Source organism: Microtus pennsylvanicus, chromosome 10, assembly GCF_037038515.1.
Source record: "Microtus pennsylvanicus isolate mMicPen1 chromosome 10, mMicPen1.hap1, whole genome shotgun sequence".
In the NCBI taxonomy this organism is placed as follows: domain Eukaryota; kingdom Metazoa; phylum Chordata; class Mammalia; order Rodentia; family Cricetidae; genus Microtus; species Microtus pennsylvanicus.
In genome coordinates, this window is record NC_134588.1 from 77,077,376 (window position 1) to 77,221,554 (window position 144,179).

General features: G+C 40.0%; 1 protein-coding gene across 8 annotated transcripts; it reads left to right on the plus strand.

Annotated features, from left to right (window-relative positions):
* Nucleotides 1-6,697: 6,697 nt before the first annotated feature.
* On the plus strand, nucleotides 6,698-116,719 carry Ccser2 (coiled-coil serine rich protein 2). 8 transcript variants are annotated; one of them, XM_075988688.1, is made up of 12 exons: nucleotides 6,698-6,927; nucleotides 31,465-32,917; nucleotides 34,103-34,299; nucleotides 52,495-52,585; nucleotides 60,173-60,335; nucleotides 73,147-73,342; nucleotides 87,176-87,259; nucleotides 91,860-91,946; nucleotides 93,730-93,819; nucleotides 99,681-99,765; nucleotides 105,891-105,930; nucleotides 111,930-116,719. In XM_075988688.1, the coding sequence occupies exons 2-12, from the start codon at nucleotides 31,504-31,506 to the stop codon at nucleotides 111,991-111,993; spliced, it is 2,511 nt and encodes an 836-aa protein (XP_075844803.1). In that variant the 5' UTR covers nucleotides 6,698-6,927; nucleotides 31,465-31,503; the 3' UTR covers nucleotides 111,994-116,719. The 8 variants fall into 8 exon arrangements, 7 of the variants coding, with proteins under 7 accessions (XP_075844803.1, XP_075844801.1, XP_075844802.1 ...); XM_075988686.1 differs by having other exon boundaries at nucleotides 99,681-99,813; nucleotides 111,930-112,142; XR_012912089.1 differs by lacking the exons at nucleotides 99,681-99,765; nucleotides 105,891-105,930 and having other exon boundaries at nucleotides 111,930-114,213; nucleotides 114,252-116,719.
* The last annotated feature ends 27,460 nt before the right edge of the window (nucleotides 116,720-144,179 follow it).

Below are 144,179 nucleotides of genomic sequence, written 5' to 3' on the forward strand. Positions count from 1 at the left end.
AAGTCAATAGATTGGTGTTTCCTGTCACCTTGATGGAGTTTTCCACCTGGAAGGATAGGCAAGGATTCAGCTATCAGAAAAGGAAGAAGACAGTTCTTGATTACGCTAATTCCGCCTCACCTCTACAATACTCAGAAAACTACAGCCATTGTCTTATAGAGCCAGATACCATCCTATAGTCAGAAGCAGGAAGTGGGGCCACCATGGACACTGAGCCTTTTAATAAAAAATAATAATAATTCCAGACTTCTTTAAAGATATTATTCAGAAGGTCACCTATAAACCAAGTTTAGAAACTGATTGATATTTTCATAATGTTTCCTAAAACAAACCAGCAAGTAGAGACAAACACAAGCAGCAGTAGAAACTCAAGAGGAAAATAAAGGCTGACTGTATTAAATTAGGGAAATTCTATTTTTTTGTTTTTTGGTTTTTCGAGACAGGGTTTCTCTGTGGCTTTGGAGCCTGTCCTGGAATTAGCTTTGTAGACCAGGCTGGTCTCGAACTCACAGAGATCCGCCTGCCTCTGCCTCCCGAGTGCTGGGATTAAAGGCGTGCGCCACCATCGCCCGGCTGGGAAATTCTATTTTTGTGCCACTATGGGCTGAGTTGCATCCTAAAATTGTGTTGTTATTTTAACCTTTAGCTGCTCAGAATGTGACGTTATTTGGAGATGGAGGCTTTAAAGAGATAACAAAATTAAAATAAGGTCTTCAGCACAGGCCCTAACCCTACACAAGTTGTGTCCTTATACAGAGAGATTAGAACACAGACACAAAGGAAAGACCATGTGGCATCTACAGGCTAAGAAGGGATGCTTCAGAATTATTCCAGCCTTGCTCATATATTAAAGATATTATGCATGTGCAGGTCAGAGGACAGTTTCAAGGACTGAGATCCCTCCCTCTACCTTTACATGGGTCCCAAGGGATCGAATCTGGTGATTAGGCTTGTGTGAAAAGGGTCTTTTTCTGCTGAGACACCTCGCCAGATGTCTTGCAGACATCTTAATGTCAGGCTTCCAGCCTCCAGAACCGCAAGAATGTTCATCTCTGTTTAAATCATTCTGCCTGGGGTGCTTGTTTATGGAAGCCCTGGCAAATTAAGATGCCTATCTGACTAGGAGCGTAAATGAAATGCTCTCTGTTTTACATCTTTTATATCAACAGAAGCATGTTACTTCGCACTTTGAACTTTCTACGTGCCAGCAGTGGTTCCACGGGCTTATGTATGTTTGCTTATTGAAATCATAGAGCAGCTTCATCTACTCCTTATCTGAAGTTATTAAAACTGGGACATAGAGCAATAAAGCAACTTACCCAAAGCTTCAATGGCAACTGACAGAGGGGACTGGAAGCTTAGCCTGAGGGTTGTCCCCCACTCCCAATCAACAAACTTAGTTTTGATACAAAGAAGTTCTCCCCACCCCCTCGTCCTGCCCCAGACTGGTCTTGAACTCACAACCCTCATTTCTGCCTCTGTCTTCTGAATGCTAAGATTATAGGCTTATGTCACCATACCCAGTTTCTGTGCTGGCACACATTTGCCTATTGCATCTGCTATCAGAGCCACATGGAATACCATATTTTATCGTAGGTTGAAAATCTAAAGCCTCACTGAAGTCTGTGTGGTTTTAGCAAGTGGAACAGTAAGTGACTCACAGGGAGGAATGAAGGCATTTCCTCTTCCCTTCTAGGAGAGGTTGGCCACCTTGTTTGGGAAGCCTTCCTTAACTTTGAAGACATTTCCTCTGTGTTCATAGCTGTAAATCCTCTAAGAGGAAGTTTTCCTGAACAGACTGTAAGCCTTAGGAGAGAGGAGAAACAAACTGACCATTTTCAGCCCAGTGTCAGGCAGGTTTAGGACTGGAATGCCAAGAACTGTCTGGGAGAAGGAGACAGGATGAGAGCGGCCCTGGATCCTGGCCCATCCTTAAGAGGTCCCATCTGTGCCATGTAGTCTGGACTAGATCTGAATATCTAGACGGCTCCACGGGGAGTTTTGGTAGATATCTAGGAGGGGGATCACTAGTAGCTCATAGAGCAGACGGAGCAATCCTAGAGGAGACAGTGCTGCCCTGTACTGCCTCTTGAGAGGACTACTTGGAACCCAGACTTTGTGAGTCTGCATCCTCATAAGCTACCCACTCCCCAAAGAGGAGCTTATGACTAAGCACTCAAAGAATTTGGCAAGCTTTAGGATCTAATTAGATAAGTCCCCCTCTGGTTGACGGTCCAAAAAAAAGACCAACTACCCAGTAGAGAAAAAAGCCTTAACACATTTCTGTAGAAGAAAAAATTAAATAATTTACCTCCACAAAAGCAAAGGAGCAAGAAGCATGCACATGGCACCTCCCAGGTCAACATCTTAGTAATTTCTCTGTAGACATAATGAATAAAACAGCCGATGGCATTTGCAGAGAATGTGTTTATATGTCTTAAGGGGTCCTTATGCCCAAGGACCACTGGAGGGTCAGTAGAAAAATTTACTTAACCACTAATTAGTGAGGTTTTGTCTTTATTTGTAAAATTTATAGTTTTACCAAATTAACACATGAATGGCCAGGTGTGCAAGGAGCTGAGTACCCTGGTGTCTGGTGAGCATCTACCTTGGTGCAGATAATCACCTTCTTTTGGGGTTTGTCTTTTTGAGACAGGGTCTTTCTAGGTAGCCCCGGATGTTCTGGAACTTGCTATATAGATCAGGCTGGCTTCAAATTCACATTGCTCTACCTGCCTCTGCCTCTTCAGTGCTAGGATTAAATGCATGTGTCATCACACAGGGAGCTAGCTATCTTCTTGATGGATCTCTGCTTGGTGGAGAGCAGAAATAAAGAGTCTGTGCCTCCCCTTATTAATCTTGTAAACATGTCTTCTTTCTCTCCTTCCTTCCTTCCTTCCTTCCTTCCTTCCTTCCTTCCTTCCTTCCTTCCTTCCTTCCTTCCTTTGTGTTGTTTGCTATGCATTTGCATGCCACAGTGCCCACCCTGAGAGCAGAGGACGACATGTAGAAGTCAGTTCTCTTATCCAACCATGAGGCTTTCAGGAACAAACTCAGGGCATCGGGTGTCAGACTAGGCAGTAGTGCCTTTACACGCTGACCTATCTCACCAGCCCATTGTTTTTTTATAAAAGAACATTAACGGCTCCATGAGGGCCCCATGATCTTACTCATTCATAGTTTCTGAAGATCCTTCCTCTAGAGACTCACGGGGAAGGGCTTCAACATATGTATTTGAGAAGATGCAATCCTTTAGAATATAACATAGATATCTTATGTTCAATCTGATAGAAAATTTTATGGTAATATTGTAGAATATGCTCATTGACTCATCTCTAGACTCAACTGCACAGATCTTTGTAATTTATTCTTCCCTATTTCCCCTCATCCCCATTAGCGCCTACCAGACTTGATGCATACATTCTGGGTTATCTTGTGATTTGAAAGCTAAAGTTTTGGCTTAATTTCTTGACATTTATTTATTACACGTGTGTGCACACATATGCATGTGTACTTGCACACTCATGCCATGGCACATGCCCCATGGAAGCCAGAAAACAATTTATAAGACTCGTTTCTCTCTTTCTACTATGTCATTTCTGGGAGGAAACTCAGGTTGCCAGGCTTGGTAGAAAGTGATTTTCCCTGCCGAGTTGGCCCAAGCATCCTTGTTCAAGCCAGTTGTTAACAAGGAGTTCTTTACCCTCTCTGAGGACTGGATGGGGGATTGGGTGGGTGGAAGGTGGGGGTGGCAGAGGAGGGGAAGGAAAGGGAACTGGGATTGCTATATAAAATGAGAAAAAGTTGTTTAAAAAAATAAAAATTAAAACAAAACAAAACAAACAAAAACCCCAAGCAGTTCCATACTACAGCTCTGCAGGATTACCTGGTTCGCCATCTCTGCTCTGACCCTACTCAGTACACTGGGGAAAACACACACACACACACACACACACACACACACACACACGGAAGGTGGGTCAAAGCATGCACATTCCTGTCATTCAGTTTGTGCCATCTGCCTTTGAGTCTTTGCCCTCAGTCCTTCTTCTCAGCTCCTGGGCTCTGGTCAGACCCTGGCTCTCTCAGCTGTTCTTTCTGGTCAAAGGTTGCCACAGTTGTATTTTTGCACATGGCATGTTACACTTTGACCCTTAGACCTCTGTGTCTTATCAACCCTTCGGGAACTGGAGTGTGTGTCCCGCTAGAAGGACTGACTGTTGGAGAGGCATTCTAGTCATGCGGCTCTCCAGGTTTGACCCCTAGAGCAGCACTGTAGTTCTCTCGTAATTTGACAGAAAGGAAAATTCCTGTGCCCCACCCAGGCATACTGAATTTGAAATTCTAGGGCTGGTGGCCAGCAGCCTGTGTTATTTGGATTCTGAGGCACGCTAAAACTTGTGAACCAAATGTCCATCTTGGTTTGTCTTCTTACCCTTAACCTCAACCATGTATAGCTTTTAGCTCCTCAGATTTTTTTTTTTAAATCTTTTCCTATACATACTTCTAAAATGGTGTTTAAATATGTTTTCTTAGAGTGGTCTGTTTAGCACGCTAACAGGCAATCCAGCTTTCATGAACATGAAAAAAAATCCTGAGAGCCTCCAGCAAATCACAAGTTTACAACTACAATCTTCCCTTTGTCTAACTTTCACAAACCAAGCCCATAGTCTCCTTGATCTAAATAACTCATGGTCAGTTATAATACAACTGGAGAGGTGTCTGTGGGTTAGAGCTCTCTGACATTATCCGCACAAGCCATTTCTAAGCTGTTCCTACTTCTCTCTCTTCCTTTCTCACATAAAGCCCAATAAAGGCTTTGGGCTGGACTTTCCCTTCACTCCCAAGCAAACCAATGCTTCTCCATGTGCGCCTGCCTGACGTTGCATTCCATCTTTCATGAAATGGAAGTAACGAAAATCTTCTTTCAACACACTGACCTCTCTGTCATCACAGTCATCTCGAGAATCAAAGTCCTGTGGGACCACATTGAAACAAGGGCCTAATAGAAATAGAAGCAACATGACAATCAAGGAAGTGAGAAAATTGGGACAAAGACAAAATAGGAATGCAGAAAATGAGATGAAGCCTGGAACAATTGGAATGCACCAAGCACTCAGCCAGGCTTCTATCTTTGTAAAAGAAAGGGAAGTGGTGACCTACTACTTCAAACTGCCGAGGAAAACACAGAATTACCTCAATGGTCAGGGAGTCACAAGACAACAGCCGAGTTGTTCAGAGAAAGGAAGCTCTGAAGATCACCCTGCCCCTCCCAGATTCTTTATAGAGACTGATGAAAATGGAGCCTTTTGCCCAGTTCCCAGGGACAGGCTGTGGAGAGCCACTTCTTTCCCATCTCTCAATTTAGACTGTAGCATAAACCCCAAAGCACATTTAGTAACCTCATCTCATGAACGAGAGGGGTATTTCAGAAACCTGGGTCTGGCGGTTGCTTTCCAATTGATTTACTTAATCTTAAAAGAAGTGTATTGCATGCAGACTTAATGTTTGCCAGCATTTTGAATGTGCACATTATCATCCACACAGTTAATCTCCCTATCATTATTCAACTGACCAATTAGAGACAAGTAATAGTGAAACCCAGAGACAGGAGACTTGTTCAATACAGCCACGAAGGGAAGAGGAGGAAGCAAAAGTGGTCCATTGACCACCAAGTCTACCTTCAGGAGTACTGACGAGAGATTTACGTTTAAATGAGAGCAAGAGTAAGTTGTAAGTTGAGCAGGGCTGCCTAGTTAAGGCCTTTCTTGCCCATCACTGACCTATCATTTTCTCAGCTCACTCAAGTCTATTCTGTACCGCAGTCTGAGAGGTTGCCAGTTAACTGTGTGAAATCCTGGGAGGCAGTTTCCGCCTCCGAATGGCACCAGGCCTTCAGGGTTGTTTCCGTTTCCCCAGAATGAGATGCCTCAAATTTCTAATTCTTTGGAGTATAATGTTTCAACAGTCTGATGGTCAAAGGGAGGGGCACACACGTCTCCTCCCTTTCCAGGGTGGTTTCTTCAGTGGTCTGGAGGAGTAGCTGGGATGACATTTCAAGTTCTCGTTTAGTGTTATTAATTTTGTTTGAGCTGTTGGGGCTAGCAAGGAGAACACATAGTCAAGAGCCAGATAAAGAGCACCTTCAATGATTTTAATAGACATCAGTTACCAGAGGCTGGTGACTGTCAAGGACATCCAGCCATTAGGAACTAAGGAGGTGAAAGACAAAAGCCCCCAAGGAAAGGCGGACCTGGTTCTGGCAAATGGTATTCAGGTCCAAAGCGTCACAGGATTGCTTTGAGTTCTCAGCTCTCGGTGTCTTATCTTAATCTCAGCCAGATTCAGACTGCACGCCTGCGGACAAAACAAAACGGTAGGCAGAGGAGGGTGAGAAGTCACGCTTGCTCCAGTGTTCAGATCACTCTCTATTAGTCCGGAGAGGGAGCTGACAGGTTTGGTCGTGGTCAAGCAGAGGGCCATCTCGAGGTTGTCAGCCACGAAACGGGAGTGAAAGGTTAACCCCGGGAAAGCCGTGAGTCGGCAGCCAAAGAAGCAAGGTCAGTGGAACGGGGCGGAGCCTGGGAACGGCTGGCCCGAGGGCGGGGCGGGCCAGGAGGTGTGTCCTAGCCCTGTTGGACTCGCGCCTGCGCACGGACTACCTGAGGGGCGGAGCCACGCACGCGTGGTGCGCGGGCCCCCGAGGGCGGAGTCCAGGCGGGCGCCGGCCAAGGGAGGGGGCGCGGCGTCCGTGAAGTCCGGCGCTCCCTCAGGCCGAGGAGGCGATGCTGGCTGCCGCGGGGCGGGCGGCTGGGCGGACGGGGAGGTGACGGGACTGCCCTGGCCCCTCTTCCATCCTCGGGCCGGCAGGTCGCTGGGCGACCCGCATCCGGGCCGCGGCCGAGGAGGCAACGCGACCTCCGCACGGTGAGAGCCGGGGGTCAGGGCCGGGGTCGCGGGGGGCGCCCGAGGGTGCCCGGCTCGGGGGCGCGGCTCGGGCGGGTGGAGGGCCGGGCGTCCTTGGCCATCAGCTACCCGGGACGACCCTCGGAGCCCCGGCCCCCTCCGCCGAGCCGCCTGCGGTGCAGGGCAGGCCGGGCGCCCCTGCCCGGCGGTGCTGTGACGGGAAGGGGCCGCGGGGACAGCGGGGCTGTAGCCTTCCTGCACCGGGAAATGAGGGCGAGGCTGAGAAGCCCTAGGATTTCATAGCCAGGATGCTCGCGTTGGTAAGGGAAAGTACCTGACAGCCCGGGCTGAGTGGGATTTATTTATTTATTTATTTATTTATTTAAAATCAGTGAGTCAAAACAAAGACACGCCCTAAAACACGTCTTGAGAAAGAACTTTGGTATATTACATTTGGTATATAGATATTATATAGCTATAGGTTCAGATGCTTTTCCCCCTCCTCTCCTTTTTTTTTGAAATCTATTTTTATGCAGTTTTAAATGTACCCCCCCCCCCCTCTGACAAACTAAAGGAAGGGGGTAATTTGTTTGAGGAGTCATTGGTGTTAAAGCCTGGCATTAGATTTCAATAATTGCAAATTCATCATTGCTGCTACCTAGCCAATTAGGCTTTCTGATCTTAGAGTAGGCCTTAGCAGTAGAAACAACTGGTGCACAGACTCTTTGCCGTCCCAGGTTGGAATGTCCTGTTTTCACTTAAGAGAGGGAAGCCAGGCATAGTGGCGCATGCCTTTAATCCCAGCATTCAGGAAGCAGAGGCAGGTGGATTTCTGTGAGTTCCCGGCTCACCTGGTCTACATAGCAAGCTCGAGCCTAGCCAAGGCTACATAGATCCGGTCTCACAAACGAGAGAAAGCGAGCACGGACGAGCATTTACATTTTTTTCAGGGTAGTTATCCGAAATCATTTTTTTTTGGTCGAGAACATTAGGCATTAATGGACATATGTATTTAGGTGTTTGATTAATGTGTCGTCATTTAGACTAAAAAACTTAAATCACATTTAATGTGAAAGATAAGTACAAAATTTGTCTTATAATGTGCAATCTATAATTGATAAGGATGTAAACATTGATGAGTGATTTGCATGGATGAAGTCAGTCTTCTTTCCAGATTTTATCGATGTTTGTGTCTCTTAATTTGTTAAAGCGCATTGTTGTTATGGTTGTGTTTTGTTCTTCTTCTGAACAACATTGACCTCACTCTCCAGGTTAAAAATACTTCCAACCCTTAACCTGTAATTTGTGCTGCTCCTTTAATATGCCGTAAGAAAGCTCGAAGCCATCTTGACAGCAGGAACTTTTTCATTCTACCTTTCCTCAGGTAGAATTTTCTCGCTTGTTGCCTCATTGCTTTTTCTGTGCTGGGGAAGAAGAGAACTGTAATGTCATGCTTAGAAGTCCTTGAGTGACATCATCGTCTGTGTTGGTAAAATCCAGTCTTTCCCAATTTTTGGTGCTTGTCTACATTTTCATTTCATCTACAAATATGTGTGTCCTCTCCATGAGACTGCTTACAGGAGACCATAGCTCTCCCTGTCCCCTCTGTCCAGAATTGTCTTCCTAGTAAACATTTTGCCCTTACAACCTTATGAGAAAGATTTTGAGAAAGACTTTTTTTTTTTTTAGTTTGAATTTGTACAGGCATCCTGTTTCTTGTTTTTCCTGATCCAGTTGCACCAATCCATTGCACACTTAATGTTGTCAGTTAGGAGTTAACGGTTTGCTTAAATATGTCTGCCCCAGGCTTCTGGGTTTCAGGTTTGCTGGTATAGCACATACTACTAAAACCTATTTACTAAATGCATTTTGGGGAAAGGGTCCAGGCTTGAATGCCAAGTCACGATAAGCAAAATATTTTTAGCCTTTCTCTCAGTACTAGAAAACTTAGAAAAGAATACCATTATTACTTTTGAAAATGTTTTCCTTATTTTTTTTAGTTTTATGTGTTTTGGTGTTGTACCTGCATGAGTGTCTGTGTAGGGGATTCAGAACTCCTGTGACTGGAATTACAGACTGAGCTGCCATGTAGGTGCTGGGAAGTGAACCAGGATCCTCTGGAAGAGGAGCCAGTGCTTCGAACTGCTGACCCATCCCTCTGGTGCCAGCATTACTACTTTTATTTGTTTAAGGATGAAGTAAAAATTGATACTGGATAGGCATGACACCCTAATTATGATGGAAAAAAGTCAACCTACTTTAAGACGGAGGAATGAGAAGGTCATGCCCAGTAAGGGTTAGTCTAGAACTTCATTTTGAGGTGCAGTGATTTGCCCAGTCGTATGGGTAGAAAGGGACGAGCTGGGACTACAAATCAAGTCTTGTTCATTATAGTAGTTCAGTTTTACTCCGTTTATCCTAATTCTAAGTCCAATTAAAAAAAATTACATTTATTGTGTGGGAGTGTGTGTGTGTTCGTTCACATTCACACATACTCATGCTTCTGTGCCAGAGTGTGTGGAGGTCGGTTGTGGTAGTGACTTTACCAGCATGTGGGTGCTGGGGAGAGAGCTTTGTCAGACTGGCAAGCAGCACCTTAACCCACTGAACCATCTTGTTCCCTTCTCCCCCTTTTAAAGAGTCTCATTGTAACCTAGGGTAGCCCAGAACTCAATGGGTTGCTGAGCTCCGGCTGACCTGAGATCTCTGCAGCTCCCGTCTCAGCTTTCTGAGTGTTAGGATAACAAAAATAAGCCATCAGTGCCTAGCCTCTAAATCTTAGCAGAGCTTTTCCCATCACATGATGAGCTATGAGAGAGGTATTAGGAGATATTAAAGTTGAAAGATTTTGCGGGTTATTTGGTTGAGTGCTAAAAAAAACTTTTTCATTTTGCACAATTAAAGCCTGAAAGTGCAAGTAGCTTGACCCTGTCTCTACTCAAGCTCCTGACTTCATGTTTGAGTGTTTCTCACTGCGTTGCGGAGAAGTCTGCTTGTGCTTTTGTCCTCCTCTGAGTCCTTAGCTGCCACTCCTAGGGACCTAAAGCCCTTGAGTGACTGAGAAACGTGATACCTCATTTGGGAAAATGGGAGAAACTGGGCTGCAGCTTTCACTTCAGTGTTGGGAGCCTCTGGTTACCATATGGAGATCCTGCAGTTTCTTCTGATGGAGAAGAGAGGTCTTGATGGAATTGGGTGACAGACGGGAGATAGCATAGCTAAAATTACATGTGTAGCTTGTGTGTTGTGAGAAGAGCTGCTCTGATTACTCCTCTGATAGTTTTTTAGGAACAAAAAATGATTATTGTGGATTTACGTTTCAAAAACGTCAGTTTTTAACTATATGCTTAGTGTAGCGGGCTTGATCAGTAGTTCCAAAAGGCTTTTTGTTTTATAAGTGGTCAGAGAAATAAAATCAAAAGAAACCATTCATTGTTTCTTGTTAGTTCCATGTAATTTTATACCATTGATTGATTGGTGTATAAATGTAATCTTTAATCTGTACTTTCATATTTGATGGCTTTTCTTTTTGCTAGTTTTTATACCCTTGGATTATTATACAATGATATAGTTACTTATTTTTAAGTGGACATTAAGTTGCTTATCATTTTGTAAGTAGTACGGTTTGTATAGTAAGGTCCTTGGTGGTGTTACTAGAAGGCCACTCCTAGTCGTGTTCGGAAGTCTGCAGTTACGATATTGCCATGTATTCATCATCTTTTTCTTTCTATAGACTAAAGGCCCATGGGAGGAATTACAGCATCAGAGGGTATGATGGTTTTGTCAGTCTCAAAAGCTCTTGCTAGATTTACTTTAGAAAGATTTGTACTTTTTCCAGCAGAATTCAGTTGACTAATTTTGTCAATACTTTTATGACCTTTTGTTTTGAGTTTATCTTTTTAAAAGATGAAGGTAAGGGTACTCTTTCTGTTTAACATTTAAAGGCACATACAAGTTTTATTTTAATTTATTTTTTTCTCTCCATGAATAGGTTTTTCTTGACCACAAATTCATGGAAATTTTTGTGTTAGCATTAACAGTGAAATACTATCTTTTGTTATTTTTTTAAATATTTATTAAGACAGTTTCATGAAAACTAGGCTGACCTTGATTCCTGATCCTTCTTACCCTGCCTTCCATGAATTATAGGCATGTACCAACATACTTGTCTTATTTTTTAGTACTGAAGACTTGGTAGCTTTTTAGAATTTTATTAGACCCATTGGCTATAAATGACCTTGGTAATTTGTCTTTGAATTGTGAGGGCTGAGTATGATGATCCCCATCATCTGAAGCATGGTGCTTATTTAACTTCCAGAGCCATCATACTATTTCAGGTCCCTTCATATGCTGGGATTATAGGCCTGAGCCGTATTTCTGCTTGGTGCTTATTTTTGAAAGATGAACTATGGGAACAAATATTTATTAGACATTTAACAGGATGCTTCTCAACTCTTTAGACTTATATTCCAATTACTTTTTAAATATTCTTGAGTATCTTAATGGACTTTTGCTTATGTGAATTACAGGTTTTGATATTTATCAAAGTACAAATATAAATTTATTGATTGCTTAAAGTAACAAATCTATCATATATTAAAATTGTGATAAATTTTAAGCAGACCAAAGCGTTCATGAATGTAGTGTATTTGTTTACATTTTTGTTTATTCAGGGTTGACCAGAAGGTCATTTCTGACTTGAACTGTTAATCATTTAAAAAGCTACAAATCAAAACCTTGTTATCTGCTCTGTTTTTGGCGTGTGTGTGTGTGTGTGTGTGTGTGTGTGTGTCTGTGGTGGTGTTAGTGATTTAACCTACACAGATAAGAGAGCCCAGAACAATAGTTACCAGATAAACTACACTAATACCTGGCACGGCAGTGTTTCTTACTTCTATTCACTGGCCACATAGAAGGTAGGTAGATCTTGGTAGCTTAGTTTTGTGGATGACACATAAAGGGATCTGCTGAAGATAGTGTAGGTAGCTTTAGCAAGCAGTGGACAGGGTCTGGTCTGTCTTTAGAAGACACTGTTCCAAATGTGTATTATCTTATTGCTGTGCTAAAGATTGGACTTTCTCTTCTGGGCATTTGAAAGATAAATTTTGAAAACCAAACCAACAGTTCCTGACAGGTGAAGTTTTTTTTTTTTTTTTTTTTACCTTTTCGTGTTGACTAGTAGCTTAATTTGAATACAGTTGGAGGATTTGTTGGTCTTAAAAATACCCTATAATATCTCTTAGAGAATTGGCTGATATAGCAGCATAGAAATATATTAAGCTATGTTTCTTATAGAGGGTTATTGAACTAGATCATATGTGAAATAAGGTCTGAGGTAGAAGTGGAGATTGCAGGTATTTTTTGAGAGAGAAAAGACTGGGAATGTAGAGTGGTGATTGGAAAGAGCTGAGCTGGAGTGCCCTCATCATGCTTTGTTGTGTTCTTTTTCCATTGCTCTGTGATAAATTGTACCTCATCCTGTGACACATCTAATTCCTATCTGATTGTGTGCTTGTCAGTGGTAAGGGCTGAGTAGCAAGTATGAGTGAAGACTGCATAATGTGACACTGGATGACGAAATAACAGATCATCCAGTTGAAAGGAGTGACCAAGAAAGCAAGCCCTGGAATATCACAGCCATAGCAGAACTGAGGAAGTGCAAGTGAGCCAGCCCAAGGACATACTGGCACACTCTCCTTTGAAATGCCATCCCAGGCTATAGTCAGTTCATGTGACAGTTCTCTTGCTGCTGACAGCTCTCCCACCCCCATATTTTCTCAGCATTCTGTGGCTTCCTGTCTCTTTTTGTTTCTAACTTCTGATTGCCAGGGTGCTGATGCTGGGGTGTGACTCAGCCTATTAAGAGATCAGCCAATCAGAATGCTCCTTTCTTTTTGGTGACTTGACCAGTCAGAAAACATTATGTGTAGTCTTCGAGCTTAGCTCTTGTCTGGTGAGTTAGTTGCTTTATGTCTCAGAGGGAATCTTTGGTTTTAGAGATTTGTGGTTGCTTAAATTGGCACCTGGAGCTATGAGGAGCTAGAGGAGTCTTAAAGACTACATCCACGAGAATCCCCCCACCCCTATTTTTTTTTGTTGATTAGTATCTTAATTTGAATATTAGTGGATCATTTTTTGAAAACTATTGGCCTTAAAAATGGCACCAATTATTGCAAATAATCAAGAATCTCTGTTTTCTCTATATGAACATTTAAATAAATTTATGCATGACAGGTTGTTTTAAGTTTACTTGGTTAGTTCCTAACTTCTTTTTTTTTTTTTTTATTTAATAAGCTGGGGTCTTCCTATGTAGCCCTGGCTGGCCTGGAACTCAGAGATCTATTTGCCTCTACTTTTTGCTTGGTGAAGCAGAAGCATGGTGGTCCATAGTTCCCTGTTTTCATGTTAAGCATTGAAAAGGCCAGATGTGCTTATGGTAGCCTTGTGTGTTGCCAGATGTTTTATTCCAATCATTCTTCACCATTTAAAATGCAAAAAGAAGAACAATTTCTAATCCCATGGCTTTGGCTTGCCTGCCGTCCTGCCCAGCCACCTCCCCACACTAAGATATCATGATCTCTGATGAGTGAACTGGTAGTATACACTAGGGACGACAGAGAGGCAGCCATCAAAGGTTCTTTGACTAGTTCTTGTCATCATATTAATGATATTTGGTTGCAGCCTGAGTGCTTTGTGGAAATTTGAGAGCTTTCTCAGACCATTATTTCTTGGCAGCCAATGTTAGGTTTGAAAGTTCCAGTTTTCTCAGACGACCACAGCTTATAAAAGCAGGAACTCTTCATAACTGCTCTTAAGTGTGTAGAATGGGGTTGATATTATTTTGGACAGAGTTAGTGGCCAGTTTACAGGAAACAGTCAGGTGGTATTTCTTTTCAAGGGATGGAGAAACAGAGAAAACCATTTTTTCTTTGCTCTCCTTACTTTCTGCTTCATCATAGTGTGTTTAGCATTATTTTTGTCCTTAGCTAGAGTTATGTACTTGTGTGTGTCCTGTCTTGCACTTTAGAACTGTCAGGACTTTAGAACTTCTACATAGTTCATTTTTGAAATCCTGACTTTAAAACAGGATCAAGTCTGAATGGAATCAGTCATCACCATTGATGGGTGAGCACTTGCTTGGCATAATTTAGTGAACTAAACAATTCATATGTCTTTTGGGGCATACATACATGTGAGACAATACAAAAAAAGTATGTATATTTGTAGTATCTCAGCTGCTGCAGTGCTGTTGGGAGAGGTAAGGCAGAATGAGTGGAATGAGGGGATAGTGCTGTTTTTCACACGGTGGTTGGGCAAGCTCTGATCAGAACTGATTCTTGGGCAGACATTTCAAAGGATAAGTGTGGTCTGTGCAAACTCTAGAAGAGAAGACTTTTTTATAATTAATATTTTTAAAAATAATTTTTTAGTGTGGTATGACGTGCTTATTTGCATGTGTGTGCATTTGTGTGTGGAGGCCAGAGGTGGGTGTTGAGTATCTTCCTCAGTTGATCTCCACTTTGATTTTTGAGGGAGGGTCTCTCATTGAACCTGGAACTCATTGGTTCAGCAAGACTAGCAGGCCAGTGTGTTCTAGGTTGCTTCCAGTCTCCACCTGCCCAGAACTAGCATTACAGATAGATGTTACAATGCCTAGCTTTTTATGACGGTGCTGTGGATCTGATTTTAAGGCCTCATGCGTATATAGTAAGTGCTTTATTGACTGGGCCACCTTCTCATTCCTTAGTGGAGAGAATAAACATGGAACAGGGTGCAGAGATCCTATTCTGTATACTTGGTCTGTTTTCAGAGTGACGGGTATTTTAGTTGAGGCGTCAAAGGGAATGATTGGCAAAAAGTATGTCTTGATGTGGAATTTTCCTCTGTATGTTGTGAATATGATTGGTTAATAAAGAATTTGTCTTGGGCCTGGCAGGGCAGAATAGAGGTAGGTGGGGAAAACTAAACTAAATGCTGGGAAAAAGAAGGTGGAATCAGGAGAAGCCTTGTAGCCCTGCCAGAGGTGGACGCTGGGGATGGAAATTACCTGGTAAGCCACAGCCACGTGGCAATACACAGATTAACAGAGATGGGTTAATTTAGAATATAAGAGTTATCCAAAATTACACTTAAGCTATTGGCCAAAAAGTATTGCAAATAATATTGTTTCTTTGTGATTATTTTGTGGCTGAGCAGCCGGGAACAAATAAACAGCTTCCTATTACAGTGTCTGAGAAGTGTGTTGGGTAGGGGGAGTTGGACCATTTGTGGTTGTGTAGACTCTGAAAGTTCAAAGCCACTGAAGAGTTTCAATTTTATTTATTTTTCTGGAGATTAAATTTTGGCTCTCCTAATTGCAAACTGCAGAGTTACATCCTTGGCTTTGCTTGTTTTAAGTGATTCTCTCTGCTGCTAAGTAGAGAATGTCAGCATTAGGGATGAGTGAGATCATTTAGCCAGCTGCAACAATAAATCCCTTTGGGTGATGGCATTGATTTTAGACAGGAGTTGGGAGAAGTATTATATCCTGCATTCATTTTGAATACAGAGACAATGATTTGTTGATGGATTAGATCTGGCATGAAAAAGTGGAATAGAGTTGACATTGATAAGTAAGACTGCATAAGAAGCAGGTTTTAGGGGAAGAAATTAATGAGTTTAATTTTGGATATGCTAAGTTAGCAGTGGGGGCTCTGCAGGTATCTGGGCAAAGGTCTGGGCTAGAGATACAAGTTTTCTGTGATTGGCAGATTACATTTAATGCCCTGAGAACTGATTAATATAGGTTAGGGAATGAGTGTGGTTAAGGAAGTCCAGATACATTCCTTAAGATCTTAGAGTGCTGAGAAATAGACAGACACATACAGGCACACATGTACACACACACACACACACACACACACACACACACACACGTGAAGGCAGAAAGTAAGTGGTTTCAGAACAGCCAAGGCTTTGCAGAAAAATACTGTCTCAAGAAAGAAAAGGAAAAAAAAAAGAGTAAATGGTATTCATGAATTCAAGTAAGAAGTTTTATAAGGGAGGAAGGTATAGTTGTTTGTTTTTTCACTCTTTGACTCTTTTACTCTTTTGGGGACCTACCACCTAGCTCCCAGATAAATCATACATGGAGTGTTACTATTATTTATAAATGCCCAGCCTTAGTTTGGTTTGTTTCTAGCCAGCTTTTCTTAACTTAAATTATCCCACCTATCTTTCGCCTCTGGACTTTTATCTGTCTCTATTCTGTATACCATTCTTACTCCATGGTTTGTTATGTAGCTGGGTGGCTGCCCTTGATGTCCTCCTCCTCCTGTTCTCTTGCTCCTTCTTTTTCTCCTTCTGTTTATTCTCTCTGTGCACCACCCACTCCTGTGCTTTCTCCTGTCTTGCTATTGACTGTTCATCTCTTTAGTAGACCATTCAGGTGTTTTAGACAGGCAAAGAATCACAGCTTCACAGAGTTAAATAAATGCAACATCAAAGAATACAACACTCTGCATCATTTAAACAAATGTTCCACAGCATAAACAAATGCATCATCCCTTAAAATAATATTCCACAACATTTTCCCATTTTTTGTCTAAATTAAAATAAAAGGTTTTAACTTTAACATAGTAAAACTACATACAGCCAAAAACAGTTATTAAGAATTACATTTACAATATTCAGCCCATTTGTATTTAGCAAACTCGGAGAAAATACTCCATTATCTATATTATCTTAGTGAATCCAAAGTTTTACTCATAATTTACTTTCTATCATTAAAGAAAAGCTGCAACTATATCTATCTTCAACTCCATAAAAGACCTCCCAAAGGGTATACTATTACCTAATGTTACAGAGACATTTTGCTGCCTGGACAGTCACCTAAAGTTCCTCTGCAGTGGTGGAACATCTATCATAAGCCCAGAGTATCTGGCCAGACTTTCCAGTAGAGCAGGAAATATGAAGGACTGTCCCACCTTGTATTAGCAAAATTCATCAGTTTTCCTGTGTGTCCTGCAGAATGTCTGGCAGCCTCTTCTATGAAGCAGGAACTCTGAAGGACCATCCCACCTTGTTTTGGCAAATTCAGCAGTCACTTCCCTGTGGTTTCTACATGTTCAATTTATACAGTATACAGTCAGGAAGTGAAGGCCAAAGCAGTTTCTTGCCCTAATGGCTAATCTTGCTATATTGAAAGCAAACTCTTAGGGAGTTTCTTCGATGCCCAATCTTTTCTTCTGAGTAAATTGGTGCTGCCAGGAACAGATGTGTCTGAACTGTCATTAAATATCAGGTTATTAAATATCTTAAATACTGTGTTCTGTAGGTCTGTGAAGTGTTTGAAGGCCATTTATCCAAAATTTATCTCTGTATGATCTTTAAAACATGCTTAACATATCTACAAATTTGATTGTTATAAATGACTACTAACCTATGTTTCTTGATTATCTAAATAGTTTATAATAATAGCTTTCAAAAACTAGAATTTTACCTTACATTTTTAAATGAGGTACCTAGGTACAAAACCGTAAATAAGAGTAGAAACATATATACAGTATAACAAAAATAACATAATTTATATCAGTATACCAAAATCTATGCCAATGTAAAATATGAGATGAATAGTTGTTTTTTATCCTATATTTCTATATTCTTCTAAATAATAACAAACATAACCCACAGAAATAACCAAAGACTATTCACACCCCAAAATATTGGGAATGTGGGTGTCACTTTCTCTAGACTACATCCTGTTGTCTGTGGGTGAAGGCATTTTTTAGGAGTCCCTGAGAAAATTTGAGATAATGGCCAACTTCTGGGAAAACCAGTGATAACCTTTTTTGATATATATCACCTGTCAAGATTCAGGAAGTCTCCCTTGATCAAAGCTGATCCATATTAATCTTAAAGGAATCCACAGTCTCTAGTCTCTGTGGGAACAAAACTCCAAGCACTTTTGATTTGCATTTGACGAATACTTTTTTGACTTCTTTTTAAAATTTAAGATAGCCCTAAAGTATCATGGTTGGTTCAATTTTTCAGTTCTGTTCTCAATTCCATGTCCCCTAGCAGCTGTCTTTTACTTATTAGCATTCAAAAAATTCAAAATCAACATACTACTATATAGGATTATATTCCCTGTGTATTTTCCATCTTTTGCCTCTGGGCTTTTATCTGTCTTTATTTTGTATACCATTTTTACTTCTTACTCTGTGGTTTGCTACGTAGCTGGGTGAGTGCCCTTGATGTCTTTCTTCCCCTGTTCTCTTGCTGCTTTTTTTTCTCCTTCTTTTTATTCTCTGTGCCTGCCAGCCACTCCTGTACTTTCTTCTACCTTGCTATTGACTGTTCAGCACTTTAGTAGACCCTTCAGGTGTTTTAGACAGGCAAAGAATCACAGCTTCACAGAGTTAAACAAATACAACATCAAAGAATGCAACACATCTTTGCATCATTTAAACAAATGTTCCATAGCATAGACAAATGTAACACATCTTAAAATAATATTCCACAAAAGGGAGTGATCAGCTGTGTCAGATTGATGCCTCATTGATGATTGTTAGGTTTAACTGTTGGGTTTATGGAGAAGTGGTGGAGATGAGACTTGATTTTTGTTGATGAGGAGTCAGTTGGCAGAGAGGAATCTTAGATGGCAGAGTAGATAGTTTTTTAAAGGAATTTGTTAATCAGTGAACTTGAAAAAGTATCAGTGGAAACATCTAGAATCAAGCAATGGTTCATTTTTAAAAAATGTAGGTATTTTATAGTATATTTGTATGTGCACTTAAGTTATATTCAGCTAATGGAGTGATCCAATAGAGGAAAAATACAGGAGCCATTTCTTTGAGGCACTTATGAAGTTAATTTAAGCACTCTAGCTCCATCATTATCACACCTGGTCTTAGCCGAAGGGCTGAGAAACGAACCAGCATGACTTTTATCATTGCTATAACAGACTACCTGACAGAACACTTAAGAGAGGAAGGACTAAGTTTGGTTCATGGCTTGAAAAGGTACAGTTGGGGGCTGGAGATAACGGCTCAGCGGTTAAGAGCACTGATTGTTCTTCCAGAGAGAGGACTTGGGTTCAATTCCCAGCACTCACATGGCAGCTTACAACTGTCTCTAACACAAAGATCCGACACCCTCATAGACATACATAGAGGCAAATAAAAAAATAAGTTACAATTCATCATGGTGGTGGGAAAGGCATGCCCACCAAGTGTGAGGCTGCAGGGCACATTGTGCCTGTTAGGAAATAAATTCGGGCTAGAAGCTCAGCTGGGCTGTATCTCACGCCACTTCTTCAGTTAGATATCATCTCCAAACGACCTGCAACCTTTCAAAATAGCACCACTGGTAGGGACCAAGCAGTCAAATACAGGAGTCTACGAGTGTGAGGGACATTTTATATCTAAACTGTAACATAGGTCGATGCATATGTCCTTGTTGTTTTTCCCCCAAAATAAATACAGTGGCTACTTAGCTGAGAGATGGATGGACAAATCCACCCCTTTCATTATTTTCTAATCGAGGGTTGATTCTCATCAGTTCAAAATTTAGTTTCTATACATAGGTGATCATATTTTTATAATTATAGTGAATGAGCTTGGTAGCCTCATATTCATTGACTATTTTTCAGCCGTTTTGTTCATTGTTTGTTCTGTTGTAGATTCTAACGATTTGGTAATCTGATGTGGTGGTTTTACTCTGAGGTATCTCTTAAAATAGAAGTAAAATTAAAAACTAAAACAACAAAATTTAATTGATGTATAAATAAATGCTCTACTTTTTAGAGGAAAACGGGATGATTTTTTTTAACCGCCTCTTTTTTCCTAGTATGCCTGACACATATATAGCCACCTGTGATTATTGAGATGATCCCTGGGATGATGAACTCAAACTGTCCAGGGTGCATGCTCCTTTCAACACTTTGCAGCCTCCTGTGGTTTCTTTTCGTTTAAGGGGTCATCATTCTGCTGGAGCAGCTTTGCAGTTGCTTCCTAGTATTCTCCACAGGGCCAGGTTCCACACTTCTTTCTTAGCACTGACCTATTTTCTTGACTTCAGGGTTTCTGAATCTAATCAGGTCCTATTTATTGAGTCTTCTGTGACTCCTTGTCTACAGATGTTACTTTCCCTTCTTTTATGCCTCTTATTCATTCTGTGCCCACACATGTTTTAGGGATAATGGACCATTTTCTTGAGAATTTAATGCCTTTCATTTTAGGATTATAAGGTAAACACAGAAAATCTTCTGTGGGCTCCTTTGCTTATTGTCTGTTGTGGTTCCAGGACAATGAGACACTGGACATGGACCATGGACTTTTGCAAATGCTAGTCCTTCCTCATTTTCTAAGCATTCCTTCAGCATCTTAATAACTTATTAAACTGCATCCTTTTTTGTTGTTGTTTGAGATAGGATCTCACAATGTAGTCAGTGTTAAACTTGATTACACCATCTGGAGTTACAGGTGTCTTTGCAGGAACGTTTGCTTTCCTGACTGGTCTCTGTTTGCTCCAGTATACCCGGTGGAGTTTTATTAGTCTTATGACTAAGTAAAATATCAATATTGACCCAGTTTAAACTACACATTTAGCTGGACATTTATATAGTTTAGTTTGTATGTGCTACACTGAAATAAGCAATATAAATAATTCTCTCTCTCTCTCTCTCTCTCTCTCTCTCTCTCTCTCTCTCTCTCTCTCTCTCTCTCTGTGTGTGTGTGTGTGTGTGTGTGTGTGTATGGGGGGGGGAGGAGTGTGGGCAAGTATGTGCCACAGTGTATGTAGGGCAGAGGGCTTCTGATACTGATTCTTTCCTTTGGCTCTGGGTTTTAGGGATGGAATTCAGGTGTTCAGGTTTGCACAGAAAGTGCTGGTACATGCTAAACCATCTCTGGCTGAAATAACATTCTTAAAGACAGAGTTATATATAATAACCTTAGGGAACTAATTCTGTATTTAAATATTCTTGTCAGCAAATAGTAAGATTTACTGAGAATTTTATAATGTATGTCGGATATATATGTGTTTGAGATTTTCCTTTGGCTGTTCTCATTCATATTCATTCTCTTGCCCCTTCATATTTCTAAGGATATTGTCCTTAGTCATCTTCCACTGTGAAATTCAGGCTGTCTTAAAACCTTCCTTAAACATGATCTATCTCCTAACAGCTTTATTAGTGCTTGTCACCATCTCATAGGTCACTTAGATTTCTCTGCAGTCTCCCCTAACAGAGTTACTGTGTTCATTTAGAATTTGCCAGACATTTTTGGAAGCTTGCTGTGGTCTTGCCTTGTTAGTACTAGTAATGAGAGGCAGAATAAGAGAAAACTGCATCTGCAGATGATTGTGGTACCATGTGTGACCCATAGTTAAAGCGTCACAGTGGGACGTCTAGGGGACTGTGGGAAGATAGGAAACAACCAAAGTGTGGTTCCCATACACCACTCAACGCAACCTTTGACAGCGTGTAGGTCTCCTACAGTTTACCTGAAGTCTGACAGTGTCTGCCTACAAGCAGCATCTGATCCCACCAGGTGAAGGTTTAGCCTGCTAAGACCTACTTCAGATGCCCATGACAGGCAGCCTTTTCTGGCCTGTGCTTATGACTGACAGGTTATATAAACTGGTTTTCCCTGACTCCTCCTGGAGTTTATTTAATTTGCTTATTGTTGTTATAAAGGCCATTACAGAAGATTGGATGAATAATCAGATGGCTAGAGCAGGCACGTGGATGATGCTTGTGGCCTTTATGTTCTTTCTGGGCATACCTGTCTTAGGCAGCCCTTCATGTCCAGCACTCCAGAAGCTTGGTGAACTGTGTTCCTTGTTTTCTTATGGAGGTGTCATAATGTGGGCACAATTGATTATATTGTTGGCCTTTGGTGATCAGCTTGACCTTTAGCCCCTCTCTGGAAACTTAGGGAAAAGCTGAAAGTCCAACTTTCTAATCATCATTTTGGTGACTCAGCTTCAGTCCTGAGGTCATATAAGGACACTGTCTCTCCATTAGCACACAGAGGAAGTACTCATCACTGGAGATTCTGGGGCTTTAAGAGCTGTGTCTGCCAGGAACCCCAGGGCTCAGACCAGCTATGTATTTCTCATTACACAATAATGTCTCAGGCATCTTGGGGGAGTATCTTTCACATATATTTCTTAAGTTTTACTTTTGTTGTCACCTGCCACTTTAAGGTCTTTGTTGTTATTTTACACGATTTTAAGTCCTCTTAATAGCTTTGGTCTTAATTATCTTGTCATTCAGTTTAGGAAATACCTTATTTTCAGTTTTTCTTGGGGGAAAAAAGCCCTTTTCCTTCTCTTCACAGTATAAAGTCCCCAAACAACACAACCTGGACTCTGTGCTCTGCTCTGTAAACCTTCCAGCCAGCAAAGCTTTTTACATTGTCTTCTAAATGCATGCTATATTATTCCCCTTTTGCCATTATTTGAGCCATCTTTTCTCCCGCCCACTATCATACCTTTACTTTCTCAAATCCGCAGTGAACATTTTAGTTCTTGGCACCCTCTCTTCCCTTGCCTTCAGAGGCATCACTCAGTTCTCTTTCCCCTTTTCTTTTCATTTGCTTTATTGGCCTTTAATTCTGTGGTCATTTACTTTCTTGGGTTAGTTTGATGCAGGCAACTCAGTAGCTCCCTGACTTTGTTCTCTGGTCTCTCGTTTGTCATTAGTTGTTCAGTTTTGATGGTTCTGTTTCTTCTCCATTTCCTTGGACTGTCTCTGAATAGACTACTGTAAAATGTCCTTTCAGAGTAAATCTGCTTAGTCTCTGGTTTTCTGTATAATTTGTCTTCAGGAAATGTGTTGGTTATAGCAGAATACCAAAAGCTAAAGTATTTTTGTGTTAACCTCCTAGAATAGTACTTGAGCCAAAGGCTAGGTCTTCTCTATCTACAAAAGGTTACTTTTCAACATTTCTATAGATACACTGTTATAATTTCTTTTTCTGAGAGATTTTATTTCAGGAATAGGGATATTATTTGCTAACATTATTAGAAAGAAGGATCTGATTTCCGATTGGGAGAATTGCTGGGAACAATCTTAACAGGATTAAAAAGAAGGTTATTTTTAATTTCATGTATTTATGTGTGTGTCTGTGTGAGTTTATGTGCACTGTGCATGTGGAAGGTGTTCTTAGAAAGCAGAGGGTGTTGGATGCCCTGAATCTGGAGTTATGGGAGGTTGTGAGCTGCCTAATGGGGGTTCTGGGAAGCTGGACCTGGTTCCACTGTTGAAGCAGTGAGCGCTCTAAGTCATCTCTCCAGCCCTAGCAGGCTGTCTCTGTAGTGGGATGGAAAAGATACTAGAAGCTTGCAAGTAACAACTTGGCTTCTAGTGCCCTAATGTGAGGTCAGGATTAATTAAGTGTAAGAAGATTGTGAGACTGACAGTAGACAGACATGTGAGCTTCAGTGTGGAGTATTTTAAGCTAATTCTTGAGTAATACCTTGAAGAGAAGCTGTTTAGCTGTTGGTTAATAAATAACCAAGAGAAACTCCGTATACAACTGTTGCATGTTCCTGAATGGTATTGACATATTGTCCTGATTCATGAGAGGTGGTTAGTGCCGTTCATTATCGTAGTTCCACATCACCCATAAGATGAAGTTAAAGCATTGAAATCCTCCTGGAACCTGGGTGTAGGGATAGAAAAGCTGTTAAGTTTCTGGAGACTTTTATTCGATTACCTGCAGTAGCTTACATATAATTTGTCTGATTTGTAACATTGCACATTAAAATACTTTAAAATTGGAGAGTTGTTTGGCATGGTGTTATACACTGAATCCCAGCACTTTGGAGGCTGAGGTAGGTTTCAAGGCCTGACCTACATTGGTAGACTCATTGACACGACAGATGTATGGATCAGATAGAACAGTTATAGAACATTTACATTGTCTGTGGGTGATGCTGGAAAAAAATACTGTGTGGAATGAAATTATTCATGAGAGTGAACTCAGGTGTAATGGTGATTTAGGTGTGTAACCTTTTGAGGTTAGAGAAGTTAAATCTGGAAGGTTGATTGAGAAATACGAAGTGGAACAAGCCAGCCGGCCGGTCACTTCTTTGTATTGGCCATTAGGTGGCAGTGTCATCTAGTTAGTTGGATTTTGGAAAAGTTTGTAGTTTGTTGGGTCTGTGTTTTAAGGAATACTTAGAAGGAAACAGTTTCTTAGAAATTTATATAAAATGTTTCATATCATATGTGTTTAGGTTTTACAGTTCTCAGTATGTTTAATGGGGCACACTTTGAAGGAGAATTTTGGTGGAATAGAATTAGTTGTTCTTTGAACAGTGTGGCTAGTCAGCTCTGTGGATTGATGTCTGCAGTAGAACAGAGCCCGGCCTGCCGTTTTTGTCACTTCCCACACCCTCAGGAAGTGCTCTGCCTGGCTGTGGGGCCTGTGTGGATGACTCCTGGACTTTATGGTGCACTGCAGTCTCCCCACACTGTCTCTGTGACTCAGGAGCATTTCCCACAGTGTGTGCACAGACCTAGATGTGTAACTGAAACGCTTGCTTTACTGTGTGTGATTCCCTTTTGTATGCTATAGGCAGTTCTTGTTGCAGGGACTCAGAAAAGACTGCTTCAGATATTAAAATTATTTTTAAGAAACAACTGAACATTAGTAAAGCTGCTGAAACTGTAACTGTCTTAGGGTCTGTGCTGATTTTCTTATGTAAAACACAAAATGAAAAACGTTTATTTAAAATAAAATTTTGTTGATATAGTTGCCAAATTGTTATAGGGTTGCTATAACAAAATATTTTAGACAAGTAATTATATGCGTGGAAATTTATTGTTCATAGTTCTAGGACTTGGAAAATCCAAGATCATTTTCCTACATATCAGCTGTTCAGTGAGAGCTCTCTTTCTCAGGGATCACACTCTGTGTCCTCACGTGGGAATGATGGAAAATCAGCTGACTTGGGTACTGGGAAGAGCAGCAAGTGCTCTTAGCTCTGAGCCAACTTTCTAGCTCTCTTGTTCTTTAAGGACCAGTGACTGTGGTCTGCATAATTAGTTTGGTCTCATCACTTTCAGTACCCAAGGAGAAGTCCATATATAACTGGTTGCCCTGGCTAGATCTCTGGGGATCACAGGTGCCACCGTATTTTGTTTGCTGCACACTTCTTTCTTAGGGTCAAGTTGACTTGCTTTTCTCCCCCAGTCTGTGCTTCAGAACTTTCTTACATCAGCTGGTTGTGGTCCATGTGTAAGTTGTGCCCTTACATCATGCTTCTATTTAGAAACTTGTTTTTCATTTTCTACTATTGACTTCTTAGCCATCTAATTTCTTGAGGTGGCTAAAAGTATTTTATGTATACTATATCGGGACAAATTCTTGTTCCCTTTGTGATAGTTGACATCTGCTTTTTTAAGTTTCATGGCACTATATTTAAATGTGTTTGCATGAAGAAAAGTTGTTTTATAATACAGATTTGGGGGTGGAGCAGGGGGTCTTTGTAAATTCAAGGCCAGCCAGTACTACACAGTGAAACCCTGTCTATAAACAGAAATATGATTTCTGTCTATGTTATAATTCATTGTCCAAAGGTACTTCTGTTTCCTCACTGTGATGTTTTCTAATACACCTCCAATATATGTATTATTTGATTTTAAAATTATTTAATGTTTAATTATGTGTCTGTGTATGGGTTTGCAAGCATGAAAGCAGAGGCTGGAAAAGGGCATCAGATTTGGAGGTGGAGTTACAGGCAGTTTTAAGTCATCTGTCATAGATGCTGGAAACGGAACTCAAGTCCTCTGGAAGAGTAGTACATTCTCACAACTGCTAAGGCACTTCTCCAGCCCTTTAATTTAATAGAAATTACTTAGCCTTTCTGTGTTTAGTGTCTTCATTTTAAGAGTAAAGATATTAATTTCATACAGTAGTTTTGAAGATTTTGTATACATTAATAAGAAATTCTAGATTGGTTAACATGTAGAAGTATAAACTGCTGTTTTAGTTGCCTCTCTATCTAGCTCATGGAGAGAGCCACTGGCTTGGGTTCTGTTGCCCCATCAGTTCCTGTATTAACTTGGACAGGTTACTTAGCTCCTCTACTGTATAATCAGTTAGAGTTATCTTTAAGGTCTGGGGGCATGTGAGGAGGTCAGCCACAGCCCGTTTTGGCTTGGGCAGACAAAAATCAACCAGTGTTTGGGTACCATTATGGTGAGAGAGTACAAGGTTGGGAGTTGAAAGAGAGAAAGAGGCAATCTATGTGCTGGGGAGAGAGGCAGATCTTAGGGGGTGAGGTCAGTGAGGAACGGGCTGACATGGATGGCCTGCTTGTACCCAGGTGTGTGGTGATTGCTGGGCATGGGCTGCTACCGAGGGCCATGTTGTGGGCCATGGTCCTGACACAGCACTGGGGGTCTCTGTTGATGTCTGGCTCCTGATACTTCTGAGGACCATGTGGACGCCTGGAGTCTGAGCTTCCACCTGTGACCATGTTAGTGTGTGAAGACTATGCCACCAGTGGGGTCATGCCAATCTGGGTGATTTGTGGTGCCAGCTAGGGCTACAATGACTTCTGGGCCTGGGCTGCTGCCAAAGACCATGTTTGGTCCTTATGCAACCAATATCTGTGTCATTGTCCATGACTCATGTTGCCACCAAAGGCCACATGACTGTCCAGGATCCATGTTGGTGTCCAAAGTCAGTGCTGCTTCTGAGTCCATACAGATCTAAGTGAGAAGTGCTGCCACCAAGGATCATGACATCATATGGGCATGAGCATATTATACATGCAGAGACATTTGGGTGAATCTTAACACTCCAATAAATCATACATAAGAGTTGATGAAATAAACTTGGGCTAATGAATATACTATACTATAGTCCTTCCACTGGATCTAGTTTTCAGTGTGTATCCCCACATCTCCTTTTTATAATATTATTTATATTGTGTGTTATAATGTCTACTCTTTGCTATATCACTCTCTCTATGAATATGACATTCATGTGTGTACTGTGTATAATAATGACATACCAAAGACGCCTAGTAAATAGCAAAATAAATGTATGGTGATATGAGGAACATTATACTAGTGTTTTGGAAAATATTTAGTAATTCTGCCAGGAAAGAGAATGTTGTTCAATGTACATTTTTAGGTATGTATTTTAATTTCAGCCTACATTTTATTCCCTGTAGGGGTTAGAATTTAGATGTGTAGAATTCATAGAGAATGCTCTTGCTTCTTTGGTTTCTTGCTTCCTTTGCTTTGGGGGATTTGGGGATTATTTAACTACAAAATAAGACATCTTACTCCAAATTTCCATAGCATTAGGTTAAAAATTATGTATTGTATAAACTTTCAGTGAGAATTCAGAGAGTGACCTCAGATTAACCTGGTCACCATTTTTTTGCTGCTTGTGTTGAGCACCAGTGTAAGTAGTTATATATTCTTACATAAACTATGCTTATCTTTAGCCGCTACCTCTGGCTTGGTAGTGTGTGTGCTATGATGGGCATGCAGAGACTGTTGAAGGGAAGTTGAGTGTTCCCTCATGTGGTCACTAGGCTGCAAAGTAATCTTTTCTTCCCCTACTTTTTGTGTGATCCAACTCAGTCTTAATTTTCCTGAATGGTCTAAAAAAATCTTTTACTGGGAATTTGTTTAAATTAGGGATCCCTTTGAGTTCTGCACATTCCATTTGCTTAATTTGTTTCTTTTGAGTGTGTAGCAATCCCTCTTCATCTGTTGAGGAAAAACTTGAGTCTCCTGTAGAAGATTTTCACAGACTAGATTTAATTGGTTATGTCCTGTGTTGCTTAGAGTTTTTCTGTTCCTAACCTTTCCTGTAAACTGGCAGGTGACATGTCTAGAGACCTGTGTAGCTTCAGATTGTTAGAGGCAAGAACATTTCATATGTGATTCTATGTATTTCTTTTCATTCATAACAGGATGTCAGGATTGATTTCACTCTAGGTGTTCGTTTACTGTGTTGGAGCCTGTCAGAGCTACTAAAATTTATTTTTCTGTGAAAATAAAGTATTCTGTCTAAATTTGGCAGGGTTCTCTGGGTAAATGGGATGAATTGAATGTATATACATTGTAAAAGTATTTATTAGGTTGCATTCCATGATAAGGATTACATAGTTCAACAATGATGCTTTTTTGCTGGATAGGCTTGGAAGTCTGGAACTGCTCAGTCCACAGAGCTGAATGGTTTAGCAGCTTCAGTCCAATACAGAAGGCTCGGAAGCTCTTGGAGAGTCTCGCTCATAGGTCTAGTTTGGAAGGCTAAGAAGCTGGAGTGTGATGTCAGCTAAGAGCAGCAGGGATGGACACACTTGCTCAGGGAGAAGCAAAGACAAGGAGGCAGCACTGTCTTTTCCTTGACTGACTGTCCTGGAACTCACTCTGTAGACCAGGCTGGCCTCAAACTCAGAGATCCACCTGCCTCCCAAGTGCTGGGATTAAAGATGTGCACCAGCACTCACAGTGTTTCTTATTTAGGTACTTATCTAAAAGATATAGAACAAACTTAGTGGGGTAACATATATTAAGTTGAATCTACAGTGTGTGTGTGACACTAGTGAATTCATATTCTAGTAACCATCCATGTTAAAGTCACCCGTGTTACTATTCTTTTCTATACTTGATTTTTTGTGGCTCTGCTCTTAACTGCTTACTTAATTAAGTTTGGGGAACTTCGTTCTAGCAAGCCTGATATAGACGACAATATTAAACTGTTGCATGTTGAGATTTGACAAGCACCAGTGTATAGAAAGTCTAGATTTATTTGTCATGCCTGTGTACCTCCTTATTCAGGTAATGCAAAGATAATAGGCTTGAATATTATTCCCTCAGTGGCTCCTGATTCTTTCCTAGCCTATAACATATTAATGAAATTTGCATGCTCCATAGTTGGCACACCTGAACTCTGGTAACACCTGGGAGGTAATATTCTCATTGACTGGGCAGGAGAACTTCTGATTCCACTTCCTATGCCAGTATTCTTGCTGCCCTCTCAATTCAAAATACAGCAAGTAATACAGTTTGACTTTACATTGACTAAGATGGTGAATGTTCCTAAATCACAAATTCCCAGAGCCTAACTTGGTTCCATTTGACTAAAAACTATATTGTACTAGGAAGAAAAGTTCAAGCTGATGTAATAATACTTGGGCTTTGTATTGAACTTTGTGTATTCTTTTAAAACCATGAAGATCCTGGAATGAAATGTACAGTTTTAAATCTTTGAAGGCTTCCTTTCTTACTCAGTCATCATAATCAAGCATTTGAATCAGCTTATGTTGCATAGGACAGCCAGGAAAAACTGGGCGAAAAGGATATGAGGGGAAGCAACTGAATAATACAAATTAAAAAAAAAACAAACCAGCAAATCACTTAAAATTATGGTGTAGAGTCTGAATGTGAAAACGAGTTTCAGACATGACTGCTTATGCCTGTTTAGTTGTTAACTTTGTTCAGTTAATGGCCCCTAGACTAAGTAGCATATTTTTGCTTATTAAATCCCTAAAATTCAGGCAATTTGTAACCTGAAAAGCTACTTGCAGTGCTAAATAAAGAAGGTGCATGAGTGGCTTCTGAGAGGATAATGTAATGGATATGGAAAGAGTTTGCAAAGGGGCAGGCTTGATTGTTCTCTTGTCCCCTTGTCCCGTAATGAAGGTATGCCTCCCAGTATAGTATAATGCCTTTGTCATTGAAGGCAGTCTGTACTGACCCTGAAATCAGAAGTTAATTCAAATCATCTTTGGTGCTTTATGAATATTATTTTATTTTTTAGACTTGAATTAGCTATGCAAGATTGTTGATGGAGGGAGGGCCTACTTTTCGTCCTGGCCGCCCAGCTATCTTACACTAAAAATAATCACACAAAAACTGTATTCATTAAGTTACTGCTTGGCTCATTATCTCTAGCCTCTTATTGGCTAACTCTCACATCTTGATTTAACCCATTTCTACTAATCTGTGTTCACCACGAGGTCGTGGCTTACCAGGAAAGATTTAGCATGTCTAACATGGAGTCTCCATGGCGGTTCTCTCACTCTGCTTTCTTCCTCCCAGAATTCAGTTCTGTCTTCTCCGCTTACTTAAGTTCTGCCCTATCAAGCCAAGCAGTTTCTTTATTGATTAACCAATGAAAGCAACACATACACAGAAGGACCTCCTACACCACAAGATGGGAAAAAACTGTCATCCTGTAATTAACTTAGTAATTAATGATAAAGTGATAAACATGGTACTTATGCCCAGGAATATTTGCTCCTACTTCCTAGTTCTTATCCAGCTCCAGACTCTTTCTCAGCCAAGAAGCTTTTCTTTACTAGTCTTTCAAAAAGAGCTTACATAGTTTGGAAAATCTTTTCAAATGTGTCATGCCAATTCAGTAATATGTATAACTTAAAAAATATAGAAATCAACTCAGGGTATCTCAGACATTTCCAAGCTCTGTGCCAGCCATTCTTAGTTCCCCATTAAAGCTCAGAACAGTATTTATTAAAGTATTAACAGATTATATCATTAGAGATGTAGCCAACATGAACTTTTTTAAATTGTTAGTGATTGTATTCTAAAGACATACGAGGTAAAGTACATCAAAGGCAGCATGGCTCTTGAACCGAGGCAGAATCACAATGCTTTTTTATTTCAGAGCTATAAGGAAATGTAGGAGAAAGTTTCTGGAACATTCGGACAGAATATCTACTACCAGTGAAAACAGCAGGGTTCACCAGATAAGCAGGTTTAGGAAATTGACATGAGGCACCAAAATAATTTCATTCTAAGACAACAGATCATTTGTTCTGCAAATATTTGTACATTTAAAACTCCATAATATTATTGCAGGAAAAATTACATTGAGAGTCTAATATTTCCCCCTCCCAGTTGGTAGACCCTGAAGCACTTTATGTGTCTGGTTTTGAGCACCTCTTTAGAAGCTGCTGGAAAACAACATGTATCGTGCTTATTTTAGACAGGAAAGTAAGGATGGAGCAGTAAAAGGCTAGCATTGTCTCCTCAGTCTGCTTCTGCAGATAAGAGGTACTGTAGTCTTTTCCCCTGACACTACATGATGGAGTCTTTATTATGTGTTATTTAGCAATTGGAAAATGACCATTACATGTGCTGCACTCTCATTACCAATTTCCTTACAGCAATTCTAAAAGTGTGAGTATGGAAGCATATTTTGTGATAAAGGCCATTATCAAAAATGAGAAAAAGCAGTTGTCTGGCATGGGTGTTGTAACTGTTTCTTGTGATATGTAGGGCAAACATGGCTGGTTGATCTTGACTCTACTGTAGAATCTAATTTGAATTCAGCCTTTTTAGTACACTAATGTCTCAAAGTAGCCACTACTAAGAACAGGTCGACAAAACACTTTATTCTTTTCAGTCTTGATGTACTATGTTAAATAAAAATTTCAAGATTAAATTTATTTTTTACATTTTGCTTACTTTATATAGGAATCATGGATAATTTCTGCATATAATTAATAAATACATATTTATATATCCATGTAATTATACTTATTTAACAACATTTCCTTTCTTTGTCCCCACAGATTCTGTCAAGTTTTAAGAACAAATGCATCTTATAGCTCATGGAAGAAAAAACACAAATCAAGACGTTTTTGGGTTCCAAACTGCCAAAATATGGAACGAAATCTGTGAGAAGTACTCTGCAGCCAGTGCCAAATGGGGCCACTGTGGCTTTATTAGGGGCTTCCAAGAGCAGTAGTGTCAAAAGTTACATCAAAAATAATGGCTCTGATTGTTCATTGTCCCACTCATTTAATTGGAGACAAGCAAATAAATACCAACTTGGTTCACAAAATACAGCAGAACTTAATAGTATTCAAAGCGCACATGATAAACTAATTGACCCTGAGCAACATGCATCTGCTCCAGGGACGCTTGATGGGGATGGGGTAAAGGGAGGTTTGAGAAGTGCTTCTGTGTTGACGTCCAAATTAGCAAGACCATCTACCATGTTTTTGTCATCTACAGAGGAGTTAAGTCCAAAATCGTTTTCTGGACCATCTAATTTGGGTAAATTCACCAAAGGCACATTTCTAGGAAGGACTTCATATTCTTCAGTCAATGCCAAGTCACATTTAAATACATTTTATAGGAACCGGTCACCTGGTAACATGCAGAAGCCAAGAGTGAACTCCTGTGCCACCAGGAGCAGTTCTGGAGAAAGTTTGGCACAGTCCCCAGACAATTCTAAATCTATTACTTGTGAAAAAATGGTAAGGTCACAAAGTTTTTCACATTCCATTCAGAATTCATTCCTTCCGCCTTCGTCTATAACCAGATCACATTCCTTCAACAGAGCTGTAGACCTGACAAAGCCTTATCAGAACCAACAGCTACCCGTTCGAGTGCCTCTCCGGTCAGGTATGCTGACGAGAAATTCTCGGCAGTCAGAAGTACTCAATGGGAATGAACACTTGGGGTTTGGTTTTAATAGGCCTTATGCTGCTGGCGCAAAGAAATTGGCTTTATCCAATGGCCCAGGTGTATCTTCCACGTTGGGTTATAGGATGGTTCATCCCTCTCTACTGAAATCTAGCCGACCTCCATTTTCTGGGACTGTGACAGTTGATAGTAATAAAAATTCACCTGCTGACATGTGTGTTGAGGAAGAAGCTATAGTTTTGGCAAAGGATGGCTCTACTGACAAGGACCATGAACTAGTTGAAAATGAAAGTTATCGAACAGACAATGATCAGACCGTGAAGCATGATTCTAAAATGCGATACCTGAGTGATGACGTGGATGATATTTCCTTGTCATCGTTGTCATCTTCTGATAAGAATGATCTAAGTGAGGATTTCAGCGATGACTTTATAGACCTAGAGGACTCCAACAGAACTAGGATAACTCCAGAGGAGATTACTCTCAAAGAAGAAAAGCATGAGAATGGACCATCAAAGGATAGATTGGATTCTCCTAAGGAAAATGAACAGACCTTCAGTAAAACTGACGAATGGATTGATATAAGTGTCTCTGGTAAGTATGAATATCCTTAATTCATGTACTTTCTCTTAGCGATCATAGCACAGCTCACATTTGGGGTTGTCTTCTGATAGTTTCCAAGATGCTGTTTCACTTGAGAAGACTAGTCTAGATAAAATGGAGCAGGATATCAGCCTTCTGGCTTGTTTTGATCCTGTTTTTACCTTCTCTAGGATGGAATCAGTCCAAACTCTTCAAACTTTGTTCTTTTTGGGGCTGTCTTCTTCAGGCTGATTCCTACGTGGTATAGGCTGTGCTTTCCTGATAGTCTTCCCTGCCCTGTTAAACAGGACCGTTCACTATAGCCATCATTGCACTCCGCTAAGAGCAAAGCCATAGCAGATACCAGTCAGAGGACAGACTGTGTTCTGTTGAATACTTTTCTATCCTAGGGATCGTTTGGTTAGCAGTCCTTAACTTCAGTGAATCATTGTTTACTTTCATTACTGAGGAGAGAGAATACCTATTAAACATTTCTTCTTAGACTTGGCCATGTTGGTACTAAGTGTGGGATGAAGGTTATTTGTTCGACTATCCTGAGAGATGAACACTGAAGGGAGTGTACAAAGGCGTGCCTAGTCAAGGGACTGACTATAGTGATGCGCTAAACCTCTGCAGCTCTTCTAAAACAGAAGATGACTAGATCACTCTTTTTCCTGTTAAGAATGCATCTGTGAGGCTAAATAGTTTACAGAGAGGGAGAGGATTTCCTGAACAGTGATTAAAATTCAGTATTTTGTCAGGCTGTGGCAGTGCACACCTTTAATTTCAGCACTTGGGAGGCAGAGGCAGGTGGATCTCTGTGAGTTCAAGACCACTGTGGTCTACAAGAGCTAGTTCTAGGACAGGCCCCAAAGCTACAGAGAAACCCTGTCTCGAAAAACCAAAACCAAATCAAACCAAAATAAAATAAATATTGTGGGAAATATTAAAGGAATGAGGATGTAAGAAATGTTGCAGAGTGAGTTTGTTTGCTACAGAATGTTTAGCAGCTTATTTTTTAAAACTCTGCCTCCTTTTTTGTTACATTTATTTGGAATTTAGAAGCAAGCTATAATTTGGGTTTTTGAACAAAATGCTGTTATGATACATTGGATTATTAGAGCTTATATTTTAGAAATGAGAAATGATCGTTTTGTAAATTCCTGTTTTTTTTTTTTCTTTTAACACCATTTGAAGACAGGAGTGAATGTGCAAAGCACACCTCTGGGAATAACTTGGTTTCACCAGATGCGGATTACAGAGCTGGATCTTCATTTGAACTCTCTCCATCTGACAGCTCTGATGGAACGTACATGTGGGACGAAGAGGGCCTAGAACCCATTGGGAGTGTCCATCCTGTTGGCAGCTATGAGTCCTCTGAAATGAACAGCATAGTATGTATGAATTTGTGCGCCCTTTTGGAGTTTTATTCTTACTCTGTTATACAGGGACACATGACACTGATAAACACTTTAAACCTAGAAATCAGCTTTCTTATTTGAGAATAGGAATTTGTACCTGTCTGCTAATGGCTTCTAAAATGTGTAACTAAAACATCAAGTGTATGGTATGTAACATTTTTTTTAGTGTACACACACACACACACACACACACACACACACACACACACAATACATCCAGGCATTTGTGCTTACTGCTTTGGTCAGGTTAACCTAAGAACATGGCTTTCAAGAAGGTGAAGGGCATGCATGGCCTGTAGACATTTTTTAGTTGCTGTATTGAGAAGTGCCACTGGTGAAGGGAGGTCAGGGGTGGTGCTTAACAGCAGCGTTTCACAGAGAGTGTGGAGAAGTTGCTCTGTGACCAGGAATTAGCTGTTGGCAAACCCTGTGTTAGGTTGTGTTGATGGGCTACCATTCTACCACCAACTCAGTGTGGCTTAATATAAGGGAAGGTTTTGACCTTTGTTTTTGCAAAGTCTGTTGTAGGTCTGGACAGTCTCTGGGACAGTTGTATGTAGTGACCTAAGCTGCTTTGGCCTTGAGCTTGACCTTGTCTGTGAAGCCCCTTCTTCCTGTGATAGAAGAAGGCAGTATCTTCGGTCATAGTCTTGCAGTATTTAATTTGGCCTGCAAGTGGCACTGGGTGCTTTCACTCATAACCTGATCATCAGAGCTTGTCTGTGGTCCCACATAAATACTCAGGGGATAGGAAATGTAATCTCTGTTTCTGGAAAGAGGGAACTAGAAGAGCTGTTGGCAATAATGCTTGACTCTTTTACAAGACATTACAAGTCACATGGATAATGACACATGAATAAAATGTAGCTGGTGTATTTAAAATGGCTCAATGTAATTATTTAGGTCATAAAATAGAAATCCTCATTCAATCAAATTGGTTTGTAGATATACAGCATTCTAATTGTCTTTTTAGACAGCATGACATTCTATATTCATATAAGTCTGTGACATAAAGAAAACAGATATTTCCCAAGAGATTTTTAAGTTTTACATACATAAGGAAGCCTTTGTTTGTATATATAATTTACAGAGTATCTTTCTCTGTTTAGGTCAAAGTTACAGTTTAAGACTTCACTATGTTCTTTATTAATAGCTTTTAAATGTATAATTGAGGTTCTTATCAACATTTTGTCCTGTAGAAGGCAGTCGTAGGTCACTTAGGCTGTTTTAAAGGTTCATTATCATAACTGACAGAAGGCCCTCTTTGCAGAGTTTAGAATGTACATGGATGACCTTGGTGTTAAAATCCGTGAGTGCTTGTCTTCTTTACTGTACTTGAGTATAATGATTGGAAGCAGCAAGTCTTTACTGTACTGTAGAACAAGATGGTGGCTCCTGATTTTTCTCTCTGCTTCGTTTTGAGTCTGGGTTTCACTATGAGGCATGTCTGTCCCAGAACTCTATGTGTAGACCAGGCTGACTTCAGATTCACAGGGATCTGCTTGCCTCTGCCTCATAAGTGCTGGACTTAAAAGTCTACATCGCCTTGCCCAATTTTAATATTTTTCTTTATTGATCCCAGGGGAAGACAGTCTGAGAAAGGATGGATGTATCAGCAAAGCATGTTAAGTTCTTTGATAGTGGATTCACTGTTTTTGATGGAAGTTCATAGTTTTTGCTTTGACCATTTTCAACTTTTTTGCCTTTATGATACATCTCTTAACTGTTTGGTCTTCGTTGAGATGCTCTGTTTCGGCCGATGCATTTTGTTTTCCCTCTTTTTGCTCAGATATCAGTATACTTTGTCAGTTTATTTGTTTATTTCCCTTCCTTCTACAGTAAACCTGCTTGATCCTTAGCAAATAATTTATTTAAGAAGAATTTTGTTTTTTTCTTTTAACCAAAGAGTTTGCTTTTGCGTTTTTGGTGTACTTCACTCTGACATCTTACTATTTTTACTTACATTGTCTTCTTCTTTCTGCTTTTCCATTTTCCTTTTCTTTGATAAAATAATTCCTGTTAATTCTTGTAACTTAACTCCAAATGAGCTTTAGCATGCTCTCTCTGTTCTTGGACCTTACAACAATGTTAATTAACTCCAGTCCCAGTGAATATAAGTGAAGTGTTTCTAGATTGTACGCCAGTTGTCACTACTGATACAGGTTAGAGGAGAGTGCCCACTGCCCTGTTGTGAATTTAGCCCAGGGTCTGTGCATGCTGTGTCAGCACTGCAGCACTGGGCAGCATCCCCAGTCAGCTCCTGTTTCCTTCAGCTGATGCTGCCTTTAAAGCAAGACTTTGTATTTGAAGTAAAAGAGTGCTAAGGACACTTGGTGCAAGTTCTTATGTTGTCAAGGATAAACAGAGACCTTTCAGACCAGCACTTTGGAAACAGTCACTAGCTGGAATTTGGCTGTTGGTTTACATGCTTAGTAGTACTTGTGTATAATTTACATTCAGTAAAGGACAAACAGCTCATGGACTTTTTGTGGCCTTGTCCAGATGGTTATGGGGAATATTCTGTCACTTCAAAAAATTCTTTTCTGTTCCTTTTATTGATCCTCTTATTCCAGAGAAAAGTTATTTCTTACCACGAGAAAGAGAGGAAAGGATGCTGGAATATTTCTTCTGTCACTGTAGATTAATGGTACTGTTCTTAAACTGTATATAAATGGATCTGGGCACATATTATTTTGTGCCTGGCTTCTTTTAATGAGTTGTAGCTTGTTTGTTTTATTGTGTGGGACTCTCTTTGCTGTGATGCCAAGGTTATTAAACAGGAGCACTACAGCATTGTGTGCTAACCCGTGTGCTAACACTACGATATTTGGGAAGTGAGGAATTTCATGCTGGATTGATCATACAGATGGAAATATCACCTCTCAGATTTAGAAGTTGCAATTATTATTTCTGATTTTCTTAGTTCTGCCAGAGTTGCTGGTTAGACTTGTTGCCTCCCTGTTGGCTTCCCACTCTTTGTAATATGGAATCTGCCCTCTGGCTTTCATTTTCTACAACCTCTTCTCATTTACTTCAGTCAATCTGGTCACTTTACCTTCTACTTCCTGCTTCTTCTCTTGAATATAGTTGGTACTTTATTTTTCCTCATTGCTCATTTCGGTTTTAGGTTCAAAGGTCTCAGTTTAATGTTTATTGAAATGAATACCATGAAAGGCCCCATAAGGATTGCCATTCAATTAAAAAGTAAATAGAAACTCTTAAACTGCAGCTACTGTTTATTGCTGTTTAGTATTTTCCATGCATATTGTGACGTAACATCTTTAGCAAGTGAGTTTCTAAGGCCTCACGTGTCATAATAGCAAGCTGCCAGTAACTAGAAATGTCATGCCAGTGTAGATGGGATGGTGAGGGACGGCTTACAGAAAGTTGAGACAGTCTTAAAATAGGTAAATGGGAATTTCAAACTCATCTTCATCCCTCTGGCTGTTCCCTGATTTGATACTTCTGTTGATAATACTTTGTTCAGATGATTGAAATAATACCCACCAAACTTTTCAAATGCAAATTTGTTTCTTTTTATTTTGTACAGCTACTTTGAGAATGTGCAGACATTCATCTTTTTCAGTGTTAGGTCTGTTGATGCTTTTTAAATTGGAATAATAAAAAGTAGAGCTATCTCTGTTTCTTGTCTGGTTAAGGTGATCCATGTCACTATGGACGGATAGGTGTTACTCTGTATGTCAGCAGTATTGTTATTCAGATTGATTTTGCCGGCTTCTGTATGTTTCTGAATGGCTCCTTACTTTTGAACATTCCTTGTTTTGGCTTTAGGTTTGTTTTGTAAAATATCCACTTCTAGAAATAGACTTAGAAACCCAAACTAATGACCAGATGGGCTTTTTGCATGTCATTGATTTTTAAGCATCATGCTAAAAGTAGGTAGGAATTGTGTATAATATCTGTTATTTAGTATTCATAGTGGTGCCTTCAACTCCACCCATTAGCACAGAGTCCATTGTAGTCTTTCATTTTTCTTCTCTTTAACTATCTTCTCAGCTAAGAAACCTATACCATAACATGTATATATACTAGGATCGTAGTGTGTGCTATAAATGTAACTATATGCATGCATGTGTGGATCACATCTTTCTTTTCAGCTTTATTCTTAATAGTTTATAGGTTAAATACTACTTTTCATGTTTCCTTTTTTTTTTTAAGTTCTCAACCTATCCTTGGTAGTTAGCAATTTGCCATAATGTTAAGGTTCATTAGCTACCGTCTGTATTTAACTTTAGGCTTTCTTTATGTCTTCATTTGCTTAAAGTATTTATTTAGTATCATTTCAGGGATAAATTCCCATTTTTTCATGGTAACTCATGCTACATTTTTTTGTTGGTACATATTTATTCAGTCATTCTAGTAACAATGATTATCAGGATTATTTCTAATACTTTGTAATTATAAATTGCTATAGCAGCCATCTTAGAGCACATTTCTTTTTGTAATTTAGATAGATACTTATATCATCTTCTGTCTTTGCATATAAAAGTGCTAGTCGTTAATACCACTATGACAGCCACTATATACATTATAGCTATGCTACTAATGCACTAATATTTCAGCTTATTAAGCATGTATTAACTAAAATCTATCATCCACTGTGTAAGTATTGCAAACCTGTAGAAATTAAAGTAAATTTTTGAAAGGCTTAAAGTGCAGTGAAGTACAACTTGGCTCCGGCTTATTGTTGAGGCCACAACCTACTATATAATTGACAGCTACAGTTAGTTGCCATGTGCTGCATGGCTTCAGGAATTGATGTGACTGGGACAAGAAGGGAATGAAGAAAAGACAGGCACACAGGAACACTGGACCACCTGTACTGTGCTCACTCTGGTGGAAATGCTCCAAGGGCAGCAGGAGCATCAGCAACCTGCAAATTTAGTGCCTTTATTTTATCCATCTGAATTGATGAGGTGGTAAGTTTACTGTATACAGCTGCATAAGGAGGTGGGTTTATAGTAAGTGCCTGAACAAGGAAGTGAATCTAATTAATTGTAGACAGCAGAGATGCCATGCTCCCAGCTCCCAGGCAGACGCACACTATGACGCTCTGACCCAGGATGGACAGAGGCTGGAATCTTCCCGGTAAGCGCACCTAGGGGCGCTACACAGATGATTAGAAATGGGCTAAATTAATATGTGAGAATTAGCCTAGATAGAAATGGGCCAAGCAGTGATTAAATGAATACAGTTTGTGTGTTGTTATTTCGGGACAAAAGCTAGCCGAGCAGGCGGCTGGGGTATTGGGGACGCAGCCCCGCCGCTCATATTACTACATCGTAGGCCTTATCCAAAGTAATTGTAGGTGGAAACTTCAAAATAATCTAATTTGTTCTGGATGTCTTTTTGGTTAAACTCCTTTTGGCCTCCAAGGGGATTTAAGAAACATATAATTATGTTTGCATTTTTTCATCATATTATCTAGGAAAAATATTCTTTTAAAAATATTTTTTCTTTCTATGTTATGGACACATTTGTCTGTGTGAGGGTGTTGGATCCCCTGGAACTGGAATTAAGACAGTTGTGAGATGGCAAATGGGTGCTGGGAATTGAACCCCTGTCCTCTAGAAGAGTACTCAGTGCTCTTAACCATTGAGCCATCTTTCTAGTCTGCCCAGAAAATATATTCTAAAAACTTCATGTTTTCAGTTTTTCTTATTTTCCCTTTCAATCCATCCCAAGTATATTTAAGTTGTTATTTTTTAAATTTTGTTATATTGTACAAAAATATTAATTGAAAAATGAAGTTTTATCACTAAAGACAATATAAACCTTCTTATTTTGCTGATGTTACTAGTGTGTAATTGGATGATGCATAATTTGACCAGGCACCATCTATTAAGTATGTCTTATTTTAAACAAAATTTGTTTTTAGTTACTTGTTTTAGGCTTAGCCTTGAAAACATATATAGAAGGACAAAGCCTGTCTTTTTAAGTGAATCATATTTGTGTGACTACAAACTTAGTTTTAAGCATATTAAAGATTTGATTATTTAAAGGGTGATTGACCATTAATTTGCATGTCTTAAATGTTTTTTAGTAGCTTATGAAAAGTTATTAGTTTTATAAGATTAGCAGTTTACAGTTTTAGTCATACATCTCTAATTTAATTTTTGTTCACCTAAGTGTACTTTTATGACCATAGGAATTTATCATCATACAAAAAAATCCATTCTAATCCAAAATGCTTGGCGATTTGCTGTTGCTTCCTTAGTTTAAAAAGAAGGTATAATAATGAGAAGGTTCACTAGGACTAAGAAGTTTATAGGTGCTGTCTTTTACCCAAAACAGCCACAGCTCTCCCTGACTTTTCTAAGCAGGTTTTTTCCACTAGTGTTTTCTAGAGCTAGAGGTGCCAGTGGTTTAACTTTACTGTCATGTTTCAATAAGATTAGATTTACTTTTTGCTATTATTACTTTTAAAGCAAGGAACTCTGCCTAATGTTTGGCTGTGGGTCTCTGTATTTGCCTCCATCAGTTCTGGTTGAAGCCTTTCTGCTGACAGTTGGGCCAGGCACCAGTCTGGTCATAGGAGATGACCGGTTTAGGCTACGTATCCACTGTTGCTAGGAGCATGCCATGGGACTCAACTGGACACTCTGCATACATGCTACAGTTGTGTAGCTTGGTCTTCTAGTTGGACTCCTAACAGTGGCAACAGGGCCTGTCTTTTACTCTTTTACTGGCTCCTGGAACCTTATTGTTCACCTTGCCCAACCTTAATACATGGGGACATGCTTAGTTGTACTGCAACTTGATATGCCATGTCTTATTGATACTCATGGGATATCTGCCCTTCCTGGATGGAGATGGAAGAGGAGGGGATTGGGGAATGAGGGAGAGGATGAGATAGGGAGGCTGCAGCTGGGATGTGAAATAAATAGATGAATAAAAAAAAATAACACCTGAAACAGAGCAGGCTATTATCTTATTAAATAATATGGCTGCTAAGGCATTGGCTCATAGAAATAATCTTTTACATCAGTAAAAGCCTACAGAAGTTGTTTTTCCACTAAATGAAATACAGGTAAATGATTTGCTCTACACCATTGATGATTGGCAGGTCACATTAATAGGTTATTCAGGATCTATAAAGATCCTCCTTTTAAGATTTTAAGATGATTCTTAGCCACTGAATATTGTAACTGACTGTATAGTTTATTGGATCGACTTAGAAGAATCAGAGTCTTATAGTCATGGACAGCTGTGGAACCTCAGTTTGCATCTCTTTTTCTGTGTGGGAATCTCTGCATTTTTGGAATTTCCAGCTTGATAATTCATTGTGGTCTCTGGGAGATTATGCTAATTAGGTAGCTTAGTCCTAGAGGTCTGCTCTGCCAGAATTAGCAAACACTGCGAAGAGAGTTGCTTTGAATCCTTTATTAGACTGGCCTCTGGGAGATAAAGAGAAAGTGCTGGAGGTAGGGTTCATTCATGTGGACAGTAATTTAATCAGCCTTGACTTTGTAAGACAATTCCAATAAAAGCCCCTGGACACTGGGTAGTGGGTGGCATCTTTGTTAACAGTGCCCTGTGTGTGTTGTTTTGTGTAAGTGTGCCATGGAGATGACACGTACTGGCTTCATTAGGAGAAGACGTAGATGCTTTGAATTCATGACCATCCCAGACCTTGCCTTATGTGGCTCTTTCTTGGTGTGTGTGTGTGTGTTCATCTTTTGACCATAATTCTAATCATAAATATATCACTTTCCTGAATTCTTTGAGTTCTACCAAATTGTCAAATTCCAGTAAGACCTTTAGAAACCTTCATCTTGCAGTTAGTATCTCAAGTACAGTTTCTGTGGAAGTCTGTGCCTCGTAACATTTTCCTAACTATGGGTGGTGCCAAAAATCATTGTAGTAGATATCAGGAAAAAGTAGACTCTGAGTATCAACCTTGATTCACCGAAACATGTGTTTTATGAAGAGAGGCTGAAAGGTGGCGGATGAGATAGGTCCCTTTGATTCTTGGATGACTTTCTGGTCACTGTGCTGTGAAATTATAGCATCATTGTGCTCTGTTACTAAAGGTAAAAGGATTGAGATCTTATTCCTGTAGAGATTGCTCTTCTGGGTAGAACACGAAAGGCAGACTAGTAAGAAATGAAGTATACAGTCCTTGAGATATCATCTTCTGTAATGAAAGCCATGAAGAGCTCTGGGACTGATTGTGATGATGTTGGCCATTTAGGTCCATGACCACCACCCCCGCCCCCGTGGGAAAGATTACTCCTGAGCACTGGATAGTACTGTCACAGTGACGGTACTGGGAGGTATGCAGTTGGTGGGAGGGTAAACTAAGAAACTCCTGGAGCTAGGTGTTTTGGAAAGGTGCTGTCTTAGTTTTCAGCTCTGTATCATGAGTGTCCGGAAATATCATTATTAAAATGGGAAGGTGACTAATTTAGAAGTTTTAACTGTTTTGTGGTAGAAGAGATATTAAGGTTAATATAGGACCCAGATGGCAGAGCTTGCTACTGAGCAAGCATAGGTGTCTATATAGGATTCAGAAGCATAGCTGGTTATTCCTGAGGTAGCTCTGGACTGGAGAAAGCTGCTAGACAGTGACTGATGGGCTAGATAAAAGCTATTGGAGAGTTTGTTTACATGAAAAGGAGCTGTCCTTCTGCTCTGAGTGGAAAGACCCCCAATAAAGTGGTTGTATTTCATATGCATGTCATGCCAAACTGGGACATTTATCTATTGAATATGACTCTTAACAGGGTTTCACTCGGTAAGTGCTGATGAAGGGTCCACTTTGTATGGAATCACTTCTGCCATAAGTGTACTTCGGTAAAATCAAGCAAAACACGTAGATCTTACCACATTCTGTCTCAGTTCTCCTTGAATCTTGAAGACGTCAAAATTTACTAAAAATATTAGTAAAAACACATAGGGGTGGGGAGAAGAAGTGCCAAGAGTCTAATGTTTGTAGGGACTGCTGTTTGTTGTTAATCAATGGTCTGAAAATATCAGACACTGATGGGTTTGAAACTAAGGTCTTGTGTAGTGTGTGTGTGTGTGTGTGTGTGTGTGTGTGTGTGTGTGTGTGTGGTATGCTTGTGTACGTGTTTTCTTGTTTTTCTTTCCTCCTCCCTCTTCACTTGCTCTTCACTGCATTTGGAGAGTGGGGGATAGGATTTTTTTCTGAACCTGGTGCCCAGCTGGGCTAGCTGGCCATTGAGCTCCAGGGATCCTCCTGTTTCCATCTCCAATGTGCTGGGATTGCAAGTGTGTACCACCATGCCTGGCTTTTTATGTGTTTGCTGGGAATCCAGTTGTTTACAAGTATTTTTTGGAATGAACTGTTTTTTTAGTCTCCCAAACAAAGGCCTTTATGCTGCTCTGTTGGTTACACCAGTGGGCGGGTGGGTGTACAGCCAACATTCCTTGATGGTTCTGAAGCATTAAAGGATCTAAACAAATCCACTCTGCTTTTCTCTGCTTGGAATAGTAGAAAGCCTAGAAGATGCTGATTTTTTTGTTTACTTTGATAACTTTATATGTTTTTATTTTATGTGTATGGGTGTTTTGCCTGTATGTACGTCTGAATATCATGTGTGTGCCTGGTGTCCTTGGAGGTCAGAAGAGGATTTTGTGTTTCCTGTAACTAGAGTTAGAGATGGTTGTGAACTACCATGTAGGTGCTGGGAATTGAATCCAGGCCCTCTGGAAAACTAGCAAGTGTCCTGAAATGCTGAGCTATCTCTGTAGCTCCTCTTGTCTGTGTTTTGAATTGATTTCATATCATTATTTCTCTGGGTCATATTTAAATTCCTTATGTTTATTTGATTCTCCTTCTTGGTCTTGGAAAATTTTTAACAAAGTACTTTAAAGTCTTTCTGCCAGTTCAGTTATTTCATTATCATTGTTTTCTTTTTAGGGGTTTGAATTTTCCTTGAATAGGTGCTAATTTTTTCTTTAATAGCATTATGTTGGTCGTTTTACAAAGTGTAAATTTTGATGTGGCTATCACTTGATATTGCAGATATGTGTGTAAGGGTTAATAATGGCTAATCAATAAGGCATAGCCACCTTTTGTCCTTGTTTTCAGTTTCTACTTCAGTTCTGCTTGAATTTGAGATCTAGGAATTTTAGCTGTTAGCACAGTGTGTTGTTGCTCACTGTCACATGCTGGGAGAAGGCTGACATTCTGGGTTTTTGAGTCTTTGCCTCGAGTGTTCTCAGACTCAACTGTCCTGTAACCTATTCTTAACCCCATATTTGCTTTTACATCCAAATTTTATTTTTTCTTCTGCTACTTCATTGACCTTTGAGTGTCAAGAGGAAGGTTAGGTAATTTTATTTGCTGTGATCTCTTAGTATTCATAAAAAGCATCATAGCACTAATCTGAACACTGCTAATTCAAAGCTAAATATTTTAATTAAAGTACAAGATGCAATTTATAATTTTAATAGTCATAACTTCACTAAAAAAGAAGCATCCCGGGCCAGTTAAATGGCCCGGGGCAGTAAAGATGTTTGCCACCAGCCTGACAAGCAGAATTCAGTTCTTCAGAACCCACATTCTGGAAGGAGAGAATGGACTCCCACAAACTGTCTTCCGACCTCTCTACTCATCCTGTATGCACACACACACACACACACACGCACGCACGCACGCACGCACACACACACACACGCATGCACACTCACAGAAAAAGATGAATAATTAGATCTTGGTAAAGATCAATTCACAAGAACACAGGACAGTGTAAATGTTAAACCAGAACTTTAAATACATAAAGCAAAACTAATAGTAGTAAACTCATTCTGGTACTGATCCCACTTCTGATTACAAACAAATGGAAGGAGACCAGATGAAATATTCACAAGAGGCCCAAACAGAGAGCAACACAATTCTGAGCGCTTTGCTTCTCCTATAAATGCCACCTTCCTCTGGTCTTGCTCTGGGACATCACATAACTCTGTAAGAAGGGGTGACAACAAAGAGAGGTTCAAGGAAGAGTGATGCTCTTCCAGTTCTTTGAAGAAGAAAAGCAAAGAGCCAAAGCACATATCAATTTAAACAGCCAAAGGTACAGGTATTGCTCCCATCGTCACTGGGCTCCCATAGACAAGGCTTGGATTGGTCAGCTCTAGCTTGACCTCCAGGTTATGGCTGGCCCTTCCCATGAGGCTTATGAGATAGGTGGAGAAGACCCACATTGGGGTCATTTCTATCCTTGAGTGACTGTCATGCCTGTTTAGAGCCAAGGAACAGTCTGCTTTAAAATAAGGGAGACAAATGCAAAATGGGGGTAGAGATGCCAGGCTTTCATTATGCTTTTATTTACCTTGTGGGTCTCAAAAGCAGTTTGAAAGCACGTGTTATATTGAGAATGTGCTAATTTGGCAATGAGTGAATGAAGCGTTCACCACTCTTACTTACTTATTTGTTGCTTACTGATGGGGAGATGTCATCAGAACATCTTGTTAGGTGTTTTTTTTTTTTGGTGAATATCTTAGAGTGTATTTAAATAAACTAAGATGTCTACAGTTCATCAGCCAGTATAATCTTAGGAGACCTCTGTTGTATTAATATATGTAGTCTGCATAGGTAGCAATGGTTTGTGCAGCATATGCCTGTTGAACAAAATTTCTGCCAATACAATAAGGTACAAAGAACAATTGAAATTTTTATTTTCAAGTGACATCATAGTTTATAGAGCATATCTATCTCATGGAATCTTTGAATACTAATATTTGTAATTTTTCTAAGGACAAGGTGAATATATACATTTTTTATTTTTCCTTTTCCTTGCAATTCCCACATGTAGCATGAATAATAAAAACCCAGAGACTGAAATTGGGGTTCAACCTGAAAACCCAAATAGCAAGGCAGCAAAGCCACTAGAAAAGTCTTACCTCTACTAAGGCTGGACGACCACAAGCTAAGCAGACTAAACCTCTTTCTCCTCTTATTTTATATTCCCTTGGTGCTGGGATTAAGGGCATATGACTCCCCAGTACTGGGATTAAAGGTGTAGATCACTGCCACCTGGATTTATTTCTGTAGTGATCTTGTGTAGCCCAGGGTGGTCTTGAACTCCCAGAGATCTGTCTGCCTTTGTCTCCCAAATCCTGGGATTAAAGGTGTGTCTCACCATTGACTGACTTCTAGTAGCTTTAGCTTTGCCTCTGGTCTTCAGGCAAGATTTATTTGTCAAAATGCAAATAATATACCACTGCACCCACACTTCTCAGGAGGACAACACCAGGTCAGCTCTATAAAGTGAGACCCTGTCTCTAAAACAAAAGAAAGCAAAGCAAAAAGTCTCTATAACTTGATAGCTAGTTAGGAACTAGAAGTAACAAAATCAGTATCTCAAAAGATACCTAAGTGTACATCTAATGAAATGTTCGCAGGGTATCTGAAGAGCAGGGTTGAACAAAGAAATGAAAAGAGAGTTAAATAAGAAAGTGGAGTCATGTTGTGTTCGTGGGGCGTGAGATGTCATGTTGTGGTGACATTATTCTACACTTAAGTGATGTGGCATTTAGGGTAATACCAGCCAAAACCTTTGTGAATAGAGACAGAGTCAATACATTCATTAGGGAAAACAAACTACATAGTTTGAAAAGGGTTAACGGAGTTTCAAGAATTACACTACCTTAATTTATAGCCCTGGCAGTCAGGGCAGTGTCAGCCAAGAGAGCGATCACACAGTTCATTAGGACACGATGACATACAGCATCAGAAAATACAAGGACACATACAAAGTCAGTCTGCTCTGACAGATGTGCATAATGAGTTCAGAGGAGAAAGACTTCAAACACTCATATATCACACACTCTTAGCACACAGATGTGCACATAACCAAAAAGTGGAGATAATAAACAAAAGCAGGAGCAGGTAAATGCACTCTCCAAGTGCAGGGAGAGAGACTGCAGCAGCTATGACCCCTCTCCACACACATGGCCTCTCTTTCTGTAGAAATGGAGTTCTTCTTGCCCTGTGCAGATAATGGAGAGGAATGCACATCCTTATTTTTTTCATCTTTTTTTTTTGGTTTTTTTCCCCATGGACTATTACAGTAAAAAGGGTAATTCTAAGACAGAGTCATTATTCAACATCTTCCAGCTTTCATTAATTTGTTGATGACTCCTGTGCAGTAAATCTTCTTGCCTAACAGGCCTCTATATTCATTTGTCTGCTAGAGACATGTCTTCTCAAAGGTGGAATAGGCACAGCAAAATTACTGAGTTCTAAAACTGTATATTAATTCTTTATTTTCCTACTCTATCTGTCCTTTTTTTGGGGGGGAGGGTCAGTCTTTTATTTTCTAGTTTCATCAAAATGGTTCTTCACCTTTGTCGTCGTCGTCGTCGTCGTCGTCGTCTTCTTCTTCTTCTTCTTCTTCTTCTTCTTCTTCTTCTTCTTCTTCTTCTTCTTCTTCTTCTTCTTCTTCTTCTTCTTCTTCTTCTTCCTCCTCTTCCTCTTCCTCTTCCTCCTCCTCCTCCTCCTCCTTCCTCCTCCTCCTCCTTCTCCTCTTTCTTCCTTCTTTTCCTCCTTCCTCCTCCTCCCTCCTCCTCCTCCCTCCTCCTTCTCCTCCTCCTCCCTCCTCCTTCTCCTTCTCCTCCTTCTTCCTCCTCCTTCTTCCTTCTCCTCCTTCTTCCTCCTCCTCCTCCTTCTCCCCCCCCCCCCGTTTCTTTATTCTGACACAGGATTTCTCTGTGTACCACTGGCTGCTTGGGATTTGTTTTGTAGACCAGGAAATCTACCTGCCTCTTCCTCCCAGGTGATGTGATTAAAGGCATGTTTCACCACCACCCCTCTGGTTCTTCACTTCATCAAAGTCACCATGACTTAGCTTCTCATGTAACTTTGATATTATGTTTTTGCTCCCCAGTGTGTACCAGGACTGCTTTGTTCTCATCAGCACTGGCAGGCCAGCATATGTCCTATGGATTCTACAGTGGTCACAGCACTGTTTTCTCAGCCCTCACTGATGTCTATTTTCTGTATTGTAGTCACAATAACATTTCTTTGATTCAAATCATGACTTCTCAGTTCATGACAATCATTTATTCTTGTTTCCCTGTGTTCTTCATATGTATTAGCATTTTATTTGTGAAACTATTGGTGATATGCTTTGTAGTCATATGCAAGGCCAGGGTTTACATGTCACTGAGAGGAAAACTTTTATTTAATATGGAGTTTTACTCTTAAGTAAATCTAGTAAGAACAATATATTTATGCTACAGAAATACCAAAGAGAATAAGAACATAAGCACATGCGATTTCATAGAATGGTTTATTTATTCTCCTAAATATGTGTTCTTTTAGATATGTAGACATCTGTGCATATTTAATCCCCTCCAATATTTCCTCCTAGACTTCTCTCATTTCACAGAGCATCTTTGTATAAGACAAAACAGATTCAAGAAATAGCTTATGTAATTCATTGCTAAGCATTAAATGTTGATACTTCTTTCTCTCCCTCCTAATATAACTTTTACTTTGTATAGTCTCTTGTAGGCTTTAGTAAATCTTCGAGGTTATATTATAATTATTCTGTCAGTTTTTCATTATAGCATGCTCAAACCTTGTCTTTAATGGTATTTAAAAAACTTTTTAATTATAAAACAAAATTATATAAAAACACCCAAATAAAGCAATTATAGTTTAGTTGTAAACGTTTTCACATTTATTTAGAGTGTGTTTGTGTGTGTGTGTGTGTGTGTTCGTGTGTTCATATATTCCACAGTACATGTACGTAGGTCCGAGGACTGCTAGTGGGAGTTGGTTCTCTGCTTCCACAATATGGGTCCTGGGGATTGACTCAGGCCTTAAGACTTTGTGGCAAATACCATTACTGCTGACCATGTACAGCATTGTTAATACTGAAAGCTAGATACCATTTTAGCAATTGTTGGTAGTACTGCTTTTGTTGTTTGGGTATACCTCATTTGGCCCTGCTCTGAACTTAGAATACCATGCTTTATTGGCTTTAATTTGTTGCTCTGGCCTTAATTGTCGTTTTTAGCTTGGGACACCCAGTGTCATTTAGTTTGACACATACTCAGACTTAACACAGTCAGATGTTTTTATAGAGAATTATATATGATTTAAAATTTTTAATTAAAGTTAATTATATTATCCCTTTCCTGTTCTCCTTACCAGGAGTCATGTTCCCCTAATTCATGGCCTCTTCTTCTGCAACCATTGTTGTTATATATGCATCACATGAATTAACACAGACATGTATCCTGCTAAATCTATTTAGTGTTGCCTGCATATATATTTTTCTAGACTGACCACTCATGTAACTCGAATTTTCTCTCCTACCCGCCAGTTCCCAATTAAACACTCAGAGGCATATGTTAATTATAAAGTTTGACAGATGGCTCAGGCTTTTTACTGACTTGCTCTTACTTTTAAATCAATACATTTCTATTATTTTATATTTGCCACATAGTTTGTGACTTGTTACCTCACATCTTGCTTCTCTGGCAACTGCTAGCATCTTCCCCAACTCTGCCCTTCTTTTTTGCTCTATTGAGTTTGGCTTTCCTACCTAGCTATATTCTGCTCTACCATAGGCCAAAGCAACTTTATTTGTCAACCAATAAAGCAACATATATTCACAGCATACAGAATATCATCCCCCATCATCTCCCCTTTTCTGTTTAATTAAGAAGGAAGGTTTTTAACATTAACATTGTACAATTACATATAACTAAAAAATTATACAGCAAGAATTACAGTTACAATATTTAGTCTATTTGTCTTTGGCAAAATTAAATAAAACACTCTATTCTATTTTTGCTAGTCTAAAGTTTTATATCTAATTTATCTTTTATCATAACTAAGGAAAACTATGATTATAACTATCTAGTCTTCAACTCCATCAAAGACCCCACAGGGGTCTTTGTAATCAGGAAATGCATTGTAAGCAACTTTCAAAACTCTAGAAATGAAAGAGATATCTGGCTCCCTGAACAGTCACCCCGAGTTCTCCTGTAACGTTGGGGCATCTATCTTCAGCATACAGGCTGATGGACTTTTCCACAAAGCAGAAAATTTGAAAGACTCCTTTGCCTATATTGGCAGTATATCAGTCATTTCCCTCTGTGTCCTGCAGAATGTCTGGCAGTTTTTTCTGTGAAGCAGGAACCCCGAAGGACCATCCCGCCTTGTTTTGACAAAGTTTAGTGATCGTTTTTCTGTGGGTCCTGCATGTCCTGTTTATACAGCATACTATAAGCAGTTCAGGCATGAGCAGTTTCCCAAATGACTAGTTTTTTCATATTGAAGGCAAACTTTGTAATAAGTTTCTTCAATGCCCATCTTCCTCTTTGAAGTAATTGATGCTGCCAGGAGTAAATGCATCTTATGTTAAGTTCTTAGAACATTTTAATTGCCATATTCTGTAGGTCTTTGAGATGTTTGAGATTACCTGTCTATTTGAAATATATCTCTGTATTACCTTGAAAATCTAATTAACAGGTTTATAAGTAGGGGTGACTATTAGCCTGTATTTTTTTATGATCTCAAATAGATTTTAAGGACTAAAACTTCATATTGCATAATTATCAAACTGTATAGGTAATATCTTAAGCAAAAATCGAAACAGATAAATTATAAAGATATTAAATTTGTATCAATATACAAAAATCCTTTAAACAAGAATAGAAGCATATTTACAGTGTAACAAAATTAACTTTAAATTTGTATCATTATACCAAAATAAATGCCAATGCAAAATATCTGAGATTAATAGTTGTATTTTTATTCTCTATTCTTATATTTCCCTAAATATAACAAACATCCAAAACCTACCAAATAGCCAAAGAATCCATATTATGCACCCCAGCTCTTGGGAATGTGTATGTTGTTTACTCCAGACTGCTTTCTGCTTTCTGTGGATGTTTAGGGTCCCTGATAAAATTTTGAGATAATGACCAAGTCCTGGGAGGACCAGTGATAACCTTTGTTGATAGATATCACCTGTCAAGTTTCAGGATCTTAACTTGGAGCGAATCCATAGCCTCTTGTTTCCTGTGGAAACAAAAGCAAAACTGCTTTTCCAAAGCAGCGCATCGTTTAAGTTCCATTTTACAAATATATTTTTTGACTTCTGTTTTAAAGCTAAGGCATTTTTGAAATATTTAGGTTGGTATATTTTGTTAGTCTTTCTTTCATTCCTGTCTCTCAGCAGCTGTCTCTTGTCCATCAGCCATCAGAAACCCTGTTTTGAAAACAGAAACAGAGCAAAACAGAAAAGATTAAGTATTTAGAATGCAATTAAGAATTATACTGGTTTAGGAAGCTGGCAGCAGTCTTTCTCCTGTAATCTGTAATCTCACTATGTATAAATAGTTGGTCACAATACCAGGATTTCCTTCCCCATTACATGGCTTGTGGTTACCACAGGGTAGGGGGGGTACAGCTGTACCTTAACTTGCCATGCTGGGCTTTGCTGTGGTTCATAGAGATCACAGCTTGTCTCCCCCCTGTAGCAGATCCCATGGCACCTTGTACTGGAGTACCTCGTCCTCAGGAAAGAGGCTTTCGGGTCACTTCCTGCTCAAGTCCTTTGAGTTCTATGTTCAAGACGCATGCTGTCTTCAGCAGTTGGGGTTTACTTCCGACTTTTGGAGGTAACCAAGGGCAACAACACTATACTGTGGTGTTTTGGGAGTCTCTTGGCCAACAACTCAGGTTTCTCATGTTTGCACTAGGGCTTTTGTTCTTGTGGTTCTTGTGGGGAGTATTAATCACTCCATGTGGTATAACTTCATTCAAACTGTATAATGTATTATATATAATTTTAGGTAATTATAAAATAGTGACTTTCTATGTCCTTTTTCAAACATGCTTACTGTTATTTTCCCACCTTTTTGCTTCTGTATTACCTTCCCTTTCTATCCCTGAGTTAAAGATCCTTCCTTGTTTTTCTATTTCCCCCTTTATATCACCTGCATCTTGTTGTTCCCCTTTCTGAGCAGGGGAATCCAAAATTCAAAGTATAAGTACAGGTGAAGTTTTAAAAATACTTTTAAAAATTAGAACTATTTTATTCTTATAGTATAATTGTTGAATAAATCCAAGTTATTATATGATGATACTTTCAAAACGAATAGTTATATTTGTATCCCTTGGGTGAGGTCATAGTGTTTTACTGCTGTTATTCACAGGATATTCTGAATAATCTTGAGTCATGTGACCTTGAGGATGATGACCTTATGCTGGATGTGGATTTGCCGGAGGACACGCCTCTTGACAATGGTAAGTTAAGATCCATACGTCTCCAGATGCGTGCATGTGAATGTCTGCATTGTAACTAGTTTGATAATTGTTAGGTCAAGGTTTCTTAATCTTAGCTGAGTCCTGAGGCTTAGAATCAGTCTCTGTTGGTGTAAGATTTTTTTTTTTTTACTTTTAAGTTAAATGTTTAAAACCTGATTATGTGGACCTTAAATATAGTTCAGTTTGATTCAGAAACATTGTATACCTTTATCTAAACGTAGTGTGTGTGTATGTGTGTGTATTTGAATATCTTAGTTTTCCCACACTTTGCCTCATTTTTAATTTCAAAAGAAATATATTTAGAGAAACATATTTCTTTTGTAAAACAGTATAATGTATTAATTTGATAACTAATTTAAGGTCAATTCTGGGAAAGTAATCACCTTCTGAATGAACTATACTACTTTTTGACTCCTAATTTCAGTCTTTCTCTCTCTGTGTGTAACCAGCAATGTGGGTGGGGTTTTAGATAGTCTTTATGCACAAGGACTCTTGTCTCTGGTGGTATGGCATCCACAGGGTTTCTGTATTAGGAACTAGTAAGAGACAAAGACACCCTTGGGAGTGAGGTTGACTGGGAGTCCTGCTGTTCTGGAAAGAATGGCTTCAGACGTCGGAGGATTTTCCCTCAGTATACATTTGCATGGTGTCCCAGGCCTCCCCAGAGCCAGGGAGAATGTACAAAGAACTGTTGAATTCCTTTTTATCCATGAACAGAGGGAGGATTTTCCAGAAGCCGATTGTGTTTGTTCCAAGTGTGCTTGCTTCTCACTACTGCATCAGTCAATTGGTCTTTGGTTAGACTATTTTTTTCTTCTTTTAATTCCCTGAAAAGGTGAATGAGCATGTGTTTATTTCCCTGATTCATGGATCTTGAATTACCTTGGATGACAGAGCCTTTGAGACTATAAATTACTGAGAGTTTCAGTATTTTAAGATCTGTACTACTTTGGGTTGGTTATTCTTTTGATTAATCCTAGAAGAAACTCACATCTATGGCTTAGAATCAGAATACTCATTTCAATCATGTTCTACCTATGACAGAAGTGTTCTGCCCTAACATACCTCGCTGAAACCACTCACAGTGGAAAGGTCTGGAGGCCACGAGGGACTTGAAAGCTGTTGAAATGAAGCGCTGAGGGTATTGTATTGTCCATTGTTACTGTAGGAGTAGGGACTGTTAGACTTTCTTGTGTTGCTTCTGGCACTTGGGATACTTCTGCAGCCAGAATGGAATTCCAGTCCTGAGAAAGAAAAATTATAGCCAACACCCAGATGAACAGAAAGCTGAACTGCCAGCCTTAGGGCAGTGCAGGGAGCCACTGCTCTCTAGAGCTATAGAACAGGATTCCCCACTACAGTATAGCAGTTTAGTAGGTGGCAGAAATCATAGTTGCTGTTGTAAAGTCTGAGTTAGTGACCTGGGAGACCAAGTTCAACACTCTTCAGTGAAAATGACTGAGCATGCAATAACAAGACCTAATGGTGCAGGAGATGTGACATGCTTGATCGCTTTTTTTTTTTTTTGGCTTGTAATGAAGGCTGAGGGATTTCCCTCCTTGGGATAAGTCATAGCATAGGTAGTGCATGTCACTTTGACAGGGTTATCACAACTTCATTTTGGAAATTTTATTCCATTTCTGGGTGGATACATGAAGCACAGATCAAATCAGTCTTAGAACTCATTTCCTGGGCACAGTCTAGTTAACCCTCGTTCTAGACAGATGTGGAACCTCGGAACCTCAGAGAAATTGTAAGTCTTTGAGGTCTTTGTTGCAGTCTCAAAAGTAGGTAGGAATCCATTAACATTGCACATGTAGTACAGGTGTTTTTCTAGAAGAAAATAAGCCAATATTGGCTATTTTGAACTAAAAGAACAACAACAACAAAAAAAAAGCAGAGAGTGAGCCTAAGTTAGTTTTCCTTGTATGCACCAAAATAAAGTAGTACTTATGTTTCCTATTACAGGAAGGCAGGAACGACTTTTTAGGTCTCTTGGGCTGGAATAAGAATGTGGAGGTGCTGGTAGGCTATAGGGATCTTTGAAGATGCTGTTGACTGTTGGTTTTAGTGCTTTTTTTTTTCTGTTTGAGGATGTTATATTAGTTTGGAAAAAGATTGTATTGGTTTGTTGAACCCACAGGTGTTTTGGCTTCACTTATTCTGCCAGCATTATTGGTGTTTGTGCCCAAGAAGATGGGCAAACCTGTGAGACCTACTATTTGGATTTGATCTGGGTACGGGTTACTATGACCTCATTAAGAAGAGTTTATCGGGTATCATGCATGTATGTGGGGGTGTAATTTTTTGTCTGTGTGTATCAGTGCAGAGTCCGGAGGTCAATAATGGGTGTGTTCCTCCTTATTGCTTGAGACGGAGTCTCTTCTGTGAATCTGATGTTTCCCATTTTGCCTTAGACTGGCTGGTCATTGAAACCAGGATCTTCTAGTCTCCACCCACCTTGTGCTGGGGTTATAGGCACCCATTGCCAAGCCCATTGTTTTTCCGTGGGCATGTGAGGGTTCTGAACTCTGGGCCTCTTTCTTACAGAGTGATAATTTTCCCCATTGAGCTACCTTTCTAGTTCCTTTCTTGATGGTGTTAAAGAAGTTGTCATGAGGAAAGTGCTTATCTGATAATTGCATCTGTGTACAGGTCTTTTTCTCTGTACTATCCAGGGGAGAAAACAATGTGTGTTAGTCTAATTCTTGTTGAACAGTTACAGTCTAGAATTTAGGGATATCCACATCTGAGTGTTTTGGTGACCCTTGGGTGGATATATAGCAGTAATGAAGTTTAGGATAATGTTATAGTTTATGCATATTAATAAAACATTCGAACACTTACTGATAGATAAGTAAGCAAAACATAGCATATTTACAGCTGTAAGTGCTGTAATATAACATTTGTAAAGGAGACTAAGAAGGGGCAAGGGTAATATTAGGTGATATGGAAGGACAGAGTGCAGGTCAAAGGATACATGGATCATGAAAGATGATATAAAGCCAAGTGGTTCCTTTTTCTAATTTTAACTCTGTCATTGGTTTTTCCTATTTTTTTATTTTTTGATTCTTTCTTTCTATCTATCTATCTATCTATCTATCTATCTATCTATCTATCTATCTATCTATCTATCTATCTATCTATCTCTACCTAACTACCTTCCTACCTACCTACCTACCTATTTTGGGTTTTTCAAAACAGGGTTTCTCTGTAGCTTAGAAGCCTGTCCATTCACTTCTGCCTCCTGAGCGCTGGGAGGAAAAGCTTGCAGATTTTGCGGGTTTTTCCTATCTTATGACGGATAAGCATAAAAAAAATGTAATCGATAAGGAAAGTGAAAAGCCCCTAAATGAAGTTCCATGGCTTTCATACGATGTGTGGAGTGCGGCACTGGGATAATGTTTGCTCGAGTGGCTACCTTAATATAGCTTGCAGTGTGTTTTATTTGGGAGTTTATTACAATAAGGTGTTTTTTTTAGATAAAAATAAAACATTTGCAAAATACCTTTTGGTTGTTGGAGAAGCTTATGTAGAGGCTAAAGTAAGGCAGCTCAGTAAGGCCACATTTTCGATACACTTTGTATTGAGATACATGAGGATTATGTTATTCTTGATTGCTTCTAGTGAGGAAGATGGGGAAACATTTTTTATAATCTTGTGAATGCTTTCTAATTGTGTTCATCTGACCCTGATGCCTGCAGTGAATTTAGTTGTCACCTCTTTCCCTCTTCCTTGCAGACCTGAATCAGAACTTAGTCTGTGTTCATAGGAAAGAGTTAATCAGAAATTCCTTTTCTATACTGTCTGCCTTTTGCACTCCATTATAGGTTTTTATTTGTTTGATATTTATTTATTTGTTTATTTAATGTACTGTTTGAGATAGGGTCTAACTATGTAGCCTTGGTTGGCCTGTAATTTGCTATGCAGACTAGGATGACTTGGAACTCATTAAGATTTGCCTGCGTCTGCTTCCCAAATACTGGGATTAAAGGCATACAGCACAATCACAATGCCTGCCTCCCATCATAGGCTCATAAACCACTGCCACATTCTTTACATATAGTGTCTTTTAATTATGAGCTAGCTGATACAGATCTGTGAGCACTAGACTATGATTCCTAAGTGCTATTCTAGATTTCCACGGGGACTTTTCCCAATGCCATTTAGATCTTTTAAATTATTTAGCCATGCTCTCTCAACTGAGAATAGAGCGTATACAGTTTTCCCTGTTCTGAAAGTGTTTAACTTTACCAGATATTGCCTTTATTTAAAAGGAATGGCAACAGGTTAAAGGAGAGGTGCTTCAGAGGAAAATCAAAGAGGCATGGAATCGGGGGCAGGGAATTGTGGAACACTGAGACTTGAGTAAGGAGTTGGACGACTTGTACTTAGTAACAGATTATTTTAATTTTGCAAACTGTTTTTTTTTTTTTAACCTTGACCTGAATTAGTAGACCAAGGAATTTCGTAAGGAAACAGTTTTGCAATCTGAATTTTTTTTGGAAGGCTATTAGATATTTGCTATTGGTCCTTTCTGTTGTAGGGTGGTTCTCAGTATTTCTGGTATGCCAGAAACGCAGCTGTGTTGCCTCTTCCTCTTGTTTAGGAAATTCTAATGGCCAGCCATCGCCCACAAACACACACCTGGCATTTGGCACGTCAGAGTGTAATCCTCAAGTTAGTGGATTGCCTTAGTGAGTATCTTCTCTGTATACTGTTAGTCATTTTAGCCATTCTCTTTAGACTTTAGACATTGAAAGATGCTTTTCTATTTCCTGAATTGCTGACTAAATTATCTTATGTTTAAACACATAAGGCTATATTTTCGATACACTTTGTATTGAGATACATGAGGATCATCTTATTCTTGATTGCTTCCAGTTACTTGGATTTTTTTTCTAGAAATTTATCTTTCTGTGCTAGTACCATGTTAAGTAATTCAGTTTATGCTTTTTTCACTTATATTTTTAACATTTAATTACATTGAAAACTTCCTTAATAACATAAAGCCCCCTTGGGCCTTGTCAGTCATAATGTCATCCTATCTCTCATGCAGTTATTTATATAAAAATTACTGTCTGGGTCATCATTATCTCTCAGGACTTGAAAGCTGTCATGTAAAAGAAAAAAATGAAGGATACATTGGGTATCATGTTTTATTACTTTATCAAACAAGGTAAAATGACACCTTTTACCTTGTCATAACAGGTATCCTCATATGCCATACCTCTATTAGCTAATTAGATTCTTTCCCTCTCCAGTGGGTTAGAACCCTGATGCTGTCTGTCTTTTACAGTGCTAGAACTAAAATACACTGCTTTTTGCACTTCAACTAGTGACCTTCAGGTCATAGTTAAGGTCGAGTCTGGCCGAAGGGTGTTTTTGGATCAGCATCCTGACTTTTACAGTTTTGAGTTGGGATAGCTTTAGGATTGCCCGTAGTTTTTCTCGGAGGTTTCTGCACGCACCATCAACCTTGCAGCTTGCACATTCAGGAGGACTGACTTCCCAGTAAAGCCTTATCTGATGCTCTTCTTAGGCCCTGGAACCAGATTTTTATTGATCTCCCTCTTGAGATTTTGTTGTTTCCCATTTTCTTTTCGTCTGTCATGGAACACTTTAATCTTCCCTAGGTAACCACCACTAATATTTTAATATTACCATCTTAGTTGGAGTGCAAAGGTTGTAAAGATGTGCTTGATGGATGGATGCCTGAGGAAGCAGCACTCCCAGGAGAGTCAAGGTCATCTGTAGAAATTAGGTCTAAATTTGAACTTTAATCTCTTGCAGTAGTGGCAGATGTTTGTCTCTCCTGCTGACCTGCCGTTTGGGATGAATTAAGGCTTCAATAAAGAGCCCTGATTTGGAGTCTGTTCACTAAAGCCGCATGGCAGCTTGTGCTCTGTAATTGCTCTAACATTTACTTCTCTTATCTGGTTTGCTTGCCTCTTCCTACTCTCTGCACTGTGCTGATTTTTATTATGAGAATATATCAGGTCATTCTTTGGTACTGGAAATTTCTCTTTATAAATTATGGAAACACATTTCAGAGTAGATGCCCCTTAGCAGCAGAGTGTAGAACAGCTGAGCTGCTAGGTGGAGATGCTCTGGGGGGCTCCGTGCACCTGGGTAATGTAGCTGAGTTGTTGATGATGCTACCAAAGGGACCAAATGAAATTAGCTTTAAACTTCAAGATTTACTTAAAATTCCTACTGATATTTTTCAGCATAGTGGTCATCATACCATGTATTAGTCATAACTGAACTTCAGTTCTACTTAATTTTAGCAACAAAATAGTAGGAAGTTATTGGCAGTAATTTTGTATGTTAGACTTCTTTTAAAAGCTGTCGCTACAATGAAAGAAAGCTATTTGTTAGTACTGATTCCTCATGAATGCAAACAAAGCTTCAGCGTCCTTTTAAAAGTGTGCTTAAGTCATTTGCTGTTTTCTTCTGCATTGTCCTTTTATAAATGGGAAGCCTTTCCATCTTCTCTGTAAAGAAACTGTTAACTATTTTAAATCTAAGTCTTTGGTTCATGATAACAGCCACTTAAAATAAGTCTTTTTTTTAAAAAAAAACATGATTATATTGATATGTAAAGTTTTTTTATCACAAGAAATTTTGAACTTTTTCTTGGAGTTTTTGGAGTGGAGAGCCCGTCCTGTTCCATGGCTTGGGTTAGTGTTTAGAAGTATTTTTAGTAACAGTCCTAACTCAGTAGCTATGTAAGCACTGAGTGAAGATGGAGTCACAGGGCAGGCTGGGCTTGCTTCCCACAGGGAGGGCTGGGAGTGGAGCAGGAAGGAAGGCCTGTTTCAGCGGCGCCTTGTGTGCAACTATGTCTGAGTAGGCAGCCGGCAGCACAATGTCTCCCTTGTGCCCAGTAACTTTCTCAGAGAGTGCTCCGAGATGTGAGAGCAGAGCGTTTGGGTGAGTGGAGAAGCTGGGGTGCTTCAGGGATTCTTGTCGAGTTTTGTGGTGTTTGGATTTCAGGAGTGGACCGATATTTGTTGTTACAAAGTACTGGCTTTGTTTTCAGCAACGTTTCAGTTTTTCTGAACCAGCTCTGCTGCAGACAGATTGGTGCAGCTTACTGTTTAAAATTGTGAGCTTTATTTAAAAACATGATCGTCTATGATGATAGGTTAATTTGTGCTTCTTGAGGCTGAGAAACTTAATTGAGGCACTTATTTCTAAGAATGGATACTATGCTCTTCTTAAATCTACATTTTTCGGTCCTGATTGCTTGTATTTGAAATGTGTAATGTTCATTTTCAGGGAAGTTTTTCCTTGTTTTAAAACAGTCTAACAGTTAATTGTTCACTTAAGTGGCTGCTCCAGAAATATTATAATTCACTTCAGTTTGAATGTATAAAGTTCAGTTTTCACTGTAAGAGCTGGTTTCTCTTGGAAAACTTTATTTTGTGATTAGTTTACATGGCTGGTGCTTCTAGAATAAAAAAAAATTTTCACAGCATTTAATTATTAGTCCATAAGTAGTTAACTTTTTATAGAGTGTGCACATATAAAGTAAAGTCTGTTACTTTTTAATCTGTCTAGTGGACTGTGACAATATGAACCGCTTTGACCGAGCAGACAGAAATGTACGACAGTCACAGGACGGATTTTGGAAAAGAGCACCCCAGAGGTGGAGTGGGCAGGAGCATTACCACCTTAGCCACCCTGATCACTATCATCACCATGGGAAAAGTGACTTGAGCAGGTGAGCACTGTTCTAACTGCAGCTTCACTTCTGTCCTCTGCTTAACCTGACTCATAGGTCTCTCTCCAAGCCGATTTGCCTGGTTTTCGAGGCACCGAACCAGTTCAGGGTATGCATGATATGTAATTATTATAATAACTAATCTTTTCTTAGCTGGACTCTTGTTTCAGTAGCTTTATTGCAGATTTACAAATTGCATTTGCATCTATTTAAGAACTTTTAAGTTGTAATATGACTTTGTGGGGGAGAGGATTAACATTTGGGAATTCATGAATATTGACCTTGTTTATTATTTTTAAAAATAATATTGTATAAAGTAACTACTAAGTTATTGGTTTTGTTTTGCTTATAAATTAAAATTCCACAAATACTGTTAAGAGATGTGAATTGACACTAGAAGTACTTTCCATTTTAAGAGATAAAGTAGTCTGAAATTGCATCAGATCATGGAGTCTAATGGGCTCACAGCCATTCACACCTGGGGTCAGAGCTTCACCTGTTATAGATTAGCTTTGCAAGCTTATTTGACCCTCTGCACTATTTATGAGCATGCTTAAAAACACTTTTCTGTGTGTGTTTATGGATCAGGATAAAGTTGGTTGTTCAGTACCTGGTTTATGGTAAGCAATAACATTAATTAATTTAAAAGTTTTAATATCTCATTCTGCAAGGGGTTTATGTTTATCCTGGAGCGTATTGTAATGCAAATAACAAAACTGAGATGAAGAAATGATATAAGGAAAACATGATCTTTTGTATCCCCTAAAATAAGAAACAAAGTTGTTGCTAAGGGTCCTTGTAGAAAAAATAAAGAGCAAAGTTTGACCTGTTGTTTCCAGACATACAGTGTGCATAAGATGGAGAATTTGTTCCTCCTGGATTTGTTCAACACAAATTTATACAAGACAAATACAGAGGGAGTGGTCGTGCGAGTTCTAAGAAAAGTACATTGGACATACACTGAGTCCTGAGTGGCACAGTAATTCTCTTAATCCTTCATATCATGTTTTTCTATCTAAGCTGAACAAATTCTATTCTAATAAAGTATCCTTTTGTGGATTAATAAAAAAATGGGATCCAATTAAAATCTTTTGTTGGAGTAAATAAATAGAAGGATAAGATTGTGCAGTTGGGAAGAATTCATGCAGTAGGTAGAGATCATGCTTCTCTCTCTAATCTTGCTGTGTCTTTATAACAAGTTAAATTACGGCAGGTGTATGAAGCAAAGATAGTAATAAGCATTTCAGTACCAGTTACTTTTGCTTCACTGTTGCTACAAATCCTAACAGAAACAGCTCACAGGATAGGTTTGTTTTGACCCAGTTGCAGAGAGCTTGAATCCATCATGGCAGTGTAGTCATGGCAAAGTAGCTCATGGTGTTAGGAGCATGTGATGGAGGTTCTTCACATCACTGCAAACCAGCAGGTGTAACCTTCAAAAACTTAACCTTCATGGTTTATTTCTACTAGATCCCCCTCGTATACATTGTCCAGCCTCCCAGAATATCAGTACCATCTGGAAACACAACTTGAGCCTGTGAGAGATATGTCATATTCAGACTATAAAAATGGTTATTTTAAAATTAGTTCATTCACTTAATAAATACTCATTGGTAGCCTATGTGTTGTGCAGTGCCCTAAAGTCTTATGCTGGTATGAAACGTATGAGAGGTGAAAGTTGTGGATTGGTAATGAGTTCTTGGACTATTGTATTAAAGAGGAAGAATTCTTCATTAATACAGTTTAAGTAGACAACTTTACACTGAAGTGAAGAAAAGACTCCTGTGCATGTGCCACATGAATGTGCATGTCACATACATAGTATACAGTCTGTGGAGACTAACATGTGGGTGCTTAGCATGCAGTGTTACTGCTGTGACAATGTGTGCCTAATAAAGGATTGGAAGAGGGATATGATGAGCATGCAGTGGCTCTCTCTGTTTGTATGTTTTATCTAGGAAAGCACAGACTGAATAGTTACTTTTGAATCAGTCTGCAGGACTGACTGGAGACTGTGGAGCAATAGTGTAGTGTCTGAAGGAGAGGAGTGAGCACTCAGCCTGGCACAAGGGCAGTTGCAGGGATTGTGTGCTAGAGTTTGGGATTTTCAGACACCCATCCTTCAAGTTTACCATAACTGGATTTCTTGTTTATTTGGAAGAATGAGTGATATGTTCTATAACTCTAGAAAGCAGAACTGTCGTATCTGCGGGGTTTTTTTTTTTTTTAACAAAGGGAGGCGGATTTCAGCAAAAGGAGACATTATTTAGCCTATCAGAAATAGAATGAGTAACATGGAGTTAATTGTCTTTGTCCTTAGAAATAATCCAACTGAGGCTGAGTGTAATCTCAGAAAAATCAGAAAGGACATCCCCTCTCCCCAAAAGTCCAGAACCCTAAACTCTAATTTTCTACGTATCAACAGTTCAGATAAATATAAGAAAGAACAAATTAAGTTGTTTAAACGTGGCTGCGTTATGTCTATTTGCTTCTATAAATTGTGATTTTGCAGAAGTTATTGAAATATAGCATAACATTTCCCCAAAACATGACCACAGGTCCCCCTCAGAGGTTATAAACTTCGAGGCACTTGTGATTGTGAATTCTCAGTTTCTAGTTGGTGGTGAGGGAGAGATGCACACTGTGTTTTTGTTAATCTGATTTAGTCAGCATAGAGTTTTCTAAGGAGTGGTTGAATACGCTGACAATGCTGAGGCTCATAGATGCCTGGTTCAGTTTACTTTCAAGCTTCTATGTTTGTTCTGGGTTTTCCCAGCATGCCAAAGCTATTTACAATGATGTATGTCACAGAAAGAAACTTTCCACAGCAAGCCTTGGAACTGCCATTTTCTGTTTTCACCTTAATGTTAAAGAGTTTGAAAGTGCAAACCTCTAAGTCTTTTTTAATATCAAGTGTACAGAAGTCCCTCTTGGTATTCTCTAACGTGAGTACTGGCTCTCTTTTGTTTCGTGTCTAATCACGGTTATTATCATAGTTCATTATAGCATTATGTCTTAGCCATAACTTAGGCCCGTTGGGGCATTACTTGTTCAGAATTGCTGATCTATATGTCCTCTGGTATTCTCATGATAATACCACTTTTTTCTTTTACTCCAGCATAATATTCCATTTCCGTTTTCTCCAAAAGTTCCCCTTTCCTAAAACTTTTATGCTATATGAAGTTCTCTCAACCCTAAGAGACTTACAGCCTTGCCCTGCTTGTGGTTATTTTCCTAATTATAACAAATCTAACACTTAACTAAATGTATTTCTTTCATAGTCACATTTTTATAGGCAAGATTTTTATTTTCTAAGAGTCCTAGTATTTTACTCTTTAGAGGTGGGCATGTCTTTGTTCTCACTCTTCATTGGCACTCCTGAATGAAGTATTTTCAAGTTGCTCTTTTGAGACTTGGGCCATTTTGCTGAATCAGCTCCTTTTCATTATTCTTCTGTGTATACTTTATAAAAATTGTGGCCCCTTAGCTTCCTGTCCTCCATTATTATAACCTTTGATACAGCCATGAATAACACTATTGTTCTGCAAGTGATCATTTTAACTTTTTCCTTAGCTCTTACTATTTTCTATTTATGCTATATGTCATCTGAGAACAGATAATTTTACTTTTTCCTTTTCAATCTGTATAGTTTTCTTTCTTGCACAATTGCTATGGCTACAGTTTTTGGCATGGTGTTGAGGTAGTGAGAGCCAACAGCTGTCTTGTTTCTGATTTGGGGGAAAAGCATTCATCTTTTGATGTCAAGAATGGTATTGTTTTGTTTCATTTTTTTCAAGCATATTTCCTTTATCACTCTGAAGACATTCCCTTCTGTTCATGCTTTGTTGAACATTTTATCCTGATGGCCTGCTGGGTTTCATCTAATGCTTTTCCAGTGTCCATTGAGATGCCTATTAATACAGTATGTCACATTGCTTTTAGATGTCAAACCAGACATTCCTCAAACAATTCAGTTACTTATGGTACACAATTTTTACATTACTATACGCTATGGAGTTTTATGTATCTACTCCTAAAAACTAGTTTTGGTTATGGGCCATTTAGAATGAATTGGAAGTGTTCCTTCCACTAGCATTTTTGGGAAGAGTTTGTGAAGGAATGTTACTGACTTTTAATTAGATCTAAACTTTACATTGTGACAATATTCTTATTAATAATTTAATATCTATTTATATTCTATAGATGCCTGTTAGGTCTCAGAGTACATTGTTGCCCAAGTCCGTTGATTCCCTGTTGATCTGCTGGTTTGATATGTTTGTTACTGAAGGCAAACTTACGAATTCTCCTTCATCACTGTATCTTGTAGAGAAAAGTGACTTGGAGGGTCTTCTCCTTTCTATTCTCCTTCATTTTAAAGGATTGCTTTGCTAGATGTAGAATGCTTTGTTTACAGACTTTCTAGTAAGTTTTTGACCCTTGCAAATTTTGATCCCTTGTTTCCTGATGAGAAATCAACTCTCTTTTTTTTTTAAAGATGTGCATTACCACCAACGCCTGACTTTTTTTTTTTTAAGATTTATTTATTTATTATGTATACAACATTCTGCCTTCATGTATGCCCACACACCAGAGGACGGCGCCAGATCTCATTACAGATGGTTGTGAGCCACCATGTGGTTGCTGGGAATTGAACTCAGGACAGTCAGTGCTCTTAACCTCTGAGCCATCTCTCCAGCCCTCAAGTCTCATTTCTTACTTCTTCCATTTCATGTGCTACTTCCCTTTCCATTTAGAGGACATTCACATTGATTTCTTCTCAAAGATAGATTATGGTGTGTTTAGTATTGTCTCTCCTTTAGCTTAGCATCCCCTTGAGCTTCTTAGATAAGGAGATTGGTATTTCATTAGATTTTGGAAATTCTCATCATCCAGTTTATGTTCACTACTCATTATCTCCTTCTTCCCACTTTCTGTCACATTAAGAATAAAATGAATATCATTCTTTTCTTGTCACAACAAGTTTGAAAGAGGAATACATAAAATAGGCAAAATGCTCAAATCAGCTCTCCCCTCTCCAGGATTGTTGAATTTTAAGTTCTTTGTATATTTGATATATTAGTCTTGTATCAGATACATGTATAGGAATTACACTCACTCAGTCTGTGGCTTTTCTAATTTTCTAAGTGGTGTTTTTTTATTTCTAAAATTTGCAGATGACCTTTAGAAATAAAGCTGAGTACATTTCTTCCTTGGAATATGTGTCTGTATGCATGCACACACACTGTGTCTAAAAATGTTCGCAAACTCAAGATACTCTAGGGTTTTTTCCTATACCATAGGAATTTTATAGTTGTGTATATTACATTGAGGTCTGTTACTCATTTTGGATTACTTTTTGTGAAGGTCATTTCTGTTGCACATAGATATCTTGTTACTTCGTTTCATTTGTTCAAAACGTCATCCCCTATTGAATTGCCTTTGCTACCTTTTCAAGGAGGGGGTGACTGCATTTATGAATCCATTTCCAGACTGTATTCCTTATTTTCCTGTTTTCATCTGTTGTTCACCAATTCTATCCTATTGTGATTATCACAGCTTCAGATGGGAAGCTCCAGAGTGGGCAAGCGCCAGTTTTGGCTGTTCTTTTCTTATTCATCAGATCATTTTAGTGGCATCCACAAGGTAATACCTAGAATGTTGATTAGGACTGTTTCAGGTCTAGTATTTAAAGAATAAAATTGTCACCATAAAACATGCTTATTTAACTTCTACATGGAAGTTAATTTTTTTAAATTTTTTAATGGTGAGAAAAATATCAAGATTAAATTTAAAATCAAAATTGTGTCTTAGGGTATAAAGAAAAATAAACCTCTGATACCCACATATATACTCATATACACAGATCTGCACCAGCCAGGCTGAAGTACAAAGTTATACATCCTCATAGTCAAGGTACTTTGAAAGTGGGGAATAATAAGAAACTAAATTATTGATATGGTATATAATTTGGGAAGATCACTTTAAACTTATAATAAATCTTTAGTAATGTAATTGTTTTTTTTTTATTTAGGTTGGTGGGTTGGATGGCAGTAATGCTTCAAATTCAATCTGGATTTCCAAAACAAAGATACCATTTAAAGCTTTTCTTTCTCTAGCTTCTCTAAATCCTATAGGCTTTTCCTCTCTCTATTTAATTGGCTGACTTATAGAAAATAATAAGTAGTACTGGTGCTAATGGGCATTTATTTCTCTTTCCATGCTTCTGTAACTCATTATTGCCCTCGTTCACAACATTACTGGTTGAATTATCTGCCACCCTGTGACTGCCCATAGACTGTGTGAGTGCCACACAGCTGGCAGAGATTGTGGTCATGTCAGAGTCTCTGGTTTTCTATTTTGCTATCGTCTGATTCTACTCCTAGGACTCTGTGAGTGCTGGCTGGCTTGTGCATAGCTGTAGAATTAATTAGACCTGTTGAAGGACAGTGTGGTGCTATTGGTAGAACTTCCTTTTTTCTCATGCTGGTTTTTTTTCTCTCTCTATTCTTTTGCTCCTGAATGTGAGCTTTTCTCTTAGAAAGTGAGTTTTAGCTCCTCTCTGTTTCCAGGATCCTCTGTCATATGTAAATAGTATCACCTCACAGTTTACAAACCCAAAGACTACCGTCATATTCCTGCCCTGCAGATACCCTTTAGCGTCCCCATCACACGCCTTTTCTCTTCCTTCCATGTCTGCTGCCTCCCGGCCTTCATGGTTATGTCTGTGTTTCCCTCCAGTCTTCAGATGTTTCACTGGTGAGCTATAATCAGATGATTTGACAACAAAACACAATTATAAAGTCAGTTTGTGGATGTCCATATTTTCACCGTTGGTAAATGTAAAATGAAAGGGGTATGATGACTTTTTGTGGCTCACTTGATGTTTGTGTTCCAAAGGAAGTTGGAAATTATTAATAGTGTGGTTGTAACTTGGTTTTATTTATTATTTACTATATATCATGTAATATTGTAAACACTTCAACATATTGCTTTTTTTAATCATTGTCCAGCCTAGATAAGTAACTATGTTACTATCCTCATGAATTTGTAGGCAGGAAAAATGAAGTGCACAGAAACTATGTCACTCGCCCTGTGTTACATAGATGATAAACAGCAGCAGAGACTTCCAGCTCAAGATCTGTGCAAGTCATTTAAAAATGAATAAATAAATAAAATATGACCCTGTTTTTCAAGGGCTTATATTTTATTTAGTATTTTTAGTGACTATTGTCAGCTTGAATTTGAATCCTAATCCAAGGGTAGACTCTTTCATATGCCTTTTCTAGATGGCAGATATTTTTTTTTGTATTATAATCTCAAAATAATTTTTTTGACTTTTTTTTATTGAGAAAAGGAGAAAAAAAAACAAGTTTCCACCTCCTCCCAGCCTCCCATTTCCCTCCCCCTCCTCCCATCCTTCTCCCTCTCCTCCCACCCTTCTTCCCCTCCCCCAACTCCTTTCCCCCTCCCTCTCCAGTCCAAAGAGCAGTCAGGGTTTATTCATATGTCCCATTACTGATGAATGCTTCTTGACTCTAGAAACTCCCGAGTTCCATGTGTGAATGGCTCTCATCTCTGTGAGCCCAGTGTAATCTTGATGATCATACTTGATTGTCATGCTCTAGGGAACTGATTAGTCACCATTAGTATTCATCCTGTTTAGTCTTTATTTTTTTACTCATGTGGCAAATAATTTACTGTAGTATGGTTTTTAACAAGGATAATTTTTAGAATATCTTTAATTTATCCTTTGACAGTTTCATACATATATGCCACGTATCTTGGTCATATCTACTCCAATACTCCTCTCCTACTTGCTCTGTCTGGATCCCATAACACTCTCCCACCCAACTTCATTTCTTTTCCTTTTCTTTCTCCTCCTCATCCTGTTCTTTTTTTGTCATCTTCTTTTTTCTCCTTTTCTTCCCCCTTCTTTTTGAAATAACCTCTGAGTCCAGTTAGTGCTGTTGGCATGAGCATGAGTGTGAAGCCATCCACTAGAACACTGGCAACTTAACACCAGCCCAACTCCTAAAGAACAATGACTTCATTTCCCCCACACTCGTCAGTTGCAAATAACTCCTTAGCTAAGGGTGCAGCCTCATGAGCCCCTCCCCAGTCTATACTGGAATGTTGACTTGTTTGGTTTTGTGCAGGTAACCATACTCCTGTGAATTCAAGAGTGCTGTGGTCATGCCATGTCCAGAAGACAGCATCATTTCACAACACTCTTCTCCATCCTCCAGCTCTTGCATTCTTTCTGCCTCCTCTTCTGCAGTACTTCTGAGCCTTTGCAGGGTTGATGTGTATGTCCTATTTAGAGCTGAGCACTCAACAGTCATTCCCAGCACTGTGACCAGTTGTGAGTCTCACATTGATGCCACTCACTACAGTAAAAAGCTTCTCTGACCAAGGGTGAGAGAAGCAGTAATTTATTGATGTTAACAGATATTTAGAAGGTAGTTTGACTACATGCTCATCTAGCAAAACAATAGTAATAGGTTCTGCCCTGTGACCTCTACAGCCATAGGCTTTTGACCAGATTTATTGTACCAGGCATGAATTCTCCTCTGTGGAACAGGCCTTGATTCCAATTAGAAGGCTGTTAGCCACCCCATAACTGTCAGGCAGTGCTCCAGTGGGCACATCGTTCTTGACAGGTCAGTATGTTGGTATGCAGGGTCTGCCATTGATTAAGTCCACTGATTAATGTTATACCCTAGTAAGCCTATCTACCAGCAGGGAAGACCTTTCCAGGTTAGCTCCAGCTTGTTTTTTGTTTTTTGCTTTTATTTTATTTTTTTTTCCTATAACCAAAGTGTGGTGTGTCTTCAACAATAGGATCTTGCCATCACTTATAGTGTGGAAACAAGAATAATGGTAATTATTAGCCTGTATTGTTTGGGGAACCTGTGCAGCCTCCCTGACTCACAGGGAGATATCCCATACCTGCCACTGAGATTTTCATTTAGTAACTCATTTCTTCTTAAGGAAACATTATCTACTGTCTTAGTTAGGTTTTCTATTGCTGTGAAGAGACACCCATGACTTTGGGAACTCTTATAAAGGAAAAACATTTAATTGTGTTGCTTATATTTTCAGAGGTTCAGTCCATTGTCATGGTGAGACATGGTGGTGTGCAGACAGATGTGGTGCTGGAAATGGAGCTGAGAGTCCTAAATTTTGACTTGGAGGCAACAGAAAGTGGTCTGTCTCACTGGGTGTGGCATGAATATATATATGAAACTTCAAAGCTGGCCTCTGCAGTGACACATGTCCTCCAACAAGACCACACATACTCCAGCAACACCACACCTCCTAAGAGTGCTCTGCCTTTGGGGGACCATTTTCTTTCAAACCACCATATCTATCCACACACAATATCGCCATCTAAACTCATACCCCTCCCCCACATGTTTACAAAGTAATGGGCTTCCATACTGCTTTTTAATACACCCTTTGTTTTGGTTAATCCTTGTAAGTGGAGACTGTACTTTTCAGAAACTGTATTAATTAGAATACTGTTTGGCCTATTTTCTGCGCCTTCTTATTAACTAACTCTTACATCTTAAATTAACCCATTTCTTTTAATCTGTGTATTGCCACGAGGTGGTGGCCTACTGGAAAGGTTCCCGGTCCTTCTCCTTTGGCAGCTACATGCCGTCTCTCTAATTCTGCGTACTCTCTCTCTATATCTCTTCCAGCCTGGTTGTATTCTGCCATGCTATAGGCTGAAGCAGCTTCTTTATTAAATAATGGTAATAAAACATATCCATAGCACACAGAGGGGAATCCCACATCATCTTCCCTTTTCTGTCTAAATAAAAAGGAAAGTTCTAATTTTAACATAGTAAAATTACATATAACAAAACAGGTATCAAACAAGAATTACAGTTAAAATATGTTTTTGTGAGTCTAAAGTTTCACATAATTTATCTTTTATTGTAAATAAGGAAAACTATAACTATTTAGCCTTCAACTCCATCAAAGACCCCAGAAGGATATATTATCCAAGTAAACAGGAATTGCATTTAAGCAAGTTCCAAAACCCTAGAATTGACAGAAATATCTAGCTACCTGGACAGTCACCCAAGGTTCTTCTGTAATGTTAAGACATACATCTTTAGCCTACAGGCCTATAGTATCTGGAAGACTTTTCCATGAAGCTGGAAATTTGAAGATCTGTTCTGTCTTATAATAGCAAAGTTCACCAGTTGCTTTCTTCTATGTCCTGCAGAATGTCTCACAGACTCTTTTATGAAGCAGGAATCCTGGAGGATTGTCTCACCTTCTTTAGACAAGTTCAGCAGTCATTTTTCTGTGTATTGTGGGTGTGTACTCTAAGAGGATACTGAGCTCCATAAACATACCTGTAGTAGCACCTCAGGGAATCAAGGAAGTGTCCGCAGAAGGAAATATCACCGACTAAAGATGATGAGTAGTTGCTGAGATGCATCAGTGGAGGGAGGCTGCACGACTGGACTAGCAAGATCACTGGAAAAGATGAGAATGTTATTTGGAAATGAAGGACACTTTGTAGTATGCTTTGGGAAGTGAGGGTAAATAGCTGTTGAGAAGTGTCAGAGGGGGGGGGGTTGGGAAAAGAGGTTGAAGAAGAAACTGGATTCTATCTGTGGTGTCATAAGCTATTTTGAAGATTCTCCTTTTACTTTGAACCATTACCCTTTTCTCTTTTCCCCTGTCAAGCACCCTTAGTCTTTCATTTCAAACTCTTAACTTCCTACTTTACAGTCTGTCCTAAGACTCTGCTACCTTAGGACAATCTCCAAGTGTGTTGCTTATTCCCTCAGAAGTACAGCTATTTTCATGTCTACTACTAATTTGCTGGGTTTTTCTGTTTTTGTCTTAATTCTTGTTAGTTTTTCACTGGTAAGATATTTTTCATTAGAATGTAGTCATAGGTGGGTAAATTATACTAATTTGCTGATGTGTGAAATCTTAAAATTAATTTAAATCTTAAAATTAAAAATGGATGAAAATATATATAATTATGGCATCAAATAAGATATTATTTATACTACTGTAATCTCAGCCCTTGGGAGGCAGAGGCAGGTGGATCTCAGTGAATTCAAGGCCAGAATGGTCTACAAAGTGAGTTCAAGGACAGCCAGGACTATTACCCTGTTTGAGAGAAACAAAACAATATATATTAACAATTTATGAAGATTTTTGCCTTGGATTTGGAGAACATCAGTTCTGAAATTTGAATTAGTAGTTACAGAGAAAACAATCTTGTGAAAATGTCGTACAATATATATGGCGAGTTCTGAGTTCTGGGAATATTTGCTGAAAAATAGAAGCTTAAGTAGATACACTATTTTTCTCTTCATAGTGGTTGAAATCCAACATACTTATTTTTACATATTTAATACACAAAATTTAGCTTCATTTCTAATATGTGACAATGACCATCATATTGGACAAGTAATTTCTAAATGCACTATGTTAAATATGTAGATTTCATGTGCTTGTCATACTTGAGTAACTGTCTGGAATTATGTGCAATGTGGATATAGTAACTTTTAAGCTATCAATTTTAGTTAATACATTATATAGTTTTTCTCTAATTTTGCATGGATATTATGTGATGAAACTGAAGAGATATTTAACATTTTATATTTTAGTTTTTGAGATGGGTTTTGCTTTGTAGCCCAAGCAGACCTTGTTTTTCCATTCATCTTGCTCAGGGCCGTGATTGCAAATGCAGATGTCTACACCACATCTGGTTTCAAGTTTTAGAGTTAGACAGGTTTTCCTGTAGCTCAGGCTGACCTTGAATTTAACTTTGAACTCCTAGTCCTCTGGCCTTTACCTCCTGAGTGATGGGATTATAGGACTGTACCAGTTTATATGGTGATGAGAATCAAGCCCAGGGTCTTGTGCTTGCTGGGCAAGTACTCTATTCATGGCTCAAAGTGTAGATTTTGATTTTTTTAAACTGTAGTTTGAGATTAGGAAATGCATGGTATACATCAGACTCTTGTAAAACCTTGCTTAAACTTTTACTAGTAAAGATGATTTTTTTTGGCAGTATTAGAAAACAAAGAAATAACTTCATCAGCTTTAACTGGTGGAGCACTGAAGAGATGATAGTTTAAGAGTGTGTTTACTTTGGGAGCTAATGTGGCTTCATGACTTAGCTGTGGATCTAGAACAGTGTGCCTTATAAGATGCCGCCCCAAATCACAAGAGAAGACCATTACAGAAAAAGGTGAGCATAGTTTTGTCACGTTCACCTTCGACCAGCAAGGAAGACGCAACACCCGGAGCTCTTCTTGCAGCAGTTTATTCAGGACCTTGTCTCTCTTTCTCTCTCTTTCCCTCTCTCTCCTGGCAAACCTCTCCCAGCCCTTAAAAAGGCACGGGCCGCCAACCCTGGATTGCCAGGTGGGCACTGCCCATAGGTCCACGCATATGCAAGCAGCTGACAATCATTGCGTGATCACAGCATAAGTCAGGTCTTAGCCATAATTAGGAGCTGATTATCAGATGTGGCTCCACGCTGCTCTCTACATAGTTCTAATAGCTAGAGCCTTGCTAAGAGTATTTTCTTTTTCTTTTGGCTCTTAAGGAAGCTTTATTCAGCCAGTGTGTGAAATACATGAAGTGAGTGGGGTTAGGTAATCATAGAAGATAACAGTTTTACTAACAGCTAAAGGGATTGTATTTTTCACCTGGGACTGAGATGAGTACAAAGGCATTGTGGAACTGATTTGTAAAAATTGTACCTTTCCTTTTTCTTTCTTCTTATATTGTATATCTTTTCCTTCCTTCTTCCCCACCCTTCCAGAGGCTCTCCTTATAGAGAATCCCCTTTGGGTCATTTTGAAAGCTATGGAGGGACCCCCTTTTTCCAGGCTCAGAAGATGTTTGTAGATGTGCCAGACAACACAGTGATACTGGATGAGATGACCCTCCGGCACATGGTCCAGGACTGCACGGCTGTAAAAACACAGTTACTCAAACTCAAGCGTCTGTTGCATCAGGTGAGTGTGTAATGATTATTCCAGTGCCTCCTTTGTAACTTGAACAGATTGGCTTTCTAAAAAAGTTACTTGTGTTTCTAACATGTTCAGTTTCGGGTAGAAACAAAACTATAAATAGTACATGCTTTGAGTTCATCTCCAATACCATATGACGAAAGAGAAAAAACATAGAACTCTTGGTAGAGACGAAAGGAAAGCTTTACATAGACAGTACTTCTATTGTAAGATTTCTGAAAGATTAGAATTGTAGTGGTTAATTGAACAGTTATCAGAAATATACTGGCCATTCAGTAACTAATATAATTTCTACTTAATGGCAAACAGGATTAATTTGATTTGTGTTTGAGACATTGAGTACATGTTTTCTTTAGAAAGTCTAGACCCATAGTAGCATTAGGGCTTGAATAAAGTCACAGGATAAACTGATGGAAAGTCTCAGATTGTGATGGATCTACTCTACACAGGAAAGAGAAAAAGACAAGATCTCCCGAGTAACGTGGGAGTGTGGGGTTCATGGGAAAGGGTAAAAGCAGAGAGGAGAGGAAGGAAGGGGACTGGAGAAAAATGTATAGTGAAACAAAAAACAATAAAAAATAAATAAAAGAATACCTTCTTTGTGTGAATATTTAGTGTTAACAGATAAAAAAGAAATAGAATACCAATTTTAAACTATAGATAGCTTTTATGTGGTTTTAAATCTATTTTTTTTTTTTTTTGGCATTTGATAGTCAAACCAAATTTTAAAACCTTAGTTGAAAAAGAACAGCATGACTTCTCAGTTTGCTGTCTGGGTTGCTTTTCTCAGGATGCCTTTGCATCATATTGACCAGGATCCAAGTCTTGGAATTCCTGTGGCCAACAAAACCAGACTCATCTGTCTGCTCAGTAAAGGCTAGCTGAAAGTAAAGCTTGGCTCCTAACAGCTGACTCTGAGAGTAACAGTTCTAAGCAATGTATGTTGTTTCACAGTTCATGGTTCTGGTTTTTCTGAACTATTGTGGCTATGCAATACCTGTGGAAGCTTTTGTGTGCTAAGCCTGGAGAAAAGAGGGTAGAGAGCATCCTTTTGGAATCTGTGATGTTTGGACTCCTCCTATGCATGCAAGGATGGGATGGTAGAAATGTTAAGAAATAACTGTAACTAACAGGTAGGCTTTGCTCCATAGGGTTTCTCTACTGGCTGGTCTGGGAGGAAGGTTTTCTGATCATGAGCTTTAGTTCCAACAGTACAATGTGGTAGAAAGGATAAGACATAGCTAAAGTACACTAAATACCTTTTGTGAGATAGTCATTGTTTTAGAGTATATTCCTCAGTGATAAAGCATTATTAAATATCAGCTGATAAGACCAGGTCCTAATGATCCATTCCATCAATAATGAAGTGAAGATGATACCTGAGAGAAGAGGTGATGAGTATCCTAGGGACTGAAGAACTTAATGTACGTGAGGCTATGAAGCCCTGAGAACTTCTTTTCTCTCCCTTGAGTCTCCAAATGTTAGAGTGTTCACGTTGAGCACATGGACTGGTGGTTTATGTAGTGAAACCAAAATTGTGGGGTTAAAATTGCAGAATACTTTTTTGATATCTTTAGAGATAACTAGTTGCAAGATAAATTAAAAACCGCATCTAAGATTTTATTTAACTGTCTCTTACATTTTTCCTTTAATTCAAAAATGCTTATTATTGTATTTGTATGAGTAACATGTATAAAACTGTGTGACTGTGGGTGTGAATGTGTGATGGCGTCTCTGTGCCGGTCAGAGGGTCACTGTCAGGAGTTGACTCTGTCCTTATTACCATGGTTCCAGGGCTCAAACTCAGGTCATCTTTACTTCCTGAGCCAGCTTGCTGCTGCCCCCTTTTAAATTTACTAAAATATCATCATGAAGTATATAAACTGTTTGTTAAGCTCACATACTATGTGAAGGCTTGATGAGAAATATAAAATAGATCTTTATGTGCCTTTTATATCTGAGTCAGTCTGTTGTATGAACAAGTTACCGACCAGAGTTTCTGTAGCTCTGTTATGTATGACTTTATTTTGCGATAGTCTGGAGCTGTATCTACTAATTCCTGGATGGTACATATTCTTTTGCTTGATACATGCCCTCAGTTTGCTGGAGTATATCCTTAATTTATTTTTTAACAGATGATGATGACACATTTTTAATTACTTCATAAAGAAAAATCTTTTTATTCTGTACTCATATTTGATTGATAGTTTATAACTTTGAAAAATTTGGCTAAAGTTAAAGAAAAATAGAAGATGTTGCTTTTCTAAGATCTTGCTTTAGCTCTTCTGGAGTCTGACCCCAGTTTTCATTGTATTTTGTCTTTTTTAAATCTGGCTGTGTGTTGCTGGCATATACTTCAATCCCTGTATTCGGGAGGCAGAGGCAGGCAGATCTCTGAGTTTGAGGTCAGCCTGGTCTACAGAGTAAATTCCAGGATAGCTAGGGTTACACAAAGAAGCACTGTCTCAAATAAAAAAAAATCTGTTCTGTTGACTGAGGTTTTCTGTCCTGCCCAGTCCTTGTTCTGCCTGGTTTCCACAGTTGTTAAGTCCCAAAGAAATCACACAGAGGTCTACATTAGTTATAAACTGATTGGCCTAGTATCTCAGGCTTCTTATTAACTCTTAGAACTTATATTAGCCAATTATTCTTATCTATCTTAGCCACATGGCTCAGTACCTTATTCAGCGAGACAGACACATCTTGCTTCTTCTCTGGCAGGCTCACAACTGCAGAAAGAGCTTCCATCTTCCCAGAATACTCCTGTTCTCATTGACTCACCTCTACTTCCTGCCTGGCTACTAACCAATCAGCATTTATTTAAAACATAATTGACAGAATATAGACGATTGTCCCACACCAAGAGATTGAAGATCTTTTAATTTCAATGTGCTGTGGTTTCAAGGTGATTTTCAGTGTGAATTTGTTATAGTTGGTTTTCATTTCATGTCTCAGCAGTTACTGGGTTTTTTTTTAATGATTTCTTTTGGAATTCATACAGTGTAACAAGTTATGACAGCAGTTATTTTCTTCTGTGTTTCTGGAATTGCTAGTAATCAGAAACTTGGACTTCCAAATAAAATCTCATAACCTTTTATTTTGTTGACATTACCATTTTGGGGAAATTTACTATGCTTTTGGTGTATTTACCTAATTTTATATTCCAGTTCTGTTTTTATTCAGCTGCCTGCAGTATTTCAGTTTCTCAAGCCTTATTGTATACAGTTCCGTATTCATACAAACTAGTCATTGCCTTTTTAAGAAGCTTACTAAGTAAAGAACTTTCTGGCCTTCTTTATTAATAATTCTGAGTGTATTTTTTATTATGTCTTTTTAAAAGGATCATTTTTTCTTTATTTTTCTTGTCTTTTCTAATCTTTCTTTAAATATATTATGATTACTTATTATTATTAGTATTTCAGAGTGAGAAATTAAGAGTTGGCTTTGGACTCTGTACATGGGTCAGGCATGCTAATTATCTATCTTCATTTTAAGGTGTTGATTGCATGGATGGGCTCCAATGGTCCTCAACAATGCTGGTCTTCATTTTAAGGTGTTGGGTGGATGGGCTCCCAGTGGTCCTCAGCTACAGATAAAGGGTTTTCTTTCTAATGTGCCTATAGCATCTCCATAGAAGGAACCTCTGGTTTTTGCTTAGGAAAAGAAAAGAAATTATATCAATTACTTTTGTGACTTTAACAGCTTCCTTGCAGATTGTAGAGCATCATGATAGGGAAGGCATAGTGGAGCAGTTCAGTTCTTGGCAGCAGATTGTGTGCCAGAGGTTTCTCTCATGATAGGTTAGTGCTAGAACCAGGGACACGCTAACTTCTGAGGCCCACCTCTGTCACTGGCTTCCACTTCTTAGTCCCCACTCCTAAAAGTTCCACCCTCTGCTAAAATAAGCCACAGGTGGAGAATGTAAATTGCAAATATGAATCTGTGGGAGGTATTTTGGAGTCAGTCTGTAACATCTGGATATTTTATTTTATTTATTATGCAGAATTTTACTAAGTTTTAGTATTAATATATCCTTTTGGTGTGGGGAGACAGGCAGGGTCTTTCTGTGTAGCTTTGACTCTCCCGAAACTCCACATTCAGACCAAGTTGGCCTTGAACTCACAGAGATCTGCCTGCCTGTGCTTCCCAAGTGTGAAACACATCAGAGAACAGTAAGAGAGGAAAAAAAAAACACAAGAATAAGAAGGTTGTACATTCTTAAGAAAAATAGTGAACTCTCTTATTAACTCTCTAAGCAGAAGGCTCAGAAAATAGTGAGAACTAGCCTGGGATTTTGGTGCTCACTGTCTTTGTTCCTGAGGCCTGATGCACATTCTAGGAAAGCTCTTACGGGGCAGTGTGGAGTGAAGGTGTGAAGGGAGCTCCCTGCTCCTGTGTTCCATCCACCACTCCCACTCTACTGACCAGCTCTTGGAATCTGTTTTGTTAAAGTCCTGTTTATGAGTTTGCACAAAGTCCTTCCCGTATAAATGTTTAAAATTGATAACTGGTTTATTTGGCCTTTAACGTGCTTTTATTTGTTGTTTTGCACAGCTGAGGGTTACTTTATAGTTTAAATAGGAGTTTTGTACATCTCATTCTTCAGCTCTTACAGTTGTGTGGGACAGGAAGGATAGTAGTTGTAATGTTATCTTGATAGCCAGAAATGGAGACCTTGAGATTTATCTCTTGGTCACTGTGTGTGTGTGTGTGTATTTGTATCTATCTGTATAGAGTGTATTGTTTAACTATAGCTGTGCATTATTTTAGGTTGATATTTTGTTTTATTCCATGATTTATGGAATCTTTATGGTATTTTTAAACCTCGAACTTAGAGACTAGGGGACTATAATAAAAATTGCAGTGATGCCTTATGGCCTTTAATTTCCTATAGTCTGCCTCAAAAGCTTTTGGTTGGAGTGTAATACACATGCTGGATTGCTTATCTTACAGATGAGTGTCTGTGTAGGCAGCACCCATCTAGAAGCAGAGCACTAACAGGACATGAGCTTGGCTGCAGCTTATTACTCTGTTCTAGTGGGACCATTTATTTGGTCTGAAAACATCAATCTGTTTACCTGTTTTGAACTTGGAATGAAGTGAGTCCATGTAACACTTCTGTCTGACTTCTTTTATTAGCACTGTTCTTTGTGAGTCATTGTTCATGTTTTGCACCCATGCTCAGAGCTGTATTTCATTTGTTTCACAGTTGGCAGACATTGGGTAGGTTTCCAGTTTGGGTTTTGTGACCAGTGCCACTCTCCTCTCTAGTGCCCTGCCTGCCTGCCCGCCTGCCCGCCGACCCTCCCTCCCTCCCTCCCTCCCTCCCTCCCTCCCTCCCTCCCTCCCTCCCTCCCTCCCTCCCTCCTTCTTTTCTTCCTTATTGAACCCAGAGGCTTGTAGGCAGAGGCTGCTTGTTTGTTTCCCGACTGTTCAGACCCGAGTAATCACACAGAAACTATAATAATTACAATACTGTTCAGCCAAATGATTCAGGCATATTTATAGGTGTCTCCTAGACTCTGCCTACTTTCTCTTTTATCTCTGTTCCCGATTTCTTGCCTGGCTTTGCTCTGTTAAGCCATTGACCAAAGCAGCTTTATTCATTAACCAATGATAATAAAACACAGCATACAGAGGGGAATCCCACATCTCATTGTCTTGCTGCAAGTCCTCCATGCTGAGCTGTCTTTCCTACCTACAGAGTAATCCTAGTGTTTTGCTTTTCTGTAAAGTATTGATTTCATTTGTTAGATCATATGAAAGCATTTTGGGATTTAAATGGGAGTAGCATTGAGTCAGTAAGTACATTTCAGGAAAAATTGATCCCTTAGAATATCTCTATGTCCATGAACATATATGTTGGTAAGTTGATTTTGTTCCTTAATTTTTTGTAGATTAGTTTAATACTATTAAGTTTACTTCTAAAACTGAAAGTTTTATTGCTGTTTATGTTACCAATATTTTGTTTTTCCCCCCTCACTGAAACACTCTCTCTCTCTCTCTCTCTCTCTCTCTCTCTCTCTCTCTCTCTCTCTCTCTCTCTCTCTCTCTGTGTGTGTGTGTGTGTGTACACACACATACAGACATACAGGGTGGTCTTGGACCAACTTTGAGGACCAGACTGGCTTTGAACTCATGATCCATCTGCCTTAATCTTGAGTGCTAGAATTTCAAGTATATTTTTTTAAGATAAGTTTCTTGAAGTTCATGAGGTAGGTTTTCTGCATTGAGCCAAATATTAAAGTATATTTCCTACTAGCAAGCATATGCTCAAAATTACTTTGGCTATCCAGGCACTTGTGGTTCTATTTTAGGGTTGATTTTACTAATTTTCTGAAGGGAGTCTCTGGCATTTAGATAGTGATTGCATTGAAAATGTTGATTGCTGTGGGCAACTCTGATGAGATATACACCAGGGAAGACTACTCAGATAACAGGTTCAAGCCAATAGAGTCTTCATTAGCTGGCTGGAAACAATGCTGGGAGTTCAGACCTGAGTGAAGTCCTGAGCCTTTCTCAAGTTGAGCGTTTAAGTACAAAGTCCACATCCTGGGTTGACACATCTCGGCAAGAATAAAAGTTAATTAGAAGTAGAACTACAGAAGTCAGAAAGCAAGAATGGGACATTTAGGATCTTTCTTAGAACTGTAGTCTTTGCTGGATTAGGTCTTTGTTCTCCTTTGGCACATATTAATGTCGATATGCTGGATTTCAAGGCCTGAATGGTACTTCCATCATGCCGTCCTGTGCTAAGGTCTCAGGGCCTGTTATAGTATGAAAAGTTGAGAATTGTAATTGTTTGCTTGAGCTGCCTAAATTGTTACATAGATGTCCCCAGAGGGTACTCTGCTTACTTTAAGGTTATTTTAATTGTTATTTTTATCACTCTCCATACTCTATCAAGTACTATTTGAATGCCAAAGACTGTGACAATATCGATGTTAAAGTCAATGCATTATTCTTAAAACTATAGGTTAAACCTAGCTGTGAGTGTTGAAATGGGTTCTGTTTTTAGTCATGTAAACCAATATAAAATTATTGATCATTTCATGCAGTAAGAATAAGCACTAGTGGAACTTGTCATATTACTATGTGTACAGATCTGCATGCATACATATCTTGTATGCATATGTAGAGTAGCTGGACGTGACAGGAAGTTTACTTCATTCTGTGTTTCATGTCCTACTCCCCACAGAAAACACCACATTAGTTAGGTAAACAGGCGTATACTTAAAGCAACCACTATCTTAGCAGCGTTGCATTTGAGGCTCCTGAAAATGAGTACAAAATTGGAAATGTTAATGGGTTTGCGGACATCAAAAGAGACCAGGAGAGAAACAAAAATCAACAAATAAACCGTTAGTGAAGGATACAGTACTAACACAGAATAGTGAATGAGAATGGGAAACAGAAAAGCACTGAAGTATTACTAAGAAAAATTTTAAAAGGAAATGTTGAGTTCACTAAATAGTACACAGCACTAGGATAGAACAGATTGCTTGGAGCTGAGTGTTTTTAAAATACCAAATCGAGAAAATTAGAAAAAAATTGTGTGTGTATGTTTTCTTCCTTCCCTTTCTCTTCCTTCCTTTCTTAATGTTTTGGGCACTGGTGTTAAACAATGCTTAGGTGCTCCAAGCTGGTGAACTTCATATCTTAGCTCAGCCCTGAATGTTAGGATTATAGGCATGCATGACCATGCCTAGCTAAAAGTAATGTTTTTAAGTGTATGTATGTGTGGTGGGGAGGGTAATATAGAAAAAGACATGTCCAGATTCAGAGATGCGTTAATCAGGTTTAATATTAAATTTAATTTAAACAAAGGTTTGTGGATAGTATTTTCTTAAAATATTATGATGAGGCGTTCCATACATTTCAACATTCTAATATTTTTTTAAATGTTAGGTATTTTTCTTCTGCTTAAGATGCTTTACCTAGCTACAGTGAAACCCTGTCTCGAAAAACCAAAAAAAAAAAAAGATGTGTTACTTCTACCATCTGTTAAGATCAGCTAATTTCTGAAAAACTGAAAATCAGCCTTTATAAAGTCTCTACTTTTTGCATTATCAAATGTTGCTTGAATTACTAGATTTTTTTAGACACCACAGATCAGTTATGGACATTAGTACTTAAAATTCTTAGTTGACGTTGTGAACTGTATTCAGTGTGATTTGCTTGTTCATATAGCTTTGAACTTACAAATGAACGGCCCAGCAACTTTGGAAATTAAAAAGAAGCTCTTTCCCCTTCCTCTGCTTCCTTCTTGAGATGCCTCCATGGCTGGCTCTAGCTTGTCTGAACACAAAGCTGCTTTGTTGACATCATTGATGATGCTTGTCCGCTGAGGCTATTCAGAGCTCCCAGAATCTTCTCCCAGAATCTTCTGCTGACTATCTCAAGTATCAATGTCTGTTGCAGCTGCTCTGGAACTCATAGGAAGACCCCAGGTTTTGCAAACTCATGGGAGAACTTCCTGGGTAAGATGGCATTACCAGGTTTTCCAGTGGTTAAATGTGGAAGTTCTGTATCACACTGGAAGTTTACTTTCACACTGTCTCAAAAAAATAAAACACTGGAAGAAGGCTGACTGACTGTAACCATTTCATGCTTTTAGATGAGAAGGCGTATTCATCTTTAATAAAAAGCCAGTGTGGACTGGGGATGTAACTCAGTGGGAGAGTTCTTGCCTACCAGGAACAAGACCCTGTATTCAACTCTCAGTTTGAAAACACATCTTTTTTTTTATGATTTATTGATGAATACATTAACATTATAAGCACATTTGGAATTCAAAATCTAAAGAAACTGCTGATACCTCACTTGGTAAAAATGCAGAATATTTGGGCAGTCAGTTCACTGAACTGCTTGTGCTTTGTTCAGTTGGTGTGCTATGCTTGTGTAGAATACTCCAGTGTCTGACATAAATGTGTGTTACTGCCTTGTTGTGTATAATGTGAAGTAAAAAAATCATGTGTGAAGTTATTTCTTTGTATTAGTTATTATATTAATTAATTAGTTGTGTGTGTGTGTGTGAAAGCAGAGGGCAAAACACAACCTAAAAGAGTTTGTTTTCTTATTCCACTGTGTGGTTCCTGGGAATTGAACTTGGGTCGTCAAGCTGGGTGGCAAGTGCTCTTACTGCTAAATCATCTTTAAAAATAAAATGTTTTCAATTCATGTATAATTTTCTTCCTTATGTTTCTACATGTCTCATAAATGTTTTCTAATTTTGACCCAGATACTGTTATCTTACTCAAGGTTGAATAGAGACTACCACTGTGTTTTTATTTAAAAGAGAAATAATCTTACTAATTAATTCAGGTGGAGAGTATGTAGATGGTCATTAATCTCTTGTGCTTTGGTCTAAGTAAAAACCTATTTCCCCTTTAATCTTCTAAATCTAAATTGGCAGGCTTGAAAAGATAGAAGGCAAAATTTTTAAAAAATCAAGATGTAGAAACAATTTAGTTTCCCCCAGTTTTTACAATATTAGTTTGGGGATTGGAGAGACAGCTCAGTTGGTAGAGTGCTTGCCTACCATGCATGAAGCCCTGGTGGTGGCATTTTGCCTGTGATCCCAGCACTCTGGTGAGTCAGGAAGGCCTGGAATTCAAGGCCACCCTTAGCTATGTAGCAGGTTTGAATGTAGCTAGGGCTTCATGGCACTGTCTGGGGAAAAAATGAATATAAGGGGCTTTGGTTTTTAAATTGACTTCTAATCTTATTACCCTAATAATAAAGAACAGTGTTGGTATGAAATAAATTCTTAAGGATGTGTCAGTACCTTTGTAGCCTAGAACAGGAGCTTGCCAGTTTGCTGTCGACTGTAGAAGTTAAGTTTTTGAGGCTATAATGTATATTCAAAAGTATTACAGGTGGAGTCATTACATAACACCACCAGTTTGTAACTTCTGCCTTCTTTGTACTCTGCTTTATTTGGTGACGTGTCTCCCCACTCCATCTTTGCTCAGCTATCTTCCTACTTAGCATTGCTTTTTCTTCCCAAAGTTCTGCTGTGTAGCACAGACTGCCTTCTGACCCCTTTCTTCAGTGTCCTATGTGCTGGGATAAAGGGCATGTGCTGAGATCTTTTGCTTTTGTTATGTGATTACATGCCTTTTAAGTAATTGAGGCTAGCCATGCATTTATAGAATTAGTCCCATTTGCTCATGATATATTTTGCTTTTTAGATAGGTTGAATCTGATTTTCAGTGTTATGTTAAAGAATCTTGCATCTTTTTTGTGAAGAATATTGATTATATCTTACATTATTTTTGTCTTTTCAGGGATATGGACTGATAGGATCACTTTAAACTTTAAAAACTTTAAAATTTAAATTCATTTTCAGTGGTAGTCATAGGCTTACACAGGGTATTTGTTTAATCTCAAATAAGTTTTAAAACTTTCTATTTTTAGAGAAATTTCACCATTTTATATAACTTTTCAAATTTGTATACATAGAACTGTGCAGGTGATCGTCTCTTGATTATCAACACCTGAGAGACTTTAGTGACCTTACATATTCACTCCTGGCACTAGTCTTGATCTGTGTTCCCCGTCCACCTTTGGCAGATGTGCCACATGCTTTCATAGTTTCTAAAGAACTATATAGAATATATATTCTATTATATATTTTTGTTTGTTTGTTTATTTCTGTTTTTGAGACAGGGCCTCTATATAGCCCTGGCAGAGGCTGCCTCGCTGTTCCCGGTGCTGGGGTTAATGGCAGTTGCCACCACACACCTGGCCAAAGAAACTGTTATTGGTCTTATTGATTGCTTGTTGCTTCACTGTTTCCTGCTTTCTTCCTGATTGGTTTCTTTTCTTTGGTTGTCCTTGGTTTATTGTGTTCTGGTCAGTTGTGTGACTTCTGTTTGTTTAGGTCAGCCTTCCTTACCATCTCCGTTCCTCAACATTGCTTTAGTTGTAGTCCATAACCTTTGGTCTGTGGCATCATTCTCTTATTTACCTGTGGCTTCCTCTTTAGAGCAGTGCATGGTTAGTGGTTTGCTTTCCTTTCCAGCTGCTGAGAGTCTCCCTGTTACTGAGGTGAACCCCTGTCTTTGCAGGATCTAGTTTGTGTGTTCATTTCTTGGAATCGAGCAGAACTTCTCAAGCTCTCAGCTCCTGTGTATCATGCTTGCCTGTTTCTTCTGTGACGTCGGTGACTGAATATGACACCTTCAGTTATTGACCACACACACCCCTGAGCAGACAGTTCATTCCATTTTCCTGTCAATGTTTTTTTCTCATATGTAAACAGAGACTACTCTTTCATTTCCTGGCTACCCAAAACTGAATAATCACACAAACTGTATTAATTGCAATGCTCTTTGGCCAATGGCTCAAGCATATTTCTATCTAGCTCTTATATCTTAAGTTAACCCATTTCTATTAGTCTGTGTATTGCCATGTGACCATGGTATTAACCTCTTTTTCTACATGTTTTGTTTCCTCGGCGGCTGGCTGGCATCTGCTTCTTCCTTTATGCTCTTCATTGATTATATTGAAACATTTCTGTTGATGTGTTTTCTTATATGGATAGTGAACCTTAAAAGTAAATAAAAAATTTTTTCAGTTGTTTTTACCTTATATATCATATTTATTTGTGGAAGAAGTCATTTTCTTCTATTTACTTAAAGAGTTTACCTTTACCTTTGAAAATTTTTATATCTTGTTAAAAATATCTTTTCTAGTTAATTCTAAATTCTGTGCTGTCTAAGGCTTTGGAGTTTGTGTGAATTGACATTTTTCAAATTGACATTTGAGGTTTCTCATCTTGTTTAAGTTTTATAGTGAAACACACACCGTGCCTTTCCTAGAGCAGGGAAAGGTTTGGTAGGCTTCAGGCTACAAGCTCTGTATTGAAACCATAGTTCAGTTAGGTGCTCAGCAGAGGCAGTTGGAACCTGCTGGATCTGCTTTTAGTTTCTTGGTTATCTTTTAAACTTTGTTAAACTGTTCAAGAGCAATTGTGCTCTGGGTATACCTAGGAATTTAGATGCAATTTAATGGTTTTCCTGTGTTTTTGTTTTTGTTTTTTTTAAATCCCTCGTCTTGGCTGAGCTCTCTGTTTTCTTTCACCCAGAAAACCAGGGATTGATTGATTGATTGACTGATTTTGCCCTCCTGCATACGTCCCACAACTATACTCACAGCCACTGCAAAACAGTATTGCTGTGTTTTTTTCCTATTCTTTGGGGGTTTTGTACAGTAAGCAGGGAGATATTTGGAAATAGGCTAAATTTTCAGAGCCTTTTTTTTTTTCTCAGATATACTTTTTTGTAAGAATTAACCCTGACTTAATGTGTCATGTCATTAGAGTAGAGATGAATTTATATTGAGATGTGTCTTGTAAAATTATCACTCCATTCTTACCTTCTTCCCTTTCTCTTTATTTTAAGACCATTTTCAAAATTTAATATTCTGGGGCTAAGGGGTCTGGTTCAGTCAGTCAAACATTTGTCTTGAAAACACAAAGCTTGGATCCTTGATCCCTAGTACCCATGCAAAATGTCAGGGTGTGGTGGCCCTGGGAAGGCAGAGTGAGCAGGCTGTCCCTAGCCTAACTGATAAATTGCAGGTCAATGGAAGACTGCCTCAAAAGAAATGAATGTCCTTCCTGAGGTAGGCACATGTGCAGCTCTCTCTTTCTCCCTCCCCCCCCCTCTCTCTCACACACACACAGACACACACACACACACACAAATTCTGACAACTTTTGCCGTTACAGGATATTGCCTCTCAGGTCTTGGTGTCTGTAATATCACTAGTAGAAATGTAGTTTATCCAGTGTTGAGGATCTGGCAAATGCTTGCTAGTTTTAACGGCAATTTGTATTGCTTGTTAAGCTTTGCAAAATATACATTCTTCAGCCCACCGTATAGATTCTGATTGTATAAATATGATCTATAAAAAATAGCCTAAGTTTCCCCTTTCTGTATACAGACACTTCTGCCTCAGTTCAGGTAAGTCCATGGTCGTGTGAACTCTGAACACATGTGACTGAGGAGGGTAATATTCTTGATGCTGTTAAAGTTGTGCTGCGCTCCTCCAGCTCAGTTCCTCAGCTTCACCTCTGGCTCGTTCTGCACTGCTTTATCTTTCTTGAGATTGTCTCTATGAATCATGGACTTTTTTTTTATTAGTAAGTCAGTTCAGTAAAGACTAGAACTTAATTTACATTATGGTGTTTATGGACAAAATACTTGTTTTTTATATTTTTCTCTCCAAAGTATATTCTGTAGTTAGAGTACTAAAGATGTACCCATCATAAACTTGAACCTAGTATGTAAGTTTATATAGCACCATCTCAATAAGACATAGGTTTCCAGCTTCCTCTTATGTGTCCCTCGATGTTCCTCTCAGTACCTTTGTCTATATCTATCCTGATTTCCAGCACTGTGTATCATTTGGCCTTTTTATTAGATGTCTTATGAAGAGTCATGTGATACATGGTCTCATGTATCTAGTATTTAATCAAATGATTTTTGTGGCCAGGTTTTGATGCGTTTTAAAATACTATTTCTGAATTGTTTATACTCTAAATCAAAGAAGATTCAATTGAATTTCTTGGGTTTTTTTTTTCTGAGTTAATTCTAAGTGTCTTTAGGATGTTTTCCTATAGTCCTTTCCTAACTCTAACCATTCAGTGTTCTGCTGTTTCCTCGGTGTAGAGGTGAGAGGAACTTCTGAAATTTTTTCTTTTGTTTTGTCCAGTGTTTGAGCTAGAGGCAGTTGTGGTTCAAGTGAATGCTGGAGATTTTCGTATTAATCTTTCATTCTTTTTTTTTTTTTACCGTTCTTTCCTGGTAGCATGATGGAAGTGGATCATTGCATGACATTGAGCTATCATTGCCATCCAGCCCAGAGCCAGAAGAAGGAGATCAGATATATAAGGTATGGCTAGGGAGTTATGCTGAAGATTTCCAAGTTTTTACTATAAAAACAATATAGTGATAACATTTTAAGTTTTGAATAATAGAGGTATTAAGAACCTAGAGCTTTTAGCAGGTCGTAGTGGCATATGCCTATAGATCTCATAAATCACTAGGCTGATTTGAAGTCTGCCTGTGCTACACAGTGGTGAACCCTTGAACAGGCCAGCTCTTGCAACGTTGTAAGATACTGCCACAAAAATGTCTGAGCTCATTGGCCAAATACTTGTTTAACATCTACAGGTTGTGAGTCAGATTAATCCCTACTACAGAAAACAGGTCAACCTAGAGCTTTGCATTCTGGGAAAACAATCAGGTTTCTCCAAATCTTTGCCACTGAATGAAACTAAAATGTTAGCCCTGTGAGGCTGTGGGACAATGGTCTTGTACCCTGTGAATATTTGTCACTTGTATGGTTTAATAAAATGCTAATTGGCCAGTAGCCAGGCAGGAAGTATAGGCAGAACAACCAGAATAAGATCATTCTGGGAAGAGGAAAGGCTCAATCTGTAGACGTTACCTAGACACAGAGGAAGCACAATGAGAATGCCTCACTGATAAAAGGTACCAAGCCACATGGCTAACACAGACAAGAATTTTGAATTAATGTAGGATATAAGAGTTAATAAGAAGCCTGAGCTAATAGGCCAACCAATTATAACTAATATAGGCCTCTATGTGTTTCTTGGGACTGAATAGATGCAGGACCAGGCATGATAGAAACCTCTGTCAACACTGTGATACTTAAATTTAAACTATCCCTTATCACTTGGAAAGTAATTTGTCCCCGTTTTGCTACTGTTGCTTATAACAGTGAATGATAATTCTCAAAATAAGGTTTCCAATAAAATTAGAATGGTAGGAAGTACTTCATATATTCATAGAATTGATGAAATATTCAGCTAATGTCTTTATCCTTTCTATGTTTGAAAATCTAATTATAGAATTTGTGCATGTTTTAATAATTAATGGAAATATTTATAACTCTCATGATCTGTAGATTTTAGTGGATTTTTACAACTATTTCTCAAACATACACAGAAATTCTTGATTCATTTAATATTTCCAAGATAAGGCATTTACATTTCATTTCCAAGCTGTAATTGCCCATGTTTGCTAGTCATTGCAATAACAGATAATCTCTGAACATTAGTGACCTAACTTAATTGCACATGGTCTGTATATCGGCTGAAATTCTGTTTCATTGGTCTTCAATGGAAGAGCCCAATTGAGTTTATATGACACAGCATTGTCATATAAAGGAAGAAGAACTTTAAGAAATTCTTAGGAATTCTGTGACAGATGATGCTTCTACATGATTCAGGTGGCCTAGGCTAAAATACTGGACAGGGAAGCATAGGCTGCTTATAGGTGTCTGAGTAATTCACCAAGAACCAGACGAAATACGAAGCGATCATAATCCTAAGAATATAGCACAGTAGTTACATTGGACTGCCAATCTGCCTTTTCTGTTGGTGTCTACCTGTCATCGCTCGGTCACTTCCGGCTGTGGGTTTGCATGTGACTGGTAGTGAGGTAGTGTTCTACATCAGCAGATCTGCGGGAGATTGTGGCTTATTTAGAAAACCGTCTCATGATTGCAGTTTAAAACCAGTGATTTAGATGATCCTAGAGAGTATCTAAATTTTCTTCAGCTTTCTGACTGACATTTTTTCTCACAGATTAAACATTTTCTTAGATTTTGTAGAAAGAATTAATTTTGAGACAAGGCCTTCTGTAGTCCAGGATGCTGTGTAGCGTGTTGTGTTGCTGATGCTAGCCTTGAACTCCAGATCTTTCTGCTCTTACCTGTGAATTACAAGGATGCACCACTACACCAGCTCAAGAATTTGCTGTGAAGAGACAAAACTAATTTCAGCTTTTTACGTTGCTCTGTTATCCCTGTTTCTCATTTCTAATTTGTCCATATGTTTAGTATTACATGATAGATACATTAACAATTGACATTAATTCACGTCCCTATTGCCTTTGTGTCTAGGTAAATCATTTATCGCTTACATATTATTTAAGCTGGGATACAGAAGTTTATTATGTCCTGTATTCTCCATTTCTTCTGATTCATAACCATATTTCATGTCACTTAAGGTAAAACACAGATTTGGGATCTTCCACTTGATGTAAATTATCAGCTCTCCTCAAGGCTGCGATCTCTTTGTTGGTTCAGGCTTCTGTTCTCATCTGGAGTATCACAATGCCTTGGATGCAGTTCCTAGCCTAGTTTGTCATTGTTAAAGTTTTCCTCTAAACTCTCCAAGCTATCTCAAGTTCGAATCTATTATCCCCTGGCTAAAGCCATGCTTACCAGCTGTGGTCCTCTCTGATGGTGGCCATTGCCTAATTTCTTAGCTAAAATTACTTCTTATTTTTTACTACAGCATGTGTGTGGCAGAACCACTGTATGTAGTTCTCTGAGTGTGCGAGGCTTGTTCTCACTTTTTTTATTGTGTGATACTTTGAGTATTATTTGGGAACCCATGTTTACAATATTTCTACTTTCAGACCTTCTACTCATTTTCGAGACCTTCTTGGAGTCTATTTCCTGACAAGCATATTTTTTCCCTGTTGTTTTAGTTAGGGTTTCTGTTGCTGTGATGAAAACACCATGACCAAAAAGCAAGTTGGGGAGGAAATGGTTTATTTGGCTTACACTTCAGCATTGCTGTTCATCACTGAAGGAAGTCAGGGCAGGAACTCAAACAGGGCAGGATTTTGGAGGCAGGAGCTGATGCAGAGGCCGTGGAGGGGAGCTGCTTACTGACTTGTTTCCCAAGACTTGCTCAGCCTACCTTCTTATAGAATCAAGGACCAGCAGCCCAGAAATGGCACCACCCACAATGGGCTGGGCTCTCCCCCACTGACCACTCAGTGAGAAAATGCCTTACAGTGTCAGGGAGGCATTTCCTTGCCTGAGGCTCCTTCCTCTGATGATTCTAGCTGTGTCCAGTTGACACACAGAACCACTCAGTATACCTGTGATGTAAAGTGTCAGTCCATAGAGTAGTGCCTATTGTCCTGCTGTGTACCTTATCTGAATGTCACCACCTGGGACATATTTTCTTTATCACTGTAGAAACCAGTCATATCTACATAAATAGTGGTTGCAGAGTGTCCCATCAAGTTGTGTGTCATGTTTCATTTGGAAAACAAATTGTTAACTTGTAAATGTCCAAACAGTACCTTGACTGCTAGGTCTGATACACCAGTTTTGAATAATCTTAATTACATTGGATATGTTAACTGCTCATTAGTGTCTGTAAAACAGTGCTTAGTCTTTTCTGTTTCACTGACAGTTGCCACTTACATGCTAGTGAGATTTGGCAGGCTTTTTTGTTGGGGCTTTGAATGTGGTCTCATACTGCCCTTGATGTATAGTAAATTCTTCATCATGTGTTGGTGGTATGTATGGTTTAGGATTTTCTATAATGAGATATATACATCAAATTCTAGTGCCTTTATTTTTTTACAGTGTAGAAATGTGTCCTTAGTATATTCATGTATCTTTCCTGTTCTCTATATTTTTCTTCTTGGTTTATGGGTTTTTTTCTTCCTAAACTATCTTCAAGTCAGCTTTTATAGTCTTTCCTAATTAACCTGTGGTTTTTCCCTGTTGTTTGGATGACTTATGTCATATCCCAAAAAACCTTTGTTTAATGTTTATTTGTGATCTTTTATTAAAATAATTGCATTTAAAAAATTAAAAAGTACAATTTCTTACATGTATGTTATATATTTTAATTTATCCACCCTAAATTTGTTTGTGTCTGAAGGAAGTGACATATTTTGCTTAGTAACAATGCATAATCATTATTTATTTACCTGTTTTTGTTCTAGAAAACTCCTTCACGAAAATATACGTTCTAATTTTAATAGTACTTCCTCAGTATATGTATATGTGTGGATAATTAAGTAGTAGAACACACTAAAGATAGGTTAACAGTACTTGCCATTTTGGAAATGTCATCAGAATATTGTTTAGCTCAACAAGGGCTTCCACGTTATGTAGTATTGAATATATCTGGATAATGAACTTGGCCGGTGCCTTTCACTTTAATTTGGTCAGTGCTTGTCAGGAAAGTGGCTCATTGCAGAACACTCCCTGGTACTTATCTGGCATATTTTTTTGTTGCTGAGTTCTGAGCCAATCTAAAATTTATGCTGTCATTAATTATAATGTTCGCTTTGTCTGCCCTGCACTTGATATTTTCTGACACGCTGCTTGTAAGTGTTCCTTGAAATTTTAGTGGAAGTTAGTTTTGCATGGTGATTTCCTTTACTGTATGACCTTTTTTATTATGTTAATGCAAATGAATAATAGCATATATCTCTGTGTAGCCAAGCTCAGCATAATGCTAATTCAAACGAGAATGTGACTGTTCCTCCATTTTGCCCATTGTTTGCATGGCATTTGCCATCAGGTCATGAGATCTTTCTAAAATTTTAGTAGATTTCCTCTTAGATGAACAAATCATTCATTATTTAACTTCATTGACTTTATCCTTCTCATTAGAATATTTTATGTAACAGTATTTTTTCATTTTCAGAATGAAGATTTATTAAATGAAATAAAACAACTTAAAGAGGAAATAAAGAAAAAAGATGAAAAAATCCAACTATTAGAGCATCAACTTGTAAGTATTACAACATGGACTGGAAACAGGCTTTTCATGGGGGAGTTGTGTTTGCTTTTAAGACTGGGCAGAAGAAGAGCTTGCTTTTGTTCTGGCTTTCAGAGTTTGATGTAGTGTGTTTAGAGTACATGTGTTCCACTTAAAGAATGTGATGGAACCTTGATATGAAATGTAAAGTATTCACTTGAATGATTCTGTGTTGGTTCATTATCAATGGCCTCTTTTGTGAGGATTTAAAATTCTCCATTTTATTTACTTTTGCTTATTGGTGCAAAGTAAATGCCTTTCTTTCAGACATGTTTTGAGAAACAGTACCTGGAACTTTTCTCTTTGTAAGTAGAGTGACACTAAGTGCTTGGCCTTGAGTCTGGTGTTATATTGAAAGGGATTCTAGGGAAATGCTTCATCTCTGTGAATGGTAATAAGTGATTCCTCAGAGTTAGGGTTGACTGACTTTTCATATAATTGTTATGATTTCAAATGTTCATGAGAAAACTGTTTATATAGTACCTTGAATTCAGTTATAGGACAGTTTGTAATAATTAAAAGGCTAGGCTAAAATGAATATACTGGATAAAATCAAAAATTAAAGGAATATTTATTCAAAATCAAACAACATTAACAGCAAATTCAGCTTTATAAAATATACTTTGATTGAGAATGTCAAGGATATAGTCTAGTGAACTCTGAGCCATTAAGGTCATATTACAGGCATTCAACTCAGAAATGATAGGAGCAGACAAATCGGGTATGGTTAAAGAGGGTCAAAGGCAGTTGATAGGAATTGTGTAGAGAATTTATTTTTCAACTGATAGTGTTCAGTACGGTAAAGATCATCAAAGAGGCTTTGTAGCATCGCACAGAGGAACAGACAGACACAGTATGTGGGCTCTTTGTATTTAATGCCCAGTAGAGTTCTGTCATAGAGCCATCTAAGAAAGTCTTTAGTGCCTGCTGCTGGAACCCTTGCATTGGATGGAGAGTTAGAAACAGACATACTCTTCCTTATAAAGCACCATCACCAAACAAGCGCAGCGCCACCAAAGTCCATCTGCATTTACTTTCAGAGCATGGGCGAGGGGCTGTTAAAAGGAGCGCGGGTGAGCCCAAAGCACTCAGCCACTAGGAATTCTCATCCTGTAGCTGCATGGATGGAGTTCTCCTGCGCCACAGAACATAAACTCTGGCACTCCCTATGATCACAGGGCCACAGTCATTAGGGCAGAAGTAGATATAGCTGGCTGGAGGGCACAGGAAAGAGTTACTAGAGTCTCAGGTGAATTATTGAATCCTTTACCTCACCTTACGAAAGAAGGTCATCAGGCCTAATCCTTAATGTTCTCTTGCAAGTAGTCACATCTGATGAATGTCATGGCAGTTAGGGTGGAGGGCAATACTTTACAACAGGATCAAAATAAATCAGAGAAGAGATATAATTTTTCAAAAGTATTCTTTTTATGCCTTTATTTGCTGCATATATTCTATATTTAAGTGATATGTATTTTTATATGCATGAAATTATACATGCTGAGTTTTTTAGAGAGTTTAAAAGATTGTCAAGAGAAATATTGTAGTTCTCTGGCTTTATCTCAAATCTAGTCCCTGAAAAAGAGAAGACAATTGAATACAGTTTGATGTTTGATGTAGGCATGTCTGTCATGGAAGGAGCCAGAACTGCATTGCACTGTGCAGCTTGGTGATACGGCTTGTTCTTCTTAACACAGCCTCTAACTGCCTGTATGTGTAGAATAAAACCATTTTAAACATCTGTGGTTTTGTTCAGGCCACCCGGTGTAACTGTCACCAGAAATCTAAAGAGGAAAAGTGCACATATGCTGATAAATACACCCAGACGCCCTGGAGAAGATTCCCTGTAAGTCACCTGTTCTGGCTTTTGTCCTTTGCTATTTTGTTGTGTTGCTTTGATTTTTTAACCTAACCACTAATAATTTTGAACCTGCCATAGCTATGTTTTTTTTTTTAAGATGAGCTGCTTGTCCCTCGTCTCCTGGGTGTTATGTGTTTTCCAAAGCTGCTCTTTTGTGTGCTATACAAGTGAATGTGCTTGTAGTAGCTTTTCCATTCTGCATATTGTGGCCCATCTTATTTAAGTGTCTACTCTTTTCTCATTGCATGTTTTTGTGGGAGTAGTAATACCATGGTCCCACTTGTACATTATGTCTCACTTTGAAGGTGTATGATGTAGTATATACCCTTTTGTGCTGAAACTTTTCCAAATAGGTTTTATTATTATAATTATAAACTGTTGAGGAAATTAGGAAATATTAACCTGTGAAAACATAGTTAGGGTATGACTTATTTGAAACAATAGGAAATAACCATCTAAATATTGTTTGTTGTGTTTGAAAGTGTTATGTATCAAAATATATTTAGTGCTAAAAGTACCATATTATTCACTCTATGAGTACCTGAAACTCACTTTAGAATATCAGTCGTTATCCCATTATATGGAGTAGGTAATAGGCTCCTATTAATAAGAGAATGCTGGGTATACTTTGAGACTCCTTTTGTGTTCTAAGTTGCAGCAGAATCCCAGTAATACAAATGAATAGAAAATATATGGGTTAATATAGTCAGTTCAACTTAGATTTTATAAAATTTTTACTTTGTTTCTTTCTTTTTTTAATTTAATTTAATTTTATTTTTTTTGTTTCTTTCCATATAATGTGTAATTGCCTTCTCTGTATGTGGGATGATATGATGATAGAAACTAGCTTGTTTAAAAATCTTCTTTCACTGTGGTTCTTGGAGGAAAAGTGAGGAATGAGAAAAGGAAATGCACAGATAAATGCAAGCTCACTGGTTCCTAAATAGCTGAGGGAACTACTGACTCACTAATATAAACCAGTGCAAGTTCTCTGGAGTTTGGAGGCTATGGAAAGTCTAGGCAAATCAAGAGCTTAGCTTGGTTAAGGATGGTAAAGGTAGAACTCAAAGAAAGCAAATGAAATACTTAGGCAAAGATAACCTAATTCAACTTTGATGTTAAAGGGTGTAGAAAAGTATTATGCCCAGCACCTCTACATGGGCATTTGATCTTTCCATGGTCTCCAATTTTTCCACAGAGTGTTTGTAATTTTTTAAAAAACTTATTTCTTTATTATACATACAATGTTCTGTCTTCATGTATGCCTGCACGCCAGAAGAGGGCGCCAGATCTCATTACAGATTGCAAGCCACCCTGTGGGTGCTGGGAATTGAACTCAGGACCTCTGGAAGAGCAGCCTGTGCTCTTAACCACTGAGACATCTCTCTAGCCCCCAAGTGTTTGTAATTTTAAACATCCTTGATTAGCTTTGCTGTTAAGTATAAGAAGCTTCGCTTTGTATCTTTATGGAAGTTCTTAAACTTCATAAGCACCCTGGCTCCCCTAACCTCATTGTTCTGGAAACAGGATATTAACCTGCCTCCTTACTCTGGATAAAAAAAAACTGGTGCAGAACCTACTCAGTACAACCCCGAGTTAATTTTTTACAGTGATCTTGGGGGAAGTAAAGGTCAGGTGTTTAACCAAGTACTATCAAAAGCTCAGACTTCAGCTTTCTCCATTATTATTTTTTAACAGTTATCACCTGGCCACATCATTCCTTTGTTTTGTATATAGATATAAAAATTAAGGAATATTAAATGGCCTACTAAGTTTTTATAGTAAAGAAATGGCTGAGACAGTACTATAACTTAAGACTCCTGACTATTGGTCATTGGCTCCTTACCCCAAAGCACACTGAAGAGCCATGCAGGATGAGAGGTTTTGAAGATTAGAATGGAAGGAATGAAATGTCTCTAAGTACAGAACAGCTGGTGAAGGCAGAGGTAGGAGAGGGCTTGGCGGTATTAAGTTCACAGGAGGGTGTGGCACAGATGTGTACTAAGGAAAGCAGTGAAGTTAGTGTGAAAGCTCGTGTAAGTACAAGTCAGAAAATGTAATCTGTGAATAATGTAGTTTAATGGAGGTTCACTCAATGAGTAAATAAATGCTTGTTTATTTACTTCAATAATACTTAAGTATAAAGTTAGTAACAAATTTACCCTGTTATCTTTTCCTGTGCTCAATGGATAGCACTTGAAATGCGTTATGTTGGAAACAGTTCCTGTAATTATAGTGCTTTTCTTTTCATTCAAAAAGTATATGTTGTTCCAGATGTTCTTTTTAAAGGAGGAGTCTAGCTTATTTAGACAGGCATAGGTGATACAGATGTGGGGGTGCAGCACAGTCCTTGTGTGACAATCTGTAGGTTTTTTAGGCAGAAAATTTAAAAATGAAAAGGTCAGTTAATTATTCTAGTATTAGTAAAATTTTAAAAATTAAAGCCTTTGAGAAGGTTGCAGATTATGATCTGTCTTTTCATATTTTCTCCTAACATCTTGGGACATTGCAGTGCTTTTGATGTTCAACAGTCACTTGATTATAGCATCTACACGGGCTTTCTGTGAGAATTCTAGTTGAACATTATCCAGACATGCAGAAATCTGAGTGCAGTGAAAGTTGGGAAAGGATAGTGCCTGAGAGACTTACTGACTGGGGTTTGTCTGAAGCTATTTAGGAGGTGGAAAGAAACGGGGAGGTAATAGACGGACACCTCAGTAGATGCTGCCAGTAACAGCAGAATGGGGGAAAGCTAACATTTTGAAGCCGACATGAATTTCCTCTGGAGATTTGTCTGAGTGGGATTGGGCATCTAATGGCTACAAGTAAGATTTCAGAAATAGAGAACTCACAAGAAATAATAAGCAAAGAAGGAAAGGAGAGAAAAAGGAAAGCACAAGATAGATGCCCGTGTGCTTATTCTTCTGTGCCAAGCTCTGTTCGCTGAGTGTGTACAAAGACAGCATCAACCTGCCAGGTTCCTGCTTACTGTGATGGAACAGTATACTTACATGCCAGTACTCTCATTTCCCTGCACACAAGGAAGCTAAAACTGAGAAGCAACTCATTCAGATACTTGTCATGACTCAGGAATGCTGTGGGAGAGAAACCAAAGTTCATTTTATTTTGTTTTTGTTTGAGACTTGGTTTTACTGCTTAGCCCTGCTGCCTGATGTAGACCGGGGTGACCTTGGACTTGATAGAGTTCCACATACCTCTGTTTCCTAAATTTGGAGATTAAAGGGTTGCAGCACCAAACATGGCCAAAAGCTCATTTATATGTATAGAGCCAGCTGTGGTTGGCACAGTCCAGTTGATCCCCGTGCTTGGAGGCTGACGGGAAAGGATGGCTACAGTTGCAAAGCCAGGCTGTGCGGTTAGCAGACTGTGTTGCTCTTTTTAAAGACAGCTCTACTGATCATGCACTGGCCTCTTCTTAAGAGCAGCATTGTTTAATACTTAATAGCAATAAAAGAAAAAGACACCATGAACGTGAGAATAATTGAACATATGGGACGAGTTAGTAGAAGGAGAGAAATGATGTGGTTATCTTTAATTTAAAAATTGCGAAAATAATTTGGGTAAAATAAAAACATGGGACAGGGACTGAATTCTATTTTTCTGGAAACTTCTAATATTGTTTTAAAGGCATTTAATGATAGAAAGTCATTTGCACATTAAATTCCAAAATTACCAGGACATAATTCTTTTTACCAACCAGCATTTGTTTAAACACTTTAATTTAAATAATTTAAAAAATTAACCTCCAATCTCCATCATACAACAGAGAAGGTCTAAAGGATCTATGTGTCCTGTCACATAATCAGCTAACCTGATTTACTGTCAACCAAGTGTGGGAATCCAGACTGTTATGTTGCATGGAAAGGCTTGTACATGTTACAACTTCTTCACAATTGGACCTAATTCTACTTTTCTCTTTTGGATTAATAGCTGGCTGTTACACATGAGACAGTCATGGCAAAAAAGATCTGGCATACATTTCAGAATGTTCTATTGGAGTTATTTCTAATACTGAATGACAGTTTATATTATTGCATATAGTAGAGACATATATAACATATCAGAACAAAAAGAGGAATATGGTGCCCTCAGCAGTCACTTCTCTAAGAAGTAGGTGCTTGTGCTGTTGACTTACTAAGTCAAGCTTTCCCTTTATATTTTTGTAAAATTAGAAAACTACCAAAGTTGCATCACAAAAAGCATATTAAATGTATGTGACTTCTAAAAGTTAATGTTTATAGTTGTGTAGTTTTACTAGCAAGAAACCTGTTTCTTTTTTCTTGGCCTGGGAAATAGTATATCAAAGTAACTAAAACAACAGCGTCTTTCATAGATTTGTCTTTTGAGTAAACTGTCTCATGTGCTTTCCTGATCTGGAGCCTGGGCAGCAGCACTGGTTAATATTTCTGCAGGACTGTCCTAACTTTACACTCCGATTTGCCACCTTCCTGCCCCGAGAGTTGCCATATTACAACTCAGATATTTATGTGTTATTTGGAGATAGATAATCAAGGAGAATTAGAGGGTTTATTTCTTTGCCAAGGAGTCTTATTTATTTATTTCTTGTTGTATTTATATTTGTCATTCACATAGGTTGGTGTGTGTATGAAGATACACACACATATCAATATTTGAACAAGTAACATTTGTGAGGTGTCACACAATTGCTTTTGTATGGTATAATATTAATCATTTTTATGTATTGAGTTGTGAATATAGGATGTATCAACTAGATTGATAAACACTGGCAGGAGCCACCTCTGCCTTTGAGACATCACATTCAGACAGGGAAAAGTCTTCACACAAGAATTGATTGTTTATGTCTTATGCGGTTCTTTTAAAACAGTTGTGTTTTGCATTTTGTATTTAGATATAAAATCAGTAACTCAGTAGAACTGTTTTTCAAGGACAATACAAATTATACCTGCTATTATAGCTATCTACTAATTAGTCTGTTTATAAATGTCTGGCATTCAATTTGGGTTTATACCAGGCCTATGGAAGATATTTTTGAAACTTTTAGAATATTTGTTGGAAGAAACAGTGTTTGTTGTGGTACAATAGAAAACAAAAGATACAGCACCAAAATTGCTAGTACCAAAACCATTTCATTTGTGTTTTGTAGTTTTATCTGTGGATAGCTTTTAGTTTGGCTACAGTGGAGAGTTTGAGGCAAAATGTGCTTTTGATTCTGTGATGTTCAACATCTGACATACAGAAGCCTTCCAATTTTGATAAAGCATGATTAAGTTAAATAAAGGCTCTATTAGTTATCCATACTAAAGAGTATGCATCTCCTATGGTTTGCATGTCACACTTTGTAAGACTTTATTGTCACAATATACTAATTATTTCTAACCATAGCTTTATTTTTTGTTCTGATCTTTTGAAAATCTATGACTTGAAAGTAAATAAAGGTTTTTGTTTGATAATGTTTGATCTCCTGATTCATAAATTAATGTTTTCTGTATATCAATAAATCCTTTATACATTAATTTATCCTCCCTTTTACAATTCTTGTTCTGAAAAATAAATAGTAGATAATTTGATACTTTAAAAGATATATGATGATGGAGTTACTGCCTACCAGAAAGGCTTATTTGTGTGTTGATTACAAAGAATAGAATGATATTTTCTGTACAAATATTTGACAACTAGATTTTGAATTCTGATGTGTTAATAATTTGAGCTGCCTGTACGTTAAAAATGAAATGTAATTCTAATTAACACTGTTGCTTTGTTATTTTAAGCGAAAACAAATGTGACGTTGGTTTCTCTGGTTCCCTTCTTTATTATGCCTCCCTACCCCATCTCTTTCTGCACAGGGTGGGTATTCTGCTCCCTCCTTCTCTCCTTGGCAGGGCTCATTCCAGGGGATGCCACGGACTGTTCCACCGCACCGCAGACAGAGTGAGTCTGTGTCTCTCACTCCCATCCTGCTCTGGCTTCCCCTTCATGGTATTTCCCGTCTGCATGACCTGTCCTTCCCAAGTACCTTCTTTTCCCTCCTGAGCTATCTGCAGGCACCTGCTAGGGAGCACTCCCTCTGGTCTGCTCCCTTAACACTTCCTTGACGCATGCAAACAAACCTCCACTTATGCCCTGAAAGCTGTCAGAGGTTAATTTCACCTTAACACTGTTGAAACCTTCTGCTGGTGACCCTAGACCTATTGACATGCATCTGTCTTTAATTAGATCTTATCAAGATCATGAAAGATGTGAATGAAATTGTTTTTTACTTACTTATTTATAAAATGGGCACATTATCCACACATTTGATGGACAGATGCATACTGTTTAGGGATCAGGCTTACTAGACCATTGCACACTTCTTTAAATATTTCCTAATCAAAGGCTTTGATTGTATTTAACTGCCTTCTAAAAAATCTTTTAAAATTTTTCAAGCCCCCCCCCATTTTTTAACCACTAACATGTCTTTATAATTTGTTAGCTGCTTCACAGCACAGAAGCAATTACTTGGAATATGCATGTTTACTAACATTTAATGATTCAGTTATCACTAGACATTCCACACATGTTGACTGCGTTAGATTATGTATTTAAGTATACCTGGTAAGTTGGCTGTATTTTATCTTTTTTGAAAAGTCACATCCTCCCCAAAAAGTTATTATTAATGTAAAATAGTCATCAGAATTAGTTCTATCTATACCTCCTCCATGGATTTATTCTAATTGTGATTCATACCATTTTTTCCCTAATTTTCCTTATGTGAAATATCAGAAGTTCAAGGGGATTTTTATCTAAGGATATAAAATTCATTTAAAAAAATTGTCTTGTAAATAATTAACATGAGTTCTAGATAAGACAGGGTTTGGTTGGTGCCTCTCCTTTCCTTTTGTGATTTTTGTTTTGATGAAAAATAGTCTGTAGAGCCTGTGGACTATAACAGGTAATTCTGCAGCTGTTTCTCTTGTATGGAGCAGAGAAGAGGAATAATGCGGTACTGTCTTCTCTGTTTCACTTCTAGAGACGCTGCATCCATTTCTTCTGTTTAAAACCCATAGCATATGGGGAACCATGCAGAATTGCTAGTGATAATAGGAAAATGATGAGTAAGTGATGGATTCTGAGGCTTGTCCTCATTAGCTAGCAGTGCTTGCCTCTGTGCCCACTGAAGGCCCCTTTATCTCCTCCTTCTCCCCTACCACGTGTTCCCTTGTCATCTCTCCACTGCTGCAGTATGAAATTGAAGTAAGGTTAAGTATCCTGTATTGCAAATGAGCTTTTTTAAAAAGTATATTTTTAAATCATGTATCTGGAATTATCCCTCTTGCTGATTAACTGGAATAGTTAGAGTCTTAACCTTTCCTCAGGCCACAGCCTTCTGTTGGCAGTTTTTCTTCTTCCTCATGGATTCAGTGCTGTTAGGTTCTGATTGTGTGCTGCAGTGTTGTGATCAAAACTGATCTTTGATTTTTCTAGGTCAAACCTCTTTCTGCATCTCCAGATTAGGAAAAAAGTAGGGATCAGTTGTATGCCTTAATCCTGCTAGCCACTCAGGGATGGGTGGATGTGTCTTTCTCTAGAGATGCTCATAGGAGTCTTGTTGAACCAGAGCTCCAGGGTCGTTCCACATCCTTCAGCAACCCTCACTGAGTTTAAGAGGTTCTTCTGGAAGAGATATATGTTTTAACAATGCACTGTCTGAGAGTCACCCTGTGGATAGATGATGCAGTGTGGTAACAAAGCTTATTTTTATACCCCTCCCCCATTTGTGTGATGAAGTAAGGCCATCAAATCATAGGAATGAATCCAGTGATTTTACAGAGAGTGTAAGAATAGCGCCTTTTTTTTTCTTGGCCTGGGCCATGATGACTTACAATCCCAGCACTCGGGAGGCAGAAGCTGGCAGATCTCTGAGTTTGAGGTCAGCCTGGTCAATAAAATGAGTTCCAGGACAGGATCCAAACCCATACAGAAAAATCCTGTCTTAAAAAGCCAAAACAACAACAACAAAAATAGTTGTTTTTTTTTTTGGTATACTAAATGAACATTCCACCAGATAATGCCTGTTTATACATTTAAGTATGTGTGGTTCCCAGCACTCAATTTTTTAGAGTTGATTATAAATAATAGAAGGGAGTTAAGAAGTTTCTCTTTCATTATAATGTTTCATTTAAAAAGTTCTTTCTGATGCCTACACGAGTGTTGACTGGAGTGCACTGTGTTGATCATCAGTGCAAAGGTCAGGAGTTGTGGCTGAGCTGTCAGTAATGGCGGTCTGGTTTGATTGTAAGAGTAGATGCAAATATAGCCTGTCCTAAGCTTATAAAGTGTGTAACCCAGGCCACTTCACAAAGCTGCACTGGCCAGAAATCACCTTGCTAAATTTAAAAATAACTTTAGGAAATGGTGGTAAGTATAGAAGTTCTTGACTTTTACATGATTTTCTTTGAAATATTTATATTTTTGTGAAAATTTTTATTATAAAAATGAATACTGATGTTTACTTTGTGCTGTTTTTCTTCTGATTTCAAGGAAAATTTTTACAGGCTAGCAGAGAATAGTTTCTGTTTAGGTATATGGAGACCTTCCTGTTTTCAGTGGAGACTTGGTTCACTGGCAGTGGTCACTGCTTCTACCCTCATGTCCACCTACAGTGGATTGAGTGATGAGTGACCTGAGGCACAGTAAGAATTGCTTCTTGCACATAGAGGAGTCTATTGCCACACTTGGTGCCTCAAAGTCATATTTAAGAACAACGTCCATTTGTTGCTACGCCTAACATCCCTTTCAGAATTTTCTCTTGGTTATGTTACGTGAAAGAACATAGAAATTCTCTGTGTCTCTGACTTCTCTGTGAAACATCTTAGATGGGAAGGAAAGGAAACAGACTATATGAAGTACATCTTCATCTGTCCCATCCATCTAGCAATTTCTGGATGTGTTGCTTGATGTCTAAATTTATATTCTAATAATAATTATATTTACCTGAATTACATCGAAATCACAGAATTTATAGTTTTTGTTTTTTTCCTTTTATTGTGTAACCTTCAGGTAACACTTAACATAATTTTGACAAGCGATGATAAATTTATTTTGCATCCCAGCCCAGTATATATTTATTGGATGCAAGCACATATTCAGTCAGAAGGTTTTTTTTTTTTTTTTGGCTTTTCGAGACAGGGTCAGTCAGAAGATTCTTAAATAGTACTTTCTTTTAGAACATAGTATAATCATTTTTTTCTTTAGTGACTTAATTTTTTTTTCTAAAAATGTTAGCAGCTTGCGATAGGGAAGTCCCTAAATATGTCTTCCATATAAGTCTGAGTGAATATAGGGTTAATATACCAACTTTAAATATGGAGACTTAAAAACCTGCGACAGGAGCTGGGAACGTGATTCAGCAGCTAAGACACTTAAGCATGAGGACCTGAGTTCTGATACTGAGAAACCCTTGTAAATATTGGTGGGTCTGCTGGTCCTCCTTCAATTCCAGCCTCAGAAAGAGTACACAGGGGTCCACAGAGCAACCTACTTAGCAGACTAGCAAAATAAATGAGCTTAGGATTTGGCTGAGAGACTTTGCCTCAATGAATTACGTGGAAAAATGACCAGGAATGATTCCTGGCATCAACCTTGAGCATCATATGCACAGGCAAAAACATGCATATACAAATATGTACGCACCACATGTGAAAAATAAGAAGGAAAACAGAGCTTGGGCAGCTTTGTATAAATTTTATGTCATCACAGAAAACATTTTTTAAAGAAATATCTTTATCATTTTAAGTGTTTTCCCCTAAGGATTACACCCATTTGCCAGGAATGCTTTCTGTTGAAGATGCCGAGACTTGGGCAAGAGCCATCATTCGGCGTCCCCGCCTCACCTGCTGTTAACCTGCTTATTTTCACCAGCCTGCTCACTATTGGAGTTGTCATTGTCACTTGACTCAGGAATTACTATCTAATAATTAAACATTGCACTTTGGAAAGTATGTCTAAAAATATTTTGAAAATTTTATGTATAGTTTATAAATATAGCCACATATTTAAGAAAAAGATAGAATTGAATATGTAAGCATCTTTCTTGAATTATCACTTGATCTCCAGAGCTATTATCCTAATTTTATAGTTAAAGATATAAATCACTAAATCAGAGAAACCCTGTCTTGAAAAACAAACAAACAAATCAATAAATCAGAGTGGTGTAGTAATTTGCCCAGGCAGAGCCTACATCTTGTAGTTTATTGGAGACGACCTTTTCTTTAAAATTTCCTCTGACATACAATATAGTGATACATTATAGAGAAGCTAAAAGAACTAAAATAATTTTATGTGTTTCCTTCAAGTCTTTCATAAAATAAGGATCTTTTGTAGTTCTAGACATATTTGAATCATGTAAACATTTTTCCCATAGTTGCTATAACTTGAAACCACTCTTTTTGTGGCAATGTGTTATCTATCACTTGGGTGTAGATTCTGATGAAATGTTTGTCTTCTAGTTCTTGTAAAGTACTGCAGTGCAGCTTATCCTTGTGTATAACCCATGCCGGCACCTCCTCAGGCAGCGCTCTGGAAGGACATCATTTACTAAAGCCTCTGCACTCACTAGGAGCAATTACTATTCCAGACATGCTGCTAGGTTTGATTTACATAGCCCAATCTGACTGACTCCAAGATGTGACTTTGATCAGTTGTATATGCATTGTTGCTTCAGCTGTTATGTTCTTATGAGCAATTTGCTTTGGGAGTGACTTTTCATAAAAATAAAATATTTTGATTGCCATGTAAACTAGGATAATTTGTAGAAACTGAACTAAGTCAATTGTATATTAAGCCATTTTTCTGTAATATTATACATACATATATTTTGCAGTCAATTTCAGATGCTATCTAGCATAGTTATTGTTTGGTTAATGAGAAATGTGCACCTAACTCATGGTCTAGTATGACTTTCCAGAAGCCTAGACACGTGTTAGTTTCTGTCAGCACCTGCAGTTGTGGCAGGTGCAGCAATTAGTGTTTGCTGTCTGAAGCGTTCTGTGGCGCCTGCTCTGCAGATGATGGGAGTGTTTCTTAAGCCAGCTGCTGCTGCTGAGGCATTGCACTTGCACACCCTATCCTATTGGTTGCACCAGTGGAATTGTATTATTGTTAAGCAGTTTAGAAGTTTTTTTTTCCAGAGTGCTCTGTCTGCACCTGCTAGGTCGGGACAGATTCTGTCTTTAGGGGATAGTTGCATGGATTCAGCTGTGTCTCACTGACTATGCCTCCGGACAGTCACTCCTAAACATGGTGATAATTTAAAAGCAGTTTATTGGCTGTAAGCTCAGAGGATCTATGAATTCCATGTTTCTGTAGTTTACACACACACACACACACACACACACACACACACACACACACACACACACATCATATGTCCCCTTAAGCTTTGAAATCTAAAGGACAAAAGAGTATTCCTGATTTCCAAAAACCACTGGGAATGATGATTGGTTTCATTTGAAGCTAGTCACAGAGGGGCTTATTTAAAGAATTTGTCTTTACAGTGATGTGTGGAACTTCATGTATAATTTATAATATTTCTAAATTAAGGTCCAATTATACCTTTAAGAGGTCTTTAATGCCATTGTAACAATAAATCTAGCAAATACTAAATTTATTTGCCTTTATAATGTGCTAGAAGTTTTTTTTAATTACTAAAAAATATTTTCTTTTTCCTTCATAGGGATTTATATGGAGCTAATCTCCTTAGGTCTTTGGAATTTTAGTATTAAATTGGGTCAAAGTTCTCTTCAGTATAGTGTTTGGTAAGAGTGTAAGAAGTGTTAAACATACTTTTCTATGGGTGTAAGCCACTTTAACAAATAAAAGGCATATAAACTTATTAAATATGTTTTACCATTTGCAATATACTATGTTCAGAAATGAGTAATGCCTAGGAAAACACAAGCAGAGCAGATACCTTTGGCTGCCACCTAGTCATGGCAATCCTTGGTGTTCTGTCTGGTCTCTGATACCCTTGTCCTGTCTCTCTCTTGTCTCTGCTCTCCCATTGTGCCTTTGGCAAGGAGTTGAGAAGTTAGTCCATTACTTCTCTGACAAAGCGTGGTACAGTACAATTTCAGATTTTTTCCTACCACCTTCCTCATGGTCACTTTTTGCTTTTCTGTTTTCTCCCAATTTGCATGGTGCATGTCAGCGTGCATGCATGAGATCTGTACAGGCATGTTACAGGTAGCTCCATTTCCATCTTCCTTTGAAGTATTAAAGTGTATTTAATAATAATAGTAAGCCTATATGTAGGTAAAAAATGATTTTAGATATTTCATGTGTGTTAAACAGTAGCATTTTATACTTGAATATTTTATGTTTTCTACTTTACAGACTATGAAACATTTTACTGAGGACTTGGTTTTTTTGCTGCCATTTTTTTTTTTTGCTAGTGACTAGAAGGGAAGGATGCTTATGAAACCCAACATGATAATTCTAGAGACCTCTGGGGTGGAATGAGAGAGGGTTCCCTCCAGTGGTCACTGTGCAGCCAGCTCTGTCCAGAGAGACTGCTCCACCAACAGGCTGGGGCTTGGTGTCTGGTGGGGAGTCAACTAAGAACCATATAGGAACTATGTGTGGATTTCTTGCTTATAAAATGTTAAGATAATCATCTATTAAACTGCATATTATGAAAGCCCAGGAATTTATAACTAGTACCCAAGTATTACAATAGTAATACATTTTAGTGCTGCATTGTCAATTTTTGGATGGTTTAAAAGGGACCTTTGCCACTTGCTGAAAGTGAAATTTGAACTTTACTTCATTAAGTGTCTGTGCTAAAACCTTCCACTCAAAGTCTCAGGAAAAGTAGTTCACCTGTGTTCAAACTTAGAATTGTGGTTTCTGCCCTTGGGCAGAAGGGAGCCTCTGCTTCCCTGTCTGTGATTTTTCCAATATTTGTGAGTACCAAAACCCTTTGTGCAGTTGATGAGCCTAGCTAGACCTAGTAGACTTGCTATTATTTATGAAATTCCACTTCAGGGCACTGTGATCATTTGCTTAGTATCTCACTGATTGTAAGGATTAGATCCAGAACTCAGACTTAGATCAGTCTGATTATAGATGCTAGGTAATCTAATACTGTGTTTGACTAACTCTATCATGGAGCCATATGGTAATTCTCTGGAAAGTTTTAATACTTTTTATGTTCTAAATCCAGTTCTTCTGTCCAGGAAGAAATTGAAGGAATCTTCACTTCGCCATAACGGCCATATATGCCTGCTGTTGATTTAGAACACATAACCGTGATAAACGTTATTTAACTATGCATTTAAACCTAGAAACCTCATGTTCTATAGCAACTAATTTATTTTCATATGATAGATAGCTTGACTATTCTACCAGGCCCAGTTATAAAAGAGCCATACTTTGAACTTTTCATGCTTAACTTTCTAATTGTCATAGGTGATGTGTGTCAAAAAGTCCGGTGCTTAAGAGGTTTGCACGCATAGTTATACTGTTGCTACTGGAATAGGGAAACAGTTAAATACCTGTTGAGATAGTTTTCCCAGTGTTCTGAGCCAGAAATGCCTATTCAAGTAGAAAAAGCACTTGATGGCTAAGCTTATAGGTCATTATGAAAGATATTTCTGTTGAAGTTCATATGTAATAAAATCAAACATTTTAAGAAAAGGTGTATTTCCTATTATCCATAATTATTTGTTCCTTAACTTTTAGAGGTTGATTTTTATTTAATCATTAATTATCTGTTAATGATCTAACCAATCTTCTTTGCTAGTTTATGGCCAGTTGAATCATTCTTGGATACACAGCTAATATTCACTTGCTCATTTTTATAGCAAGCGTGTATTTAATCATCACTGTGTGACAAATCCTACAATGGAAAATGAAGTGTGAGTGTGCTCGCATGAGGAGCTCCATGGTCCGGGTTATCCTTGTAAGCAGTCTAGATAGGTATCTGAGGTTATCACTGATGATGAACATCATGCCTTTGCAGTCTCTGAGTAGTGCCTATTGCTCACATTTCACCATGTGACCTGAAAATATGTAGAATGGTATGGTGACATGTATTTATCTAAAACTCCTATGTGAGACTTGCAGTTGCTGAGTCCTATTAGAGCACTGGATACTGGTCTGGATTTCAGAACTGTCCTAACAGACCCTCCACAAGTTCCAAGGTACTAAGCCTCACTAATTTGTGACTACAGGAGGCTTCCTGAATCCCCCAATGGTTCTTGGGTGTTTGTTACCTTATGTTATGAGTCGTGTAAGCTGCTAAGGCCATGAAATGCATGGACTAGTAGGTACTTTTCCAGATACCTTGCCCAGATGACAGGAAATTCTGTGAATTTTCCTCCCCTCATATCTGTTTGTCCTGTCTTCTTCCCCCAAAGTACTTAAAGCTTTATTTGAGCTGTTGGTGATTGCTCACTTGGGCTGATGGTAGCTTACTACATCTCCTTAGAGTTTCTTCCCCTCATTGAATTTCTCACTGGTTCCATCAGAGTGAGCTCCTGAAGCACTCTGTATCCTCTGACCTGCTTAGCATTCCTCAGTAGCTCTCATAATCTAGCATTACATAGCTTGGCAAGTTCCTGTAGGCACCAGCCTTGCCTGTTCTCCCAGCAGTGTTCTCTCCACATTCTCATGGCATCTAAAGGACAGAGCATCAAGTTCTTTGTTAGCCATGGCCTTGTCCCAGCTCACATCTTAGAATTCCCTCTTCCTATCTACCTGGCAACCCCACACTCTACTTTAGTTTCTTTTTCCTCAAATAGGAATCTTAGCTGCGTGGGATCTAGCCCTGATATTACCACTCCATTGATTCCATTTCTTAATACATTTATCATTTATCTCCTTGAACACAGGAGTTAGCTCTAGTCCATGTTCTAGTGCTCTTTTTCTTCTCAAAATTTACATTTTGTAGTTTACCCCTACTCAACTTGCTTCTTTTCATTTTAAATCTTCATTAGAGTTGCCACTAATATCCCCACGATAGAGTCTGCACTAGATTGTTTTGAGAATTTTTTTGCCAAGAGAATTAATCCAAAATTCTTCATTTTAGCCTCAGGCAGACTCTTTGGATAAGGGCAAAAGGCAACCACTTTCTTCACCAAGTATCACAAGAAAGAGCTATAGGCAGCATACTAAAATTCTTCTCCTTTGAAACTTCTTGAGTGAGCCCCTGGCAATTCAAATAAATCTTAGCACCTTTGTCTTCCATGCTCCTACTAGTATGGCCCCATTAAGTAGTGCTTAAAGCATTCCACTGGTTTCCTAACACAAAGTCTATATTATTCTAAACAAAACCACGATCAGGCTTATCACAGAAATACCCCAGTCCTGGTCCCAATTTCTGTCTTAGTTAGGGTTTTATTGCTGTGAAGAGAGACCATGACCACAACAACTCTTATAAGGAAAACATTTAATTGGGGTGGCTCATTTGAAGTTTAGAGGTTCGGCCTATTATCATGACATGGAGCTAGAAGACTGAACATTGTATATTCTTAGCAGCTTTGCCATTTTCCGATTGTCAGTCTTGTAAATGGAGTTTGTTATGTTGAATATATGCAGCAGGTCTTCCCAATTCTGTGTTTCTCCATGAGAAGTGGAGAATATGAATAATTAGCAGGGCAAATGGCTGTGTCACCTTCAGATCACAGTGAGCCTTTTCTGGAAGGTTGGTGCTCTGGTTACTTTGCCTTAATAAGAAAAAAATGTTTTTGCAGGCTAGTAGCATCTTTTTATTTCTAGGGCCATAGACATACTGCAGAAAAGTCATCTTTAGCCGGGCAGTGCTGGCATATACCTTTAATCCCAACACTCGGGAAACAGCCAACACTCGGGAGACAGAGGCAGGTGGATCTCTGTGAGTTGGAGGCCAGCCTGGTCTATAAGAGCTAGTTCCAGGACAGCTAGGACTGTTACACAGAGAAACCTTGTCTCAAAATACCAAAAAAAAATTGTCTTTTAAAATTGTCACTGATAGTTTCAATTCTTAGATTGCTTTAAGATCTTTTAAACGGATGTGGGAAAAGTACTCTGTAGGTGAAGGGAGAGAACAAGTACGGTGCCCTTGACCGGTAGTGCTGCTCTTCTCCAGGCTGCTGCCTTAATAAGGCCCTGCTTGATCTTTCCTTCAGTATTTTTGATGTTTGTGATTGCTTTTACCTTCAGTAGAATCTACTGAATTAGTTACTGATGATATTTTAGTGCCTTTCAATTTTAAGGACAGTTCATCCTTCTCCATGGTAATGTATTGAAAAATGCCCACTGTCTTTGAAGTCTGGATAGTTAGCATTAGGCAGCAATTGGGCTAGCTTTATTTTAAACATTCTAGAGCTAGAGTTAATGTTAACATTCATTTTTCTGTACAGTTTAGTTTTGATTATTGTTCTGCCTTTTAAATATAGTATTTTTATTCTTAAAGAATTTATTTGCATACAATGTGGTTTGACCATTCTCACCTCCTCATTTATTCCACTAAGCACTCCGAGATCTACTTTTACCTCTTCATCCCCTCCCAACATTGTATTCTTTTTAAAGACTAAAAATAAAATAACCTCATCCAGTTTTTGTCTCCCATGTTCTCCCTGGTGTAGGGTTTTCCACTGGAGCTTAGCTAACTGGCAGAGGCAATACCCCTTAAAGAATACAGACAAGTGCTCTCCCAAAGCCATCAGCTGTGCATAGCTAGCTCCTCCTTCCTCCATGCTGGAATGTTGACTGGCAAGATATCTTATAAATCCTCCTGCCCACTTTAGAGCCCTGGTCAGCCCTCATTCATCCCTGCTGAGTGGTGATCCTGTTCCCAGTGACTCCCAGCTATGCCACTCAGTCTCTCACTGCTGACCCTGGGCAGCCACTTCTATTGCTAGTCAAGGGGTAAAAGAACACAAAGATGCAGTCGATTAGGTCTGTCCCTTCAGCAGAAATGTGAGAGATACCGTGTAGGTTAGCATAGTTAAAAAGTATTTTTATTAGTGAAAAGGATCTGCTAAAAATCCACATTTCATTCCCAAAGTTTTTGAAATTTTAGCCCAAAATATTAAATAGGAAGTAGGTATATGGGAGAGGAAATGATCGTTATTAACTGACTCCTATGTCACTTTGTACTTTTTTTTACTGGATAACCCAAAGAAAGGAGTCACATGTTTTCTCGAGTTTGTATAGTTAGTATCATATTAATCCGTTGAGGGCACGCAAAGCTGCAAGGCCTTGAGAACTTGGCTGCTGTGCTTTGGTTTCAGTTCCAGGTGGTTGCATGTTTATGCTCTCTCAGCTGTCCCTGAGAAAATTGTTGAGTGACTGGGGCCTCTAAGGGTTGAATTTAGTGCTGTGCATGTACTGGATTAAGTGTATTGGACACTTTTGTGTAAATCTTTAGAATTTCACGTAAACTAACATGGTAGTCTTTACTAAACCTTGTATATCTCTTGGTAAAAGAGATATAGCGTTTGGCAACATGCATAAAAATGAACTTTAAAATGCATAATAGCTGGAGAAATGATTGTTTAAAAGCTCTGACTGCTCTTGCACAGGACCAGGGTTCAGTTCCCAGCAATCACCTTACAACCATGTGTAACTTTAGTTCTGGGGAAGTGATACCCCATTCTAGCCTCCAAGGACACAAGAGACACTTGGTGCACATATACACATGCCTGCAAAACAATGATGTGCATAAAATAAAGCAGACAATATCTTGAAGTTTACCATTAAATGTAAGCGCCACTTAAGGACATTGAATCAAAACACTAATGAAATTTTCCTCTGTAGTCCTGTAGATAATGTTGAAGATGATAAATCTAATGATGCAGGGATTTTTTTATTCATTAAATATTTAAAGACTTTCTTTTGTCCCATTTAATTTTGGATTTTGTTCGGTGTTTGATGCCTGTATCATTTTTGTTTGCCTTTTCATTTGATATGTATCATGAGTTTGCTTGGATTCTGCAATTCATTCTTTACTTTAAAAAAATCATGTTTTCCATATTAAAATATAATAGGTGTCAATTTGCGTAAGTGCAGTTGTACTTGCATTCATTCTGAGTAAATTTCTAATATAAATTATTGACTTTTTTTTATTTTAACAGCCTCAAGTACTACAGCCTTCCAGCAGCCATCCCAGATCTACAGACCACGCCCAGGGAAAACTAATAAAGCCACAACATACCGAGGCCCACAGTGAACACAGAGTCCAAGGCATGTGCCAGGATGGTGTACATCCAGATGAAAGCTTTGCACATGGCTTGCAACAAGAAAACAGCTATGATTTGGAAGAGCGTCCTTTGTCGCCAAGCCCACAGTTCACAGTGGATGTGGTGAAGGACACACCTTCTGAAACGAGCCTGAGCATGACTGTGAATGCTCAAGAGCCGCATCATTTGGCAAAGAATCAAACTAGTGACATGCAGTTTGTACCTACTCCTCCTCAGACACCTTCCCAGTCAAGTACAGTGGACCAGACTAAGAGGGTTGGAAGAAACCAGTCTCCTCAGCCCAAGTCCAAGCATTTAAAGCCATCCACCTTGAGTTCTTTGGCACCTCCAGATTCTGATTCATCACCACGTCGGACTTCCACATGTAAGAAGTCACCAGTAATTGCACTATGTAATTCAAAGCATCAGCCAACGTCTAATCAAAACAATCTAGCAAACAATTTGAATCTGAAAACATCTAAACTCCGTCCCCCTTCTGGCACTTTGAAACAAAAACAAATCAGCAATTCCCAACTAGAGCCTCAAAACTTCCAGGCCAAGACAAGCATCCCAAGGCCATTAGCACGACCAAAAGAACTGCAGAATCCACACAGCAGTTTGCATTCTGGGGACTGTGTGGCCTCTAATCGATATTCTCGTCTTCCTAAACCAAAGATACATTAAGTGCATAGCCATCACCTGCCAATTTGTCTTTCGAAAACAGTCTGCTCTATGATAGCTTTATGTGCAGTTTATTACTATGTTGGAGGTTCCATTACAGCAAATCTTAAAATTAAAACTCAGAAGCTTCTACTAGTTTGGCTCTTCCATTTTCTATTCTAGTTGAACTTTATACCATTTGCACATTCTTGTCTCAGGTAAACACAAGTTTACTTCTCCATCTCAGAGGCTAAGTCATACTATCCAGCCCCTTCTCTGCACACCAGAAAAGTCAATATTCCATTTACCAGGCAACACATGTACTTTGCTAATTTAGTCCTGTTGTGGCCCATAACTGGTTATTAAAACCTCACCCTTTGCTTACTCTTACTGTGAATATGGTTACTATTTGAACTAAAGATCCATAGTGATGATGGAAGATGATTGTCCATAAGCAGGGTTCTGGCCAGTGTTTTGTATATTTATGTGGTCTATGCAAAATCTCCACAATGAATAAAGACCAGGCTTTTAATGGGGGAATCCTTATAAGTTTTATCTCTCCTTTCTAGGATCAATAATATAGTCCTACTGTTTCTCCTTTTTTTTTCAGACAAATTTCCCAGGCTGACAGTTTTCATTATTTTATGTAAGCCAAATAGATGTTGTTATAACACCTTATTTCATACACACATGTACTATATGCTTACATTGCTACTGGGTAAATTTGGAGAGCTTGAGATGCCTAAGGGTATATTAGTTGTAACCTCTGTTGGTGCTAGAGTTTTGCTGGTAATTGAGTTTTAAACCCTATTAACTTGTAGATCCATCATATTACTTTAAATTTCCACAACATACATGGAAAATTTAAAGTTAAGTTTTTATTGTAATAATTGTATTGATTTTTGGCTATTTGCTAATATCTGAAGACTGGAATAATGGACTTGAAATATTTGCACAAAATTTTGATGCGATATAAGAGGAATTTAAAGCTTATTTTCTATAAAAATGAGTTAAAACACTTTGAGAAAATATATATATATAAATTTAAGAATATCATGATAAGTTGCTTTTCTGGGTTTCCTGAGTTTCCCTCTTCTATTTTGAATGAAGGTTTCTTGAAAAGTAGATTTTTTTTTGGTGGGGGAGGATGAAACTGTAGCTAGGAAGCTGTTCTTCCTGAAGGATTGCTGCAGAAGGTAGCTGTGGGGCTACAGAAACCCGGGTACCCCTGCTGCTGACCATTTCTCAAGCAGTTGATAAATTTACCTTACGTTTGTCCAAGGCATGCCATCTTTAGGCTGGTCATTTAAATCAAATTAAGATTTTTCAGACAAATAACCTTACAGGATCAGTATCTGATTAGCTGACCAAAAAAAATCTATCAAAAGTAATTGTAGCCAAAACAGTTAAGCTGCTGCTAGGCTTCTTTTTTAAATGTCACTAGGTTACAAAGAGAACCGTGGTATCCAGTTGGTTAGTGGAAAGCTTCAGTCATCCAGGGGCAGTCTTCACGTCGTGTGTTGTGATCCCTCAATCTAGTCAGTTTGCCATTCGGAGATGCCAACCTTTCTTGGGTTTGGGAGTGGATGAGCATAGTCTCACACCACAGCACTTTAGTCAGTGAAGAACTGAAGCTCAGGACACCCTGACGTAGGCCAGATGCTATGGAGTCATCACTGCTGTGGGCAGAAGCACCTCTTTGTTGAAAGAGAGCCAGGCTCCTTGCAGCTGTATGTGAGCACATGTGCTTTGCCCTTGTGGGGAAGAGAAGCTAATCTCATCATTGCGTATCGGCTACAATCATACTCTAGCTCCTGCAGTAGAACATACTAGTGTCTGTTTCTTAAATTGGAGGTTTGTATAGACTTTTGTGAAGTGCTTTTGCAAGTTGGCCTTATCCTTAGGGGAAAGTTTCAGTTTTTAAATTTATTTATAACCCTCTGGTTTGAGGGAAATGTCTTCGTTGTCTATTAGATGAAAATGTTGACTCCGGTAATTTGTTTATTTTAATCTTTGGCCCCTTTAATTTTTTTCTCCCTGATGAATTTGCAGGAATATGCATCCACCAATTTATCCTCTATACCGTTGTTGGGCCTCGGTCTTGATAGAACATAGGTAGGCTCATTATTATATATTTTTTTCTTCTTCTTTGTTTTTGGTTGAGACAAGAGCCTCACATATTCCACGCTGGGCTCTAACTCATTGTATAGCCAAAGATAACCTTGGATATTTTATCGCCTGCCTCCATCTCCAGAGTGCTGGGATTACAAGAGTGCATGACCACACCTGATTATATGTGGCACTGGAGGTCAAATCCAGAGCCTCGTGTGGTAGGCAAGCACTCTGTCAAATGAGCTCCATCCCCATCCCTCATCAGTATACTTTTAAAACACAATGTATGCTTCAAATACATTATGTAGAGAAGACATCTGCGATGCATTTGCAAGCAACACAGAATATTTACCTGCAGTTTTCTGTAAAAGCTGCAAGAATATCTTGTCTGCTCCTAGTAATACTGAGAAGTGGAGATGAGGGCACAGCACTGCTGTGTAAACAGAGGTCACACTCTCACATCTGCCTTGATCTCTTGAGTGCATCTGTAAACCAGCACTCCGCCAACTGTCTTTCACAGAAACGTAGCTCACTTTGTTCTTTCGGTGAGGATAGTGGGAGTGGGCGAGTTCCAAGTGCCAAGGGGAAGTTGGGCAGTTTTTACATGTGTGGGAAGAAAATATATAGAATTGTTCATTTGGCTTTTAACAGGATGCGTTTCAGACGATTGATTTTTGAGCTAGAGTTTTGCTATGTGGCCCTGAGTTTGTTCAAAGAAAGTTTGGGCTGAGATGTTTATTCGTATAGGTACAGGTGATTCCAAGGTTTGCAACAAAGGGTTATAGATGATTTCTAATCTTAGACCATCTACCTGTTATTTTTCTTTTGGAGTCTCATTTTTCATTTGTACTGTATTTTCAGGCATATCAACTGCTGATCGCTGTATTTATATAGATGTTAGGGAACTTACTAAGCATTTTAGTAAGTAAAAGTCTGAGTATGAAAGAAAATATCAGATATGCACTTTAAATGAGCTTAATTGCTTAGAGTTGTGCCTGAAATATCAAATTGCCTCCTGTGGGTGTGGCTTTGTTTAGTGAAATGAATTTCTCTGTAAATGTTGCTGTGGGAAGGAAGCTGTAGAGCCTTTCACTGAACTGTATCCCAGCATGCCACTTTGCCCATGATAGCACTAAGTTTTCTTTGAATGTCCGTTGTTCCTTTTAGTATTTTACTCAATGTATCAAAGGCAACTTCATCCCCATAACTGTCATTTTGGAAAGGTTCCGGGCCACCGATGGTGTTCCAGACACAGGTGTTCTTGTTTGCCACCAGAGTAGTCTGACGAGCTTCCTGAGGATGCACTTTGGGGTCAACTGTGCTTGTGCTGAAGGCCAGGAAGACAGCAGCTCCATTCCCACACCCTCCATCCTACTCTGTAGCTTCCGTGTTGCTGAGTTAACTTGGGTAGTTACTTCTGCATGCTTATGCACACATTTGAAAATGAAGTATAGCCGTAATATAAATATGTAAGGTTTCCCTTGGAGATGATGGCCTTGCTGTTTTCTTGATTCTGATGCTTGAGTTCTATTTTCTGTTGGTCTTTCCACAGGTTTCTTTAAGGTTTTGCTGCAGCAGTTTGAGAGGATACATTTGGGCAGATAATATGAGGTTTCTATAATTATGTAACTGATTAAAGATTGTGTCTTCACCTTGTGGAGTAAAAGGCGCCCCCTTTCTTCTTGGTAGTGCATTGCCATGATGAGTAATGCTGGCCTTGAGAACTTAGTCACGACTAAAACCGGAAACAGTGTCTGCAATGTCGTTTTCCCCACTGATTTTACAATCCAGTTCAGAGTACATACTGTATATTAGAATTTGCCTGTAAAGGAATTATGGAAACCAGATGTAAAGTCTCTTTCCTGAACGTGTTGGCTTAGTAAATAAAAAAATAAAGTTCATAATTATAAGAATGTGTTTGTCTTTCCACAGTTTGTTTTCTCTAATGTCTTTCCCTACTAAGATATAGAGTACTATTATTTTCAAATTCTGATATTTTATTTACAAACTCTTATCCATATACACGGTATATCTCAAGCCATGAATCCTGAGAATTTCAGGACTGAGAATTCACATCTTCACTGTCTAGTCTAGTGTGTTGGTTTCCCATTGACCTAATATCTGCTTAAAGAAAATACTTTGGTGAGTATCTGAAGAAACTACCTTGTTTAGGGAGATGTGCAAGGGAGAAAATGACATTTTAATTTTCATTTTTAAACAGTCCATATACAAAATACTTTGAATCAGAAACTTGTCAATATAATTTTGCATACAAAAAAATGGAAATTTTATTTCCTAATCAGATATACAAAAATTGTATAGGATAATACCATTGGATTGATCCAAAGTGGATATGTGTGTGTGTGTGTGTGTGTGTGTGTGTGTGTGTATGTCCCAGAAAGAGTTGAGGAAAACTTCATTAATAAGTTTGGCAGTAACATTGGCTGCCTCTAAAGCTCTCTTTCTCTCACCCTCAGGGCTTTCTGGTCTATTAGTGATCACAGGCTTACAGTGACTCCTCTTCCCGTCAGGTGAGCAGCATTGCTGCAGTGCTCTCACGTATGCGTTTGGGTCTATATTTTCATTCTAAAACAGTCTTTCCCCACAGAAGGAACAGAAGCCAGTGACTCTGCTGGCTGCTGGTCGGGACTGAGCGGGTCCCCTGTCTGAAGCTGAAGACCACCACTTCAGGACCAACCGCCTTTGTATTCACTGTTCCTTCCTTTGAACACAGCAGTAAAGCGACATTACATTGACTCCAGCGTTGTTTCATTCTGTGCTTTAGTTCCCACACAGTTCTGTTTGATGTTGTAGTATGTTCTTGGTATTTATTATGCCCTCATTATCCAGTGAAAACAGGGTATACATACACATATATGTATATATTTCAAGAATATAAATAAACACGCATAGCTCTATCCAAGAACTCTTTAGCTGTATAACAATGGTATGGTATCCTGCTTGCTACTGTAGGTTTGCAGAGTTCAGCAGGTTTCTCAAGCTCTCTAAACCTTCTTCCCTTTTGCCACCTCATACCACAGATCCCATTTCTGAAGTCTTGCTGTGGCTGGCGTTCAGATCTGTGGTCATGCCTTTCTTCCTCATCCTCTTGTTCAGACAAAATCTAACATCTTGAAGACCTTCCTCCCCACACTCCCCAGGCGAATCTCTGAGGAGAGACGTGGATTATCTAGAGAGCCTTTCCTCCATTTTTGGGTCATCTCCCCATCATAACTCTGCCTTTAATGTCTATGCTGTGTAAAAATGATACAAGGTACTTCCTCACAGTCTCTCCTCAACTATAAACACAGAATTGCTGTTTCCCAGGTTCTAAAGCTTGACTTGTTAAATCATCTACAGCCTCTTGGGGTCTGACAGTTGCTCCTTTGGTAATATTTCAAGTGACTATAGAAGATGTTTTCTAGGGCATCACCACGTCTCCGAGGTCAGCCACTACTGTGAAAGAAACACTAGATACGCTTGCTGTGTGTCTGGCTCCCTGAGCTTTTGTGGGAGGTCCCGCAGCACAGACTCCACAGCCCAGACAGAACCAGTAGAGCCACTGTGTAACTCACTGTGAAAACTACTTCTTCCATAAATAATACTTGCATTTGGGATTTTTTAAGTGACAGATAAACAAAAATAAGATTAATAGCACATACCAGCATGCTCACCAATGTGAGCCTTTCGTAAGCACGTTGTCTCCCAGTTGTTTTCAGTTGCAGCAAGCTACGTTTCCATGACGATTTGGAGCTGACGTTTTACACACATATGACGGACTCAAGTAGGTGAAGGGCAAACGTGAGTAGCAGAGGCAAGAGGAACACAGTGTGTAACAGATTAATGTGCATATGAGACGGTCAGAGTCCTGGTAATGGTGATTATCTTGGCTAGATCCGGGCCTGGACAGAGCCCAGGGAGGTGCCCTTGAAAGGACTTGCTGAGAGCACCCGTGAAACTTGGACCTTGTCCTGACTGCTGTTATTTTGACAGTGTGTGACTCGGGTAGTAGGGAAGCCTTGCAGAGCTACCAGGAAATAAGGGAAGTCCAGGGAACCATGACTTCCAACACTTAAGAAAGATGCAGAAAGTCATAGCACAAAACAGCTGTAGAAGTCCAAGGGTCAACAAAATATGGTAAGGTATTGACCCTAGTCTGAGACACCACGGTGCTATGACGGTCTGCTTATGGTACATCTTCATATCCAAAGTACATTGGTGTGGAAAGCCAAAACGCATATTTCAAGAGAACAGCTAAATTCCATACACAAAAAATTTCACAGCCAAGCAATGGTTTTAATATTTACCAGAATATTCACCTTACTTTCACAGTATTCTGTACTATAACAATTCATAAGCAAGATAAGAGAGAGGCATTGCAGTCACGCATATGCTTATAGATACCTGTATAAATCAATAATAATGGTGGTGTAATTCTAGATATTTTACTTTTGTGTCTTTATAATACACATTTTTTAGTTGCGAGAGTACCTCTACAGAGAAAAACTTGTATGTATTTTTTAATAAGGTCATTTCTCTAGAAATTCAGTAGCTGATCTCCCCTGCCACAGAGTTAATGAGCCAGCTGTTTATAACTTTCTGTAATAAGATTACCTTTGAAGTCATTTATGCAGTGACACAGCCAAGGGCCTGTCTCCCTGACTTCAGAACTAGCACTCTAGTTTGATTTGTTCATTGCTTGTTCACTCAATTGAAATTGAGAATGCTGTGTGCAAGAGATAGCACAACCGTTAGTGGTAGACATTCACCTCAAACTTGGGTCACTTTTTCCCTTGGTGCATTCAAGCTGGGCGTGATTCATCCTACCTTACACCAATCCTTCTCCGGGTTCTCCTCCTTAAATGTCCTTACTGATTCATCCTTGGTTCTGTCCACACCCTCCCAAATAGATGTTAATGTACTCTGAGTGGTGATTTCCTGGGTCCTGTTCTCTATTAACTCTGCCTTCCTGCCTGGAAGGACAGGATGCTTACAAATGTGGGCGGGTCTTTAACAGTGGTTGAAGGGTGGGTGTTAGACACTGCAACAGGCCAAATTGGGGCATGGGGCCGGGTTTGGGACTGCTTGGCTCACAACTCCCTTTGCTGAAGTCTTGAGATTGTTGTGGCTTTGTTCACTGTTACCTGCTGTCATCCAGGCTTGGATGAGCTCAAGGGCAGGCCACCCAATTCTGCTGTCTGGTTCTGAGCCAAGGAGGGAGAACCCAATCTTTATGCCCTTTATTCATGCCAACCAGAGTCAGTCTGCCCAGCTTTTAGCAGCATAATGCCTGCTTAGAGCTTCCGTCTTCAGAAACAGGTTTGCTGACTTCATGCTGTGAATCAATCAGTAGAGGGGCAAAGAAGCTGCCCTGCTAAAACTGAAGCCAGGATTGCCTTATTTCATACAGAGAAATCGAGCCCTTGCTATGGCAGCTGTTACCATTTCTATTCTGCCTGGCCAGGGGCCAGCCTCTCCCACGTCTCTCTAAAATCTGCTAAGTGCAAATGAAGTCCTGCGATTATTTTTCTCTGCCGAAGAAAATGGACGTTTTCATTTCTTTTGAAACAAGTTCTTGCTCCGTCACTCGGCACTTGCAGGTTAAGTGTGACAAATTCAAATGTCAAAGCTAAATGCTCACCATGTGCGTTCACTGTCCTTTGCTTGGCCTCATGGGAACAAGCAGTTTCTGCAGGGCCACATGTGTGCATGTGAATGACTGCACCTGGGTCTGGGGCTGAGGCAAGTGACCAAGAGAAGGGCTCTCTTTCCTCTTCTGCCTGAAGGCGAAGGAGATACAGTCGTCTGGATGTCTTCTAAGCTATGTGGTCTGAGCTTTCTCTGGCCTTGAGGGGTTTGCTCAGGTTCCCTCCGCACTTTCTACTATACATTATATAGTATTTGAAAATTAAGCATCTTCCAGACAAGGCATTATTCTCTAGGCCCACCCTTCTCCCAGTCTCACTGGAGATAAGATGAATGTAGGTTGGTTTCCAAAGCTATCTGTTCTCATTTTATACTTTTGCTTTTCCCCTGCGCTAATAAGCCAGTCCTACCTATATATACAGGTTTATTATCAATGTTTCAAAAAGATCCAGGGGGGAAATTGTAGTCTTACTGAACTTGTACTGATTTTGTGCATACAACATACTTGCATATGGTTTACACCATATTGGGCGTTGTAAGTTATCTTTGGGTCACAAAGTACTTGAGGGGATGTGTGTAGGTTATATGTAAGTAGTATGAAATTTTATTCAAGGCATTTGAGCACACACATGTTTAGGTTATCTTCAAGAGCTCTAGAATCAATCTCCGTCAGATACCAAAAGACAACTATACTTCTCTGAGTCATATTTTACATATATAGTTTACCCAGTCCAAGTACACAATTCAAAACAAAGACATTTAGTAGTTGATTAGGTATACAGCCTCATTATAAAACCATTTTAGAACATTTCTATCACTTAGTAAAGACCTATATACTCATTTATTAAAACCTACTCTTTCCTGTCAGATACCACAAACCTCATTTTTGTGCCTATACATTTTCTGTATTTTCATATAAAAACAGCATCATATAAGATGCCATATCTTATGTCAGACTTCTTCCGTTTAGCAAATCCTAGCAACTCTCAGCTCATTTTTTTTCTTACTAAATAGTATCCCGTTGTATGGGCATACACACTTTGTGGATCCATTCACCAGCTGAGAGTCATTTACTTGTTTTCTATATTATAAATAGAGATTCCAAGAGCATCCAGGATTCAACCTTCATGTGGATATGTTTTTATTTCTCTTGGGTTTATACCTGTGAGTAGAATTGCTGGGCTGTGTGATACATTTACGTTTGGCCTCTCAAAGTTGTCAAACTATTTTCCAAAGTGACAGCACAATTTAATGCTCTTCCAAGCAGTATTTGGTAGTCCCTATTCCTCCATTTCCTTGCCAACATTTGCCACTGTTTTTCTGGTGCATCCATTCCGCTGGGTGTGAAGTGGTGCCAAACTGTGGCTTTGTCTTTGCATTTTCCTAATAACTGATGTGTCCTGCATATTTCTGTGTTGTCATTAGCTATTCGTGTATGGCCTTCGGTGGCAGGTCTGTCTGCGTCTTTGTGTTTTCTTATGGACGTCCTTTACTCCTGAAGTGCAAAGATCCACTGTGAGTTCTAGATACAAGCCACTTATCAGATACGCACTTGGCAAGGTATTTCCTCACAGATGTCTTCATATCTTAGGGAGCACAAATGTTTGAATCTTGATAAGACCAAATGTAATGATCTTTAAATTTACCTTATTGCTCTTTTGATGTCTTACCTGAGTCATTCCCTGTAGTAGGAGCTGCGGGTTGCATTCCGCCACCCAGCTCCCGCCACCGGCTAGCTTTACCCGAAATAACAACATACAAACTGTATTCATTAAAACACTGCTTGGCCCACTAGCTCTAGCCCCTTACGGGCTAATTCTCATATCCCGATCAACCCATCTCTAATAAACTGTGTAGCACCGGTCTTTCCGGGAAAGATTCAGCATGTCTGACCTGGCGGCTTGCTTCATCGCGTCTGCCCGGGAGAGGGGAGCATGGTCTCTGAGCTCACTTCCTCTTCCTCCCAGCATCTGTTCTGTTTACTCCTCCCACCTATGTTTTAACCTATCAGGGCCAACCAGTTTCTTTATTTTTTAACCAATGACCTTCCTCCATCAATTCCCAAGGCTGAGATCTTGAAGATTGTCTTCTGTGACTTCTTGTGGCAGTATTACTGGATTCCTGCCCTGACGCCTGTGGAGCATCTGAGTTGGTACCCAGTATGAAGTAACATCATCCGCATATGACCACCAGTTTCCCTTGGTTGAAGGCCCTCACTTTGGCACCTGCACTGAAAATCAGTTGAGTCTAAAGAGAGAAATTTGTTTCTGCAAAGTAAGGTCTGCCCTAGGGTTCTCTGTGTTCTTATGCCCATTCCTATTGCTCATAACAGTGGCATGAGAGCCCTAGATGTTATGAAGGAAGAACCCCCTTGTCAGTCAAGGTTGTTTGGCCATTCACGGTCTTTTACAGTTCTGTGTAAATTTGGGGATCCTTTTGTCAAGTTCCTCAAAAGCACACAGGTTTCCAGTAAGGACAGCAAGGTCTAGTGTGTTTGGGTTGGACTGAGTCTTTCAATCTACAACATGAACTGTTGCTTCTGTTTCTTACTAGTCAGGGCACAGCTCTTTCTTCATTTTTTTCCAACTATGACTCTTTTTGAGGCTACTGTGGGTGGAACCGTATGGCTGTTTTCTTTGCTCAGCATTTGTATAGAGAGATGCAATTGATGGTTGTATATGGATCCCTACTGAGACTGTGCTGAGTTCTCAGTATTAACAATATTGTTATGGGCCTCCTGGGGCTGTCTGCTTACAGGATTGTACTCTGCAGACAACGTGGTACCGTGTCTTTCCAGTCTGGATGTCCCTTTGTAACCTTGCTTAAGTGTATGATTGCACAATCCCTTTTTATCTTTGGGCTGAGTCTGCTAAAGCTGGACACCTTAGGAGACCCGCTGACTTGCTGTGGCCATAAAGCCTTGCCTACGAAAACAGCTGATATGGTCCAAAGCAGCCTTCCACCTCAGGAAGGGGTGGGACAGGCAAAGCTCTGGCTTGCTTTTAGAGTCTATTATAGGGATCCAAGGGTACAGTGTGAGGTGTCCGGACCCTTTGTATTTGGAACCCTAGTTCTGGAAGCCTTACTAAACATGGAATGTCGTGTGCCTACCTTCTTATTTCCAGTACACATTTACAGCAGGAGTTATCACTGGGCCCCAAGAAGCGCCCCTGAAATTCTCTAATAACATTTATCTTATCTTTTATCCAGGAGCGAAACAGTGACACTCTTAGGAATGCAGCCAGAACGTTTGGAAGGCTCAACTTTCATACTTTCAGACTCTCTATGGCTTTAGATAAATGCTCCCACAAAAGCATCCAGGATCTGGTGTCTAGCTTAAACACACACACACACACACACACACACACACACACACACACACAAGAAATGATTAAGGGTCAGAGAATGAATGGGAGGTTATTTGTTGTGGGTGCTTTAGGGGAGAGTTAAAGTCCTTTTAATGGGAAGACTTAGCCTGAGGGAGGTGAGATTTAAAGAAAGAATATTCTATATAATTTTAATATTGTTCTCCAGCTATGAACTTCTTTTGTTGCAACATCAAAAATGAAATTCAACAAAAACAAGTGTGTTGTTAAGTGAGTTTCAAAGGCAGCCTGGCCTTTGGGGGTTCTAACTGTAGCAGGCTGCAAAGGGAGAAACCACTATTGTGGCCCTAGCTAGAGGCAAGTGAGTGGAGAGCCTGGTGACGCAGGACGGTTTGCAGAGTTAAGCCTCTGCCAGTGTGGAGAGTTTCAGTGGAGGCTGGAAGTCCAGATTTGTTAGGATTGATGCTGTGGGCACTGGAGAAAGTAACTAAGGTACCCAAAGCAGGCTGGTAGCAGTGTAGACGTTTCTCTTCCTTTATCAGAAACTCATGAGATCCAGACACACGTTCTGCACAGTGAAACTTAACTCTGAAAGATAACAGCTTGCTTCTCCAGCATGCTTCACTGTGTGTCGTATGACTCCGTGTAAAGTTTAGTATTATTTTGGCAAGTTTTGCAAAACAGCGTGTGGGAACTCTGATGAGGTTCCTGAGAAATCTCTGCAGTTTGGGGAGAAGCCAGAGTGCTTCTGGTCCCAAGCACCTTGCTTCATTCTCTGCTTACCTGGCTCCTTTCTACCTAGGCTCTCATCCCAGGGCACCTCAGGACCCACACCAACCCTGTCACCTCGGTACATAGATTAGTCTGTGGGTCATCTAGAAGCCACAGAAGCGTCTCAGGTGCGCTGGTAAAGTCCTCGCAGAGCTTGGTGAGGTCTGTGATGCCGGGAACTTGGGCACGAAGGCTAGCAGCTGATGGTCCTGCTGTGGCTGATGGTGTGAGCGTCATACCCTGCTACCTTGTTCTTCCCGGAGTCCTACAGTGCAGGCTCCAGCACCTCTGTTTTGCAGGGAGGACCTTGAGCTCAGAGAAATGAAGTAACGTGCCCGAGCTCAGACTCTTAAGTGGTTCGCCGGAATTCTAAGTCATCTGCTGCAGAATCCTTGTCCTTGATCACAAAACTTCTGTGACTTCTCAAGGTGCATCTAATCCCAGTTCAGTTTTTCCATAGTATTCCCTTTCTGGCATAGAGCTAAGGCCTGGGAGGATAAAGTCACCTGCCTGAAGTCACTCAGTAGCCAAATAGACCCTAGTGGAGTTGGAGCCGGCTGTCTTCTATTGTAGAATGCTGCCACCTAGCGGTCAAATTGACGAACAACGTCCTTATGCTTGTGTAACTGTGTCTTCCCCCAAATGATTTGCAGTTTCTTAACTTTTCAGATCAGAACCATTCCAAGAGATGTAAAATTAGAGCCTGGGATCCAGGGATTTTTTTTTCAGTAAGAGTACATATATACCCATGTTTCCTGGCCTCCAAAGCAAATAAGAAAGCAAGCATCCCGTTGCCCTTCCTGCCCAGGGAAAAGGAGAGCCATTTACAACAGGTTTCTGGTCCCAGAATTAAGTAGTAAACCAGCAACAGTTCTGAAGGCACTGCATACGGCCTTGGTGTGGATACGGATTTACCAAGAGAGCCAGCATAGACTCCTCATTTAACTGCTAGAATAGTCCTGGTCCAGCCCACTCCCGCTTTCTTGGGACAGTCAGTCTTGAGATGGGGATGTCATGGGATTTGGGCTCAGTTATGTTTCAAAGGCAGCACTGAGGGTCCAGCACCTTGTGGCTTGGCTGATAGTGGTGCCATGAATCAAAGACGAACACCAGACTTTTGCTCTTATGACTACATGTGACTCAGAGAACTTGAACCGAAGCTGCTCTGATCTGTGATGTTTTAGGATGGTAAAATCCACATTATGTCTCCAGTCAAAATCAAATGAAAATGTCTCATTTGTAATTTTGAATTATTACATTTTGGAGTACGTTATTTCATATTGGATTATTAGAGTGAATTTCAATTCTTCTCATATTTTAAATATGACTTCATAAAGAACTTACTTTTGTATAAGTGGCTTGACATTGCAATCATGTAATTCTGGCTTTCGGAAGGGTGAGATAAGAGCATCACAAGTTTGAGACCGGACTGGATTATATATACAGCAAGATACTGTCTCACAAACAAAATGCAGCAAAATAGAAAACACATGACACAGACAACACAAAACACAATAATAAAACAACACAAACACATCACAACGTAGCAAAACACAAGTCTGAGCAACATTGTATTTCTTTCCCTTTACAAATGTTGCATTTATTCTCTCTGTCTGTCTGCCCCCCTCTCTCTCTGTGTTTGTGTGTGCAGGTGAATGTGTATGTATGTATGCACGTGTGTGTTCAAGCAAGTGCAGAGGAGGAGAATTTGAGCTCAGTCAGTTCTCTCCTTCTTCCATGTGGTCCCAGGGATGAAACTCAGGGTGTCAGGTATGCCTGAAGAACTTTCCCCTGCAGCCAGACCACTGGTTTGTGGCTCTACAGAGCTAGTTATCTGTTAGAGCTAAGCCCCCTCCTGAGATCAGGGAGACAGTGGAGTCGACAGGGAATGTCTGTCCACAAAGCCTAAGAACTTCCACAAAGTTTTACTGTGTACATGAGGGCAGGGCAACACTTTGCCCTTGATCTTCAGATTCCGGCTAGCTTGTGAGATTCTGAGATGTCTTAAGTGAGCTTGTGGCTGGGTGAGAGAACTTGGCTGCAATATTCACTGTCCCAGATACTGCTCTGTGCGTGGGGACATTTGATTCTTTGTGTATTTGTAGTCCAGGGGTAGAAATGTTAGAAGGAAAGGGTGTCCTCAATTGGCTGTAAGAAAAGGGACAGCAAGCATGGTTTTCTGTAGCCCAGAACAGATGGGTTCCTTTTGAAAAGGCGGCTGCCCTCTTCAGCTGAGTACCACTTACCCCAGCAGCAGGCCTGGGCACCAGAGTCTGGACTTAATTTGCTTGATTTGCTTTGCTTGTTGACGGCCTTCAGAGGACAACCTTTGCAAGCTTCCTTTGGCTCCTAGAAAAGGCTGGAAACAAAGAGAGTCAAGTCAGATGCCCTTTATGCTTCCCAGATCTCAATAGCACATATGTGGCCTATGTTTTCGAGCACATGGGACTAGCCCCCTCCACCCCGTCAAGCTCAGCATTCTTGGGATTATGTTGCCCTTGCACTGTGTGTTATTGTATTAGGAGTCGGTTCCCGACATTTGAGCTGCTCATTCCTAACTGCACCATTTATGCCACCAAATGCTCAGCAGGTTTTTTTTTTTCCCCTGCTCTGAAAATTATGAATGATTGAGTGGAGCAAAATTCCGGGAGCAAACGTCCTTGTCGTTTGTCTTTCTTATTTTTCTGTTGCTCTGACAAGACACTGTGACCGAGACAACTACAGAAGAAGGAGTTTGTTTGGATTTTGTGGTTTTGGAGGGTTACAATCCATGGGCATTCTGGAGGAGAGCATGGTAGCAAGCAGAATAGTAGCTGAGCGCTCCCATCTTGATCCCCGAGTGGGAGGCAGGGAGAAGGATGTTGGGAATGGCACGAGTCTTTTGAAATCCCCAAGTCCACCCCAGTGGCATACCTCTTTCAAGAAGACCAACCCTTCTAATCCTTCCCAAACAATTCTACCAACTGGGGACAATGAGCCTGTGGGATTTGTCCTCATTCAGACCACTGTAACATCTAACTAACATCACAGGTCTGAGAGTCTTTTGCTCAATCAAAGTGCCATCAAACCCATGGAAGTTGGTCAAAATGATGAAGGCTGTTTGCTTGTGTGGGCTTCTTTACTTTCCAGGTTGTTTACCTTTGCAGTGCTGGGGATGGCCCCCATGGTCTTGTATATACCACGCCAGTGTTCTTGTACCTCAGTCTCTGAGGTACATTCCTAGCCTTCATTTATTCTTCACGTACCTTACAGTGTACACTATTTCTTAGGTAGTATTGGATCTGGTAATGACCACCCAGGTGGTTAGAGGTGTGCGGTCCTGCCACACTGAGACTCCCATTCAGCGTGTGTTTATCAGAGTGCATGGAAATGGGATCAAGTGTGTGCAATCTTTTCTTGGGGACTCGTGCAAGGAAGGTATGATGGCTACTCTTGGATGTCAACTTGATTGCATATAGAATTAACTAGAACCCTAATGGCTGCATACACCTGTGAGGCTTTTCTTAATTAAATTGAAGTAGGAAGATTCACTTCTAATCTGGGTCTTTAGGGTAGGAATTTTAATCTGGGCCACACCTTCTGCTAGCATCTTATATACAGAACATGGAAGAAAGAAGCCTTTGCTCTTTGCCTGCTTGCCCCTGTTCTTGCTGGCAAGTCCATTCATTCATGGGCATTGGAACCTACTTCTTTGAGATTGTGGCATATACTGAAGACCAGGTGAGAGATCCAGCCTCATGGACTGATCAACTATTGGTTTCTTGGACCGTCTATTCATAAGTAGTCATTGTTGGGTTAACTGAACCACAACCTGGAAACTATTCTAATAAATCACACACACACACACACACACACACACACACACGTGCACATGCTCCCCCACACACTATCTATCTGTCTGTCTGTCTACCTATCCACCCCATCTATCTATCTATCTATCTATCTATCTATCTATCTATCTATCTATCTATCTATCTCCTATGAGCGCTGTTACTCTTGAGAACCACAGCTAATACAGAAGGTAGGCAGTGCTCCACTGAAATGCACAGGACTCAACGAAGGATTTATTTGGCCTTTGGCAAATCTGAATTTGCATGACTGATTTAGAATGCCCCTGTAGTGTGCCGAGGACACAGCCTCAGAGCAAGGTGGCTGATGGTTGACATTTACTAAGCCCTGGAATGAAAGCAGGGAGGTCACAAACTCTGCCGTGCTCCCTGTTCCGGGTTCCCCGGAGCTGCACACAGGGCAGCGCTGGCCGGGCCTTGCATGTGACTCAGATCTCAGCTCTAGAGAGATCAATTGCTCCTGATCCACTGCGTCTTTCCTGAGCTTCCAAAAGAGAACTTTGGGCTACAGGAGTCTGGACTGTGCCACTTGCAGCCTTCCGTTCGGGAAGAGGACACCGCAGAAAGTCAGCGCTGCTAAGGGTCTCTCAACACTCCACACTTGAGGAAGAACTGTCCAGCGGCTTCTGGGTCTCTTTTGTTCTTCCCCAGACAGGCTTTCTTTCCCTCACCTGAGTCTGTGAGGCTCCGTGTCAGACCTGCGTCCCCAGACACAGCCACACGAGGGCGCCGCAGCTCATTCTCTGAAACAGACTCCTGCGGCTCTCAGGTTTGAAGAAGGGTCCTTCGGCGGCGGCGGCGTTGGTGGAGGTCTGAAGATGCCCCACTGCAGACAGTTCTATTTCTGAGCCTCAGAGCAGCTGCTTGGTCTGTAAAAATGGCAACGGCTCCCTACCTGCAGGACTGTCAAGTCACACAACACTGGCTCCTCTTAGGCTTTCTTAAATGCAAAAACAGGAGGTGCTGGCAGCCAGGTCCTTGGGGTGACTGATGCCCCCCCTTCACCCCCCCCCCACTCCCAGATTGTGTTCCCGTGGAGAGTGGTTGTGGCATGTGGCTTCCAGGCCAAAGCGATGTGCTGGCCACATCTGGTACATGTTATCCCTACACAGTTTCCTTTCCTTCGTCGTTGGGAGGGAAACAATCCATCTTAAGAGGGATCCCTAGGCCTGCATCCTGCCCTGGGAGTTGGGGAGCCGGTTCCCATGTTCCGTTGCAGTCCCAGGCACGGCACCCAGCGACATCCTGGCAGACCTAGGGGCTCCAGTGGGTTGGTAGAAGGGTGAACGGGTAAGAACTGGCTGACTTCTTGCTATCTGTGATTCGTGAGTGGGTTCTGGGACTGCACACAAACCAAGGCATAGGTTCTGGTGGTCCTCAGCTAGAAATTCGAGAAGTCTGCTTACACCGAGGGGCAGAGTGCGTCCGCCATCTGCTATTAGTCAGGAGTAGAGACTTCGGACATGGCACCCAGGTGCTGGCGGTCAACTCTGCCCTCCTCTCCTGTCTAGACTAATCCCTTTGGTCTGCCACGTCTCCTAGGCCTAGCAGCACTGCTTGGACCCAAGCTCTCTGCAAGGTGCCTGGGGACAATTCAGGCTGAGAGAAAGCATTTCTTCCCCTCTCCTTCATGGTCCGATGACCACAGGCTATTTACTGCCCAGGGTCTGCTGACCAGGGCAACCCAAAGGGGATTTTTGTTTGTTTGTTTTATGAGTGAAATTCTAGGGAGACCATTCTGCAGATACAGAGTACTTTCTCTGTGTGCACCCGTGTTGAACTCATTTCTAATAGTGGGGATTCTGGGATGGCAACTGCAGTAATCCTAGCCTTCAGGAAACTTGCGTCTGGCACAGAAATAAATGAGTGTATGAATACTTTATTAAAGGCACTTTGACCTGTCTAGAAACATAGGAAATGAGGAGCAGGGTGTGTGTTGTGTGTCCGACTGTGTTATGTGCAGGCTGTGTGTTCGTGGGAGGTGTGTGGCTGGTTCTGGCTTTGTTCTGGGACCCAGGATAGGGATCATGGAATAGATGCTATTTCACTGGCCACCTGGGGGTTGGGAACCAGGGTACCCACGCTGTCATCCATGACAACCAGAGCTGGAGTGATACACTGGCAAGTGATGTGCATTTGGGGAACATTCCCAGGGACTTGTCCCGCCTCCCTCCCCCCCCCCCCCCCCGAATCCTTAGAATTGCATCTGAAGAAAAATGCTTAGCCGTGGTCTAGAAATTTCCAGAGACTGAGATGCCTATATGAACAAGCCTTCTGTGCAACTGAGATGAGCAACCAAAAGGCAAATGTCCTCAGGATGGTGGGCAGCTGGCCACAGTTGTGATACCTTGACTGGATAACGCCCAGAATGCAGGATTTGGGAGGACAGGGAGAAGTGCTTGCATTTGAACATTTAGTCAGGTTTTAGCACCCAGGATGAGTTCTGCCAGCAGAGGGAGCTGCAGGGTCACCAGGTAAGCCCCCAGGATTCCTCCCATAATTCCTGATACAGGACCTTGTTAGGTATCTTCTATTGGTCTACAGGAGGCACTGCCTGGCACACTTGGAAGTCAGGCCTCCTGCCCAGGTCAATTCTCCTGTGTGCCTAAATTCCTCCTCCTTTCTCTCTCTTCCCAGAAATCTCACCTGTTCCTTCTGACTAGCTATTGGCTGTTTAGTCTTAATTATACCGATCATAGCAATACATTTTCACACAGTGTATGAATATCCCACAACATTCTCCTCCTTACTTCCTGCAGCTCCTGAACCAGAACACAGACTTTGATGGTTAGGGAGAGAAGCCAGCTTCCCTATGAAGTGCACATCCTCACGTTCTCCCTGGCTGTCTGTATCAACCAGCTGCGGGTTCGGGGGTCCCACCCCATCTGGATGTGTTTGTTGTTAGAGAAGGGCGGACCTGAACTCTTGGACTATGGAGATGAGCAGGTTGTGCCGTACTGGCCTCTTTGTCTTTCTGAGGACTCAAAGGGGGCGTGTTGGTAGATGTCTGGTTTCAGTCTTGACGCTGCTGCTGGTTGCCTCGTCTCCAGAGAGTGGGGCTAGAGCCAGGAAAGAGTCCAGTGCTCGAGGGCGAGCTGACCCACTTCAGTGATCTTTCGTGGGACACTGCTACCCACTTACTGAACAGCTGCAGGCAAGTGAAGAGAAGCAATGAACAATAAACCCCAATAGGCTATGGCCCTCCCACGCCTCCCGTGCTTGGCAGGACCTGTGTGAGAGAGGCTGACTTTGACTCCTTGAATGTCATCTGAATACTGTAATCCTAGACTCCGATTTCTGGTTTTCATCCCTGGCCCCGGAGCACAGGGACTGCTCCTGCTCCCAGACCTCAGCCCTGGTCAGAGAGCAGCCTGCATCATGTTCTTCACAGAATGAGGCAGAGGATTGAGCATTGCTCTGGGCAGCCAACCGGCTCTTGGCCTGCCTCTCTGTTGTTCCTCAGCCTGGGGCAGAGCACACCCACCTCAGCCAAAGGAGGTTGTGAGCTCACCCAGTACAGAATAGCTGGGCTGCCTGTAGGAGGAGTCATTTTAGCACAAAAGGTGTCTGTTGGCTCCCTGTGGACAGAACTGGAGCTGCCCTTGGGTGCATGGGCTCCAGGGCTTGAAACTAGCTGGTCATTCCTGTCCTTGCCCTTTCTTTGTTGGCTTTGCTCTGCCCCTTTAGGTGGACACTGGCTATGTAGCCTAACCCTCTCTGGGACATTTCCTGGGTTCCCTTCCATCAGGCAAAACATTCCATGGAAATAGGGGTTCAGTGGTCCAATGTGGAATCCCAAAGGAATCTGACTGAGCTAGCCTGTAATCCCTGACAGTGACTAGCCATGAGACCATTCCTTTGGCCAGAGCTATATCTGGTATTTCTATCTCCATTTTACAGAGGCAGCTTGAGGGAGGCCCAATACCTGATTCATATCACAGGTCTGCTGTGCTGTACAGAGCAGAAGTGTGCTGAGGGCAATTCCAAACGATTCCAAAGTACTTCCCTTCTTCCCCCAGTCTGGCTAGAGAGCCTGTGGGCATCCACGTGGGTAGATAGTGAACATGATGGCTATGTTGTCATCCCTAGTGAATTCTAGGTGCTACCCTTGTCTAATCTCAAGTCCTTAGCTGTGCTACCCTGGGTAGCATCTTTTGGGAAGCTTGGGAACTCCACCCCCCCCCCCTTTCCTAGAGGTAGAAAGGGCAGTATTTGGTCTCAAAGAAACCCAGGACAAGTCTCACTCAGTGTCTGTGGCTGCTCTCAGCACTGACCCCTACTTAAACCTCTCCTTCCCAGGGGTGGGACTTCCACTTCCCCTCCCCCAGCCTCTGATCCCTGTATAACCTCTGCTGCTTTGACCACACAGTCTCTTGGTCTCCTGGATGTCTCTGGGTCCACTTGTCCCCTCCCTCTCTTCTCTTCCTCTCCTCCCCCACTCCTTTACGGCTCAGTTCAGTCTGTTGGCCATGCTCAGTCAGGACTTTTCCAGCTGCTTCTGGCTATGTTCGCCCTCAGATCCACAACAAGCCATCTTTTTAGCCCAACCTAGGAGCCGTCCTGTCCTCATTTTTGTTTTCATCCAGGCAAGGGGCGGGGCCTTTTGTCCCCTAGTTTTGGTAGCGATCAGTGGTCTAGCCAAGGCAAGGGGCGGGGCCTTTTGTCCCCTAGTTTTGGTAGAGATCAGTGGTCTAGCCAAGGCAAGGGGCGGGGCCTTTTGTCCCCTAGTTTTGGTAGAGATCAGTGGTCTAGCCAAGGTTGGTGGTGGCTCCATCCCCCGTGTTCTCTCTGGTACCACGACCACCTTCACCTGTTCTCCATTCAGTGTGTGGTCCTGTGTCCAAGAGCAGGAAGCATCTCTGGAGGGGTGTGCCCACACAGCACCATACTGGTGTGCCGACAAGAGGTAGCTTTTCTCCTTTCTTGGTCAATCCTTCAGCCAGTCAGCCCTACGTTACTGACCCTCATTTCACTGACGGCCTTCTGCCAGCAATGCCAATATGTGTGTTCTCAGACATGCGCCGTCTTGTCTGCTACCACTGCTTAGCCGCTCACAGGGCCAGGATGTTGAATGAGATGCTGTAAGAATCTGCTGACGTGGACAAAGACCTGTGCTGAGCTGCACAGAGCAAACCCATGAAAAACGTAGTCAGTGTAGCTTAACGTGACTCACTGTAGGAGGCTTTGTAACCGATTACCCAATTAACTACAGCTGGTTAAGTTATTGAGCCTTACTTCTGTACCCGCCCTGTAAATTCTGTTAGATCAAGAGACTGGCTGATATTCTCCAAACCTGTTTGAGTCTGGGGCCTTCCTGGTGTGTGTGTGTGTGTGTGTGTGTGTGTGTGTGTGTGTGTGTTGATTTTTCTTGAAGGAAGGAACTAAGAGGCATAGTTGAAACAGAGGCTTGTTCAGCAAAGGGAACACCGTAGAGAGGGATTGGAGTGGGCTTCTCTTGTGGATTTTAAATAAGTTTTTCTGAGGCGAGTACCATATTTGTGGGGTGAGGTGACCCTTTTCTCTTCCAAATCACTATGAGCTGGATCTCCCCTTTAAAGCATTTCTTCCCATGATCCTCTCAAAAAGCCGACAAGGGGTCGACTCCACAGTGTAAGTGGTGTAATGCAATCAGCCTTTGAGGGTGCAGACCCTTCATCCATGCACAGGCGGTGGGAATGCTCCGCTGTCTTATTTTCTGATACAATGGGGATAATTTGACTGCTGATTCACGGACGATTCACTACAGAGGGCATCTGATTCCCAGGAGCCAGGGCAATGGAGGCGCAGCTTCAGTTTGCCTCCGCTACCTCATATCCGACTCTTTGCTTACAGTGCTATCTGTAGGTTCCCAGGGCTTACAGTGGTTCTGTTGACTCCTAAATTCTGATTTCAACCTGTGGAGTTGGTTGTTTTTGATTCTTTATTCTTTCCTCTTTGGGGGGACCCACCATACAGCTCCCAAATAAACCATACACAGAACCTTATTCTTTCTTATAAATGTCCAGCCTTAGCTTGATTTTTCTCTAGCTAGCTTTTCTTAAATTATCTCTTCTACCTTTTCCTCAGGGATTTTATCTTTATCCTATACACCTCTCTTTGCTTCTTACTCTGTGGCTGGTTGTGTAGCTGGGTGGCTAGCCCTGGAGCCCTCCTTCTTCTCTCACTCCTAGATGTTTTCTTCCAGATTTCTCCTCCTATTTATTCTCTCTGCCTGCCAACCCCAACTATACTTTCTGCTGCTTTGCTGTTGGCCACTCACCTCTTTATTAGACCAATCAGGTGTTTTAGACAGGCAAAACCATACAGCATCACAGAATTAAACAAATGCAACATAAAAGAATATGATCTATCTTTGTATCATTAAACAAATGTTCCACAGCATAAACAATTGTAAAACATCTTAAAATACTATTCCATAACAGCCTGATGTTTTTTTTTCTCTTCCCATTTTCCACCTTCCATATCCCTTGGGATAAAGTTCCTTGGGTGTGAGTTTCTGGCTGAAGACTCCCAGCTACCATCCCCAACAAAAATGACTGACTTTTTTAATTTGTCCACAGTTTTAGACTCTGCTCTTGTGAGTGCTGTGAGCTGCTAACTGACCAAGAAGAATAAGCAGTATTCCCTGGCCTGGACCCCGGACAGTGAGATCTCAGCAGACTCCAGGTCAACAGAGCTCTGTAATGTGCCTGCAAAACTGTCCCTGTTCCCTTGAACTCACGCCTGAGTCCAGTGAGAGGTGGAGAGGTGTCCTTTCCCTGGAGGCTGCTGCTCTTTCATCCTGGTTTTCCAAATAGCCATGGGGAGTGGACCTAGCTCCACACACTGTGAGGAAGTCTACAGCTGTTTCCAGCTGTGCTGGCGCATCCTAAACCACCATTCCTAGTTAACCTTTGTTGTAAGCTTACCACTTGCAGCACCAGCCCATACGTGATGGGCATCCATCAAAGCTTAAAGCCAGATGACTTGGTTGTCATAGAGTTACAAATACTTTGAAGATTGTGTAAGCTAGAGATCTGTCTCCTCCCGGGAGTCTGTGTTATATGTACACCATATCTATTCTCTCTCTCTCTCTCTCTCTCTCTCTCTCTCTCTCTCTCTCTCTCTCTCACTGTCTCTCTCTCTCTCCTCTCTTTCTCTGTTTCTCTCTGTGTGTCTTTCCTTCCCCATTTGGTGTGTTTCATGGATGCTCTCTGTAGCATGATATCATGAGTTTAAGTGTGCATGTGATATGTGTGTGTGTTAGATAGATGGACATGATGTTTCAGATTTGAATGCTTTTGGTGTGTGTGGTATGCATGTGTGTTGTGGGGTATATGATATGTTGTGCAAGTGTTAGCATGTGCACAGCATGTTGTGTGGGTTTGTGGTACAATTTGTGTGGACCTGGGAAGATAGTGCCTCCTGTCAGTATTTAGACAAGGGCCTGCAGCCTGAGACAGTGAGGGACCAGCTCTTCCTGCTTCTCTCGGGATGGGATTGCTCAGACTCTCCGGTAAAGCTTGACATGATGCTGTGAGTACCTTGTCAGGTGTCTGAATGGTGCACCCATCTCATGAGGGATAATGATGGCCCGTGGGTAGATAGTGGTTTGTGCCCTCTCTGCGGGGTGGGGGTATTCAGCTGTGTCTTCATTATGAGGTTGTGGAAGATGCCATGCTTCCTAGACCAATACCTTCCAGCCTTGGCGTGTCCTACATCCATGGTTCTCAACCTTCCCAATGCTGTGGCCCTTTAATACACTTCCTCATGTTGTGGTGACCCCCAACCATACAATTATTTTCACTGCTACTTCATTACAGTAATTTGGCCACTTTTATGCATCATAGTGTAAATATCCGTGTTTTCTAATGGTCTTAGGTGATCCTCAGTTGGGAACCACCATCCTACACTATGATTTAAGAGCAATGACTTGTCCCAATCATTTGGATTAGCCTCTGGTTTGAAGAGTAGACAAGCAGTTTCTCTTCTGAGAGTCACAGAACCCTGTCGCTGAGGCCATGGAGCTCAGCACAGTACTGTGAAGCAATTTGCCTTGGTAAAACTGTCACGAACATCGAGGGTATTGTTCAGATTGCTTTCTGTGTGGCTTCCTTTTGGATGGCTGGCCCGTCATGCTCTTTGTGTTGGGCTTACCGTTGGGCTTTAATCATCACTGCCGTTCCCTTCCTCCTTTCCTATGATCTCAACATAGTAGACAATTTTAGGAAATTCCTGGCTAGGTCAGGGCCTTCCTTTGTCTCTGCATTCTCCCAATCCCTGTGTCTTTCCAAGACTTTACTTTGTGCAAAACCCAAACCTTTAAGGCAGTTGTGAGAACATGTATCCCTAACCCTTTCTGGGCTTCTGGACTTCAGTACCCCTGAGGTCTGAGGGGTGTCCCCTCTGAGTGCTGCTTCTAAGCCCTGAAAACAGTAGATTTTGAAGCAGCCACCCAGCTCTTTGAGTGTGATGAAATAATGAGGGAGAACTGCTCTGTGACATGTGATCTTCTGTTTCAAGTTTACCCAAAATAACAAGATCATTTTGTTTATAATGAGATAACCAGGGAGACGTGCTTGGTAGGCCCGGGTGTCATTACAGAGCCATTTCTATGTTAATGGCGATGAGAAGAGAATGCAGATGTGGCTGTCACAGATTGAAAGGGGTGACATTAAACATGCCAGTTACAATGCAGCCAGGCAGGCCCCATTCAATGAATTGGGTGAACGAACACTTTTTATATATACATGTATGTTTCTAGATTAAAGCGTGATCCTTTGAGCACCCACCCCAGTCAATCAACCTCATCTTCTCCTGTCAGGCATTAGGACTTCTTGGTCAAGGAGCAAAGAGGGTCCTGGTGGGATATATAACCCTCAGGCCATCAGCCTGGGTGCAGCTGGTCAGTGTGATAAGACCTACAGAAGGAGGAGTCTTAAAGTGGATGGCAGGGAAACTGACTCTAAGCTCGTAAACGATGAGGCTTGAGGACTTTTGCCAACAGTTGGAAGAAAACATCTACACTGGCTGAGGTGGGGATGTGGCTTACAGGGAACCTAGGGATTCATTATCAGTTTTCTCCTTTGAATTCCTTTTCCGTCTGGGCTGGGTTTAGTCCCAGCTCTCTTCATGACCTGGTATTGACCCTGGAAATGCAGTGAGATCTTGTCAGGCCCCAAGGACATCAGGAAGGACCTTTTCTAGGAAGCCCAGTGCAAGAACCATTTCCTGTTTGTGCTCCAGCTGTGCCGTATTAATTCCTGACCTAATCCAGGAGCAGTTAAAATGCAAAGCTCTGGTGGGCAGGCCTGGGCTGTGGATGCACACACAGATAATAGTGGGGCTGTTTAGATGGTGGCTCTTAGCCACTGTTCACTTGCCTTTCCTTGTCAGCGAATGGGCGAGTCCCCTGCTCTTGACATTGCAGACCCGCTGCCATGGGAGTGCTGGGCTGTACCTCCTGTTCCCACAAGCTAGACTGTCAGAAGGCACAGCAAGTGCTTGGACCGAAAGGTGGGGTGTAAGTGGAGATTTCCTACACCAGAAGCTGTTTCCATCTTACTACACAGAGACTTAATATTATATACAAAGGCTTGTTCAATAGCTCAGGCTTGTTGTTAGCTGAGTCTTACATTTAAATTCACCCATATTTCTATTTATGCTTTGCCACATGGCTTGTGGCTTGTTGCCTCATTTTCTTCACATCCTGCTTGCTTGGTGACTGGTTGGCATCTCCCTCTGACTCTGCCCTCCTTCTTTCCATCATTCTTGGTCTGACTTTCCTGCCTAACTTCCTACCGGGCTACAGGCTTATCAGCTTTTATTAACCAATGAGAGTAATACATACTCACAGTGAACAGAAGGACTGCTTCACCGCAGTGGGGTATATCCACTCTTACACACATTTCTGAGACCTTTCCATGTCCATTTCTGTCCATTCTTGTGTTCAGTGTTGGACTTCAGTTCTTGGCTTCTATAAACCTCCCAGTCACTTACTGTTAGGAAATGTAAGAAAATTTGTTGATTTGTGTTGTGGAATATTCCTCTACACTGTATGAAGATATGTCATCATGATTGGTTTTAATAAAAAGCTAAACAGCCAATAGATAGGTAGGATTTTCAGGGCCAGGAGAGCTCTGGAGAGATGAAGGCAGAGTCACCAGCCAGACAGAGTGGAAGCGAGATGGGCAATGCAGAAGTGAGGTAATAAAGTCAACTAAAAGGCACAATAATAGAAAGTGTCAACTCAGTGATACAGAAGTAGGTATATCATGGGCAATATGAAAATACAGAATTTAGTTCATAATGAAAGTGGCATTTCAAAGCAAGAGTGCAATGGCATTGCAACCTCTGGGAAAATATTTAGAAAGCAAGAGCGATTGGATGTGGGTCTCACCGTACACTAGCATTAATCATTGGTCCAGGGGGATGGCTTTTCTAGCAGGCAGTTCCCAGTTCCATGGCTGCACGGAGGCATCTTGCTCCCATTCCCTCTTTCCTGGAACTCTAGAGGTTCTGAGTCTCTGACAATGAGAGATGTCTCTGAGCCCACATGAGGTGTTTTACCATGGGGATGGAGAGGCTGGGGAGCTCATTAATGAAGACGGCATGACCACAACAGGCAGCAGTTTCAACTCTTCATGCCATGCTAGAAGGTGTGGGTGTCAGGTTCCTTTTAGCTTCAGGGTAATGTGCAAACCAATGGACACATTGACCATTCCTGAGAGGGGAAGGAGGGCACTGGAGCCCCCAGGAGGGAGGGAGGTCTGAGGCAGGGGCTCCGCATCTACATGAATTTTTTCTTGGCATGGAGAGAAACCTCTGGGCCCAAAGCTCTGGGCTGAGGGTAGGGGGCATTAGCAGCGTCAAGTCTTGTGATTGCAGTTGGCAGCTGTTGAGTGAGGTATAGGTAGGGGAAACAAAGGAGGAAGTCTTCCTAAATAGCTAAAAAGCACCTATTTGCGCTTTTTTTTTAAAAAAAAAAATAATTAGACATATAAAACTTTGAGCTTGGTGCTAGCAGACTTTTTGAGCTAATTCATCCCAGCTCAAATGAAGTGGAAAAAGAAGACTGGAAACCAGCATATGCAGGGAGTCTGTATTAGTTCATTTTTAGCTGCTGTAACAAAAAGACAGGAACTGCATACTTTAATTTTAAAAAGACATTTATTTAGCTCACAGTTTTGAAAAAAAATCTCAGCTTGGTCTGGCCTCTGATGAGGGGCTCATGACAGATGGCCTCCAAGTGCAGAGTGGGGGAGCTAAAGCGAAGTTGAAATCAGAAGCCAGAGATTGGGGGTTCAGACTTATTCTTTTTCTAACCAACTACCCTGCAAGAACTACATTAATTCCTTTGTTGGCAGCTCCTCCCCCTTTCTAGAATGGGGACCGAATTTCCAACACAGGCATATTAGCTCTTTCTCTGAGTCTATAACCAAATGCCTGGAGTTTGGGTTATGGCTTCAGAAGGATTGCAGTCACCCATAATAGGGAAGCATGGAGAATGGCTCTGTCCACGGTGCTGAAAACCTCAGGTAATGGTAGTTGGCATGACATGGAAGATGGAACAAGGGCCTGCCCCCAGTGACCAACTTTCTCAGGCTGGAGCCACCTCCTAAAGGCTCCATAGCCCTCAAAATAATACCACAAGCTGGGGACTCACATTCAAAACACAAGCCTGTGCGAGGCATTTTAGATTCCAAACCTGACAACTTGTATCTTTGGAGAATTGTGTCTAAATTCCAGCGCTGTATTTGTTCTACTTATGTAAAAGCCATCCTCAGAAGGGGCGGTACCTGGAAGTAGGGGAGGATCACAGGCACACTCTCTTGCCAGAGGGGCTGTGTGCACAAACTGTTCTGCTTCCCAGTGAGCATACAGGATGAGCCCCAGGACAGGCTGCCAGTGCCCAGAGTCTACTGCGGTTACTGAGACCTCCAGTTCCTGACTTTTGGGGAACACTAACAGCCTGGTTCAGCACAAACCAGGTTACAGGTAGAGGCCTTGTCCAGGAGAACTTCTCTACCTAGAGTACAAGCCCCAAGCTTTGCTTCTAGTTGAACCAGGCTGTCCTCAGTGTGACGTCTGCAGAGCAGTAGCAGGAGATGCTCATTTCTAGATGACAAGTGCCATGAGTCTGAAGCCCCAGGAGGGACCCGATGATCTATGGAAAGAAGCAATCCAGGCCAGCCAGATACCTGCAGAAAATGGAGAACAATTAAAGGGAATAGATCCCACAGGCTCAAAGTTTAGATCCCACCAATGCTTCAGTCTGAATTGGGCCATGTTAGAGTGTCTGGAGGGGAGGACCTAGCAGTGTTGATAACTGTGTACATTGTTGAATGTACTAAAATTCACACCTGGGCCAGTGAAATGGTTAGCGAGTAAAAGTGTTTGCAGCACAACCCTGGTAATCTGAGTTGGCTCTCTGGAACCAGAGTAGAAGGAGAGAACTGACTTCCACATAATCATGGCATGTGTGCATGGCCCACTCTCACATATACTCACCAATGAGAACAAAGACAACAAAAATAAGTCACAATAAATGAGAAGCCAGATCTGTTCCTCAGCTCAGACGTACTTGCTTTTTAGGCCAGGCAGATAGCAGATTCTCTTTTCTAGGTGTTGGTGAAATGCATCCAAGGCTGAGAACCAGTGAGCAGGGTCCTGTGTAAGGAATGCTGCCTGCTGCATGGGAGGGAGGAGAGGGCTGCCTCAGCAGGCCAACGCTGCCTTCAGAGCAGGAGTAGACAAAGCAGTTCCTGACTTTCTACACATGCCAGAATACAAACATGCTACTGCTTAAATTGCCTCCAACAGATTCAAATTAACCTTGTCACCAAGGTGTTCTCACTTCACATAGGCCTCTGCTCTCTTCTGCTGCTATCTTAGTTTCCCTCCAGTTTTGCCAACATTTCCAAGGATTGATCCCCCAGATCTGGGGACTCCTGAAGTGGTCTTGGCTACATAGCCTCTGTTCCTACCATCTGGCAGTTCCTTCCCAGGCATTTGATGGTGCTTTAGATACAAAATAAGGAATCTGGGCAATGAAGAACTCCTGCCTGGGAGCTCTGTACTTGGAGGGAAATGCAACTGGGGAGTCAGGAAGTGTGGAAAACTAACCTCAGCCTCAAATGCCTATAAAAGGAGGAAGAATGGGGAGGATGGCCATGAATCATGTGCTGAGCTGTCCAGGCAACCTCTTATGGTCCAATGTACCCTGTACTCCTCTCAATGGCTTTTGGGCCAGCTGTACTGAACAGCTTGCTACTGAATCCACCCATAGCTGCTCTGACTCCAGATCACAAGCACAACTCTATGTTCATGAGAAGATGCTTTTCTTCATATATATCACAGCCTACTCCTTTCAGTCAGTCTCTGGAGAAGATGATGGTCACTGACAGGTTTATTGAGCATTTCTATTCCAGGCATGCTGCAGCAGGCTTGCATGTAACATTAAATATAAAAAGCCAATTGGTGAGATGAGGACTTGTATCAGCCCACTTTTACAGATGAAGAAATTGAGGCATAGAAAGGGAAAGAAACTTGCCCAAGGCCATACAGAGAACAAAGAGTTTTGTTCTTACCACAGCAAGGTGGCCTTTAATACCTCTGTTTTTCTCTCCTTCTCCCCTCCCAGCCCTCACTTCTCATTTCTTCATCTATTTGTGGTACAAGTGTTTCATGGGGGATTTTGGTAAGGCTTCAATTAGGTATGGTCCATCCTTCTTCATCAGTCAGAATCCCATCTGGAGACAGATCTCATCAGTCATTTGAGCAGAGAGAATTTAATATATCATGCTGTATAAAGTTGTGAGCTGTGTAGATGAAAGGGCACACAGAGGACTCTAAAGCATCTCCAAGGTAAGGACTTTACTTCCCTATGACTGGAGGAAGAAAGAAAGAAAACAAGATTACCAATTCCCAAAGTAAAGAAAAAAGAGCTACACAGAGCAAGACCACAAAATGTTGACTGGGTTACTAATTGGTGCTGGGGTTCCTCCAGTGGCTACAGGGAGCAGGCACGGGAAGAAAATTGCTTCAGACTAGATGCAGCTGAAGTTGCACATAAAGAGGCATGTGTGTGGTATTCATCAGAGTGAGAAGCCAACAGGAGCAAGCAAAATCACTCCCTCCTCCAACCTTATATCCTCCAACATTGCATTCTTTCTCCAGAAGCCATTCTTGGGAGAGTCTGACAGAGCAGCTGGCGAGGCGAGCATGAGGTCAGAGCCTGTGATGGGATAGGGTGAGCTTTAGAACTAGGAGGCATTTACTAAGTAGCCCATCTTCCCAAGGCCAAGGTTGAGTGTAGAATATTCCTTTACACTGTGTGACTATATGCCACTGTGATTGAATTAATAAAGCTAACTGCTCTATAGCTGGACAGGAGGTTAGGCAAGAGAATCAGACCAAGGACACTGGGAAGAAGGAGGATGGATTAGAGGAATTCCAGTGAGACAAAGAGAGGAAATTTAAGATGTAAGAGTTAGCTAGTAACAAGCCTGAGCTATTGGACAAACATTTATAATTAGTATTAAGTTTCCATATGCTGGTTTGGGAGTGGCTGCAGAGACACAAAGAAACTCTTCCCACAATTGAGTCTTTGCTTCTCTTTCTCCAAGCTAACCTCACCATTTACTTCCTCTCTGCTATCCTCTAGCTTCTCTATGATGCTTTGCAGCCCCACATAGCCAGTCTGCTTCTTTTTTGGGATACAGTGGACAGGGATGCAGAGTACCTCTCCAAAATCAGTGAAAGGAATGCATTAGATTGGTTTTAAGACCTTACCCCTAATGGAGGAGATACTTGTATGCACTTGATAGATATTGGGAGAGAGAGAGGGAGAGAGAGAGATAGAGAGGGAGGGAGGTTGAGAGAGAGAGAGAGAGAGAGAGAGGGAGAGAGAGAGAGAAAGAGAGAATTGTTCTTTTCTGAGGGTGTGTCCACTGAAAGGTTTCCTGTGCTGCAATGGATACCACAACCAAGCACACATGGGCAGAACCAATTGGACTTACTGAGTAAATATAAAAAGAAAGAAAGAAAAAAGACATGAATTTTGGAATAGGGCTTAAGAAAGAGCTAGAGAGAGGAAGAGAGAAAGGTGAATATCTAAAATTTCATTGTGTATGAGTATGAAATTCTCTCAAAATAAATACAGTAACTAAATGTATACCTTATGTCTTTGACCTTTTCAGAAATTAATAATTTAAGTTTCTCAGAAAGGTACTGAATATAAGGGAGAAGGTTCAATGTCAAAGTAACATATCAATTAAATATCTGCTCTTGAGTCCTCTCTGGCTTTCCATTTTCTATAATAAAATAAACTCCAAAATCGCCGAACTGAGAAATTTACAATTACTGTCTTGGTGCAATAAAATAGGAAAGACTGTTTAGGCATTTAATTGACACCCAACAACATCCAATGGTGTGTTAATTAGACATCAATTATGGCACAGTACTAATTGACGTTTGATAAGCATTCTAATTGATAACCAACATTAGCTCTACCAAATTAAATGCTTCGGTGAGCTGGTGTGACAGCAGGGAGGGGGTGAGGGAATGGCTGCAAATGCCTGGCAGCCTACAGATGGAAGGGCCTTTCTGTAAAATAGCCAGCCATACCCTGCTTGGAAGTCTCTTGTAACAGTTAAGTAGTTGGGGATGTCATCAAATGTTGCTTTGGGGGAAAGAGGTCATATTTTTGATGGAGCCAGTCTTTGTAGAAGATCTCCTTCCTTGTTTTTCTCTCCTTCTGTTTGGCCCTGTCTAGGAGTCCCATTTCTGTGTGCTTTGGAATC

What these genes read in the sequence shown, in the direction of transcription:
- Ccser2 (XM_075988685.1), top strand. Translation starts at nt 31,504, where the DNA reads ATGGAAGAAAAAACACAAATCAAGACGTTTTTGGGTTCCAAACTGCCA. An exon ending in GATTGATATAAGTGTCTCTG is followed by an intron (nt 32,918 to 34,102) that starts GTAAGTATGAAT and finishes CACCATTTGAAG; the next exon opens with ACAGGAGTGAATGTGCAAAG. An exon ending in GGACACGCCTCTTGACAATG is followed by an intron (nt 52,586 to 60,172) that starts GTAAGTTAAGAT and finishes TAATCTGTCTAG; the next exon opens with TGGACTGTGACAATATGAAC.